We start from the raw sequence: 144,179 nt of genomic DNA on the forward strand, positions 1-144,179 counted from the left end.
TATTATTCTTTTCATGCTTAATAAACTATTAATTAAGATCAATCAGAATCCTAGGATTCTTGCATCCAATTTTAGACTAAACCAATGCACGAACTACTTTTTCAATCAGTATTCCTATGCATAGGAACGAGTCTCTTGGGATCTCCGCCACTGGTAGGTAGGTGTCAGGACAGGGATTTGAACCTGGGGCCTATGTTGACAGGTGGGCCTATGGCTTACCTGATAGCCCGCCAGCCTTCAGCAATGGCAGGTCAGGTTCACTTTGCAGCTGTGTCATTCAGAACCAGTAGGGTCACCCTGCAAAGAAAAAAATTATAACCCCCCACAACCCTCTGCAGCTCACTACTTTTGGTGCTGTTCCACTTTTTTTTTCTTCCTGCAAGCCCTCTTGGCTTGGGATCCCAGGATTGGCTTTGGGTCAAGAGGCTGCAGCCCATCCTAGGGATATCAAAGCTCAGGCAGTGTTGCCATGATCTGAGTTCAAAACCCGTGGTTGGCAAAAAAAGAACAAACAAACAAATAAATAAATAATTTATTTATTTAACTAAATTTAAAAAATAAAGCTTCCTGATTTGGAATTTCTGCTAGTTTTATTTTCTATCCTGGGATTTGAACTCAGGGTCTTGGTAAATCCATACCAATGTGAGGCAAGGTGCAGAGTCACCACTACTTTAGTTCAAACCCTGTGCCAAGCCAAAATTTAAAATTAAGTCACTGATCTTGGCAGGGGGAGGTAGTTGTGGAAATGGGAGGGAAGGGATAGTAGGGGGAAAACAAAGGAAGAGGCAACAATGCTCAATAGGAAATGTACTCATTACTTTGCTCATATAACTGTAACCCCCTGTACATCATTTTTACAATAAACATCATACAAAAAATAAACAATTTAGTGCTCAGAGAAGGACTTTGGGGGTAAGGGAAAGATGTCTGAATAGCTGTACAAAATTCTACACTGCTTTTTTTTGAAATGTTCAGTATGGAACTGAATAAACGTAAGTGCTTTCATCAAAAAAAATTGTCACTGTCTTGGAAATGGGGCCAGTATTTCTGCCATTGCTGGGATTTGATCTCACATTCCAGGTAACTCTTTTGCACCATGGGTAAAGGCAAAGCTTACAGTCCTTGAGGAAAACAAATTCAGGCTATAGTTCCCAAGGCCTGCAGTAAGGCCCTGCAATGGAGCAATATTTATGATATATACTTACATATGTATGTTTATTACATTTTATTATTATTGTCATTGTTTTTTATTTTTATTTTATTCATTTATTCGTTGTTTAATGTATTTAGTATTATTACATACATACATAATATTTATTACATTTTGTACATCTATTATAAAATTATACACAATAATTTAGGACATTGAGTCATTTTTCATTAATACTTTATTAAGTGTTGAAATATGATACATAATGAAATGGAGGCATTTGTCACAGTCATCACATGTTTACAATGTGTCCCCAGTATGAGCTTTGTCTTATTCATTTTTGGACAACTTCCTATAGGGATTTCTTTAGATGATTTATACTCAGAGGCTTTTTCTTGAGGATAGGCAAGTTGAGAGATAAAATAGTAAGAGTGAAGCTGGGAATGTGGCTTATAGGTAGAGAGCTTGCTCAGCATGCATGAATACCAGGGTTTAAATCCTCAGTGCCACATACTCAGAAAAAGCCAGAAGCTGTGGAATGGCTCAAGTGGTAGAGTGTTATCCTTGAGAAAAAGAAGCTCAGAGACAGTACCCCGGGACCTATGTTCAAGCCTCAGCACTGGCAAAAACAATAGGCCAGATGCCGGTGGCTCACACCTACAACCTTAGCTAATCAGGAGGCTGAGACCTCAAGACCACAGTCCAAAGACAACCTAGCCAAGGAAAGCCTGTTAGACACTTACCTCCAATGAACCACCAAAAGACCCCACATGGAGCTGTGACTCAAGTGGTAGAGTGTTCACCTTGAGCTGAAGGGCTTAGGGATAGTGCCCAGGCTTGAGTTCGAGACACATATCTGGGAAAAAAAGTGAGGGTTAATCAAAGTACTTTTCCTATTTGTTAATTATGAGAACATTTTCTGGAAAATGAATGCTGGTGTACATCAGAATTGGAGTCAGAGCTCAATGTTCAAGTATAGCAGATTCATATGCTCAGGCTCTCTGTCTTTAGCATTATAACTTTGCTTTCTACAGGGTTCTGAAAGATCCAACGTTGAAAAGGTTAATATGCTCCCCAAGCCCTTTATGATGAGCAGTTGACTTGTATTTTCAATGTCATTACAGTTCTGAACTTAGCAGAGCAACAGAAGCTCATGCTTGTCAACCTCGCTTAGCAGTCTGAGGTCTGAGGATCACAGGGTGAAGACAGCCAGGGCAGGAATGTCTATGAGGCTCTGACTTCCACTTCACCACAGACAAAGCAGAAAGGGACTCATATGGCAGAGCGCTAGCCTTAAGCCAAAGGAGCCCAGGGACAGAGCCTAGATCCACAATTCAAGCCCAAAGACCTGCAAGACATTTAAAGCAAAGGACAGAAAAAGAAGGAAAAAGCCAGTAACTCCCTTTGGGTTTGATCAATCTATTTCTATCTTGGAAGCTCCTGAGGAGCTAGCAGGACAAGGACCAAAGAAGGAAATGGACTAGGAGAGCACGCCGAGTTCAAGGTTCAAGTGTAGCAGATCCATCTGCCCAGCCACTCACGTGAAGATTGTAATCATCTTGTGTCCTCCAGTGGGCTTCCGAAAGATCACATGTTCAAGAATTCCTGGGTTTCCCTTGGTGATGAGAAGTTACTTGCATTCTAAATGTTCTTAGAGTTCTCAAGCTATAAAAGCAGGAAAGAAACATCATTGACCCATCCTGCTAGCAGGAAGAACTCCAATGTAACTCTTTATTTGAAGGACAGGAAACAGTTTCAAAAAAACAGGCTAGGTGCAGAGACCTAGGTCTGCAGGATTAGAAGGCAGAATGTATACACTCAACAGGGAAGTGAGCTGCAAAACCACTTCATTCATTCCAGGCACAGCCAGCAATGGGGGGGGGGGGGGGAAACCTGAAATATTTGTTAGAGTCACACCAGGGTCAGGCTTTTCTCAGCCTCTTCAAACAATGACTAATTATCCTTCCTCCCTCAGGTGAAGGGAGCCTCAGGCTATCTTTAGGTTACCAATAGAGAGCCAGTTTAGTAGGGGAGAGGGGAGGAACAGAGTAGAAAAATACTGCTTTTGGTCTTAGGGAGTAGGTTCTTGACTCTCTATCTGTCAGATTTAAAGGCCCTTCTACCTCTGCCAGTCCATTCTCCTTCCTTCATTCTCCACATCATTAATGTACATCCCCAGTCCAAAGAGAGGCAGGGCCCTTTCTCTTCTGCCTCCAAGCATGTGAGCTAAAACTTGGCTCTGCCCTCTTGACTCTCGGGCCCTCCACTGCCTGAGAAGTGGGAGAGAGACAGTCTTCCTGCTCTGTGGTTATGGGAAGGCAATGCTGGTTTCCAGGCATACTGCAGAAGGCCTCATGGTGGGGAAGTGTTCCCTTCTTTCCTACTGACATCCAAGACCAGATTCACCTATCATCTGTCTATCTATCTGTCTCTCTGTCTCTCTGTCTCTCTGTCTCTCTCTCTCTCTGTCTGTCTCTCTCTCTCTCTCTCTCTCTGTCTATCTATCTATCTATCTATGTCTGTCTGTCTGTCTGTCTGTCTGTCTGTCTGTCTGTCTGTCTGTCTGTGTGTCTGTCTGTCTATGTGTCTGTCTGTCTGTCTACCTACCTACCTACCTACCTGGTATCTCTTTGGCAGTTCTTGGGCCGAACTCAAGGCCTGGGCACTGTCTCTAGCACTCTGCTACTTGAGTCACAGCACCAATTCTGGCTTTTTCTGTGTATGTGCTCCTGAGGAATCAAACCCAGGGCTTCTTGCATGGTGGGCAAACACTCTCTCACTAATCCACATTCCCAGCCCCCTCATCTTTTTCTTAATGGTAGTTTTTACATAAGTATGCTACCATTTTTCGTCCCCAAGTTAATTTTTCTCAATGACTGTAATAACTATGAACCCTGATCTCTTCCCCTGCCTGATTTGTGACTGTTCCTGTGTTGGCCTCATAATAAAATGTAAATAAAGGCTGCTGAGAGCTTAAGTGTGCATCATATAAGGATGCAGGCGGGGAGCCCCGGAAGAGAAAAGTGATGTGGGCCTGAAATGAAGAGAATGCTGCAGTATGCGCAATGAGCATATCTGAAAAATAAATCAGTAAGTAAAAGCAGAAGCATTGCATAGGGTCTGTTTGCACTCAGGGAAGTAATATACACACATAAGTTGGTAGGAGGACACTGATACATAACTTGGCCTTCTCTTTTTGAATTTTTTTGTGGGCATCCCAGGGCTTAAACACAGGGCCCAATGCATTCCTGAGCTGTTTTGCTCAAGGCTGAGGCTCTACCACCGCCACAGCTCCACTTCCAGCCATCAGGTTGATGATTGAACATAAGCGCATCCCAGGCTTTACTGCCTGCTCTGGACAGTATCTCCTGCTTGGCTTTATCTCTCAAAGCTGGAGCTCTACCCTCTGGGCCACTGCTCCACTTCTGGTTTTCTGGTGGTTTATTGGAGATAAGAGGCTCACAGACTTTCCTGCTCAGGCTGGCTTTGAATGGTGATCTCCTTAGGAGGATTAAGCGGCTTTCCTTAGGGATTCACTGAGAAGCCGCTCCACACAAACCTTTAGTCTAAATCTCAAGAGGTTCTAGAGAAAAACAGAAACAGGAAGATGCTTCTAGTGTGTTCTAGATACTTAAGGGTGTAGACAAAAATAACATTCATAATTTTATAGACAAAAGGAGCAATGCAGACAGTATGAAAATCGCTCAAGTTTTCAGTCCTCTCGTCCTGAGACAGTAAGTTCACTGCAGCTCAATGCTAAGTGACTGAACTAGCATGGCCTGTGGACACTTGCTCCAAAATCCTGGGACACTCATTTCTCATTTTTGGCTTCAAACCTGTAGCCAGAGGGGAAGATAAGGAGAGAAAATCCTTCTCAGAGAAGGCAGCTATAAAGAACATTGGGTAGTTTACTTATAAATTCAAACCATTGGAATGACCCTGTTAAGAAGTCAGATGTCCAGAGTAAAAAATGAAGAAGAAAAGAAAGGCAGGTGCCAGTGGCTGCTGACTGTAATTCCAGCTCCTCAGGAGGCTAAGATGTAGAGAACCTTAGTTTGAATCCAGCCAGTGTAGGAAATTTGACACTATTATATCTATGAGATCAGAGAAAAACCCAGAAATGGGGCTGTGAATTTTAATGCACTACCTCTGAGCAAAAGGAGTTCAGGGACAATGGCTAGGGTTAATGTCCAACCCCAGGACCTGCCCCCCACCAAAAAAGAAAAAGATGGTGTAGCTCTATGTATTTGTATATGGATGGATGTATCCCTATAGGTGAATCTCCAGAGTAGCTATGATGAATGGCACTGAACTAGGAAATTTGTTTTCAGTACAATGATTTCATAGCACAGACAGGGCTTTCAAGACATTGCATATTCCAGGGCTCCCCTCACTGTTCCCAGTGTAGCCTGAGGGTTTCTCTGCATCCCAGGCCTGTTGGAAGAAGTCTCTCATTGTCTGGACAGGCAGACAAAAAGCCTCACTCCTGTACAGCTGTGTAACAAACAACTCCATCTGGGCCAATTAGTGAGGATGAGTGTGGGTAGGCTCTGAAAGTCAGGGAAAAAAAGGCCTCTTTGTACCACAAGTTATCTCGCTCACCAGTGCTCTGTTTTGACAGGAAGCCTTCATTTATGCCACCACCCTTGGCAGGCCAAATTTCCTGCACTTATCTTGCCTTTGTGAGACTAAATTCCGGTGTTCAGATACATTGTTCAATATAATTCAGGAGTCCTTCTGGCGGACAACTAGGGCACTGAACCTATTGAAATGTTTAATTGCAGGCAATGATGGGCCTATGATGCCTCTCCTAAGTTTCTGGAACCTTGGGAAATCAAGCACATGTCGGATATCACAACGCTTCTTATCATCTAGGGCTGGTGAAACTCATCAGGTTTTGAAATATTTGACCTGTCCTAGTTGGGCTCTGGGTGGCTAGGTTTTGGGGTTGAACACAGGGACTGAGTGCTGAACATGAGCTCAGTGCAGAAACCCACTGCTCTACCATTTGGTGTCACAGCTTCACTTCTGGTGTGTGTGTGTGTGTGTGTGTGTGTGTGTGTGTGTGTGTGTGTGTGTGTGTGTGTTTCCATGTGCATTCGTGCATACACCAGTCCTGGAGATTGAACTTAGGACCTAAGCAGTGTACCTAGTTTCTCTTGTACAAGGATATCTCTCTCCCACTTGAGCCACAGAGACACTTCAGGCTTTTTTCTAGTGATGTGGTCCTGAGAAATCATGCCTAGGGTTTCATATATGCAAAGCACTCTACCCCTAAGGCCCATTCCCAGCCCTCTGCTTCAGGTTTGTTAGTTTGTTTCTGTGTTTTTCTTGTTGTTGTTGTTGTCTGTTGTAGCAGTTAAAGTCTGGACCTGGGTGCTGTCCCTGAGCTCTTTAGCTCAAGTGTTGTGCTCTACCACTTGAGCCACAGCACCACTTCAGGTTTCCTTGTGGTTCGTTGGAGTTAAGTGTCTCAAGGACTTTCCTGCCCAGCCTAGCTTTGAACCATGATCCTCAGATCTCATCCTCCTGAGTAGCTAGGATGACAGGCATGAGCAACAAACACCAAACTTCACTTCAGGTTTCTTAGTGGTCAATGGAGATAATAGTCTCCTGGGACCTTTTGTGTCTGAGATAGTTTGGAACCCAGATCCTCAGATCTCAGCTTCCTGAGATGGCAGGATGACAGACCTCAGCTATAGACCCCTAGGCAGTGGCACTCTGCTGCAAGGGGTTCCTTGGCTCCATGTGGTGGAGGGCTATCCTGAGCCCAGAGGTAAGGGTCAGTGCCTAGGCCCCAAGTTCAAGGTTCATGACTGAGTAAAAATAGAACAAAACAATTGTCTGCATGAGACAACTCACTAGCCTTCAGTAATACATAATTTTGTCCATGCCATGGGGACACATCTGAGCCACAATATTCTTTTTTTAATCAAACTCCTGTTTTTCTTTATTGTGAAAATACCGTACAGAGGGGTCACAATTACATTGGCAAAGTATTGAACACAATTTTTAGTAAGCATTGTTGCCTCCTCCTTTGTTTCCCCTTCCTATCCTTTCCCCCTCACTCCCCACCCCCCAAGTTGTAAAGTTCGTTTTTAGACATAATGAATTGTACATCTCATTGTGGCAATGGGTCCACCTGTATCCCTATTTAAACAATTTGCTTTTTCCCTTCCCCTCCATTAATTATACCAACATCAAATACAGTGAAAACAGGGGTTATACTGTGGGGGAGAGACCTACAAAGCAACAAATAAATCATCTTATTAATATGTTAGAAACAACCACATGAAAGAAAAAAACATTTGAATCCTTATGGTGTGGTTCATTTCGCCTAAGAGCAACATATCTGACATTTTCTGCTTGTCTCAGGCATATACTAGTTATTGCAAATAAGGAAAACCATGGGACCTATGTTTCTTTGGGCCTGTCTTACTTCACTTAATATAATTTTTTCCAAGTCTTTCCATTTCCTAACAAATGTGGCAATGTCATTTTTTTCTTATGGAGGCATAGAATGTGATTATATATATATATATATATATATATATATATCACATTTTTTGTCTGCAAAATCATCTCAGTTGTGGAGATCTTACAAGGACCAGATGAATGAATGTGCCCTATGAAGGACACAGCACGTGACAATCTTTGCATGACTCAACACACAGCACCCAATGCAGGACTCAGCACACTGCAACCTGTAAAGGACTCAGCACATAGCACCCTGTGCAAGACTCAGCACAGAGCACCCTATGAAGGGCTCAGCACATAGCTCTATTCCACAAATTGTCATTAGAATTAGGGTGGTTTCATCAGTATTACCCCTCTTTGAGGAACATTTCACAAACCACACAAGATCACATCTAATGGCTTAGAGGGGTGTTTTTTTGTGTGGGGGGTTAACCATGGGGCTTGAACTCAAAGTATGTGGATACTGTTCTAATAACATTTGCTTAGGGCTAGAGCTCTGCCACTAGGGGCCACATTTTAAAGAGTCTAACAGACTTCCTACCAGGGCTGAGTTTTAAAGCTCCCAAACAGTTAGGATGATGGGGTTAAGCCAGCCATCAGCGTCTGGTTCCGTGCAGCTGGGTTGCAGCCGTTTACATATATCTAAGTCAGGTTAGGTGGCAGCTGTCAGCACCAGACTCCTAGCTTGCTCTGTGCTGATGTATTTGAAGTCCTGTCCTTATATCATTGCAGGTAGAACATTCTACCTTTTTTTGGCGGCAGTCCTGGGGCTTGAGTAAGGGCTTAGAAAATGTCCCTAAGTGTTGGTGCTCCAGGCTAGCATTTAATTGATTGAAAAACAGCAGAACTTCTGGATTTTCTGTTTATGTGGCACTGAGAAATCCAACCCAGGGCTTCTTGCTTACTAGGCGAGCACTCAACCACCGAGCCCCAGGAGTGAACGAGGTATAAATGGGTAGAGCTTCCTGTATATATGTATTATATACACAAAAAGATAGATGTCTGTATATTATTGAATTATAGATAATATTACTACCAATTATTAGGTTTTAAATTATGTCTCCATTTAATGATGTGTCCCAGTTGAACAATTGATAAAGCATTAATAATTACTCAATATCCTGTTATTATTTATCATATATGTACATACATCCATACATATAATCACATATTTTATAAATGAGACAAATTAAATTATGCATCGTGTGTTACTACCCATTATTAGGTATTTAATTATGTCTCCATGTAACTTTTATTCTCTTAATGCTCAATAAAATATTAATTAAACTTAATCCAAGTCCTATATTTATTGCGTTGAATTTTATCCCAGAATGATTCACTACTAATTCAATCTGTTTTTCTTCCACCTATGTCATTTCTTACATTTATGACATCCTATTGCATAGCATATAGATTTGCATACAATTTATACAAGCTACCTGTCACCGAGCACTTTCAAAGAAGAGGAAAACGTGTCACACTCGGCTTCTCACTCCATGATTACATTTTTGGCAGAGCTGGTATCTAAACTCAGGGCCTAGAAGGTTCAGTTCATGAATGGGTGACTGCCAGCACAGCAGCCTCTAGCCAATTCAGCTGCCAGGCAGTTCCAGGGCCCTGAGATCGAGCCCTGTATGTTGACTCTATATTGCATTTAGTATAGTTATTCATTTTATTTTTTGTTTTATTTTATTTATTTACCATTTATTTTTATTGACTGTTATTACACATGAAACATTTACTACATTTATTACATAAGATATAGATTTGCCTATGTATGAAACTTCACACCTGACACCCAGGACTTTCACAGAAAAGGAAAACATGTGTCACCATAGGCTTCTTACTCCACCATTCAATTTTTCTGAGGGCTGGCATCTGCACTCATAGCCTACATGGCCCAATTCATGAATGGGTGAGTGTCAGCACACCAGCCTGGGGCATATAGAGCTTACAAGAAGTTCCCAGCACCTGAGATCAAGCCCCAGGGATTGACAAAATAAGAACAGATTGACATGCAGATGGTACTACACAAATAAATATAGATCTTTAAAGAGTGCCAGAGATGTCTATACATTCTTCAGTTATATAAACTACATTCCTAGCAATTCTTGGGTATTTATTATGCCTCCATGTAATTAATATTTTCATTTCCATCCTTAATGAAATATTGATTAAATCAACTACTGTCCTGAATCTATTGTGTCCATGTAATTAATAGTATTCTTTTAATGTGTCAAAAAATATCCATTAAAATCCATTGGCCTCTTAAAATCACTCTGTTTAATTTTATAGTATTATCATTAAGGAACAACTAATTCAACCTTGACATTCATAACCTTCTATCGGTATTCCTATGTATAGGAACCAGACTCTTAGCATCTCCCTGCATTGGTAGGGGTCAGGACCAGGCTTTGAACACAGGGCCTATGTGGCCGTGTTGGCCTATGGCTTCCTTGGTAGCCTGCCAGACTTCAGCAATGCCAGGTTAGAAACACTTTTCAGCCATGTCATTCAGACCCAGTATGGTGACCTTGCAAAGAAAACAAATGTAAAACCGGCAGCCATCTGCAAGTTGCTGATTTGTTTTTTTGTTTTTTGTTCTTGTTTTGGTTTTTGTTTTGTAAAAATACTGTACAAAGGGTTACAATTACATGGGCAAGATAATGAGTACATTTCTTATCAAACATTGTTGCCTCCTCCTATGTTTTCCTTCCCATCTCTTCCCATACCTTCCCTTACCCCTTAACAGATCCTCCCCCCCCCAGCAATGTTGCAAAGTTCGTTTTTTGACATAATGACTTGTACATCTCATTGTTGCAATGGGTCCACCTGCATCCCTATTTAAACAAGACCCTCAGGTTATATTTTATTTTTCCATTTGGAGTGTGAATGCATGCCCTGAGATCATAAGCAGCATCTTGAAGTGTATGGACAGCTGTATTGAGCTACAAGACTCACCTAAGAAAACAAGCAGAGGAAGTGGGATGCAAAATTGACTGAGAGTCAATTTCCACATTAAAGGCATGAATACAAGGGTGAGTCCATTTGAAGAGAGGTCTCCAACAATTTCATGGGACCCCATGGACAAGCCTGGCAGGAAGACACGTGTGTGTGTGTGTGTGTGTGTGTGTGTGTGTGTGTGTGTGTGTGTGTGTGTGTGCCTGAAGGCTGGGCAGGGACTCAGGCTTCTCTACAGCTCCACTTCTGGCTTTTTTGGTAGTTGATTGGAGATGAGATTCTGATGGACTCTCCTACCAAGGCAGGCTTCGACTGTGATATTCAAATCCCAGCCTCATGAGTAGCTGGTATTAAAGAAGTGAGGCACTGGAACCTGTCAGGAATCCTCTTAAATACCAGAGCTATTCTTAGGGAGACAGGAAACACCTCAGTCCAAAAGATGGTGTTTTTTTCATGCTTTAAAGAAAAAATGCACTCAATACTAAAGTATGAAGTAATATTGAAGGAAAGAAGACAGCAAACTTTCATAAATCTGGCGTTGTGAAAGCCCATCAGACATGAGTCTTTCATATAGGAATCTATGTGGCAACATTGAGACTCACCCATGTGGTCATGTGAACTGGTTGAAGACCTATTCTCACACTGACATACCTTCAAAAGTCTGGGGTTCTGCTCTGTGGAAGATGTTTCCCAGTCACACTTGTAAGTCTCTTAGTTTTTCACACTTCTCATCCCTCATTCTTAGTATTCACCAAGTATCTTTTCCATTGCTGCTCCAGAAGGTGTTTTCAATGTCACTGTAAGGATTAATCTAATAAGAGAAACATGTTTGAAGAACTTTAATACTTATATTAATAATATCATTACTAATAAAGAGTATTATTCAAGAACTACTTTAAGATAAATAAAACATGATTTGGAGCAGTTATGTAGTTTGGATATTAAATATGATAACACACATATATTCTTAGACCATTACAAATCTGTAGTTACTGCAATCTTACAATACATATATTCTTAAGAAAGAAAAAGTGTTGATAAGATAAGCAACCCAGTAGTTGTTGAATGAGATAAATATAGTGAGGACTTCTGTTGAGCTAGTACACACTGGTTCTTGCTCTGAAAGCATCACCTATCTGTTCTGAGAGCCAGTCAGGCTTAAGTAGGACACATGCTTCCAGATGATAGACCTGCCTGGCATTCACTGCCTAAGTCCATTCAGGCCCACAGCCCATAGAAAATATAGAACAACCTTCAGAACAGTCATCCCGACTTTAAAGCTCAAGCCTAGCTCATCAGCAGACTGATGTCTGAGGATTGTGGTTCAAAGTCACCCTGGGCAGCAAAGTCTGGAAGACCCTTATCTCCAGTTAACCACAAAAAAGCCACAGTGGGAGGGATAAACTGAGAGCAAGGGAAGGGGTGTAATTATCCCCCAAAAATGTATTCATTACCTGACAACTGTTTAATTTAACTGACTTAACTGTTACCCCTCTGAACATCATATTCCTAATAATATTTTTTAAGAAAACGAAAATGAGGCTGGGAAGGTGGCTCAATGGTTGAGTGCTTGCCTTGCATTCATGAGGCCCTGAATTCAATTCCTCAGTACCATATAAGCAGAAAGAAAGCTGGAAGGGACGCTGTGGCTCAAGTGGTAGAGCACTAGCCTTGATCTGAAGAGATGAGGGACAGTGCCCAAGCCCAGAATTCATGCCCGTAACTGACAAAAAAAATAAAGAAAAGGAAATAAAAAAGGAAGAGTATTGCTGCCAGGCTCAGTGGCCAAGCCTGTACTCCTAGCTATTCATAAGGCTGAGGATCAGTGATTGAAGCCAACTTGGGTAGGAAAGCCTATACGAATTTTATCTCAAATTATGTACAAAAAAATCTAGAAGTAGAATTGTGGCTCCAGTGGTAAAGCAGTAGACTTGAGGGGAAAAACAAACTACAGGTATAGTGTCCATTTCCTGATTGCAAGCCCCAGAAAGGCACAGAATAAAAGAAGGAAAGACACTATGAACTTGGTTTATCTGTACCTGAGATGACTTTGTTAGAGACGATTATGGACTGAAACTCTGAACAGGGCATACTAGGTCTGGCATTTTTTCTACACAAACTGTGTGCACAACCATCTTAAGTCCTTCGCTATTTTATAGTTGCAGGTTGCATTATCTTCTCACCATGGAAGAGGTCCAGTATTTACTTTCCCTAGGGTAGCTGCTTCCTTGTCTTCTGCTCTTTACTCATGGACAGCAGTATTTTAACTGAGAATGCAAGGAGGAGGATTGGCAATGCCTTGAAAAAGGGAATATTCTAGAAGTGGGTGAGATGGTGGTGATAATGCCCAGGACCAGGTGAGCATTTTGGTGATGATTGGGCATGGTGTGTCATTCTTTATCAATATGCTGAGGGGCCATGGACATGAAAAGGAGGCCTCAATGCCTCCTGGGGTCATTCAGACTACATAGATATAAGCCAGCTAATCTTCCTCTCACTTTCCCAGCATGGAGTTATGGGCCCTGGCTGGAAGGGGACTCATGCCCAAGTATGGACAGCTATCCATACAACATCCAGTTGTGTCCTCTACATTGTTACTACATTGAGAGCAGTGCAGCACAAATCACATGGAGCATGTCTAAATCATTAAAGGGATGGGAAAGTGGTTCTATGTTATATGGACCAAGACAGACAGAGAACACCATATAAATTCCCTTTCAGAGACCCCCCTTCTGTTCAATGGCCAAGAGAACATACAGGAAAACCTGCAGAAGGAGGAGCTATGTTCCTAACCTGGACCCTTCACTGCATGATTTCCCAAAGCTTATGGATACAATGAAACTAAATCTCTCCAAGATGAGGCACGAAGTCTCTCAGAGACCATTGCCCACATCTGTGAGGAGAGCATAGGAGGTAAAATGGACTGTCAGGGGAGGGGAATAGCCACAGAGTGTCTCCATGACATCTCTGGCATCCAGTATTCAGATAATTAGGGAAAGGTTATGAAAGCCTATTTGGTGTGGATAGTGAATCATTGCAGCAGGTGGCACAGAGGATGGGAAAGCGAGTTTAGGAGTACATGGGTCACATCAAGTCTCAAGATGTGCAGATCTACCATCAAGAGAGCTGGACATTATGTTGGATATGTTACATGATAGCCTTTGCTAATGCCATCTTAGACACATGTTATACTACAGTGACTCTGCTGTCTACTACTACAAATGCATGGAAGAGAGATAGAAACTTCATACAGTTGCTGACATCACCAAGATCATCCTAAGGAAGAACTTCATAGACATTATCATCTGATTGTGTGTGGGGTCTGGGGTGGGCGGGGGTGTATGTGTGGACACTAGGGATTCAACTTTGGGCCTGGACAGTGCCCCTGAGCCTCTTTTGCTCAAGGCTTGTACTATAGCTCTTAAGCCACAGATCCACTTTCAGCTTTTTTGATATTTTATTGGAGTCTCATAAGTATTTACTTACAAGATAAACTTTAATTATGAGGTGATATGATTTTAAGGATGATATACTACTATGCAAATGCAATAAATAAAAATGGGAGGTAAAAAGACACTCTAAGGAGTATATAGGAAGTTTTATGAAATCCATGAAAGTATATCTTAAAAAAGTGTTATTAGTGACTTAAACAGCAGTGCTAAATTTTTTGTCCTGGATAAATGAATGCAGTCAGTTATTTCTGTTTAAATGTATAATGTTATTTTTATCTTTTTACTGTTTGTAATCTATACTATTAATATTAATAGGTGTAGGAGACTCGAGCTGAGCTGTTGAACCTGGAAAAGGTTTGAGAGGTTGGAACACCACCTCAATAGTACTCAGAAAGCTGAGAGCTGACCATGCAAAGGTTAAAACACAGCTCTGTGAAGTAAGCCAGGCCCAAAGTTATTTGAAATAACTAGTATATGTCTGAGACAAACAGAAACTGTCAGACAAGTTGATGTTAGGTGAAATGAACCCCAAGATAAGGATTCAAAGTTTTTTTCTTTCTTGAGATTGTTTCCAACATACTTATAAAATGATTTCTTTGTTGCTTTATATGTACCTCCCCCATGGTATTAGCCCTGCTTTCACTGTATTTGATGTTGGTATAATTTGTGGAAAGGAAGGGAAGAAAAACAATTTGTTTAAATAGGGATACTGGTGGACCCATTGCAACAATGAGATGTACAACACATTATGTCGAAAAGCGAACTTTACAACTTTGGGGTGGGGTAGGAAGAGCGGGAGGGAGGGGTGTGGGGAAGGATGGGGGAGGGATGGGAGATGGAAAGGGATAGGAAGGGAAAACAAAGGAGGAGGCAACAATGCTTAATAAGAAATGTACTCATTATCTTGCCCATGCAATTGTAACTCCTCTGTATGGTATTTTCACAATAAAAAATCAATCAATCAATAAATATATAAATAGGGTTACAGGTGACCCCATTACAACAATGAAATGTATAAGATGTTATGTTGAAAAACAAACTTTACAACTTCGGTGGGGGGTGGAGGGAGAGAAGGGGGGTTGAGAAGGGAAGGGATGGTAAGGGGAAACAAAGGAGGAGGTAAGAATGCTTGATAAGAAATGTACTCACTATCTTGCCAATGTAATTGTACTCCTCTGTATGGTATTTTCACAATTTTACAAAAAAGCACAGCTCTGGAGAGGGTTAAGCTATTGCCCCCTTCCATAGTGCTTTAAAGGCCTTGAAGCCTGGGAGGTAAAAGAATTGACAACTTAACCTAGGAAACTAGATAAAATAGACCAAATGTCTGGATTTTCTCTGGGTTGCATTCTCCTTTCTCAAAACAAAAAGGGAACCAGTGTTTCTCACTCACTGTGGTGGCTCTGATTGCAATATAGAAGCTTCATTTTTGCATGTATCCATGGTAACATTCCCAGCGTGAATTCAAATAAATATGATTGCTTGTGTGACCTGGGGCCCAGGTGCCAGTAAGCCTTGGTACCCAAGGTCCTCATTGATTTTTTTTTTCTTTTTCTCTATACCTGTCTGGTATTTTCTAATTTTCTTCAGCTTGGTATCCTATTGCACTGCCTTGGGTTGCAATTAGCAACAAATATGAATATTCTTGAGTTGTAAAACATAAAAGACTTACAAACTTTCTTATCCCAGATGGCTTCAAACCACAATCCTCAGATCTAAGCCTTCTGAGTAGTATTACAGGCATAAGCCACTGGCAACCAGCATGCATCTGAAGAATTGATATCAGTGAGATCTTTCTTGGGGAATGTCTGCACATCTCAGTCCTCCTCAGCTCTGTTCCTTCCTGTTGCCCAAACAGAATCAAACACTTTCACTCCTTTATGTTCAAAATCCTTGAAGTTAGTGAACTGACTTGCCTGCCATGTACCTCCTTTCTATAAATACAATAGTGGGTTTTACTTCTTACCATCGATTAACTAAATTAACTGGGATCCACACAGAGGTGACATGTCCTTTTCTGGATTTCACACCGTACACCTATGTTTTACTTTATCTAATAAAGTTAACATAACTTACCTTGTTTGAGGTTTCTTAGTTCCCATATTTCTTCCTTCTCATCCCTCTTTCCCTTGCACAGAAGGAAGAACAATTTGGAATTGTGAAGAGTGAGTTTTTAGTCATTTTCTGAAAAGCTTTGCCAATGGATCCTGATTTCCAAGTCCTGAGTAACTGGCCTGTAAAGCCTTGTTCTTTAATCTCTCCTCAGCTGACACAAATGACCATATATATCTTAAAAAGGCTTTGGGAAATGAGTTCAGGTTATCAGTTAGGAATCCTAATTACCTGGTCACTGCGCATAAGTTGTTTTTGTTTTTGGTTTTGTTTTGTTTTGTTTGAATAGTGTACAATTAGTACCAGAATTAGACTTCCAAGTATTTTTTTTTAAATTCAAAGCTAGCAGGCTTTCTTATTTGAACCACAGATCAACTTCTGCCCCACTCTCTTTATCTTTTGGTGGTAAATAGGACAGAAGTGTCCCACAGGAATTCAAGGGCACTACACAGTATCCTCAAATCTGAGGACTGTGGTTCACAGCCAGCCTGGGCAGGAAAGTCAATGAGCCTCCTATTCCCAACTAATCAGCAAAAAGAAGTGGAACTGTGGCTGAAGTGGTAGAGCAGCAACCTTGAGCCTAAAAAAAGCTAAGATAAAGCTAAGAAAAAAAAGTTTTAAAAAAAGGTAAGTGAAAAACAGATCTAGCACTAAGACAACCACAAAATAAATTTTTAAAAAAGTACAAGAGAGCACAAAGAGTCTTAGAAATGATAAAAATTAACAAGAAACTGGTGGCTCACACTTGAAATTCTAGCTACTCAAAACACTGAAATCGAGCATTACTATTCCAAGCCAGCCAGGACAGGAAAGCCCATTGTGTGTGTGTGTGTGTGTGTGTGTGTGTGTGTGTGTGTGTGTGTGTGTGTGTGTGTGTGTGTGTAAAAAGCCCATTGTGTGTGTGTGTGTGTGTGTGTGTGTGTGTGTGTGTGTATGAGTGTGTGTGTGTTCCTTTCTGGGATATGATCTACAAGTTTTTGCTTGACCATTTCCAATCTTTTGGAGGTTAATTTGAGATAAGAATTTCATGAACTTTCCTTGTCCTCTGACAATGAACCGCAATCAGTATAATTCAGGACCTTGTGGGAGTGTCTATACTTCCCTCCTACTAACCACCAAAACCAAAAAATGAACCAAATTGCAACTGTTACTAAACTTTTAGAGCATTCTATCCTTCAGCAAGATTGGTGAGGCCCTAAAAACAAGAGAGAGAACCAACAAATAAATAAATGTATGTGAAGAAGAAAAGAGCCAATTAGTTTTTTTATAATATAGACTCATATCTTTAATCCAAGCTGAAATGTAAAGATTACAGTTCGAATCCAGCCTGGGCAGGAAAGTCCAACTAACTTCTTTTTGAGTGTGCTAGACATGGGCTTGAACTTGAGGGTTTTTACTCAAGTTTAAAAATACTACTTCCTGTCTCATCTGGTTAATTGGAGATGAGTCTGATGGACTTTCTAGCCCAGGCTGGCTTTAAACTGTAATCCTTAGATTTTAGGATACTGTGTAGTGCCTTGGTTCCCATGGGACTCTTATCTACTATTAACCACTAAAAGAAAAATAGAGGCGGAAGTTGAGCTGAGGCTCAAGTAGTAGAGCCTGCTAGCTTTGAAATGAAAAACAAAATACCCAAAATAAAACAAAACAACCCTCATAGTCACTAGGCCTTGAATTCAAGCCTCCCCTCCCCCCCAAAAGAACCCTCAGGAGTTGAGTTTTTGTTCCTGCTAGCTTTGAGCAAAAAACAAAAGGCCAAAAATCTCATGGACAGTGAAGTAGTGTGGCCTAAATGTAGAGCCTGGTAGTTTTGATCTAAAAAAAACAAGCCAGGTGCCTCTGGCTCATGCCTGTAATCCTTGCTACTCAGGAAGCTTAGATCTGAGAATCACATTTGGAAGCCAGCCTCGGCTAAAAAGTCCCCTGGTGACTGTTTTTTTTCCAACTAAGTAGAAGTGGCACTGTGTCTGAAAATAGTAGTGTACCTGCTGTGTCCCTGACAGACAGTTACTAGGCATTGAGTTCAAGCCCCCAACTGACAATATCAATAAATTAATTAATTAAATACTGAGCATAAATGAGTAGGCCCTAATAATAAAGGACATAAACTTTGAAAAAGGGGGAAGGGACAATCAAATAAATGAAAAGGTGGAAAAGGAGCTATTAAGGCTTTCTAAATCAAAACTGTAAGTCTACCTGCTCATATTACTGAAAACTGAGGACTGTGGTTCAAAGCCAGCCCAGGCAGGAAAGTACAGGAGACATATTTTACTGTGTTCAGTATGGGGGCTTGAACTTGCTATGTTTTGCTCATGGCTACAGGTCTACTTCTTCCAACCTCTTGGTGGTTATTAGAGATAATTGTCTCATTGACTTTCTTGCCCAAGACTGGCATTGAACCATGATTCTCAGATTTCAGTCCTTTCTGTAATGCTCTTGACTTTCTATTGATATTCTAATCTCCTATTAACCACAAAAAATGCAAAAGTTGAGCTGTGGCTCAAGTAGTGATACCAGCTACTATTAAGGTAAAAATAAATAAACCTCAAGGAAAGTCATCTTGACTTAATTTCAAGACCTAAGAACCACCACTCAATTAAAAAAAATAGAACTTCAGTCACTGTGACCTGAGTTTAAGCCCTAGAAAAAGAGCTGCAAAAAAGAAAAACAGCCTGTAGTTTACCTGTGGTCAAAGTTGTAGGGCATGGTAGTTTCAAGGGAAACAAAAAACATCATAAGAGCTAGCGCCTAATAACAAATGTCAAAAGGAAAGAAAGAAAGAATAAATAACTGAAAAGGTGAAAGAAGAGGTAATTAAAGATTTGTAAATGTTGACTCACACTTATAATTCTGAATGCTAAGGAAACGGAAATCTGTAGGTCATGGTTCAAAGCCATACTGGACAGGAAAGTCCATGAAACTTGCTTCAGTGTGTTCAGTTGAGGGACTTAAAATTGAAGTGTTTTGCTCAAGGCTACAGCTCTACTATCTTCCACCTATTAGGTTGACTGGAGATAAGAGTCTCATTGACTTTTCTGCCCAGGCTGACTTTGAACTCTGATCATCAGATTTCAAGCCTTTCTGTACTGCCCTGGACTACCCATGGAATTCTTGCCTCATATTAATCACTTAAAGAAGGCAGAAGTTTAGCTGTGGCTCAAGTAGTAGAGCCACCTACCCTTCAGTTAACTAAGTAAATCAATAAAACCTCAGAAAGAGAGGAGAGGAATGAGAGTGAAAGACAGAACGTCTTACAATAAGCAAAAGGAAAGAAATGTATATATCACCTGGAAGAAATAATTGTATTGTCGAAGCTTATAGAATTGTATTGTCAAAGCTTATAGAATTCACAAACTTTAACAACCATAATAATGACAATTTGCATTGTGAAGGTTAAAATATGTTTGTGACTTCAACTAAATATCACTATTCCACAATATTCTGAAATAGAAATTTAGGTAATCACCTAATCTCAATAATAGTAAAAATCTCAAAAAGAGTCACCAGGCCTTAATTTCAAGCCCTAACACCAACGTGCCTAATTCCGGCCAACACACACACACACACACACACACACACACACACACACACACACACACACACACACACACAACAGAGAGCAGGAGCTGAGTTCTCATGCTTGGAGCAAAAGCCAAATGAAACAAAAAGTAGACTGTAGTAGACCTATGGCTTAAGTAATAAAGCAAGCTGCTTTTAAGAGAAAAGAAAAGAAAACCTGAGTATGAAGGCAAGGCCCTAAGCCCCTGACTCTTCCCAGAATGGAAATCAGTCATGGAATCCAACAGTTTGTGCTTGTTCTTGGGATCACAGCTGAACGTGCCCCTTCAGTTCTAGGCCCTCCTATCAAAAATAGAAGGTAGGCTTGTTCTTGGCTTCTGGCACAAGTACCTTGTGTAAAGGAAGCCCCTCCTCATGCTTCCTGGATCCCAGGGTTCAGCCTCTCTTGTGAGTCAGGGTGGGACGTGGATGGCAGTGTGACAAGAGGTTCCAAATAGAGTGGCAGCTGTGCTAATTGACTTGAGGCTGACAGCTGGATGCCAGGGCTAAGTGATAACAGGTAGCTATCTCTGATTACCCAGCAGTAGGAAGAATGAGCTGGAGCACCTACTGGCTCTGCCTATCAAGTCCACCCCATCTCCTCTGCCCCTGTAACAACCAGAGGTTTAAATGGGGATCTGAGTTGGCTGTGTCAGATTCCTTCTCCCCAGCCCTACCTGTTTGCTTCTGTGTACACCACTGCTGAGGACACGCATCCAACTGCTCTGCAGCCCTACACCGTGAGGGAGATCATGTACATACAGGCAAGCCACTGTGGCAACCAGATTGGCGCAAAGGGGAGCATGACACTGGCCTAGGATCCCAGTCTCAAATTTAGGGGGATGAGGAGGAAGAGGATGGGGTTGGAGGGTGCAGGTGGTGGTGGTCATGTCTAGGCTGAGGTAGGTGGGGCTCCATAGTAGTCCCTAACCTCCTGGAAATCAAGTCCCCCAGATAGTTTCCCCAATTTCCCTAATTTGTGTGGCCCAGGTGGGTGTGGTTTTTTAAGTAAGGCTTGCATGTCTTTGTCTTACCTGAGACTCAAGTCATTGTACTTAGTTTCCTGGGAATAGACTAATGCATTTTTGGTCTGATTTGAATGAAAGGAGTGCAGTGTCTTTGAGCTGACAGATACAGAGGATTCCCTTTTTGTCAACTGATGAGTATCAGATAATTGAGAACAGTTCGTCCACCTTAATGCAAATTTCTCTGAGTTTTCATGCCTTAACTCAGTTCCCTTAAGTTGGGTGTTTTCTAAATCAGTGGTTGTCTAAATCAGTGTATGCTCTGAGGACCCTTGGGGTTCTGGAGACCCTTCTAGCTGAGTCTTCAAGTTACTGCTTTGGCAACTTAATGTCCATATAAGACCAGGTTCTGGTCATAGAATCCAAACAGAATATGGTATCCCATAAGATAGAATACTCATAGGAGAACCCAGATGTCTTCTATTCAGCAAGATAGCAAAGAGATTAGCAAAACTAAAATACTATCAATTTTTGTGCTTTTTTAATTTAAAAAATCTAATTTTTTTACAAAAATAGTTGTGTCAACAGGACTTGGGTTTCTTATAGTTATTTTAAAATCCATTGTTTGGACAGTTAACATTCTAGGCCATAATACACTCCTATTTCCATCTCAGTTTTGGGAAATGCTAAGCAATGAGCACAACATTGACTGCACTGGAAACTACTATGTAGACAGCAGCTTACAGCTGCAGAGAATCGAGGTGTATTACAATGAGGCAGCTAGTGAGTGTCTCCCAACTGGCTTCCAATACCGTGGCAGAATAGGTCCCTAGGAATACTAATGACAAGGAAGGAGTTCCTGCCTTTCTTAGGGTGGTATTGTAGTTCGAATTTGGGGCCTCCATCTTGTAAGTCAAGTGCTGTATCCACCTGAGCCACTCCACCATATATTTTGTTTTAATTTTTGAGTATACACTTGTGAATTCCTCAGAAAAGCCTTTTACTGAATTCCCCCTACCTGTACTTGCTGACTAGCCACACCTGGATTTTTTTTTCTTGTCATGGGGTTTCAACTCTGGGCATAGGCATTGTCCTTCATCTCTTCAATCTTTCTTTTCCTTTTATTATCAGGGGTTCCTTTTTTTAGAACTCTCTGGGCTTCTGGGATAACTCCTTCTAGCTTAGTTTAATTCATTAATTCTGCTTGTTGTAACATATTTGGAAATTTTAAGTTTTTATGTTTACTATGCGTGAGCTGCAAAACCGCTTGTGAAGTTGTAGGAGTTTTTGGAGGCAGCGTCACATCAGATGATAGATTGATTGGGGCATCGCCCACATTTAATCTTTGGTCCTAGTCTTTATTATTTAGAGAAGTCATCTCCATTGGACTGGAAAGAAACAACATGCTCTGTTCACGGATCAATAGAAAAATAGCCAAAACGAGAATAAAAGCAACGAATGTACAGCCAAGAAGAATATAGTAAGAATAAAGGTAGAGGCTATAAAGGTGCAGCCAAGTGTATGGGATGCCTTGAACCAACACCCTCTTCCTGCAGGCATGCTTCCTTAAAGCTCTTTGTCTAACACGATCTCATGCAGAGGTGGCATAGGAGGTGGCATGGCACCAACTATTTCAGGTAGTTTCTTGGAGATAAGAGTCTCCCAGAATTTCCTGCCCCAGCTGGCTTCAATCTGCGATCCTAAGATCTCAGACTTTTCAGTAGCTAGAATTTCACCCTTCAGCAACCAGAGCCCAGTTGCATTGCCCTCTTTAAAATACAGATTAAATTTCTAAAAAGAAAATTTTTGAAATTGAAAATTTTAAAATTTTAAAGAGGGATGTTCAGTCACTAATATATATGTGAATAGTCCAAATCACAAAGCATAAATAAAGTGTCTCACCCTGAAATCTATAACACTTCTGGACTTCAGCATTTTGAATATGGATACTTAGCCAACAATAAATTCTTTTTAAGGTTTTTAAAGTAGAAAACATTGTTGTGATGTAGAAAAACCCAATAATAATGTGTAAACACTGCTTTTAAATGATTCATATTGTCTTTCCTAATACAAACAACCTTACTGAAGTCTACAGAGTAGATTTTCAGTTTTTGTAAATGTCAATGTGAAATTCATTTAATTTTATATAAAGAGTTTCCATTCTACATTATTGTATACAAACAGAATCGTAGATAATTGGTTTTCCTGTGTAATAAACCAATGAAAAAGTGCAAACAAAAGGACAGAGCTATTTAATGTATTTGAGTTTTATGGATCTACATTTGGGGATGTCCTCACCTTGGTATTTTGTGTTGATATTGCTTAAGTAAGATATAAGACTTTAATCTTGTGGTTCCTTGGTTGAGAGTTGTGTGGGATTGTGTCACTCCTATGAACAGTATTTTATGTTGTGTCTTTATTAGATCCTGCATATCAGGCAGGATGGCCAGTTTTCTTCATGTGATTGTTTAGGAAGGGGGCAATCTCAAACTCATGTTTATATCATTTTAACTGATATCCCTTTTGAAAAATCAGGTTAAATGGCAAATTGCAAGTAATCGCCCAAGGTTGCTCTGAGTATTTGAATACAGGGAAATGTGCTATTTGATAACAATTATTGAAACATTATAACACAAGAAATATGTATTTTATGTATTTTACCCAGGAAAGCATTATACTTGAATTCCTCTACATTTACTTGCTGAAGAGCCACACCTGGCTCTTTTGTTTTGTTTGTTTTTTTGTCGGCAGTGGCGCTTAAACTCTGTGCCTATGCACTGTGCCCCAACTCTTCTGTTCAAAACAAGCAGCCATACCACTTAAGCCACAGTGCCATTTCTGGTTTTCTATTAGTTTATTGGAGATAAGAGTCTCACAGACTTTCCTGCCGAGGCTGGCTTTGAACAGCGATCCTCTGATCTCCAAATCCACAGTTGCTAAGATTATAGGCATGAGCCAATGGTGCTCTGCACCTAGCTACTTTTAATTGGGGAAGGAAAGGGAGAACAACAAAGGAGTGGGTAACAATGTTCAACAATAAATGTTCTCATTTCCTTACTCATGTAACTGTAACTCCTCTATACAGCACCTTTACAATAAAAATAAAATTAACAAAAAAAGAGAAAGGTTCTTGCTGATAGGCAATGATGACTCACACCAGTAATCCTAGCTACTCAGGAGGCTGAGAAATGAGAATCATGGTTCAAATTCAGCCTGGGCAGGAAAGCCCCTGAGACCCTTATCTACAATAAACAACTCAGAAAACTGAAAGTGGGACTGTGGCTCAAGTGATAGAGTGCTAGCCTTGAGCTGAAGAGCTGAGGGACTCAGCCCAGGCTCAGAGTTCAAGCCCCACCATGAACAATAACAACAAGAAAAGGTGTTGTCATCTTTCTTTTGCCCCATTAGACTCAAAGCCTGATGCTCATCTTTGCCTTCTGAGTAGCTGAGATTTCAGCCACCATGCCCAAAGCAAAGGAATGAAATGCATGGAAATAGACAACTGCAAACGTCCTTAAAGTTGCTGAAGCCTCTTGCATGGTGATTCATTCTCAATATATCTTTTCTGTTTCCATGTCTGAAATGCTGTAATTTCTGTAATGAATGCTGAGAGCCACTTAGAATCATAAGCTCTGCCCCTAAGTTCCTTGTCAAGTATAGGCCTAAGTCAACTCTTGTTCCCACAGGCAACAAATATGTTCCTTGGGCCATCATGGTGGATGTAGAGCCTGGCACCTTAGACTCAGTAAGATTGGAACCATAGAGTTTCAGACCAGACACTTCATATTTAGTAGGTCAGCATGGTCCATGGAAGATGGCTAATAGGCACCCCTCCTTCCTAACATCCAGGCACACTCCAGTTCCCAGAGCTGAGCTGAGCCTTTATCCATCTAGATATCATCCTCACCTAACCTACCTATTTCAGTCCATGGGAGTCATGTCCCTGGCCACTCAATCAGCACAGATAAATGCCAGTCTGCAAACAGCCTCTGAAGGGAATGAACAGCGAGCAGGGAATGCCTCCAACAAGGTTTCAGCGCTGCTGGCCATTTCAAATACCTGGCAATAACAGGGAACCACTTCAGGACACCAGAAATCAAAGCACAGCTATGTATGAGCAAGGTGCAGACAAGTGCCTGCAGCTTAGCTTCCCTCTTACCATTCTGTTCTCCTGTTCCTCCTGTGAAAGTAAGTACTTTTCCATTATTGAGGCAGGCTCTGTTCATTTTTTTTTTGGTCGGTCGTGGGGCTTGAACTCTGGGCCTGAGCACTGTACCTCAGCTCTTCAGCTCAAGCAAGCACTCTACCGCTTGAACCACAGCATCTCTTCTGGCTTTTTCTGTTTATGTGGTGTTGAGGAATCGATCCCACGGCATTGTGCATGTGAGGCAAGCACTCTACCACTGAGACCCCTTCCCATCCCCAGGCTCTGCTCATTTTTAGAAGTACGCACGTGGTTTGGGTTAAAATGTATCTTCCTCCACATTGTCTTTACTTTCTTTAGAACCTGGGTGATTTGTAGGGTCCCAGACACATTGAAAACATTTCCTGAGGGCTAGGAAGGTAGCTCAGCAGTACAGTGCTTGCCTTGCATGCATGAGGCCCTGGGTTCGATTCCTCAGCACCATATAAGCAGGAAAAAAAAAGCCAGAAGTGGTGCTGTGGCTTAAGTGGTAGAGCACTAGCCTTGAGCTGAAGAGCTGAGGGACAGCGCCCAGGCCCAGAGTTCAGGCCCATGACTGGACCCAAAAAAAGAAAACATTTCCTTTATTTCACCAAAGTGTATCTAAAATAATAGCCAAAGTTGCTCAGAGGAGCCTATAGTCTTCACAATGCATATAACACAGTCATTATTCCTGGAGTATGTGTCTCATCATGTCTTTGTGTCTGATAGGCCAGAACAGGGCAGGCAATAACTGGGCCAAGGGCCACCACACAGAGGGAGCCGCGCTGGTGGAGTCAGTGTTGGAAGTGGTGAGCAGAAAGGTGTGGCTGTCTCCAGGGTTTCTAGCTGCACTACTCCCTGGGAGGTGGCACCAGGTCAGGCATGGGCACCCTGATTCTCAATAAGATCCGAGAGGAGTTCCCAGACAGCATCATGAACACCTTCAGTGTCATGCCCTTGCCCAAGATGTTGGACACTGGCACCTTAGACTCAGTGAGATCGGAACCATTTGGCCAGAGTTTCAGACCAGACAACTTCATATTTGATATGTCATCATAGTCCATAGGAGATGGCTAACAGGCACCCCTCCTCCCTAACATCCAGACACTAGTTCCCAGTGCTGGGCTGAGCCTTTATCCACCTAACCCTATCATCCTCACCTAACCCTACAACACCATCTTATCTGTCCACCAGTTGGAATATGCAGATGAAACATTCTACATTGACAACGAGGCCCTGTATGACATCTGCTTTTGCACCCTGAAGCTGCCCATGCCCACCTATGGAGACCTGAACCACCTGGTGTTGGCTACCATGAGCAAGGTCACCATTTGCCTGTGCTTCCCTGCCCAGCTGAATGCAGACCTGCGCAAGCTGGCTGTGAACATGGTGTCCTTCCCCTGCCTGAACTTCTTCATGCCTGGCCTTGCACCCTGTCCAGCCATGCCAGCCAGCAGTACAATGCTCTTTCAGGGCCCAAGCTCACCCAGCAGATGTTTGACACCAAGAACACGATGGTAACCTGTGATCCCCACCATGGCTGCTACCTGATAGCGGCTGCCATCTTCCGAGGCCGCATGTCCATGAAGGAGGTGGATGAGCAGATGCTCAACTTGCAGAACAAATAAGCAGCTACTTTGCAGAATGGATCCCCAACAACGTGAAGACACTTGTGTGTGACATCCCCCCACATGGCCTCACGATGTTGGCCACATTCATTGGTAACAACACAGCCATCCAGGAACCCTTCAAGCACACCTCAGAGCAGTTCAGTGCCATGTTGCAGCACAAGGCATTCTTGCACTGGTATACAGGCAAGGGTATGGATGAGACGGAGTTCACTGAGGCTGAGAGCAACATCAACAACCCGGTGTCCAAGTACCAGCAATGCAAAGATGCCACTGCTGATGAACAGGGGGAATTTGAAGAAGTCTTGTGGAAGAAGAGGTTTAAGACTTCCCATTGCTAGCAGTGCAACAGGAATGCCAGAGCCTGCCTACGGCTTCTCAAATAAATGGTGCTTTCCTGAGCTACTGTTGTCCTGCAGTGGGACCTTGCTATGTATCATCATGCTCAGCCTTCTCTGTCAGGAACTCACTGACGGTGAATGTAAAAGTGCAGATTTCTTTTAAATATGATTGTTTTAAAACCCTATTTGTATAAATAAAGAAGTATACATTTTATACCCTGAGCCCTTATTCTTCTTTAGAATCCTTTTTATTCTTTCAGTGTATTTGAAATATAAATTTGGCCAGAAGGATTTAATCTTAACAATATAGGACTGGTACTCAAGAGGAGTATTAAATTCATGGTTTTTCTGCTATTTTGAAGAGGAGGATGACAAGTGCCAATGTTGTTGTTTTTCCCCCTGGCCCAGTTTTATAGTTTTCAATCTCTCAAAAGCATGCAAGTAGCAAAAAAGCAGTTTGAAGAGAAAGAAAACTAGATCCAGATGCTACTTCTCCTTCAGACAACCACAGGTTCTTGTCTCATGTCCCATCAGAGGGATTTCAGTCACATTCCCCAGAAACAGTATCAGGAACACTGATCCCTGTGTTTAGAGTTCAATTGGCAATGAAGCAGCACTCACAGGATGAGTGCAAGTTCCTGGTTTCCAGGGTAGTTTCTCAAGGTGTCTGGAGCTTTAAGTACAGAAGTGACTCTAGCTGTTTGAGGGAGTGAGAGGCTGAGAAGCTGACTAGTCCCATAGTGTATCCAGAACTGCTTGACACAGTACTTCCAAGTCAAGGAGAGGAGGGGAGACATGGCCTGTCCCAATGACCCATTCTCACGTTCATTTTTCCAGCAGTCAAAGCTGTCTGAGGCCCACAGGGTGTTGTAAGGATATAAGGGATGGATGGATCTAGCCTGTTGGGTATGTTTACTTTACGTGAGTGAAACAGAAATCTCAATTGCTTAGAACCTACAATAGCCAGGAAAAAGGTAAACACTTCTGTTTTCACTGGAGGCCAAATCAGTCACTGGTTCTTTTTGCCAGAATCTTTCACTCTTCTTTCAGTGAGGCTCCAGGCAGGTTGTCTGTGCCAAGCATTCCTCCATGGCCACCAATAACCTGTAAGAGCACCTTTTTCTTCAGAAACAGGGCTATGGGAATATGGCAAATTATAGAAAGCTCTAAGGAAAAGGTACTTCTGGGTGAGGTGCAAGTCCCTTGTTGCTAGTAAAGTTGGGAGATGGTAAGTTCCGTAAGTTTTCCTCTACCAGGCCTGAGGTTGGGGTAGGGTAGGGAGGGGTGGGATAGAGATCTTTAAGCCAAGCTGGTCTCACTCATTAGAAAGTAAAACTGTCCCAGAGAGTGATCTATGACTAGAAGGAGGTTTTGTGTCCTTGCCCCAGGGAGATCAAAGTGCAAATAGCTTCCATTGTGGGAGTCCTAGGGAGTAAGTGTTGACTCCCCTAGGACTCTAGTCCTAGAACTGACCAGGTTGGATGACCCCAAATCTTCTAAGGTTGCTGGGTCAGAACTGAAGGCAGGCCTGGCCAAGGAACTCTCATTCCTCAGTGGGTTAAGGATTGAGGCCAAGCTGTGATGGAGGCACCACCCATCCTATCTACCAGTGTTTGACTAAGAACATTATTGTTTTCTCTTAAGTACTCATTTATGAGTCTTTTCATGAGTCTTTTCTGGTGGCTTTGGCTTGTTTCTTTACACTTTTGAAGAAGTAGTTCTTGGTTCATAATTAATGACTCATGCCTCACTCCTTAGAAAACTCCTGTTGATAATTTTACCAGTAGACCACCATGTATTTTTCAGGCATGACTTTTGTTTTCTCCTAGCCAGAGCTCTGCATTCATTGCCACACAAGCTAATGTGGAGGTGATTCCTATAGATAGGTGATTTTTTGTCCAATTGCTAAGTGTAGCATCTCCCTTATTCTCATGTACCTTAGTAATTGTATCAAATAATTAATAGAGTTCTTGACAAGTATGATAAACAAAGTTCAGAGGTGAAGATGCAGCTCAGTGGTAGAGTACATCCCTGGCAAACACATGACTCTCAGTTCAGTCCCCAGCACCAAAAGGAGGAAAGGCAACAAATGTTAGGCTCAGGAGAGGATACATTAGGACTCATAGAAAAGCAGCACCCAGATTGGCAATGAGGAGTTGTGAAATGAGGGAACATTGGTAGAATATTTGTAGGGGGGAAGAAGAAAGCCCCTTGATGTGTGTACCCTTTTAGAAAGCAGAGGTAGAAACAGGGAATTAACCTCTGGTAGTCAGCCTAGGCCGTGGAAGGAAGAAGCCATGACATTTATGTTACTCTAATGGGACCAGAGTGTAAAGTGGCACCACCATACCAGGCCATGGCCTGACAAGAAGAGACATTCTTGCATTGGAGAGATGTCTTTTGACCACTTTGGCCATGTTAATGATATTTCCTTATGCTGTTTCCTTTTTCCTTCCAACTTGTCATACCTATAGCAGATCCTGTCCAGGAGACCCATTCTCTCTAATCTTATTCTCTAAAAGTCTCCTAGTTTATAGCTGCACATATCCTAGACCAAAAAAGTAGGGGGTAGATACTCTGTCAGACATAGATTGAAACTGAAAGGTATCTTTAAAGTAGACTTTGACAAGGTTCTGGTATTGACAGTCTTGTGTTGATATGTGCTGTGATTGCAACCAGCTTCTGGTCTAATTCTGAGATGACAGTGGGAGAGAAATGGTGATAGGACATCATGGACCACTATGGTTTCAAACCCTTCACAGGTACATCTCCATTCATGGATGTGCTATCAGCCAACATACAGATGTCTGTTAAAGGGGTGATGGCTGGGAAAAGGAAATTTTTTGGCCACAGATGAGACCAGCCTTTGGACAAGTGGTTGCATTTCAGTGAGAGGCAAAGAGTGCCTACCTATACAGAGATATTTTTCAGGAAGCAAGATGATTCACTCACATCTTCTTATCCACAAAATAATCTGAGAATAACTCTGGAATCCCAGAGGTGAGAGTCATGTGCTTTGCGTTTCTACATGACTGCTTTGCTTCATGGCTCTTTATGCTCTTCTGAAACCTCCTTCTGAGCTGGCCCACATGTGCCCAGGAGGCAGGAATCAAAGGGGACTTGGAAGCTTGGCTGCTAATCACTCTGGCCACACTGACTTGGGGCTGTAGGCATGTGCTGGGCATCTGCTCTATTCTAATGGTATGGGCTCCAGTGGGAGCTTTGGTTCTTACCAGGAGAAGGTAACAGTGCCTCTGTTTTTGAGCCATCTCCCAGGTCAGGATGTCTTTATCTGCAAAGGCTTGAGCTTTGCCATATCTCTCATCATGACAGGTTTCTTTCTTTCTTTCTTTCTTTCTTTCTTTCTTTCTTTCTTTCTTTCTTTCTTTCTTTCTTTCTTTCTTTCTTTCTTTCTTTCTTTCTTTCTTTCTTTCTTTTTTCCTTCCTTCTTTCTTTTTCTTTATTTTGTTGGTCATGGGACTTGAACTCTAGGCCTAGGGGCTGTCTCTCTGTTCTTCAGCTCAAGTATAGCTCTCTATCACTTGAGCCACAGTGCCACTTCCAGTTTTCTGGTGGTTTCTTGGAGATAAGTGTCTCAAGGCCTATCCTTCCCAAGCTGGATTTTTACTGGCATACTCAGATCTCTGCCTCCTGAGTAGCTGGGTTTATAGTCAAGGGCCACTGGCGCCCAGTTTGACAGGTTAATTGTTTGCTAAACATAACAATGGCTGCATTCTGTTCTGGGAAAAGTTTCCCTATCATCCTACAACACTGATGGTCTTAGTGTTGTGGCAGAGCACACAGCAAGGGGGCTTTCTATGTATGCATATTGACTAATACCTGAAAAGGCAGCTTGCAAAGGCCAAGGAGATTGTTGTTGAAGAGATTGTTTTTCAAAAGCCCCTAGTGCTAGGAAGGCTCTGGAAATGCATACATCTCAACATGCACTGGGCATTTCCAAATTTTAAGTTCTAGTGTTGTTTCTTTTCCTTTGTACACAGCTTGAGTAGGTTGTTCCAGACAAGGAAAGCTACCTACAGAAGGTCTGTGTGCTAGCTACACTCATACAGAACAAGCAGTTCAGGGCTTGATTTTTGGTACATTTTTAGACTGCAATCTCTTCACTGGTGAGGTTTTTTAATGTTTCCAAGATCATTTTAAATGATTTTTTGCCCTCTCACCATATCATTTAGGTTTCTATCCTAAGCTAAATTAGCAACAACAATAACAAAAACAACAGACTGGACTCACTTGTAAAGTAGTTAAAAGTGCCACCTGCTGTTCAAACTGCAGAAATACCCATTTCTTGTAACCTTCAGAGAAACAAAGGCTTTCTTTTTATTATTATGATTATTATTGTGAAAATACCATACAGAGGGGTCTTTAAAATGCTTATAGTAGTCTGTACCCAAAGTGGTCCTTATCATTGGAACTTATGGTGACTTCCTGGTGATAAAAGAAGTCCTGAGTGCCCTGAAAACAGCCACTGCCAATGACAGCAGGTCTATCTCAGTGCACCCGGCAGCATCTTCTATTGTGGCCTGGACTTAATTTACTTCATAGACCATCTCACCGATGATAGAAAGAGAAAAGGCACCAAGATGGCAGATGCAATCAGGTTTGCAGAGCCAATGTGTTTGCATCGGGGTTGGGGTTAGTTTTCCAAGTACTAGAACTGAAGATCACAGCCCTGCATAGGCTTCAATGTCAGTCATTTAAGTCAGTTGACTCAATTAACTCATCTGCTCTTTCTATGAGTCTGACATTAATGACTGCTTATCAGAGGCCAACAACTGAAACCCAGCAAGTGCTCGGCATGTTGGCTAAGAGTGCTGTATAGATAATGTACAGCTGCATGGTACTTGTGCTGTACACTTCTCCTATGCTTCCCCGAATTCTAAATATTTCTAGTAGAGAGGAAAAAAGCTGAATCAGCTAATGAACACATCTTACATCTGTTGGGTTGTTTTAATAGTATTATGGTTTGATTGGACTCAAAGCCTCATACATGCTAGGCATGCATTCTACCACACCTCCTGCCCCCATCTTGCTTTAAGTATTTTAAGTAATTTTTGGGCTTTGCTCTTCCCTCACATACACCTCCCACAGAGCTGGGATTTCAGGAATGAACCACCTAGCCAGAATAATTTGTTGAGATAAGGTCTGCTTGCTAAAACTTTGCCTAGACTAGCCTTGGATCTCAGTCCCCCCCATCTCTGTTATTCCCCAAAATAACATACCTATGGTTTGAAATATTATAATCCCATTATTATTCTGAGTTCTCAGATGTGGTGCTAGAAGGCATTGCCTTCTTACTTGACTTGAAATTATAAACCTTCATCAGTGGACATAATTCTGCTCTAGACTATCAGAACCTCATATCAAAGTGTAGACACTGCTCATTGTTAAATCATAGTTCAGGATATGTTGCATGTCTTTAAGCCTCACTTTTTACACACACACACACACACACACACACATATGCACACACATACACAGAAACACACACACATACCATTGTCTTCAGTGGTGACTTTGTACATCTTCTGTGAGACCACCTGAGTCCTCTCTTATGTATCTTAGAGCTTTTCTTACCAATCTTGCTGCTCTCCAGTCTTCTCCCTCCTCAGGTGTCCAGTCTCTGCCCTTGACAGTGGCTGAGGCTTGTAGTACTGGGATTAGAGAAAGAGAAAAGATAGATACAGATATTTAAGTAGAAACCTCATCTCATGCACTTTTAGGTGATTTTAGATGATTGTTTTCATCAGATCCTCACTCCTATTACTTCTCCCAGCCTCCCTATGCCATGTCCTTCTCCTAGATCCCACAGAAGGCTCAGCTGATATTATAGGAAACTGAAACATTGTGCTTCTGTGAAACCTGCATTGCTGCTGCTTTGAGTAAACGTATTTTTATCAGCGATAATTTTGCTTAATGGAATATGGGAGAATCAGAAAAAACTACTTATTTAAAGCAGTTTCACTTAACCTTTCTCTTACTCAGTTTATTTAAATTAACTTTATATGCCTATGAGGGACATTACACAAAACAATATTTCTATGTATTGTATTTTTGCTTGTTTCTGTGGTATCATGACTCAAATTCCTTAAACTTTTTGAGGCAAAGATCTTCATTGTGGCAAATATTCAGAATGGAAGGAAAGGGAAGTGATAATGGAGATCAATTAACATCTTACATCATCCACTGTCCAGGGCTGCTATTTCCACTATTGGAATTGATGATACCCAGTTTGCAGATTCATTGTCATGAAATGGCCCTTACATCATTGATAAAACTGAGTATCTTGGGTTCCCTTTATAGCATTGGACTTTTGATGTCTGCATACTATGTGTCTGAAGGACCCAAGAGCAAGCTTATCTCCACAGAAGTGAGGTCTCCTCTCATGATAGAGTGAGATAATGTGCAGACTTTCCAAAGGAAGAGGCTATTACTCAGCACTCCTATATTACAGGATTTGGAGGAGAACAAAACAAACCCGTAAACTGGCCCTAGAACTTGACCTCTTCCTACTCATTCCTTTCTTCTTCAGATAATAAAGCTGAGTAAGCTGAGGAAGGAAGCACACTACCTCCTAATTCAAATTTTGTTGCCTGGTTTCCCCAGACAATTCCTACACCCTTCCATGAGGGTTTGACCTAATATCTGATCTTGTCAAGTGTCTTCTCAGAAGGAATTCTATTGAATAATAATGTCTTCAAAAACTAACTTTGTGGAAAATCTTTCCTTCCCTTCCATATCTAAGACAGCCTTTAACTCAGTTCACAGATAATCCAGTGGGAACAAATACAAATTGAGTATGCTGCATTGTACACCTATTAATGTTTATGGGCTTTAATATTAAGTTTTAAAAGATAAGTATAAAAACCAGGGGCCTGCTGGTTCATGCCTGTAATCCTAGCTACTCAGGGGGATGAAATCTGAGGATTGCAGTTTGAAGCCAGCTGAGACAAGAAAGTCCATGAGACTCTTATCTCCAATAAACTACTAAGAAAAAGCTGGAAGTGGTGTTGGGATTTAGTTGGTAGAACACTAGCCTTGAGCACAGAGAGGCTCAGAGACAGTGCACAGGCCCTATGTTCAAGCCCAATGGCTAGCAAACACAACCGCATGTATACTTAACAAAACTGTACACATTTCCTCTTTAGGTCCATCATGATCTCCTACCACTAGCCACACTGCCGCTGGATTTTTGTAGTTCATGATCATACAGCTTTGTGGACTGGAGAGGTCTCTCCTGACAGGTCATTTCTACAAAGATTTGGTGGGTGGCTGTGTTTTAACAAACTGAGTTTCTGTTCAACTCATGTTTACAAATGAGTTTACACATCATCATTGCACCCTTCCTCTGAGCAGGGCTGCTGATGAATTTAGCATGGACCTCTGAAATAGAGACATAATTTTATTTGACATTATTATCATTCCAGGCAAAAATTGAAATTCCAGTTATAAAACAATGTATCAATCCTATTGAAATCCTGGTATTGATTTTCCTCAAAGACTTTGAAACCAGAATTTTTTTTAATCTTGAAAATGTAGTACAGAGGGGTTACAATTACACGAGCAAGGTAATGAGTACATTTCTTTTTTTGGGGGGTGGGGAGTCCGGTCATGGGCCTGAACTCTGGGCCTGGTCGCTGTCCCTCAGCTCTTCACCTCAAGGCTAGCGCTCAACCACTTGAGCCACAGCACCACTTCCAGCTTTTTATTTCTGCTTCTGTGGTGCTGAGGAATCAAACCCAGAGCCTCATGCATGCAAGGCAATCTCTGTACCACTGAGCCACCTTCCCAGCCCAAATGAGTACATTTCTTATCAAGCATTGTTCCCTCCTCCTTTGTTTCCCCTTACCATCCCTTCCCATCTCCCTCCCCATACCATGCCAGAGTTGTAAAATTCATTTTTTGACATAACGTCTTGTACATCTCATTGTTGCAATGGGTCCACCTGTATCCCTGTTTAAACAATTTGTTTTTTCCCTTCCCCTCCACAAATTATAGCAACATCAAATACAGTGAAAACAGGGATTATACTGAGGAGGAGGGACATAAAAAACCACAAAACAATCATCTTATAAATATGTTTAAAACAATAGCAAGAAAGAAAAAATATGAGTCCTTATCTTGGGATTCATTTCACCTAACATCAACTCCTCTGAACATTTCTGCTTGTCTCAGACATATACTAGTCATTGCAAATAAGGGAAACCATGGGACCTGTGTTTCTTTGGACTTGAGATGAGAATTTTTTTATGTATGTACAAATATATCATGGGAGAAGCATGGAATCATGGACAGTTTTTTTATTCTTATGTTTTCATGTACCACAGCTTTATTGTTAAACTCCATTGTGAGCTTTCGAATAATGCCTTGGGCCATCTCATTTAGAAACCTTAGATATTAGTGTGGCTTATTCTTTTAAAGGATCAATTCTTGCATAATGCAAAACATTACTTACCTTGGGGACAATTGGCAAGGCTGAGATGAGGTTGGCCTCACCTAATGGACTACACCTCACACCAGTTGCTGGAATCTGCTGCATCTGCAAGCCCTGTTCTCCTGTGTTCCTTACAAACCTCCCAACCTCCCTCCTTACAATATAATCTAGCTGGAAGCAGTGACTCACATCTGTAATTCTAGCTACTCAAAAGTCTGAGATACATCCAGAGGATTTGTGTTAAGACCAGATCAATTAGAAAAGTCTGTTAAAATTGAGCCTCCAATGATTAGTACAAACAGGACTGAAAGTGTGATTCAAGTATTCAAGTGCCAGCCAACTAAGCAGAAGACCCTGAATTCAACTGCAGGACTTGCACGGGGGGGGGGGGGGAAGGGAGGGGGAGGGGAGATGCAGCACTATATTCCATCTTGATAGTATTCAGAGGATGAGGAACTAGTAGGAAGTGCCTCAATAGCTGTTGTCAGTCAAGCTCTGGCTTAGAACTCTGTATATGAAAAGTTTTAGTTATTCTTCAAAGGTCAGGCTCAAACTACCTATAAAGAATCACTTTATATGTATGTAGGTATAAGTTTATGCTTTGATCTACTCTGTGAAATCAGAACAAGAGACTACCTCTGAAAACAGAATCAGCTGTATGGTGGGGAGGAAGAAGCAGATTCCCTATATAGTATAGCATCAACCTCCCTGGAACTACAAAGCCTATAAAACAAACTCCAGCACAGCATTGGTTGTGTTTTATGGCAAGGTCTTGTCCCCTGCAAAGGCCTCCCTCTCCCATGTCTGCTTTGCTCTCCAATTTCCTGTGGCAGTAGCATCCAACAACACATAATGGGATACAGGCATTGAGATGCTTGCTGATCTTTATTTCCAACCTTATGTCTTAAATTAGCTTATCTCCATGTCCATAAGTTAATTTAGTCCAGTTTATAAGACCTTAGAAAATACGTGTTTCCAATTCAATGTGTAAAGTCTCCTTGCAGGGGCAGGTTATATCCCTTAGTCAATAACCCTTCAGTCAGTACCAGACAATCTTAGTGCCAAGTTCACTCTGAATTTTCCCTTTTCTTGGATACAAGAACTCCCTAAAGTCAGTATGATCCTTGGGTCTTCAAAGAGAGAAAGTTGGAAATGCTATATGCAATAGTCAGAGTGGCCAAGAGCCACTGTAAATATGAAAGCCCTTCTGGCTATGTCACCTACAACTGGTGGTAGCAGCGACACCTGTGTAATATCCAGGCTGTAGGTAAGCCTTTACAATCTGCAGCAGGTAGATCCACAATCTACCTTTTCTGGGAGGAGGCTTTTTAAGAAATCTTAATTTTTATGATTTGCATAGTTTCTGCTTGGCAACTTCCAATCTAGAATAGATTTTTGTCATCTGCTCACATATGCAATGTTTTTACTTGTTCCCTGTGTACTTTTTTAACTTTAGAAACTTAGTGAATACTTTCATCCAGTTTAAGAAACCTAATTTTGTAGCAGTAAAAGGCCCAGCCATTGGACTAGGAGCATCCACATGGCCTCTTTGTGATGTGGTTTGGACCAAGGAAAAGGCTTGGTTCCAAACACCTTGTACCCCCGTAGGACAGAATCCAGATGGCTGCTCTACTGATATCTTTCCCAAGGATATGGGAGGCACATCTGTGAGCACCTTGGTTAAAAACTTATTTTAGACAATGTCCTAAGAACCTGTGCTTTGGGTGTTGTTTCACTCAGGGTATCTTGTATGTTCTCTGGGGACATTTCATCAAACCCACTTGGTTCATGTAGTGCTGTAATACTTCCCAGGAGAAGGCCTTTCCTCCCATGAGGAGCCTCCAGATTTACCTAAATCACACTGATACCCAGTTTTCAATCAAGAATTTTCTTTTACTTCACTTTAAAAGCTGCCCTTTTAAAGTGGCAGTGGGAGGCCATGCACTAGTGGCTCACACACTAGCCTTTTGGGAAGCTGATACCAGAATTGCAGTTTGAAGCCATTGTAGGCAGAGAAACCCAAGAGATTCTTATTGCAATTAGCCTGGAAAAAGCCACTAGGGATCAGTGGCTGGAATGGTAGAGTGCCAGCTTTGAACAAAAAAGAGCTAGGTTAAGAGCCAAAGGCCCTGAGTTCAAGTCCTATTATACACAATATCCCCCGCACCCGTACCCACACACCTTCCCCAACAAACACACAAAAGCAATTAGGGAGCAAACTTGCACAAATAAAAGAAGCAGGGAGAGGGGTTCAGTATAATTTTGTGGTTCATTTTTTCACTATTTAAATTGGTCCATTCATGATGAGAGATTGTGTTTGTGTTTTCTCAATTACATATACCTTGTTCCTTAGTTCTAGAGACAGACTGAGAGTGTTGGCAGAGAAGAGAATCCACAAAGATTGAATTCTGTTGAAGAGAGGGACTGGATGTCAGATTGGATAGGGGACAAGTGCAACTCCTCCAGCTCCACCACTGAGTGTCCCATAGTTTGACCTGGCCAATTGGCATGATGCTGTCTTTGTACCCATCAGTGTGGGGAGTGCAGGAAGACAATTGTGTCATGGAAAATGACTGTAGCTGAGGGAGTTGCAGAAGGAACTGACAGCCCACAGCTGAAGTAACAGGATCTCCCTTTGGGGTTCACAGCTAAGTTTACCTCCTCATGTAGAAATATCCAGTATCCAAGGGTATCACTTCCTTGGGGAGCCTACAATGAGGGGAGATAGTACAATTTCAGGCAATCTTTGGAGCAATTAGAGTACAATGAAGAAGAAAATGTGTGTCTCCTCTCTGAAATTCCAGAGGGTAAGAGTAACTGAGGAGAGGAAGCTGTCAGTCACTGCTGAGTTGGTAGGGTTGAGAAGGAAGGCACATTGGAGCTGGGAGTCACATGTGTAATCCTAACTATTTAAGATGCTAAGATTTGGATGATCATTATTCAGGGCCATCCCAAGCCAAAAACTGGGTGACATCTCCTCTTAAGCTATCAATTAATATCAACTTCACTACAACAGGAAGCTTAAAATAGGTGAGTCCAGGCCCAGGCATGTACCTGGATAGGAAGCAAGACCATAACTAAAAAATGACCAGCACAAAATAGGAATATAGCTCACCTACCTAGCAAGTACAATACTCTGAGTTCTAACACGAGTACCATGAACAAGGTTAAGCATGGTGACCTCGGTGCCCCAGTGTGATTCACTGAGATGGCTGCAGCATCTGTTGCTCTGTAGGCTCCTGCCAAAGAGGAACAGTCCATCGACATCCCTCAATCTATGCTTACCAAGACAGCAAATGCTGAGCAGAACCCCTCACAATGGCCAAGGATGGAGGTTTAGTTGGAACTTTGGCCCCTCAAAGGAGAGGAGAGCAACGATCTGCAGGACCAGATGGACTCCTGAGTGAGAGAAGGGCAGAAGGAGGCAATGTTGAGGTTGGTACGGGGTTTGTGTTTAATGACTATTATGGCTTCAGTGGAAATGTTCTGACTTTGATTAACATGTTTTATGACATGTGAATCAAGGGAGAGCTAGGGCAGTGAGGGAAACACACTTGTGTAAATTTTCCATAGGTTGAAACTTACTCTAAAGTCTAAGTTGTTTTTGAAAACTGAAATGTGGAGAAGTTGATAAAAGAGCACAGCTGCCCAGTACTGGCACTGTTCTCTGTAGATTTACCTGCCCTATCCATCCCTCTACTGGTGGGTACTTGTCCCCAGGGTGCCTCATACCCCATCCCAGTGTGCTGCTCAATCCAGAACAGCTGCTGTTGGGCAGGGAGGATCAGGAAGCCCTGATGCACTCATGTGCCAACAGTGCCTCCTTCCCTTGGAGGCACAACACAATCCAGAGCTCTGCAGCACCCTATCATTGCTATGAATTGGAGTCTCCAACACTTGGGCTTTGCCTGCATTATTCCCCCACACCTCCAGACCAGCCTTTTGGGGACTTCTGAGACCTGGAGGATAAGAAAGGGAGGCCTGGAGGCAGCTTCTCTTCCCATTGGAGCACTGAGTTTGCCACAAGGACCTAACAGGCTGAGAATCTTGGGAATGAACAATGCAGGGTGGCTAAACTTTGATACTCTCTGCTAACATGTCAGGCATTTACTGACATTTATATTCTAGCCCTCTGTGTCCACCAAACCATGGCCATTTGGGGTGTGTGTGTATGTCTGATAAGTCAGAAAGTGATTGCTAGCAAACAAGAATGACCAGTGCTAATGGGTTCATATGGTTGACTGTACTGGCCCTTTATGAGAGATCTCTGGTAGATCTGAATGTGATGTTGCAGTTGACAATTCTTTCCATCAACCCATCCCTCTATTTATCATTCAATTCACATCCTACTCCCTACTTTTCCAGCTCTCTGACCAGCAGTCCAGGTTAACACTCAGTACTGTTCAGCCCCAATACTTTGACATCAAGTAGATGACCAGTGCAGTCCCATTTGGGGTTATTTTCCTCTTCTTGTCACTATAGGATGATACTGTAAGGAAGTGGCCAGTCCCCTCCTTGGCTTGCATACCCACACTGTCTGACCACAACAAATCAATTTCTATAAGCTCATAAGTTCTTAGTAAGTATGAAGGTGTATTCTCAGAAATTGCATGCCACGTTTTAGGCTCCTGTCTTTCTTCACCTGTAGCCTAGCATACCTTCCTTGGGCAGATTACTGAGTTTTTCTGAAACTTTGCCAGCAATTTGAGAAGAGTAAGGGTTGGACTCAGGTCTCAGCCTCCTACTTTCCTGATATCCAGGAGTCCCACACGTACAAGAGAGTATTCTGCCCTCACCTGGGATGTCCATGTTTAGCACATGATGGTGTCGCATCAGGTCCCATAGTGGTCCACCTGGCATTGAAATGCTTTTTTGTCCATTTTACTATGCTGTGTCCACCTATCCCTACCTGATTAAGGGTAGATCTTTAAGCTCATTGTGAGTTATTACTGAAGAAGCTGACTTGCTAGCAATTAAATGCTAATTCTACCACTAAAGAATCCTTATTTCCAGGAAAATGTTAAGATCATTGTAAACAATAATCTGGGGGAATGTGTGGAGGTGCAATGGTATGGGAGGATGAGGGTCAACTAGAGGAAAGACTAAGTAAATATGGATAGGTAAACACCATCTAACCAAATGGCATTTTGGAAGTGGAATCTTTGTAATGAATGTTGACAGTGGTAGAATTCTTGATGGTTCATTGTGTTTGGAAAGATAAAAATTAGTTTGAAGTCTCTGCAACATAAGCACGTGCAACTTAATATTATCAGTGTACACAACAAGTGAATGAGTACGTGAAGTTGTACACATACACACACATACACAAAGTTGGAATTGAAGAGATGTTATTAGTACAGACCTGGGACTAAAGGACCTGTGCTACAAGCAGCACAAGGTGACCTATACTATGACAGCTCTTGCTCATATTGTATGCTCACCGTAAGCCATACTTCCAGACCTTCTTTTGCGATTATTTTGAAGGTGGGATCTCAAGACTTTTCTGCTTAGGCTGGTCTCAGAGCCACCATCCTCCAGATTTAAGCCTACCTATTAGCTAAGATCACAGGTATGAGCCACCAATCCTGGCCCACTGCTTGTGTGTTTAAGTGGAAAATGGTTAACAAGGGGCTGGGAAGGTGGTTCAGTGGTAGAGTGCTTGCCTTGCATGCATGAGGCCCTGGGTTCGATTCCCCAGCACCACATAAGCAAAAAGAAAAAAAGCCAGAAGTGGCTCTGTGGCTCAAATGGTAGAGCACTAGCCTTGAGCTGAAGAGCTGAGGGACAGCGCCCAGGCCCAGAGTTCAGGCCCTACAACCGGACCAAAAAAAAAAAGAAAGAAAGAAAAGAAAAGAAAAGAAAAGAAAATGGTTAACAGCCTTGAATCAGTCATGTCATTCACACTCTTGGCAAAATTCAGGAACTCCTTTTATTGTCTTGCACATCCAGTCATTTGGAAAAGTGAAAAGCACAAGTCAGGAAAGACTCCCTAGTAACAAACAGATGTGTATGGAGCTAGCTGGGAAGATGGACCACCATGACAGTGTGCTGGCTAGAGACAGATGGCTCCAGTTAGACCAGATGGAGAGAACCAGATAAGGGCATGAATAGAATGTAATGGAAGAGAACGATGTTAGAGCTATTGGCTGACTTTCAAAGGGCAGAAAACAAAAAAGAAGTAATGAGACTAGGCATGGTGGTACATGCCTATGATCTGCATACAAAGGTAGCTTAGCCCAAAGTCCTACTTAGATTAGACCCTATCTCAAAAAAGAGAAGTTACTGAGAGAACAGAGTGGAACCACTATCACTGAGTTATCTGGACCTGAACATATTGGCATATACTATTGAGAATATACTTCTATTGGCTAGCAGGACTAGGCTGTGGCTTCCCTACTATATGTTGAGAAAGAAAATGATGCTCTAAGATGGGAAAATGCAGTGGTCCTAGGGCCCTTCTCCTTTATCCACTCTCACTTGTCTGCCTTGAAGAACTGACTTAATATAAAGAACAAGGTTTAGTGAGATTTCTGATAAATGTTTACTTATAGTAGATCCTTTTCCCCCAAGGACAGGCTGCTTAGTCAACCTGTGGATTAGCAGAACATTCCACACTCTTCAGATGCTTATGATCTGTCCAAGACTGTGCTCAAATGCCAGCCTCACTTAGGGTGATGTTCAGAACCTTGCAAGGCTTTCTGCTGAGGAACAGGTCCCCTGCCACTGTGTTCATCCTTCTTGCCTCTCTTGAAGGGTGGTGAGTCAGCCATACCTGTGCCCTCCAGCATTAGTTCGTGTGCTATGTGCACTGCGTGGAAGTAAAAAAGCAGTGGAAACTGTAGTGTCCTGTGGGCAATTTTCATGAAGATTTCATCTCTTGAGAAGGGAGACTCTACCCACTGCTTGTTTACCTGAAGCCCAGAAGCTCTGGGTCTGATTTTCAGCACTGCCAGGGAAACACAGAAGGAAGTCATCATTTCGACCCATTCTCCCCTCCTCACCCTGCATGAGCATCTGGGAGCCTGTTGTTGGAATGGTAAATCCAGACACTTTCCTCTGAAACCAAAATGAAAACCTGGGACAAAATTAAAGTCAGTGTAAAGTGATGTATCGATTTATACACTATTACATGTTGTAAAAACAAAAGAATGTTCACTTCCTTCATGCAGTCATTCGAAGTCATGTGTCAGACTCACTCAGCATGGCAATAATTTTGGGAACATCAAAGTCCTGGCTGCTTTGTCTCTTATAGTTATATCCACATGGTGAAATTTGATATCCAGCAGTAATAGCTCAGCCATTAGAACATGGGCTCTGTCTCAGGAACAAGTCACTTTTTGTAACTCAGAGAGGAAAAGAAACCCCAGACAGCCATTCTATGCCTGGCTCACTTCCATAAGATTAACAATTACTTGGCCTTATTTATGGCTCATTTTCTTGCATATGAAGAGTTCACACATGGGAGCTGACTTTAGAGGACAGAGTGCAGATAAAGGAAGTTAAAACAATAACCTCAAACACAAAGTAGACCTTTTCTAGTTCACATTTTTGGAGTCCATATGATTCTGAATGAGGTTATGTCTTTCTCATAATAACTCAACCCATCTGCCCATTGGATCATGACTCTACACAATTCATAATTAGTGTCTACTAGCACATGTGCCACAGGATCTGGGGTTTGTGAGTAACCATCCTCATTGTTGACATTGGGGGATGAGGCTTCCTCTGTCTGCTTGCATCATGTTTCACATCTCAACACTCTCCTTCCTTTCAGGCCAATGAAATGATACTCAGTGGTTGGAAGCTGACCTCACAGGAGACTTGTGGCAAAGGCCTGGTCTCCCAGGTTTCTGGCCAGGGAAGTCATGGTTCTAGTCATGGAGCTTGCCTCCTGTAATACAGTTGCTCATGTAGTTGTTTCTTTTACATGTTAGTTTTTTAAAAAATAAAATATTGGGTTGGGAAGGTGGCCTAGTGGTAGAGTGCTTGCCTAGCATGCATGAAGCCCTGAGTTTGATTCTTCAGTAACCACATATCCAGAAAAAGCTGGAAGTGTTGCAGAGGCTCAAGTGTTAGTATGCTAGCTTTAAGCAAAAAATGCTTAGGGACAGTGCACAGGCACTGAGTTCAGGCCCCAGGAATTGCAAAAGTGAACAAATTGTCGATCAGCTTTTACCACTTCAGGCCATAAAAAAGGGTAACAAGGCTCAGGACTGTTGCTACAAGAGTTCATGTCTTCCCACAAACAGAGGGATAAGGCTCCTGTCTCTCACTTTCCAGTACCCAGAAAACCCTAAAATGGTGAATGGATCAATAAAATGTGGTATACATGTATGAGGTTACATATATATATATATATATATGTATGTATGTATGAGGTTACATACATACATATATATGTATGTATGTATGAGGTTACATACATGTATACCACATTTTATATACATATATGTATATATAGATATAAATATATATACATATATGTGTGTATATGTACATATATACATATATACATATATATAAATGTATGTATGAACACACACACACACACACACACACACACACACACACACACACACACACACACACAAACAGAGAGAAATCCCACTCATCCGTCAGAGAGCATGATAGACTACCATTTGTAATAATGTGGAAAGACTGGGAAAGAATTATATTATGGGAAGTAATCCAGACCCAGAGAACACAAGCTGCATGGTTTCCCTTATTTGTGGCTGCTAGAATGTTCCAATAAACCCAAAAGCAAATACATTCAGTTGTATGCTAATAGTTACAGATGAATTAACTGAAGTATAGTAGACTCTATGAAGAGCAGAAATAGTGTGGTATTTTTTCCTCTAAAGAAATGTTTAATGGTCTGCCAAGAAAACAAAAACTCTCAAAGTTTGTCTGGCAATCCATTCACTTGTTAATAACTTAGTAATTAAGGATGCTCTCACCAGAGTGGGCAAGAGTAAACGTAGTAGTCAAACACATTTTAGTGACTAAAATTCCAAAGCTTACTGACATCACAAATAAATGTATCATGTTTAAAATTTTAATCTATTTCTATTTCCTGACTTGCCACACCAAGAATTATTGTCTTACAAGGGAATATGAAAATAAAAACATCCATTTGTGGAAATGAACATGAGATTAGTTGTTCTTTCTTAGAAGTTTGTCTCAATGAAAACAAAGAATTAAACTTAAATGCTGAGGAAAATAAATGTTATTACTTCATTATACCATAAAAGAATGTAAACTGTGAGCAAGGTAAATATGACAGGCAAAAATAAGGCAAATAATAGAGTTTCAGTGAAGTAAATTTCTTTTTTCTCATTGCTATCTAAAACTCTCCATCTCTGTGTTCTTCTAGTACACAGCTGAGAATCTTGCAGACCTCTTAAGGACCAGAGCAGAATGGACAATCTCCACACAGGCCAGATGAACACAGTGAGTTGACAAGTACCCAAGGAGTGGGTGTTTCAATATTGGAAACTGTTGGAATAATTATTGTTTCCTCATAATCCAGACAAATGTTCACGCCAAGGTCCAAAAATGTCGAAATCAGGCTTATAAAGGCCACAGGTGAAAAAGAAATAATCTAACATGAAAGTTAAATGTTTCAAACAGGAATGTGGTAATGCATGACTGTTATCCTAGAACTCCGGAATGTGAGGCAGGAGGATCTTCACTTTTAGTCCAGCTAGGCAATAAAGTCAGGTCCTGCCTTAGGAAGCTCAGGTTTCCTACTATCACTTGCCAAAGAATAACTACTTGCACTAGAAGCACCATCTGAAATTTCCATGGCACCCTCTCCATCTTCACATTCATTGCCTTTACTGGTTTCTTCTCTGTCACTGTCCATTTTCTAGTCAATCAACTGCAGTTCATCTCCCTTGGCCCTATCTTCTTTCTGTACACAAATTGTTCCTGCCAATAGTGCCAATCCCATTGTTTCTCTGTATTTTAAACAGTGTCCTATCTTCATCTGATTGATCATTTTCACTGGATCTCCATGGTATACTTGTGAGCTCAATTACTAGATGTGGTTGTTTCTTTGGTCTTGGAGATAATTCAATATTTCAATAATTCAATATTTCAGATGTCCTGAAATCCCTCTCCAAACTTGAGCCATGCTTCAGAGAGGGAAGCATCAGCTGTGCCCACTCTCCTAAGACTTGTTCTTCTGACCTGTGGTGGACTCTTTTGGAAAGGATGGGTACTCTATGTCCCACTTCCCTTTCCACTTGGATCTGCTGGTGCCATCACCAGAGACATAGTATCAGCCTATGATAATAGACTTGTTTTGAGAGAATAAGACAAAAACCAATAAAGGAATCACAAGGAAAGTATATGGTGTTCAGTGTGAAAATAGAAAATTCATAGTGAAGCAAAACTTATGCAGGTCAAACCTCCATTTTCAGAGGCCATGAAGGTCAAGCCATCATACTAGTTCTTCATGTCTGTGTGTAACATATATCCTCATGCTCTTCTGTGGTCATGTAGATCATACTGACCACCAGGAGTCACTGGAAGTACAGGACACATTGGTGCAGGGGTGGAGGGGTTCTCCTGGAGGCCTTTTTTGGCACTGACAGGCCAGCGATGAGGGCAAGAAGGAGGCAGCAGTAGTTGCAGGGATTACTGCCAATTATTAGATATTAAATTATGTCTCCATTTAATGATGCGTCCCAGTTGAACAATTAATAAAGCATTAATTAATAATTACTCAATATCCCATTATTGTTTATCATATATGTACATATACACATATATATTTACATATTTTATAGAATGAGACAGATGTCTTATATAATTAAATTATGCATCATGTGTCACTACCTATAATTCGATATTTAATTATGTCTCCATGTAATTTTTATTCTGGTAATGCTTAATAAAATATTAATAAAACTTAATACACTTCCTATAATTGTTGCATCTAATTTAATCTAGAATGATTCACTAATTCAACCCTTTATCATTTATTGTAGTGACAATTATTCCACCTATGACATTTATTACATTTATGACATCCTATTACATAGCATATAGATTTGCATCCAAATTATACATCCTACCTGACACTGAGCACTTTCAAAGAAAAAGAAAACATGTCATGCTTAGCTTCTCACTCCAAGATTATACTTTTGGCAGTGCTGGGATCTAAATTCAGGGTCTAGAAGTTCATGAATGGGTGATAGTAAGCACAGCAGCCAATTCAGCTCCTAGCCAGTTTCCAGGCCCTGAAATAGAGCCCCATCTGTTGACTCAATATTGTGCTTAGTGTAGCTATTCATTAAATTTTTTGTTTCATTCATCTATTTGCCATTTATTTTATTGACTGTTATTACACATGGAATATTTATTACATTTATTACAGAGGATATAGATTTGCCTATGTATGAAACTTCACATCTGACATCCAGGACTTTCACAGAAAAGGAAAACATGTGTCACCATGGGCTTCTTACTCCACGATTCAATTTTTGTGAGTGCTGGCATCTGAACTCACAGCCTACAAGGCCCAATTCATGAATGGGTGAGTGTCAGCATGCCAGCCTGGTGCATATTGAGCCCACAAGTAGTTTCCCTCACCTGAGATCGAGCCCCAGGGTTTGAAAAATAAGAACAGATTAACATGTAGATGGTAGTGCACAAATAAATATAGATCTTTATAGAGTGCCAGAGATGTCTATACAATATTCAGTTATATATGCTACATTCCTACCAATTCTTGGGTACTTATTATGCCTCCATGTAATTAATATTGTTTTCATCCTTATTGAATTATTAATTAAATCAACCACTGTTCCAAAATAATTGCATCCATGTAATTAATAGTATTCTTTTAGTGTGCCAAAAATATTCATTAAACTCCATTGGCCTCCTAAAATCACTCTAACCTTGACATTCATAACCTTCCATCAGTATTCCTATGAATAGGAAAGAGACTTTTAGGATCTCCCACCATTGGTAAGGGTCAGGACCGGGCTTCCCACCCAGGGCCTATGTTGCCATGTTGGCCTATGGCTTCCCTGATAGCCCGCCAGCCTTCAGCAATGCTAGGTTACCAACACTTTTCAACTGTGTCATTCAGACCCAGGAAGGTCACCTTGCAAAGAAAACAAATGTAAAACTTGCAGCCATATGCAAGTTGCCGAGTTTTTTTTTTTCTAGTGTTTTTTTTTTTTTTTTCTGTCAGCCTTTGGGGCCTAGGAACCCAGGTTTGGCTGTGGGTCCAGTGGCTGCACCCTAGCCTAGAGTGATTGAAGCTGAGGCAGAGTTGCTGCGACCTGAGTTCAAGCCCTGTGCTTGACAAAATAAAAATGCATACATATATACATACATACATACATACATACATACATACATACATACATACATACATATATACATATATGCATACATACATACATTAAAAATATCTAAAATATTTTTTGAGGCTCCTTGGCTTGGAATTCATGCCATTTTTTTCTGCCAAGCCTGGGATTTGAACTCAGGGTCTGGGTAAATCTGCAGCATTGTGGGGGAAGGGGGAGGTCATCATGCTGGAAGACAAGAAAATCAGGCCTGTCTCCAGAGCCTGAATTCAAGTCCTAGCACTCGTATACATTTTAAATACATGATTTATATTTACATACACATGTTTACTGCATATTGCAGTTAGTGTAGTTATTCATTTTATTTTGTTTTATTTATTATATATTTTAGTGAGTATGATTACACATATAATATTTTTTACATCCTATTACATAGGACATAAATTTGCCTGTGTATTAGACATCATTCCTGAGACCCCGGATTTTCACCAATTAGGAAATCAAGTGGGACAATTGGCTTCTTCCATCAGGATTAAGTTTTTGGCAGTTCTGTGGTTTGAACTCTGGGCCTAGAAGGCCCACTTTATGAATGGGTCAATATTAGCACACCAGTCTGATGCAAGTGAAGTTATCGGGCAACATTGAGGACCTGAGATCAAGCCCTAGGAGTGGCCACTATATAAACACATAGATGTGTAGATTTCAGTGTATGTGTGTATTTACGTATGTATATGCATCCATAAATGTATGCAGAGACAGATAGACATTTATGTAGATTCTAGTGTATAACTCTATATAAAGTGATGTCTATATTTTACTTTTATATATTCTACTACTACCAATTATTTGGTCTAAAATTATGCCTCCATTAATTAATCACAGTACAAGACTTAATAAATATTAAATTAATCAATGACCTGTATTTATTGCATACAAACTTATAGAATGACTAGCTAATCAGTAATTCAATTAGTACATTTCAAACATCCTATTAGTGTTCCTATACATGGAACAATTTTCCTAGGATCTTCAGCAGTGTGTAGGTGCAAGTCCCAGAATCCAACTCAGGGCCTAGGTGTGTGAGTTGAGCTTCACTAACAGCCCACCAGCCTTCAGCCATGCAAGGTCACGTTCAATTTTCAAGCCAAGTCATTGAGACCCAGGATGGTCACAGTGCAAAGGAAACAAGGTAAAACAGTTATGTAAAACCTCCTGGTTTTTTCCTCCTAAATTTGTGTTGGTTTGATTTTTTTTTTTTTACCAGTGCTGGGAGTTGAACTTGGGTCCTAGGATCCCTGGATCATCTGTGGGTGTAAAAGCTGCACCCCAGCCTAGAGTAATCATGGTTTAAGGCACAATAAAATGCTTCCTTGAGCAAAAAGAGCTCAGGGAAAATGTCTAGGTTCACAGTTCAAGCCTCAAGACCTGCAACACAAAAAAGAGCCAGTAACTCCATGTGTCTGTGTATGAATGCATGTATTTCTATTGGTGAACATCCAGATTCTCTATGAAGAAAAGCACCCAGCTAGGAAATTTGCTTTGAATAGAATGATTTCATAGCACAGAGAGGGCTTTCAAAACAGTGCATGTGCCGGGGCTCCCCTCACTGTTCCCAGTGTAGCCTGAATGTTTCTGTGCACCCCAGGCTGCTGGAGGAAGTCTGCCTCATTGTTGGAACAGGCAGACAAAAAGCCTCACTCCTGTACAGCTTTGTAACAATTCATCTGGGGGCAATTGGTGAGGATGAATGTGGGTGGGCTCTGAAGTCCAGGAGAAAAAGGTCTCTTTGTACCCTAAGGTCTTTCTCTCCCCAGTGCTGTGTTTTGACGGAAGCTTTCATTTGTGCCACCTCCCATGGCAGGCCTGGGTGATGTCTCTGAGCTCTTCAGCTCAAGCTCTACCACTTGAGCTACAGCACTCCTTCAGGCTTTCTGGTGGTTCACTGGAGATAACCATCTCAAGGAATTTCCTGCCCAGGCTGGTTTGGAATGTGATCCTCAGCTCTCTGCCTCCTGAGTAGCTAGGATGACAGGCACGAGTCAGCAGTGCTGGCTTCCACTTCAAGTTGCTAAGTGGTGAGTAGGAGATAATAGTCTCATGGGACCTTTTGTGTCCAGGATAGTTTTGAACCCAGATCCTCAGATCTCAGCTTCCTGAGTAGGCAGGATGACAGACCTCAGCTACAGATACCTAGGGTCCTTGGCTCTACATGATAGGGCACTACCCATGAGCCCAATAGGGAAGGGTCAGTGCCTAGACCCTGAGTTCAACATTCACAACCGAGAAAAATAATCCAGGAGAAAACTCATTAGAGTTCAATACATACATAATTTTGGCCCTGACATGGGGACATATTTGAGCCTCAACTTTCTCATGTGCACAATCATCTTACTTGTGGAGCTCTTACAAGGACCAGATGAAAGAATGCACCCCATGAAGGACTCAGCACAAAACACATCATGAAGGTCTCATCACATAGCTGTATCCCATAAGCTGTCATTAGAATTAGGGTGTTTTCATCAGTATCACCATTCTTTCAGAAACATGTCACAAACTGCACAAAGTTCACATCTAATGGTTTAAAGTGGTGGGGATTTTTGTGGGGGGGGGGAGTTAGCCATGGGGATTGCACTCAAAGTTGGGGCTACTGTCCTAAGATCTTTAGCTCAAGGCTAGAGCTCTAACACTTTGAGCCACAGCTCAGAGTTTCTCAGACTTCCTGCCAGGGCTGGGTTTTAAACCCACCAGTGTCAGATCTCAGACCCCGGGTATCTTAGATGACAGGAGTGAATGAGCCAGTAGCATCTGGTTCCATGGAGCTGGGTTGCAGTGGTTTATCTCTGGCTAAGTCAGGTTAGATGGCAGCTCTCAACACCAGACTGCCAGCTTGCTCTGTGGTGAGGTATTTGCAGTCCTATCCTTATATCATTGTGCTCAGAACATTCTTTTCTTTGGTGCCAGTCTTGGGTCTTGAGTAAGTGTCTAGACACAGTCCCTAAGCTTTTATGCTCAAAGCTAGTGCTCAACTGCTTGAGTGACAGCACGACTTCTGAATTTTTCTGTGCATGTGGTAGTGAGGAATAGAAACCAGGACTTTGTATGTACTAGGGAGCACTCTACCACTGAGCCCCAGGAGTGACAAGTGTATAAACAAATAAATGTGTAGATTGGTAGATAGATAGATAGATAGATAGATAGATAGATAGATAGATAGATAGATGTATATGTATAAAACAAGAGTGATGCCTGTATATTATGAAATTGCATATATGATATTACTACTAACTATTGGCAACTAAATTATTCCTTCCTTTTTTAAGTATCATGATTGAATACATAATAAAGTAGTAATTGAAAATTAGTTAATGTAGTATAATTGTGTATAATCTTATAATATGAAAATCATACACTAACTTCTAATTTAATTGTTGCTTTTATAACATTCCATTTGTACGGATGTATCATCAGAATGTATTTCTTTGAACCTCCCACCATTCATTAGTGGCAGTCCTGGGATTTGACCTCCAGGCCTAGGTTGCCAGTTTTGGCTATGGCTTCCCTAATAGCCCGCCAAACATCAGCAATGCAAGGTCATGTGCACTTTCTGGGCCTTGTCATTTAGACCCAGGATGGTCACAACACAAAGGAAAAAAATTAGTAAAACCTCCCCCTTGAACTTCTCAGTTTTATCCTTCTCCTTATTTTTTTTTTTTTTTTGCCAGCCTCAGATTTGAACTCGGGTCCTAGGATCCCAGGGTCAGCTGTGGCAGAGGTGCCAAGACCTAAGTGCTTGGCCAAAAAAATAAAATAAATAAATAAATAAATAAATAAATAAATAAATAAATAAATAATAAGGCCCTGGCTTGGAATTTACACCATTTTTCTGGCAGGCCTGGGATTTTCACTCAGGGCCTGGGTAACTCTGTGGCATTGTCCTTGAAGATAAGAAATTCAAATCAGGTCCCAGGGCCTGAATTCAAGCCTCAGCACTGGAAAAAATAATATTCATATGTGAGATCTATTTACATACATGGGTTTACTGCGTATGACGTTTACTACCCTTATTTATTTAGTATTGTTACACATATAACACTTCATTTATTACATCATATCACCTAGATTATATTTGCATATGTATTATATATTATACTGAGACCCAGGACTTTGACACAAAAGGAAAAAAAATGTGTCAAAGTTGACTTCTTACTCCACGAATAAATATTTGGCCATGCTGGGATTTCAACTCATGGCCTACAATGCCCAATCCATAAATGGGGTCACAGTCTTAGCACACCAGCCTCCAGAAAACCGAGCTGCCAGGAAGTTCTGAAGACCTTTGATCAAGCCACAGTAGTGCCCAATATATACATTAATAGATATGTATATGTATATATGTGTGTGTGTGTATATGTATGTATATAGATATAGATATATACTGAGAGAGAGGGAATGTGATGATATTAAATTATATATATAATTATCGATTATTAGTTATTACATTATGCCACCATTTAATGAAGTATCATGGTTGAACACTTATATACACATTACTTAAAAATTAGTCAAAATCCTTCAATTAGGGGAATCATACCATGGTGCTAGAATGGAAGATATAAATCCAATAATATTTGTGTGGCATTCTAAAATAGAATCATGAATTAACTGCAAATTTAATTATTACTTTTATAATATTTCATTAGCATTCACACGAATAGGAATGAGTTTGTCAGGATCTCCCTCCATTTGTGGGTGGCAATCCTAGCAATCGAACTCCAGGGTTGTTTACATCGTATGCAAACCATTGGAATGACACGGTGAAGATTTCATATTGTCATGGTTAAAAAAGAACAAGAAAAGAAAGCTAGGTGTCAGCGGCTTCTGCCTGTAATCCTAGCTCCTCAGGAGGCTGAGATGTAGAAAATGCCAACTTGAATTCAGCCAGGGCAGGAAAGTAGGTGACACTTACTTCTAAGAGATCACAGGGAAAAAAAAAACATGAGTGGGATCGTGACTCAAGTTGCAGAGTACTGCCCTTGAGCAAAAGGAACTCAGGGACAGGGCCTAGGTTCATAGTTCAACCCCAGACCTGCCCCCTGTCCAAAAAAGGCAGCAGTAACTCCATGTCTCTGTGTATGGATGGATGATGGGCATTCAGCAGGTTGTCCATGCTCAGCCCACCCAACTTGGGCAAGCTGGGACAAGCCCTCAGAGTTCCTAGGCTGTAGGAATGGTCGAAGGTTCTGGATCTATATTCTCTATCCTTCTGTAGTATGTGAGCCTAGAACTGTGGGGCCTGGTGGCTCTCATTCATTCATCATTGCACATTGCCGAGTCACAGACTGGTCCCAAATCTCGGCAAAGATATGAAATAGTCAGCGATTTCTATGCCAAATGGGGTAAGCCAATAAATCCCACCCTCATAACTCCTGTTACAATTCAGCCTTGGGCTGCGAATGTGGCTTAGCGGTAGAGTGCTTACCTAGCACGCACAAAGCTCTGGTTTCGATTTCTCAGTACCACAGAAACAGAGAAAGACAAAAGTGGCACTGAGGCTAGCCTTGAGCAAAAGAAGCTCAGGAGCATGCCCAGACCCTGAGTTCAAGCTTGATGACAGGCAAAAAAAAAAAAAAAAAAGTGAGCCTGGTGAGACATATTCTTCTGGGACCCAAGTGGTAGAGTGCTAGCCTTGAATGAAAAAAACTGAGGGACAGAGCCCAGGACCTGAGTTCAAGCCCTAGTACCAAGATGCACCCACACACACAGGAAGGTGGTAATGATGAGCTGAGTCAGAACTGGGGGAAGTCCTGAGGCATAGTCATAGTAAACTCTCAAGCCAGATCATGTGGTTTCTCCCTAAGTCTTTCTTGGGCTGAGGGGTCTGGGCCAAGGCAGTAAGTTCCAGGGAACCCGCCCCTCCATCCATGCATGGGGCCACAGGACCAAGGAAAAGAACACTTCAAATGCTCCTTTGTAGTTGGCCCATGATTGCAGACCTTCATTTGCCCCCAAACACTGGTGAGGAAAGAAGGGCTCTGAGTCCTGGGACTCCAGGTTGCTGCTAGAAGTAGCAGCTAGCTGGCTGTGGATTTGTAAGCACACAAGTCTTTCATGAGCCCAACTCAATATCCCCTCCCCCGAGGTGTGCCTGACAGATTTGCACTCTTGTGATCCCTGCATGAGCGGGGCATTACCTGCCCTGCCATCTTGCAGCTTTTGCCCCTCCTGGCCCAGATCTCAGCCTCCTGAATAGCTAGGAAAATGAGAGCTTGAGCTATCACTATCCTTCTTGGCAAAAGACAGAGTACCTCTCTACCAGCCTAGCACCCATCTACAGTTATCACTCCTACTCCACCCCTACTCCTCCAGGCTGCAGAGGAGTCATATCCTTCCCTGAGGTCGAAGAAATATGATCAGGTTTGAGCTTTATGCTCTCCACATAGTCAGGGGCTTCTGGGAGCTGAAGTGTACTGTAGTTCAAGTGGTAGAGCACCAATCTTATGTAAACAAGCCAAAGGATACCACCTAGGCTCTGAGTTCAAGCCCTGGTAAATTCACACACACACACACACACACACAAACACACACACACACACACACACACACACACACACACACACACACACACACACACACACAAAGCACACACAAAAACATCCTTAGTAGGTCCCAATGTCTTATACCAGCAATCCTAGCTACGTAAGAAGCTGAGCTCTTAGGATGGCAGCTTGAAGCCAGCCCAGGCAGGAAAGTCTGTGAGACTCTTCTCTCCACTAAACTACTAAAAAAGATGAAAGGTGAGCTGTGGTTCAAGTGGTAGAGTGTTAGCTTTGAGCAATGGAAGCTCAAGGACAGTGCCTAGGCCCTGAGTTCCAGCTCTAAGATTTTTTTAAGACACCCTTTGCCCCCACTCCACCCCCAATCAGGCCATAAATCCAGATTTTGGGCACCCTGGATCTCACTTCCACTCCTGCCACTTTCACAGCACTGCCACAAGTGGTCGGTGTGGGGCCAGCACTGGATTAAGAAGTGAACTTAGCATTACAAAGAATTCTAAGAGGGGGGACACAACCTGAAGAAAGCAACCAGGAACTGGGCCCTGCCCCAAACAGGCGTTACTCAAAGTCTAACTGAGCAACCACAGGAGGAAAGGAAAGAAGAAAAACTTAGGAAAACGGAATGGCAGGGACAACAATGCATCTCTCTATACTTTCTCTTAATATAAATGGGCTGAATTCGCCAATTAAAAGAAAACGAAATGAGGACTGGATCAGAAAACAAGACCCATCCATCTGTTGCCTTCAGGAGACCCACCTCTCAGCCAAACATACAAACAAACTCAGAGTGAAGGGGTGGAAAAGGATCTACCAATCAAACGCCCCCAGTAAGAAAGCAGGTGTAGCTATCCTGATATCTGACAAAATAAACTTTTCATTAAAATCAGTACAGAAAGACAAGGATGGACACTACATATTAATAAAGGGAACAATCCAAGAGGAGGATATAACCATCATCAACTTATATGCCCCAAATATTGGTGCACCCAGATATGTAAAACAAATGCTCTCAAACTTACAGAATAAAATAGATCCCAATACGATAATACTAGGAGACTTTAACACACCACTCTCACCAAAGGACAGGTCTACCAAACAGAGGATTGGCAAAGAAGCCACCGAATGAAGAGAGGCCACACTCCAAGCGGAATTAACTTACACCTACCGAGTATTTCACCCTAAAACAACACAGTACACATTCTTCTCAGCAGCTCACAGAACTTTCTCCAAAATAGACCATATCATAGTTCATGCAAGGAACTTTAAGCAAATACAAAGGGATCGACATAATCCCCTGAATCCTATCTGACCACAGTGGAATCAAGCTAGCTCTCAATAACAAAGCATACCGCAGAAATTTCTCTAATACATGGAAATTGAACAGCACACTCCTTTACAATGCCTGGATAACAGAAGAGATCAGAGAAGAAATAAAGCATTTCCTACAACTCAATGAAAATGAAAACACCTCACAAAGAAACTTGTGGGACACAGCAAAAGCAGTCCTGAGGGGCAAATTTATTGCCCTCAGTGCCCACATCAAGAGAATGGAGACCAACCAAGTAAATAATCTCATGTTGCAATTAAAACAGCTAGAAAAACAAGAAAAAATGGGACCTAAAGCTACTAGACGAAGCCAGATAACCAAATTAAAAGCAGAGATTAACCAATTAGAAAATCAGAAAACCATAACCAAAATAAACCAAACAAAAAGCTGGTTCTTTGAAAAAATAAACAAAATTGATGGCCCATTGGCTAGATTAATTTAAAAAAGAAGAGAGGAAACCCATATTAATAGGATTAGGGATGGCACGGGAAACATCACAACACGTACCCAAGATATCCAAACAATTCTAACAGACTACTTTCAAAAGCTATACTCTCTAAAGGAAGAAAATCGGGCAGAAATGGATGCATTTTTAGAGAAATACAAGTTGCCCAAACTGAGCAAAGAAGAAGTTAACCAATTAAATAAGCCAATATCCTATAATGAGATACAGGAAGCTATCAAAAGTCTTCCAACAAAAACAAGCCCAGGACCAGATGGATTCACAACAGAATTCTATAAGACCTTTAAACAAGAACTAATACCCATACTCCTCAAGCTCTTCAGAGAAATAGAGAAGGAGGGAGTTATCCCAAACTCATTCTACGAAGCCAATATCACACTCATCCCCAAACCAGGCAAAGACCCAACCAAAAAGGAGAATTACAGGCCAATCTCCTTGATGAACACAGATGCAAAGATCCTTAACAAGATTCTAGCTAACAGAATCCAGAAACACATAAAAAAAAATAATTCACTATGACCAGGTAGGCTTCATCCCAGAGACACAGGGATGGTTTATCATATGTAAGTCAATAAATGTAATTCAACATATCAACAGAGCCAAGGTCAAGAATCACATGATTATCACCACAGATGCAGAAAAGGCCTTTGACAAAATTCAACATACATTCATGCTAAAATCTCTGGAGAAAATAGGAATAGAAGGAACACTTCTAAAAACAATAAAAACCATTTATGACAGACCAATAGCCAATATTATACTTAATGGGGAAAAGCTACAACCAATTCTCCTAAAATCAGGAACAAGGCAAGGATGCCCACTGTCTCCACTCCTCTTCAATATAGTCCTAGAACCCTTAGCCAGGGCAATAAGGCAAGAAAAAGACATTAAAGGGATCCACATAGGGAAAGAAGAAGTTAAACTATCCCTTTTTGCAGACGACATGATACTATACCTCCACGATCCCAAAAACTCCATCCCCAAACTCTTAGAAATCATAAATCACTTTGGCAAAATAGCAGGATACAAAATAAACCCACAAAAATCAGTTGCCTTCCTATACACTGATAATGTACAGGAAGAGAGGGAAATAAAGGGAGCAACCCCATTCATGATAACCTCCCAAAAAATAAAATATTTAGGAATTAACCTGACCAAAGATGTAAAAGAACTCTTTAATGAGAACTATAAAAAGTTAAAGAAAGAAATTGCAGAAGACACTAGGAAATGGTAAGACCTCCCATGCTCCTGGATAGGCCGACTTAATATAGTAAAGATGGTAATACTTCCAAAACTAATATACAAATTCAACGCAATTCTTTTAAAATCCCAATGACGTACATCACTGAAATACAGAAAACAGTCCAAAAATTCATATGGAACAACAAAAGACCTAGAATAGCCAAAACAATTCTAGGGCATAAAGACAATATGGGAGGGCTATCCATGCCGAACTTCAAACTCTACTACAGAGCTATAATAACAAAGATAGCATGGTACTGGCACAAAAACAGACCCGAAGACCAATGGAACAGAATAGAAGATCCAGAAATAAATCCACAGGCCTACAGCCAGCTGATATTTGACAAAGGAGCCAAAGACATACAATGGAAGAAACACAGCCTCTTCAACCGCTGGTGCTGGGAAAACTGGGCAGCCACATGCAGAAAACTAAAAGTGGACCCCAGCCTATCACCATGCACCAACATCAACTCAAAATGGATTAAAGACCTTAACATTAAACCTGAATCTCTGAAACTACTGCAGGACAGAGTAGGAGGGACACTTGAACTAATAGGCACAGGAAGGAACTTCCTGAACAGAGTCCCAGGGTCACAACAAGTTGGAGAGAGACTCGACAAATGGGACTACCTTAAAATAAAAAGCTTCTGCACAGATAAAGCTATCGCAACAAAGCTAGAAAGACAACCAACTAATTGGGAAAAAATATTTACCAGCAACATATCAGACAAGGGGTTAACATCCTGTATATAAAGGGAACTCAAGAAACGAATCCCTCCCAAACCTAACAAACCAATTACTAAATGGGCAAGGGAACTAAAGAGGGACTTCTCAAATGAAGAAATAAAAATGGCAAAGAAACACATGAGGAAATGTTCATCATCCCTGGTGGTGAAGGAAATGCAAATAAAGACAACCCTGAGATACCACCTTACCCCAGTCAGAATGTCCCACATCCACAAATCAGCCAACGACAAATGCTGGAGGGGATGTGGAGAACGAGGAACGCTATTACACTGCTGGTGGGAATGTACACTCATACAACCACTTTGGAAAGCAGTCTGGAGGGTCCTTAGAAAGCTAAAGATTGACCTCCCTTACGACCCAGTCATACCACTTCTAGGCATCTACCCTGAACAACAGGAACCAATATACAAGGACACGTGCACCTCCATGTTTATTGCAGCACTGTTCGCAATAGCTAGGATATGGAAACAACCTAGATGCCCCACCACAGATGAATGGATCCAAAAATTGTGGTATCTATACACAATGGAATATTATGCAGCCATTGGAAATGACAAAATAATGGCATTTGCCGGGAAATGGATGGAGCTAGAAGGAATCATGTTGAGCAAGGTAAGCCAAGAATGAAGAGACAAACAGTACATGGTCTTCCTGATAAGTGGATGCTAAATCCAAAATGTTAGGTGATATGACAAAACTAACAGGACTTAAGAAACAAATAACTCCCACTCAATTGGTTGAACCCCAACCAAATATCCCCATGCTGCTGATCACATATATGGTATATAACATGTGAGCACCGTTATATATTACAGACTGTGATAGACAATTTGCTCCAGGAAAGTTAGAATGAACTTGTGACTTTAAATGAGCATCATTATTCCACAATACTGTGAATTTCCGGAAATTATGTAATCACTTAATCACAATCAAAAAAAAAAAAAAAAAGAACCTCGGGGAAGGGAGGGAGGCAAGGGATGGTAGGGGGAAAATAATAGAGGGGGTAACAATGTTCAAGAAGAAGTGTACTCATTACCTCACTCATGTAACTGTAACCCTCTGTATAGTATCTTTACAATAAAAAAATTTAAAAAAAAAAGGAGTGAACGTACAACAAGGGGGGCATAGCCAGGTCAAGGCTAATGACCCAGAACATTGAGGTATTGGCCATACTAGTCTCTCATGCCCCAGTTCCCTGGACCTAGAATCTAAATGTGTGCATCTGTATTCTGGGCATCTAGAATTCTCTAGAAGGACCTGAGCAGCCAAGCTGTGGGGAGGGGGGGGGAAATAGACTTTCCTGTGACAAGGTATGTTGACATTTCCTAGACACTGACGGATACTTCCAAGCCACCTTGGCCTCACCTCACATGTAGCCCCGGATCCTCCTTGCTTGGATGGCCTTCAGTCAGCTATCAAGCTCGAGTTGGCCAGAGCCACCGGAAAACTTCCATCCCCCACTCTACTGCCAGCGTGCAGGGAGGGACGTGCAGCCAGAGACCCAGCTGAGGAAATGGCAAGACATCGCATGACTGAGGCCTCCCAGAGGCAGGAGAGACCCTATGCTAGCTGGCCATGCTGATCCAGAATCCAGAATCCCCTGGAGGTGCCCAAAGATTTGGACAGGCCGGACTTGGGCCCCAAAGAAAAACTGGAATGCAGGCCTCTGGCAATTTAGGACTCATTGTAGACCCTGATAGGGGGCTAAAGGGCAAGGTCAGTGTGGAGGAGGGGCACCATTCAAGGTCAGAAAGAGGCAGACAGGCACCCAGGAAGGAGACAGAGAGAGACGAAGGAAAAATACACACACAAACACACACACAGCCCAAGGCCTCAGCAGTCCCTGAGCACCCTGAACATCCCACACCCAAGAAGATGGCACTACCATCCTCAGACCAAGTGTAGACAAAACTCAGGACATCTCACACATCTGGAATGGCTCATAACACATCTTGGTATTTCCTAAATGTACATACCACTATGCAGAAAACTCAGCTACATTATTTTTGGTTGTCAGTCATGGGGTTTGAACTCTGGGCCTGCACGCAGTCCCTTAGCTCTTGAGCTGCAGGTGGGCGCTCTACCACTGAAGCCACAGTACCACTTCTGGCTTTCTAGTGGTTCACTGGAGATAAAGCCAAACACATTTTCCTGCCCAAGCTGGCTTTGAACCATGATCCTCAGATCTCAGCCTCCTGAGTAGCTGGGATGACAGTTGTGAGCCACGGGCAACGACCGGCTTCAGCCACCTTCTAATACCAAGAGAAAACCCAACTCATCAAGACATAAACCACATGTAACCCTACACTTCAGACTTTGTCACCAGCATCCAAAACCATGAATGGAGAGCATATAATTGACACTGCCATCCCACGCCTGCTCCCATTCACCCACTCCCTGCCTGCCACAGGCCACAACCTCTGGAGTTCTTGGTAAGGCACCACCCACCCTGTTACAGCTTCATACTGGAGCAAACCCAGGGAGGCCAGCATCTGGTCTCCCAACCATAGCAACCCCACTGCTTCAACATCTCTTGCAAGCAAGGAAGGGATGCCTTTCTTTCTTTCCTGTTTTTTTTTTCTTTTATTTTTCTTCTTTCTTGGTTGAGGGGCTTGAACTCAGGGCTTGGATACTGTCCCTGAGGTCGATTTTTCTTCAAGGCCAGTACTCTACCACTTGAGCCACAGTGCCACTTCCAGTTGGATTGGAGATGAGCCTCTCATGGTACTTTTTTGCCTGGGTTGGGAAATGAGATCCTCTGGATCTCAGCCTCCCGAGTGGCCAGGATGACAGGTGTGGGAGAAGAGGGGTGAGCGACTGGCTTAAGGTGTCTAGCCCTTCAGAATTTCCACCTACTCCTCCTAGAAGCTACCACCTAGACACCCCTCTACCTCCCTCAGGGACAGCAAAGGAAGGCTCAGAATCTGGGTGGGGCCATGAGGATTAAAGGGCCCCCTCACATCACTAGCCCTCTCTAAGCTCCCATCTACCTCCTCCTGATTGCCTGGTCTTCCAGGGCAGATCAGACCCACAAGGAGTTCTGGGGCCTGCCCTATATCCTCCTGCCCCACCCAACCGATACCTGAGGATTTCTAGGGCCACCTGCTCCATGTCCCGGTGGAAGACCTTGGGAGGGTTGCTGATAACCGGGCCCAGGGGTGCCCAGGGCAAAAGGAGTATCCATCTCCCCTCTGTCAAAGGAGACACAAAGCACAGATGGATCTACTGAGAGCTTCAGGGCATAGCCATCCACCTGTCACCAAGGTCCCTGAGAGAACTGTTTTATGGTGACAGCCCTGGGGCCTGACATTGGGGCCCAGCGATGTCCCCGACTTTCTTTGTCTCAAGGGGAGTGCTCTTTCACCTGAGCCGTGGTGCCACTTCCAGCTTTTTCTGTGTATGCAGGACCTTGGAATCTAACCTGTGCTTTCCTGCGTGCTAGGTGAGCCCTCTACTTCTAAGATACAATCCCGGCCCTGGATAGTTATTCTTCTATGACCCCTCAGACCTATCTCGGGACAGTCTCACACATCTATACCAAGTCACACATCTATACCGAGTCTCTCACCAGCAGCCCTGGCTGGAAATGAGCATGCTCTGCTGTGTTGTCCATCATTTTCAGCACTTTTGCTCTCTGTGCTTCCGGGCAGATCCTCCTTGTTAAGTGAGACCCCCTTTTCAAGTGCTGCCTCCAAGAAGACCATTCTGATCACCTTGGCAGAGCTGCCAGCCTTGTCAGGCTCTGCCTTCCAGCCAGTGTGGGTAGATAGTGCATGAAGGGAAAGGCGTGGATTCCATCACTGGATTTCTGAAGGCCCTGATACACCACCCAGGGACAGGTGTTGTATCACACTCCATGAGTGGGGGCTCGTGGCCAGGGCAATCTGTGGGCCATAAGATGGGGCCATTTCTCCATGTGGGCTTGAGCTGAGGATCTGGGAGCTGTCTCTCTGAGTTTTATTGTTCAAGGCTGGTGCTCTACTACTTGAGCCACAGCTGCACTTCTAGCTTTTTGGTGGTTCCATGGAAAGTAGAGTCCCACGGGCTTTCCAGCTTATGGCTGGCTTCAAGCTGTGATCCTCAGATCTCAGCCTCCTGAGTAGCCAGGATGACAGGCATGAGCCTGAGCCTCAGGTGATGGGCACCAAAGGCTTTTTGTTTTGCTCCTGTTTATCTCCTGTCAAGTAGCAAGCCCAATTTAAAATAATCAGTTACAGGGGATCAAAACTCTCTCCTAGGTCAGTTAATCCAAGGAGATAAAGTGTCTTTGAAAAAGGCTAGTCTGAGTTGGCTTAGGGGTGTTTGTGTGTTCGTATGTGTTTGTATGTGTGTGTGTGTATGTGTGTGTGTGTGTGTAAAAGTGTCCAGAATACCTACCCTCATCTCTGCGGTGCCTCATCCTCCTAGTAGGGAGTGCATCCAGGATCCTGACCCCAAGGAAGGGGGGGGGCAGGGTACCTAAGGTCACATCCAGGGGGATGATCGGAATTCTGTCCTGCAGCCTAAGCCTGGACAGATAAAGGAGAAAAGGAGAGGTTTAGGGGAACAACAAGGGGAGCCCCTTACCTTTGGCTACAAGTACCAGCAGAAGACTGTATGCATCTTTCTTCGTAGTCAGATAAAAGGTGTACACTGTTCATTTATTTTATGATTGTGTTAGTCCTAGGACTTGGATTCAAGGCCTGCGTGTTATCCCTGAGCTTCTTTTGTTCACGGCTGAGGCTCTACCACTTGAGACACAGCACATCTGGATTATGTGTGGGTTTGGAGAGGGAGGTGGTTTATGGGAGATAAGAATCTCATGGACTTTCTTGCCCGGGCTGCTCTGAGTCACAACCATCAGACCTCAGCCTCCCAAAGAGCCAGGATGATGGGTCGGAGCCATGAGCTCCTGACTGCCACCATCCATTTATAATCCCTTAGGCCCAGGGCCGGGCCACCCACACTACACCTCCTTTGTGGGAGTAGGAAGCAGACATGAGTGGGTTTGATACTTCAACAGCCTACCTATCTTTGAGCATTGTTCTGGGTCAGTCTGATGGAGGCTTTATCCTTATCCACAGCAATGACTTGGCTCTGTCACAAGAACAAATGTCCCCTGGAAGGTGTCAGGTCTGGGGTATTTCCTCTGAACCCCTCCCCCCTAACCAAAATGACACTCTCCAGCAAAGGGTAGTACACACAGAGTGTTTTTATTGTCTTATAGCCAGGGTCTTGTCAGATAAGTGGTGGTATAGGTCAGAGGCCCGGGATTGTGCTGGGCAGGGGGACAAGTTGACACCTTCTCATGCACTTTCCTTCAATGGTGTAGCAGAGGGATGTGGGGAATGACTCATGAGATAGACAATGAATAACTGTCATGGTCTAGCCGGGGCATGGAGGGGCTTACCTCATGAAGCTGGTTCAACAGGCTGAGCAAAACAACTCCTGAATCACAGCCCACCCCCAGAATGAGAGGGTCACTGTGGGTTCCAGCCACATGGGGATGCTGGGCTACCTCCTCCAGCACACATTCAACCAGTTCCTGAGAGAGAGAAAGAGAGAGGGAGAGAGAGAAAGAGAAGGAGAGGGAGAGAGAGGGGGAGGGGAAGATAGAGGGAGAGGGAGAGAGAGAGAGAGAGAGAGAGAGAGAGAGAGAGAGAGAGAGAGAGAGAGAGAGAGAGAGAGAGAGTACCAGAATTACATTTAAGCCAGGTGCCAGTGGCTCAGGCCTATAATCCTACCTACGCAGGAGGCTGAGATGTGAAGATCATGGCTCATAGCTGGCCCTGGCAGGAAGATCTGTGAGACACTTATCCTCAAAGAACCAACAGAAAACCGGAAGTGATGCGGTGGCTCATGTGGTAGAGCGCTAGCCTTGATCTGAGGAGCTCAGGGACAGCATCCAGATCCAGAATTCAAACCCCACAAATGACAAGAAGTGGACTTTGCACGACAAGAAGTGGACTGAATAACACCCACTGTCCTAGGAAGCATGGCAGGTAAATCAGGCCAAGCTTCCTGTCAGCTGGAGGTCATGAGTAGTTCACCTGGCTTCACTATGACTCATTTTCCCCAGCTGCAAGACTGAATACAGTGAAGGATCCCCTTCCTCATGGGAATAGGGTAATGATGAAATACAGACATGTTTTGTTTCATATTCCCACACCTATGGCACTATTAAAAACAGACCCCATCTGAGTCCTTTCTGGTAACTTCCTGTCATATAATCACAGAATTGTTGAGAACTGTATCTGACACCTGCTCCCTCTGTGCCTGGCACTGCTCCGAATATCCCTCCTTATTTCCTCACAACTGTCCCGTGAGGAGACTGAGGGCTGATGGTCGACATCCAACCCAGAGCTTCACCTCTGGTGAAGAATCGGCTGCCGTGAACTAAGAGTTGGGACAATCCATCTAAAGTGATGACACACGCACACAAACACACCTCCACCATCCTTTTCAGGCAAAGATGTTTTACTTTTTTTCTTTTTGTTGGTTGTGGGGCTTGAACTCTGGGCCTGGGTGCTATCCCTGAGCTCTTCGGCTCAAGTCCAGCACTCTACTACTTGAGCCACAGCACCACTTCCGGTTTTCTGGTGCTTTATTGGAGACAAGAGTTGAGGGTCTTTCCTGCCCAAGCTGGATTTTACTCATGATCCTAAGATTCAGCTCCTGAGTACTTAGGATGACAGCCATGAGCCACTGGCACCCAGCCAAAGATGCTTTTCCATGCCTGTCATCCTATCCCCTCAGGAGACTGAGATCTGATGACTGCAATTGAATGCCACTCTTGGCAGCAAAGTCATTGAGAACTCTTATCTCCAATTAAACACCCAAAAACATTGCAAGTGGAGCTCTGGCTCAAATGGTAGAGTGCTAGCTTTGAGGATAAAACAAGGGATGGGACCCAGGCCCTAGTTTTAAGCTTTTTCTAGCATAGACCCACTCAAAAAAGGGAAGAAGGTGAGCACATGGGAGCTCAAAGCTCACACATAATACTACAGACTCACAGAATAGACACCATCCTGCTCTGTGTCTCTAGATTCTATGTCCTAGGTCATGGCAGTGTTAAATGGGACTGACCATGCACCAATTCAGGACATTCAAGTACAATCTCATACTGAGAATCCCGTGACCTCATCAAGGACTCAAGAACTCTCACTGTCCTGCCTTGACACTGGGCAGTCAGGTGAGATCTAGTTATCCAACCAAAGGATATAGGAATGAATGAATTTCTCAGCCAAGGAATGCAGACTGGAGGGCTCTAGGTCCCTCTCTCTTGGGAAGGAGAAAAGGGCTGATCCATCTCAGCAATATTCCTGGGTTTGAGTATCCTCAAAGAAACAACCCTGCTCAGAGCCCAGTGCCTCTGGTTTTCTCACCAGCCTCGACCTTCAGTCGACCTTCTCTAAATCCCACATATGCCCTCTAGACTAAAGGCTGAGCCAGCAAGGAGACCCACCTCTACCTCTGAGAATGGCAGTCACGGGGCCCTAGAGTCCCCTAGAAGAAGTCTGGGGGCAACACGGATCTGACTCCTGCCCTCACAGGCTGTCCTGTGCCAGTGGCCTGGATACCTCTGTCTCTGATCGAGGAATGAGCTCTGGGGGTGTCATCTTAAGATTGACCCAGCAAAAATTCCAGTCCCCAAGGATGTACTGCACAGGCATACTGCAGTGGATGACAGCAAGGTCGTCAACGGTGAACTCAGAGTGCCAGGACTTTTAATAGCCATGTGGCTGGGTCGAAAGCTCTATCACTGATGGTCTAGGTTATCAGGTGAGGTCATGGCTTCAATGGCCTGACACACCTGATCTGAGATTGTCGTCCCTCTTCATCTTCCTGCTTATCCCTTGCCACCCCCCTTTGAACACTCCCTCTCCCTATCCTCCCTAGCCTTTGGACACTTTCTTCTTATCTGATCAGAAAATAAACTCAGTGAGCCAGGGGAGATTGAAACTCCATGGCCCACCCTGGGCACTAGGGTCTACCCCAGGCTGTTTCCCTCTGCAGTCAGCAACCACTCAGATCCCGGATGCCATGAAGTTGCTGAGGGAACAGTGGCTTGCTCCTACATACTGGCTTTAGGCTCTGAAAATGTCCCCACAGAGATTGTGAATGGTTGGCTCCCTTGATCCAAGAACTCCAAACCAAGGCCTGCATGATCCCTTCTTCCTTCCTTTCCTCCTTTTCTCCCTCCATCCTTAACTCCTTTCTCTTTACTCTATTCGTGTCACTCCTGGGCATTAAAATCAGAGACTGGGTATTGTCCATGAGCCATTTTACTCAAGGCCAACAGTCTATGGCTTGAGCCACTCATCCACTTCTGGCATTTTCTTTTTGGTAGTTAGTTGGAGATAAGAGTCTTATAGGATTTCCTGTATGGGCTTTAAGCCTCAATCCTCCCATCTCAGCCTCCTAAGTAGCTAGGATGACAGGAGTGAAGCAATGGTATCCAGCTCAAACCAAGATTTCTTCATGTGCTGTGGAACCAGCACTGGAACCTTTCATCCTGTATGATCCTCCTCCCCCCAGGCTTGGCACACACTATAACGGTTTGTTGGATAAATAAATGAGCATCTGTCTATGACAATACTACAGAAAAGTCCCGTCTAATTCAGGTAAGCATCCTGGGTGGGGGCAAAGCCTGATGTAGCTCTCCAACAGTTCTTCCTCCTCCCTCTTCCCACCCTCCTGGTGCCACCGCACTTAACTGTTTTGGTTCCAAGGACATGAGCCATGATGTCCTCCCTGGATTCCAGGGCCTCTGGGATGCTTATCTTCTTAAAGATCTCTGTCCAGCCACTGACCAGCTCTGTGGCACTCCATTCCCCACTCAGGTGTGAACAAGGTTGCTGAGAAGTAAACACCAGGCTCAAGGGACCTCCTCTCCACTCCCTGGGGCAGACAGGATGGTCCACTATATCCGGCCCCCAAGTTTCATGTTGCAGAGAAAGGATCCTTGAGGCATCCTAGGTCTCTGAATCTCCCAGATTCCAGTGCAGGTGCTGGGAATTCTCTGCTCTCAGCTGGCTGGCTGTGGATGGTGAGGTCACAATCTCTGCTCCCCAAGACATCCTCAACTGTGGTGGTCACCCTAGAGATAGCCGGGGGATAATCAGCAGCTGCTGGAGAAAGGTAGTCAAGGCACGACGTTCGTAGCAGGAAACCATCTGGCTCGGAAACTCTGCCTGTGCTGCTTTGAAAGTCATTGTTTGGTGGCTGAAATGGTCCATCTAATTTGACCCAGAATCCCCGGCGTTAGTAAAAATTGCCAGCTTCAAGAAAAAAACCTGGAAAAGCTGGCATTTCACTTGTCCCAATCAAACTTAATGAGTTCCAAAATCAGTAGTCCCCTTTTCCTTCAAGACAGCCTACAGCAGGTTACAGAAAATGGCATTCAGAGAGCCTTAGCTAACTGCCATGTCCTGATCCCAAGCAGGCTCCAGCAGGGGGAACACACTTGCCTACCATTGCCCAGCTGGAAACAGCTCAGGAGGGACACAGATTGGAGTCTGCAGGACTCCAGGGAGGACTGCCCACCAGTGCACTGCCCTGGGAGGAAATCCATGCCAACATTGGCAGCCCAACGCCCCCTGCTCTGATGCCCACGGACACCATCAATGCCATGGGTAAGATTCCCCTCTCATCCTCGGTCGGGGTGAACCATCTGCCATGTCACACCGTTCATCACTTTCTAGACCCTCGTAGCTTCACAGCCCCTGTCCTACTCCCCCTATCTCCTTCCCTATTTATGTTTGGCAGACACATTCCCAACTTTGAATTAGCTCCAACTATACACATGAGAGCAGACTCTCTGGCTGGAAGAGTGTGGCTGTGGTCACAGTAGCCTCATGAGCCTTCTGGCTAAAGACAGAAGGGCAGGTATCCACGCTGGTCTGCGGTTCACACAGGCCTCCTAGAAGAGACCCACGTAGGCCCAGCAGTTACTTTGGGCTGCAGGAAAGGGGGAGAAAGTGGTGGGAAGGAATATCTATTGAAACCTTCTCTAAAGGAGCCATGACACTGTGAAAGAGAAAACTAAAATTGTGGCTGGGCTCATAGTGGGCATAAATGAAAAAAGAACAACAAATACACACATGCCCAAAAATAAAATGCTTTCGCTTGGGCTAGAAAGGTGACTGTGTGGTAGAGCGCTTTCCTTGCATGTACGAGGCCCTGAGTTCGATTCCTCAGCACCACGTAAGCAAAAAGAAAAAGTCGGAAGTGGTGCTGTGGCTCAAGTGGTAGAGTGCTAGCTTGAGCTCAAGACCTGAGGGACAGGGCACAGGCCCAGAGTTCAGATCCCACAACCAGAACCCCCCCCAAAAAAAATGCTTTTGCTCTTTTTAGACATGCTGATTGTACAATGAGAAAGATGATCTCTCTCTCTCTGTCTCTCTCTGTCTCTGTCTCTGTCTCTGTCTCTCTCTCTGTCTCTGTCTCTGTCTCTGTCTCTGTCTCTCTCTCTCTCTCTCTCTCTCTCTCTTTCTCTCTCTGTCTCTCATACACACAGACTCAGAGCCGTGCCTCTCCTGAATTTGTTGGTTTCTCATCTAGGCAATATACCAGCTCAAGCACTGGGGTTCCCTTGTCAGAACCAGGGGCAACCACCCAAGGGGAATAATGCTCTAATAATGTAGAACTACCCTGCCTCCCCCTTTCTCCAGGGCCAGACCCTTCCCCTTGGGAACAACCAGCCTTCACTCCCCATTCACCAAAACCCTAGGCTAGGACTCTGGGTGAAGGAGTCCTGAGACACGTGGCTCCTCAGAGCCTGGACAGAAAACAAAGCAGGGGGTCATGGTGCCTCCAGAGAGGTATCTGACCTGGGGTGGGGGCGTTGTTGGGGACTTTAATGGGGTCCTAAAGGCTATAGACATGGATGGACTCCCTACTTCCAGCCTACATACTTCTGGGAGACTTGGCAGATTCTTGGGGAGGACAAGGAGACCAGATGGACTGGGAGCACTAGAAGAAGCTGGCAGAACTGGGAAATGTGATCACCCAGTCAGAACTGTTGACAGCTGGGGTTGGGGGTACAGGCCAGTTGTATGTGTGTCAGAGGGGGTGTGTTTTTCTCCCAAATATCCACCTTCTATTTGACCCCAGTGCCCTCACCTCTCTAGTGGGCTCTTCTGGGAATGTCCTCAGGTGAAAGGGTAACTGAGCACAGAAGACAAGGGCTCACACAGCAAGGGGGGCCTATCTTCTGTATCCAACACCCCCCTCCCCAGCAAAAAGGAAAAGACCTAAGAAGGCAGATGTGGGGTGCTGCTCCCCACCTCTGACTAAAGCCCCCAGGTTCCCACCAGGGAGAGAAAGGATGCAGATGAAAGGCTGTGTGGCTCCCACTGCTCCAGGCCTGGGGCTCTGTGGTGCCCTCTCCTCACCCATCCCTGCAGCTCCCCTTTTCCGGGACACTGGCCACTAGGGATGAGAGTGGGATACCTGGGTGGACACCCACCTCCAAACCCCACCCTTGGGGTGCATTTTTGGCAGAGGCATGACATACTATGGCGCATGGGGGAGGCGCAGGCAGGACTGGACTGGGAGGGGAGAGGCAAGGGTCCAGGTCCGAGAGAGTGGGGAGGAAGGGTAGATTGGGGGACGGGGTTTACAGGGGGGGTCGTGGAATACGGGAGTGCAGGTTGGCCACTCATGTGAGCTGCTGCGAGAAGCTGTAGGCTGGGACTCCGGGTGCGGGCCGGGAGTCTGAGGGCCGATGGCTGGAATCAAGTCAGGGGCACAAGCAGGCCAGGGGTGCACCAGCTCGGCGGGTCCGAGCCAGCAGCGCCATGTTTGAAAAGCAGCGCGGGCTAGTGGTGGGGCTGCGCACAGACTCTGTTCCTCCTCAACTACCACCACAGCCTCAGTGGCCTCCTAACCTGTGGCCGCCGCTGCCTCAGCAGCCACTGCCTCTGCCGTGCTCCCCGCACCGGGACCTCAGATTCAGGGCCACCATGGCTGGGCGTCTCCGAGGGGCTGCGTGTGGCGATGTGCCTGCCTTGTAGGCTCCGCATGCTCTGCACTCCCAGCCAGGACCCACGCTATGATTGGAGCAGCCGCCAGCCACTGAAGCCGTTTCCATTAGTGCTTGTGCTCAAGCTCGCACTTCTCCCAGCACTCTCTTGGACCCACACTCCTCTCCTGGGCCACCCCGCCCCTTTTGAGCACAGACCCCTGCCCCCTTGGGCTTCTGGCCATTGCTGCCAATAAAGTGCACTCCTGGGCCCCACCCCCTCCTCCTCTGGGCCCAGTCCCCCACCCCTGGCCACAATTGCAGCCCTGACTGGGCCCTGAAGCTTCTAGACCATGGCAATTGCAGCCTTACCTCAGCTAAGCACTAGCCCCCATCCCCAGTACCTGCTCAATGGATCCAATCTCCCCTCAGCCCCACCCCTCCATCCCCCTCCACTCCACACACCAAACAGGTGCATGGTGACACTCGTTTGTGTATTTGTGTTTGTGTTTGTGTGTGTGTGTGTGTGTGTGTTGGGGATAACCACCACTCAAGGACTCAGAACATAGCACCCTTTGGAATGACTCAACACACAGCACTCTTCCAAAATCAACACAAAGCACCCTGTGTAAATGACTCAGCACATAGCTCCCTTTGAAGGAATCAGCATGTAGTATCCTGTGTAGACTACTCAGCACACAGCACCCTTTGAAGGAGGGAGTCCATAGCCCCCAAGGTAAAGGACTCAGTGCATGGCATACTTTGAAAAACTCAGCACATAGCACTCTTTCCCAGGGACTCATCACACCCTGTGTTGAAGCACGCTGTGTAAAACACCCAGTGCACAGCATCCTTCAAAAAACTCAGCACACAGAACAATTTTGAAGGACTCAGCACATACCACACTGTGGAAGCTCTCAGCACACAGCACCATTTGAAGGACAGTACAGAGCACCCTGTGTAAAGGACTCAGCACACAGCACTCCAAAAACACCTCATCCCTCTCTTCTCAAGGGCTCAGAACATAGCAGGAGCCTTTGGGATGTATTAGCACACCACACCTTTTGAAGGACTCAGCATGCAGTGCGTTGTGTAATGGATTCATCACACAGCACCCTTTGAAAAACCCTAGAAGGCCCACTCTTCTCAGGGACTCAGCACATAACACCCTTTGGGATGACTCACCAAACAGCACCTTGAGGACTCAGCACAAAACACCCATGTGGGAAGGACCCAGCAAATAGCGCCCTGTGAAGGACTCAGCACATAGCTGTATGTCACAAGTTCAGCTGTCATCAGAATTAGGGTGCTTTCTTCAGTATCACCATTCTTCAGAAACACTGCACAAATCCTACTAGTTCACATTTAGACAGCCTATGTTTTATGGGGTAAGGTCAGCTGGGGGTCTTGAACTCAAAGCTTGAGTGCTCTGTCTCTGAGCTCTTTGGTTCAATGCTAGAGCTCTACCACTTGAAGGCATAGCTCCAATTTTGTTTATTTGGAGTTATAGGTCTTATGGTGATAAGTAAGGCCAAGTTGGGGTATCCGTGAGAAAAGGCTCTTAGCTCAGCCTGGAGCTGACCTCTTCCTTCCTTGTGAACATGGAAAGCTGGGCTTCCTGGAGCTCTCTTGGCCTAGGGTTGAACAGACCTGCTCTGGCATCAGCAATCAGGGTGAGCAAAAGTCAGCTTGGCCCTGGTCACTGCCCCAAATTGAACTCTAGGGGATAATGGCACCAGGCCGCATGTTCCGCGTGTGGCCACCAGGGGGCAAGAGTAGCCCACCATAGGGATAGTACTTGTGAGTTATGTTTACTCTTGCTTCCCTGGGGCCCCCATTATGATTCAAAGCCACCCTGGAGAGGAAAGTCCTTGAGACTCTTACCTACAATAAACCATCAAAAAGCAAGTGGGGCTGTGGCTCAAGTGGCACAGCACTAGCCTTGAGCAAGAAAACTCAGGGATAGAGGGATAGAGCCTAGGCCCTGAGTTCTCTCTCTTCTCTCTCTCTCTCTCTCTCTCTCTCTCTCTCTCTCTCTCTCTCTCTCTCTGCCTCTCTCTCTCTCTCTCTCTCTGTCTCTGTCTCTCTCTCTGTCTGTCTGTCTGTCTGTCTGTCTCTCTCTCTCTCTCTCTCTCTCTCTCTCTCTCTCTCTCTCTCACACACACACACACACACACACACACACACCACATGCATGCAAAATCAGAGATTTCAACACTACAGTCTTTGGGTATTCTCTACTTTTCCCCCACTAAGCCTGGTGGCTGCTGGCCTAGGTGTTTGGTGCATACAACATCACCTGGCATCTTCAATTTTGGGGGAACAGAATGGCTAGAAGGTCAACCTTCCCCCCTCCCAGCTCCTTGATTGGGTCATGGTCTATCCAGGCCCTTTGGGGCTCCTTTACAGACTCGCCAAAATGCCTTCAAAAGGCATCACATACTGGGCACTGGTGGCTCATGCTTGTTATCCTAGCTACTCAGGAAGCTGAGATCTGAGAATGTGGCGGATGATGACTCTCTATGTGACATACTGACTCTCAAAAGCCTTGGCAGCCACCAGAAATAGGAGGTCAAGTGGCTTTCTCTCAGGCCTCCATCTGTAGGGCAACGGGAAGGTTAAACTGGAGGTAGGGTAAGGCAGAGGCTGCAGGGAGTTGGCCCAAACTCAAGGGACATCTAATGGCCCATTGGTCGCCAGGAAAGAGGCCTGGCTAATCATTGTTCAGGATTATGGCTTCCCCAGTAGCCGGCAAGCCTTCAGCAATGCAAGGTGAAGTATCCTTTGGAGCCGGATCATTCAGACCCAGATGACCATGGTGGAAAGGAAGAAAATGTAAAAATGCTATCCCGCCACTTTTTTTCTGTGCATTCCTCACCCCCACCCCCCCAACCCCCGCACAAGGCCTGAAGTTCTAGGATCTCAGGATAGGCTGTGTTTCCAGCGGCAGCACCCCAGACTATGGTGATGAAAGCTGAGGCACGGTTGCCATGACCTGAGTTCAAGACCGTGTTTGGCAAAAAAAGCAATATATATATATATATATATATATATATAGCTCCCTGGCTTGGAATTCACGCCGTTTCTCCTACCTTTGAATTTGAACTTAAGGCCTGGGTAACTCTGAAGCACTGAGGATGAAGGGGAAGCTCACCATGCTTGAAGACAAGAAAGTAAGGCCTGGTCCCTAGGCTTGAATTCAAGTACCCACCCAGGAAACATTCTATTTATATACATTATAAAGGTAGGATTTGTACTTATGTATAAATGGTCAGTCCATATCCTGTTTGTTGTGGTTATTTACTGCATTTTTGTTTTATTCATTTATTTTCCATTTTTTTATTTTGCAAATACTGTACAGAGGGGTTACAATTACATGGGCAAGATAATGAGTACATTTCTTATCAAGCATTGTAGCCTCCTCCTTTGTTTCCCCTTCCCATCCCTTCCCATCCTCCTCCCAGCCCCCCCCACAATCCTCCCCGCTTCCCCCCTCCCCCCCACCTCTGCTGCACCAAAGTTTTAAAGTTCATTTTCGACATAATGACTTGTACATCTCAGTTTTGCAATGGGTCCTCTTGTATCCCTATTTAAACGATTTGTTTTTCCCCTTCCCCTCCACAAATTATACCTACATCAAATACAGTGAAAGCAGGATTTATACTGTGGGGAAGGGACATACAAAGCAACAAAGAAATAATCTTATAAATGTGTTAGAAACAATCTCAAGAAAGAAAAAAAAACACATTTGAGTACATATCTTAGGGTTCATTTCCCTATCACCACCTTATCTGTCCTTTTCTGCTTGACTCAGACATACACTAGATATTACAAATAAGGGAAACAATGGGTTCATTTCCCTATCACCACCTTATCTGAACTTTTCTGCTTGATTCAGACATACACTAGATATTAAAAATAAGGGCAACAATGGGACCTATATTTCTTTGGACCTGGCTTACTTCACTTAATATAATTTTTTCCAAGTCTTTCCATTTCCTAATAAATGGGGCAATGTCATTCTTTCTGATGGAGGCATAGAATTCTATTGTGTATATATACCACATTTTCTTGATCCATTCATCTACTGAAGGGCATCTGGGTTGGTTCCATATCTTAGCTATAGTAAATAGTGCTGCAATAAACATAGTCGTGCTGGTAGCTTTAGTGTGGTCTTGTTTGTAAACATTTGGGTAAATGCCCAAAAGTGGGATTGCTGGGTCATAGGGGAGTTCTATGTGGAGTCTTTTGAGGAACCTCCATACTACTTTCCAAAGTGGTTGAACAAGTTTACACTCCCATCAACAATGTAGTAAGGTTCCCTTCTGTCCACATCCTCTCCAGCATCTTTTGTTATTAGAGTTCTTGATTATAGCCATTCTAACTGGGGTGAGGTGGTATCTCAATGTTGTTTTGATTTGCATTTCTTTTATGGCTATGGAGGTTGAGCATTTTTTCATGTGTCTATTGGCCATGCTTCTTTCCTCTTCAGAGAAATTTATCTTCAAGTCTTTAGCCCACTTATTTATTGGGCAGTTATTTCTTTGAGGCTTTGTTGTTGGGGGATTTAATTTTTTGAATTCCAAGTATATTTTAGATATGAGATTTTTTATTGACTGTGATGATACATATTACATTTATGATATTGATGACAACCCATCACATAATATCTAGATTTGTCGATGTGTTCTCCATCATGTCTGACACCCAGGACTCTCAGAGAAAAGGAAAACAGGTATCACACTCAGCTTCATACTCCATGATCCAATTGTTTGCAGTGCTGGGATCTGAACTCAGGTACTGGCAGACCCAATTCAGACCCTGAATGGGTGTGTCAACACGGCAACCTCTAGCCAATGAAGCTGCCAGGGAATTTCCAGACCCTGAGATTGAGCTACAGGGGTGATCAAAATAGCCATACATGGGTAGACAGGTGGTAGAACACCAATAAATATATATTTGTACAGAGTGCCAGAGACATCTACCTAGGATTCAATGACATCAACTACATTCCTACTACCTCTTAGGTATTTATTATGCCACCATTGAAGGAACAGTATTCTTTTCATGCTTAATAAACCATTCATTAAGATGAATCATTGTCCAAGGATCATTATAATTTTGGACTAGACCAATACATGCAGAAACTTCTCATTCAATCATGAGTTTGCTAACATTTCATTGTTATTCCCATGCATAGGCACAAATATCTTGGAATCTCCCCCCATTGGTAGGTGTCAGGACCAAGATTCAAGCTCAGGGCCTATGTTGCCACATGGGCCTATTTCTTCCCTGATAGCCCATTAGCCTTCACCAATGCAAGGTGAAGTAGCCTTTGCAGCCGTGTAATTCAGACCCAGGATGGTCACCGTGCAAAGAAGAAAATATAAAATATAAATATAAAAAAATCTATCCTGTGACATTTTTTCTGTCATTTTTCTGTCATTTGTTCCTGCAAACTTCAGAGCCTAGGATCTCAGGTCCATGGGAGCCCGCCAGCCTAAGGTGATCGAAGCTGAGGCAGAGTTGTCATGAACTGAGTTCAAATCCCATGCTTGGCAATAATAATAATAATAATAATAATAAAAACAACACACCCTGGCTCAGAATTCTCACCATTTTTCTGCCACCTCTGAGATTCTAACTCAAGTCTGGGTAACATTGTTGCACTGTGGGGCAAGGTGAAGCTCACCATCCTTGAAGACTACAAGGTCAGGCCTAGTCCTAGGGCCTGAACTAAAGCCCCAGCACTGTCAAAAATCCTATGCTCACCTGCTTTACACATAAGATTTCTCTTTACATAGAGATGTGGAATGCATCATGCATTCAGTGTAGTTATTATTTTTATTGTGTGTCTTAGTCATGGATGCCCATTTTGTATTTTATTACATATGATGACAGCTATAACTGTGCTGACATGGATGGCAACTGATTCCCATGAATATAGAGTTGCGTATATAGCATACTGCATCCTAGCTGAGACCCAGTACTTTCACAGGACAGAAAAACAGATGCAACGATTGGCTTCTCACATCAGGATTCATCTTTTGGCAGTGCTAGGATCTGACCTCGGGGACTGGCAGGCCCAATAGGGTCCAGGTAAGTGTGGAGCACATGGGCAGCAAAGATGGCGCTGGGAGGGGGTTGAGTGGACAGAACCTAATTTACTGTAGAGCACATGGCCAGCCAAGATGGCTCTGGGAGAGAGTAGAGTGGGCAGACCCCAATTGACCTGCCGATCAGTGCCTAACCAGCCCATGAAGGCTCAGGTGAATGATAGGGTGTGACCTTGACAGTGATTGGTTCCTCTTCCTCCCTTACCATACCACCCACCCTTTTTGTCTTTAAAAGGGGCTGCTCACTGTTAATAAATGAGTTTTTCTACCTGCTGGATTTGGCTCCCTGCTGTGTCTGATTATCTCCTGGGCTGAGGGAGGCTAGGGAACGGGCGAGCGCTGCACTTACCTTTCCTCGGACCCCGTCTGTCTTGTGTGGGACGGACGAAGACCCAACATCTGGCGCCCAACGTGGGGCACGAAAGGAAAAGATACCAGCCGAGGCTAAGCGGTCTCTTGGGGTAAGTGAAACCCTAAATATGGGTAATGCTATATCACAGAAGGAGAAGGAAGAGGCAACATTAGGCCTAGAAGGGGTACAGAAGGACTTGGGAAGTGAGAAGGAAAAGGAAAGGGTCAAATCCAATCCAGAACGCACTGAGACGTGCACAGTAGAAGTCAAAACGAGGGTAAAAATTACCCCCTCTGACCCAGCTGATACTGACGGTCCTAGGCCCCCTCCCTATTCTCCTGATTGGAGGGGAGGTATGGTGCCCTACAGACCTGTGAGAGGGACTTGCAAGACCCAGACCCCTACCAGCCTTCTATGGAGGGGCCGAGGGCCGGGGAAGTAACCTCCTCGGAGACCTCCTCTGGAAAGGAAGGGCCACCAAAGAGCCCTGGAAAGGAAGGGCCACCCAAGAGCCCAGACTCTCGGCCACAGGATTCGCTTCCCCAAGCGTATCCAGTCAATCTGGCACCAGGAGCTAACAGGCCCTTGGAATGGTATCCATGGGAAGCTAAGGATCTTAAAGAGCTCCGCAAGGTGGTGGCGGAGGATAGCCCAAACTCTCCCTGGGCCCAGACCCTATTCCAAGACATTGCCTATCACCCTTGTGTCCCTAAGGACTGGATGGATGTGGCCAAAGCCGTTCTTACTAGTTCTCAGTTTATTAAATGGTGTGCTTTCTTTAAGGAGGAATGCAGAGTGAGAGCAGAGAGTAACCGGCAGGCTCAACCTGCAATACCTATTACTTATACCATGTTAGCAGGGACGGGAGAAGCCTACTCCACCGGCGTGGAACAGGCTGCAATACCTGGCCCGTACCGTGACCAGGTGAGGCAGGCAGGACTTGCTGCGTGGTACAAACTAGATGATGGGCCTACTGAGTCCCCCATAGCAGGAGTGAGACAAAAACCGGGTGAGTCTCTACCTGATTTCATAGACCGAGTCCAACAGAGTGTTCACCGCAAGCTGCCAGCAGGGAACCTCCGAGATCAGTTTGTAAAGCTGCTGGTCTGGGAAGGGATGAATGCAGACCACCTCATGGCCTGCTCGGGATTGAGAGAGAGTTCCCTGAGCAGATGGGTGGTGGCCTCGCAGGATGTGGGAATGCAACAGCACCAGTCCCAATCACTAGCTTTAGCTTTACAGGCTCAGGCATTTGCAATGACTGAGGCTATTACTCAGGGGCTGGCAGCCCAGGGCCAAGGAACCCCAAGACTATCGGGAAGAGGGACTTGTTTTAAATGCAGGCAGGAGGGGCACTTTAAGAGGGACTGTTTACAACAATCCCCCGCCAACCGGCCTGAGAGCAAACCACCCCCTACACCCTGCCCCAGGGGCATGGAGGGATACAAGTTTGATTTAGAGGGGAAGTCTTTAAACTTGGGGAGGGGCATCCTCTAGCCCCTTTAACTCAAGGAGGAACCCCCTCTGCTGTGAGGCCCAGGCAGCCTCATGGCGGGGTGACCCAGGCCCATTGTACTATCCCCTGGAGGACGGACTCCGCCCTAAAATGAGTATTCTCATAGGCGGAAAGAGGTTTCACTGCTTAATTGACACTGGGGCAGACTGAACCATACTCAGGGAGGAGGTAGTGCCCTTGGACTGGAAGCTTGCACCTGGGGCTCCGATATTGGGGGTAGGGGGCAACTCTGAGACCAAAGAAACGGTTGCCCTTTTGACATGGACTAGCCCAGATGGAGAACAGGGAAAGATACACCCTTTAGTGGCAAAGAACCTCACTGTCAATTTACTAGGGCAAGACATACTAAGACAAATGGATGTCGTGGTCACTACAGACCATCGAGCATCATATGATGATATCCTGGATGGAGAAAAAGCACAAAGGCTTAAACAGGAAGAACATAGGGGACCCTCTCAGGTGCACCCCCAATCCTAAAGGCCACTGCCCCCCAAGTACCTCCCATTAGGTGGAAGCCAGGAAGCCCAATCTGGGTGGCCCAGTGGCCATTGACCAAACCTAAACTTGAAGCCCTCCACCTTCTGGTGGAGGAACAGATAAGCCTCAGGCATATCGCCCTTCTATAAGTCCTTGGAACACACCCGTATTTGTTATTCAAAAAGCCTCCGGGGCTTGGAGGATGCTCCTAGATCTACGAAAGGTAAATGAAAGGATGGAGCTAGTAGGAAAGCCCCTAAAAGGCATGCCCTGGACTCCTGCTATACCTTCAGAATATACCTTGGTTGTGATTGATATTAAAGATTGTTTTTTCTCTATCCCTCTGCATCCAGATGACTGCAAGAAGTTTGCTTTCTCTATACCTTCTCTTAATTTTTCCCAGCCTGATCGGAGGTTTGAATGGACAGTGCTGCCACAGGGTATGGCCAATAGCCCGGCCTTCTGCCAACAATACTCGGCCACACTTTTAGAGCCTGTGCTGGGTTCAGATAACTCCTTTGTCTATGCCTACATGGATGATATAATTCTGGGACACCGAGACCCAAGCTGCCTGGAAGGCCTTCTGGCCCAGGTTCTGGACATATTAAAAAAGGGGGGTTTTACCATAGCCCTTAATAAAATTCAAAAGGTAGCTCCTTTTAAGGTGCTCGGGACCCACTTTACCTTGACTCAGGCCAGCCCCCTTAAGCCTTTGCTGGATATTCCGGCCACTCTAACCTTAACCCAACTTCAGAGTCTTTTAGGGGAAATAAATTGGCTGTTGCCATGGGTTTCTGTCCCTAAAGATAGTCTTGTGCCCTTATTTGCCCTGCTAAAAGACAGGACGCCACAAGAAGTTATTACAATGACAGACAGCCATAGGGCAATATTTTTGCAGTTCCAAAAAGCCCTGGATAAAGTTTCTCTAAAGAGGTATTCTATTAGTGAGCCCATTTCCCTTTGGTTGTTTGCAGGGGTCACATTAATATCTGCAGTTTTAACTCAAAGTGGGGAGCCATTAGAGTGGGTTCACACTCCCCTGGGGGCACGCCTCGGGTATATTCTCAAGCAGACCAACTTGCAGATGCTATTGTGAAGGGAAGGACGCAAGCCCAAAGGCATTATGGCCTCGACCCTCACTCCATTGTTTTTCCTTTTCGGATGGCAGGCGTTGAGTGGCTCACTCGAGCCAATGCTCATCTTGCTCTCTCCTTGGACGGGTTTCTAGGCCAAATTGACTGCCATTATGGGCCATCCAAATGGACTGTCATGTTATGGCGGCTTCCCCTCAAAATACCATCTCTATTTTCTCCTACGCCTATTCCTGGCACCCTTCATGGTTTTACTGACAGAGGTAAAGCAGGCTCTGCATATGCAGCCTTTGAGGAACAACAAAAGACCCCGAGCCAACAAAGATTTCAACCTTGTCAAGGGTCAGCACTATATAAAGAAATGCTGGCCATAATTATGGCTCTTCAGGACATTCAAAAACCCTTTAATTTGTATTCTGATAGCCTATATATGATTAACTTGCTCCCTCATATTCCCCAGGCACATATTAAGCTGGATGAAAACCCTATTTCCCCCCTTATGGTTACCCTTAAGGGCCTATTAGAAGGGCGGGGAGCCCCTATTCATATTCAACATTTGAGAGGGCATTCAAAACTTCCTGGGTTTTTTCCCCTACGCAATAAGTGGGCAGACCAGTTGGCTACTGGCCCACAAGCATTAACATTACAAGAGGCTACCTGTTTGCATGATTTAACCCATATTAATTGGAGAGGTCTTCAGCATAGATTTCCTCAGATTACTGTAAAGGACCTTAAAAGGATAGTACATACCTGTAAAACATGCCAGCCTTTCTTAAAAGTACCCCGTTACAACCCCCGGGGTAAATCCCAGAGGCCTTAAACCTAACGTCCTCTGGCAAACGGATGTCACTCATTTCCTGGCCTTTGATAAGTTTAAATATATCTTTGTCTCTATAGATACCTACTCAGGAGAATGCTGGGCCACAGCACATACAGGAGAAAGAACTAAACATTCACAAGCACATTTTCTTCAATGCTTTGCCACCTTGGGTCTACCAGCACAAGTTAAAACCGATAATAGACCCTCTTTTGTTAGCAAAGCAATGTCAGAGTTTTTTGACAAATGGCATATTAATCATACTACAGGAATTACCTATAATCCCCAAGGCCAAGCAATTATAAAAAGAAATCATCAATGTCTTAAAGAGCAATTATTAAAACAAAAAAGGGGGAGTTAGCCCCCATATACAGTTACAGATAGCTTTGTTTTTAAATTTGTCAAAAGGGGCAACTGAATCTAGATTTCAAAAGCACTGGGGACAACTAAACCCTAAGCCCCAAGTGAAAGTCAGGTGGAAGGACCCCCTGACACAACAATGGAGAGGACCTGACCCCCTAGTTACTATGAGCAGGGGATTTGGATGCGTTTTTCCCATAGGGGAGTACACTCCCATTTGGATCCCTGCCAGGAACCTAAGTTTTTACCCATTTCCTCTATACAGGAGGATGCCCAAGAATAAGCTAACCAACAAGGAAAAAAAAATGGCCATGGCCGAGGCTTATGTTTTAAAGACAAAAGCCAAAAAGACAATTATTAACCATCCCCAAGGGCAACCAGCAGATGGCGATACTCCAGCTGTCCTGACACTCCAGCTGTTGGCTGTCCTGACTCTCCTGCTCCTGTGAACGGCCGTATGGAATCTGCCTCAACCTCGACAAGTGACCTGGGCAGTGGTCAATGCTGGCAATGCAGAAATCATCAGGAGCACCACAAGAGAAGCTGTCCTTTTGACCTGGTGGCCTGACCTTCATTTTGATCACTACCCTATGGACTGCTTAATATTTTTGTAGGAGTTAATTATTTTAATGTTACCTGCTTTAATTGTTCTTTTACTAATTGCTTGTATAGCAGCATTGAATCCATACTTAATTGTTAAACAACCACCTTTTGTTATGCTTCCAGCTAAGATTTTGTCCAACCCCACAGGCAAATAGCTGGATTAGAACAATCCCCACCTCTGGACTCTGAAGTGGCAAAGACTGCTATCCCATCCTTCACTAAGGTTAAAGGAGTAGTAGTGACATTTCCTGGCCTGGGAATGCTTTTGCTGATGGTTTTTCTATGCCTTCCTTGCATTATACGTGTGCCGCGGACCGGGTTCTGTCGGGACGACGGAGGATACCTAGGGGAGGAACCTGGAATAGAATGGGGAGATGGCAAACAGACAACTCACACACATTAGGAGTGGATGCTGAGTGCTGAGTGCTGAGTGCAATTTAATGCAGAGGATAACAAACTTTTATAACAGAAGTCTTCATAAGAAAAAGGGGCAAAAGGTTACACAATCTTGCTGCAAGGCTTCGTTCTTGGATGGTCACCAGCTGGTCGCCTGAAAGGGCAAAAGTTTACACAATCTTGCTGCAGGGCTTCATTCTTAGGTGGTCACCAGCTGGTCGCCTGAAAGTCACTTGTTTCTGGCTTATCTCTAAGAAATATAATGGGTTTCGACGTTTGTCACCATCTCACCATTACCTTATTTCTATAGAGGCCTTAATTATAAGGTTACGGAGGCCTAGATCTAGCAAGTCTCTTAGTAAATGAGAGTACCAGGAAGTTCTTTCTCCTAAGTAGTTATCTCAGCAACTGCCATACATTCCTTCTGTTCTAGCCGCGCCTACAGCTTCTTGTAAATTTCTTACAATTCCTTCTGCTGGAGTGACTTTGTGAAACCCCCAATACTTTTATATTTGCTTATAACTTGTCTACTAGCCTCCATAAGAGGGGTTTCAGGGTAGCACTTAACTCTGGTGAGTTAGTCATATTTTTAAGACACTCATCAGATATTGGAGTCGTCAACACTCTTAAGAAAGAGCTTTGAATAAGGGAACGTTGACAATGAGTAAGTACAATGAACAGCAGAAACAGTAAAAGATTGATAGGCACTCTTATGAGGAGAAGAAAGACAGAAACACATCTTTTCCCAGGGGGTTTTCCAGCCTTTTCCCAGGAGTAGGCCTCTTAGAAGCCCTATTCTCCGAGGTAGACTTCGGTGAAGTCCCAAAACTTGGAGATAGGTTTCTGTAAAGCCCCATTCTCTGAGGTAGACTTCGGTGAAGTCCCAAAACTCAGAGATAGGTCTCGAGGCCCCTATCATGGTCTGATAGATGGTTTCCCATGCTAAGCAGACTCTACTGGGGTCGGCGTGGCATACGTGCACTGCAAAACTCTTATGAGCTTAGCCAGCCAGTTAACAAGCTCCAAATGAATGAATTCCCCCCCCAGAGGAATCGCAGCCAGAGACGGGTAAGAGGGGGTGTCAGTCTGACCAACCTAAGACAGGGCCTTCAGCTTCGCTCTGAAGAAGTTCCCAATGATGGGCAAGGCAGACAAGGCGATCCACCCAACCTAAGACAGGCGGGTTCACTTCTTTAAGCAAAGACAGGGGGAGATGATGTTGGGAGCAATTGGGAGCTGACAGTAAAGCTCAAAGGTCATCTGGACTCCTGTGCTAGCTTAAAGACATGTACAAGGAACTGGCTTACTTAAACGACACCAGGTGCCCAGGTATTAATTGAACTGCTTTGGACATTTCTAACTGTGGTGGGACTGATGTTTATTACTGTGCTAGGTGGGTCAGCCATTAAAAAAAAAAAAGGGGGGGGGAATCTGTGGAACACATGGGCAGCAAAGATGGCGCTGGGAGGGGGTTGAGTGGGCAGAACCTAATTTACTGTAGAGCACATGGCCAGCCAAGATGGCTCTGGGAGAGAGTAGAGTGGGCAGACCCCAATTGACCTGCCGATCAGTGCCTAACCAGCCCATGAAGGCTCAGGTGAATGATAGGGTGTGACCTTGACAGTGATTGGTTCCTCTTCCTCCCTTACCATACCACCCACCCTTTTTGTCTTTAAAAGGGGCTGCTCTCTGTTAATAAACGAGTTTTTCTACCTGCTGGATTTGGCTCCCTGCTGTGTCTGATTGTCTCCTGGGCTGAGGGAGGCTAGGGAACCGGTGAGCGCCACACTTACCTTTCCTCGGACTCCGTCCGTCTTTTGTGGGATGGACCAAGACCCAACAGGTAAGCACACCAGCATGTGAGCCACTAAGAAGCTAGGCCATTCCCAGGACCTGAGATTGAGCCCCGGAGTGATGGCGACCAGTGATGGAATCCAAACTACCTTGTGACTAACGATTCTTGGATCTGCCCCTATGCCTCCATTTCATGACTGTGATGATTATGGTCATGTTTCATCAACTCTTCATTAAAAATAATCGATACCCCATGAGTCTTGCCTATGATTTTCTACTCATATCAAGCAAGAACTACTCATTCAAGGATGAGATTGATTGCATTCCACGACTCTTCCAAGGTCTGGAAACAAGTGTCCTAGGATCTCTAGCCATTCCCTCATCGTCACAGGGCTGACTGGGATTCGTCCTCAGGGCCTTCACTGTCTGGTAAGCCTGTGGCTCCCCCAAAAATCAGCAGGCCTTCAGCCATGCCAGGTCAACTTCACTCTGCAGGCAGCCATGTTTGGACCCAGAATGGTCACCATGCAAAGGAAAATAAACATAAAAGAGCCAGGTAGAATTTCCTCTGCTTTTTTTCCCCTCGAAGGTTTTTTTTTCCCCAGCAAACCCCAGAGTCCAAGGGTTCTAGGACTTGATGTGGGTCCAGAGGCTGCAGCCTAGGATGATCAGAGCTAAGGCAGAGTTGCCACGACTTGAGTTCAAGCCCCAGATCTGGTAAAAGAAAAAAGAAAAAAGAAAAAACTATGAAGGAAGAAACCTAGCTCAGAATTTGTGCCATTTTACAGTGAGAGCTGGGATTTTAACTCAGGTTTGGGTAACTCTGTTGCACTGTGGGGGAAGGTGAAGCTCACCGTCCTTGAAGACTAAAAGGTTAGTCCTGGTACTGGGCCTGACTTGAAGCCCCAGCACTGGACAAGCCCACCTCCTTTAAACCTAGGATCTCTACATACGGGTGTGGTATGCACCTTGTTTTCAGTGTAGTTAATCTTTTTATTTTGTGTCTAATTCATCTATGTATTGTGTATTTTACTGAGTATAGGATGACATATATAACTGTACTCACATGGATGACAACCTTTTCCCATGGGTATAGAGCTGCCTATGCTTTCTAGATCCTAGCTATGACCCAGGACTTGCACAGGATAGGAAAACATCTACAAGGTTTGGCATCTCACATCAGGATGAACCTTTTGGCAGTGCTGGAACTTGAACTCAGGGCCTAGCAGAACCAACTGCCAAATGGGTCCACATGAGCACACCAGCTTGTGAGCCACTAAGGAGCTAGACCATACCCAGGACCTGAGATCTAGCCCTGTGGTGGGGGTGGAGAACCATATTCACCCATTCTTAAGCTAAAATTAATATGCTAATAAAGGCCTGTTTGTAGAGAGTTGGAGATGTGGTGAGCTGTGTTGGAATCCTATCTTCCATGTGACTACCGATTCTTGGATCTTTCCCACTGCCTCGATTTCCTAAATGTAATTATTATTGTCACACTTCATGCAGTCTTAATTAAGATCATTTCCTATGCAAATCATGCTTGAACTTCTCAACTCTTCCCTAGGCCTGAATTCAAGCACCAGTACTGAAAAACATAACATTTATAGACATTTAAAATATTGGAGTTATATCTCTATATTCATTTTAAATCATGTTTGTTGGAGTGATTCATTATATTTTATTATTATTGATTCATTGATTGATTTAGCATTTATTTTATGGACTGTGAGTACACCTATAACATTTATTACATTTGTTCCAATCTATTCCATAGCATATAGCTTTGCAGAGATAATATGTACATCATACCTGACACTCAACACTTGCACAGAAAAGGAAAACAGTTGTCACACATGGAATCTTACTCCAGGAAGAAGATTTGGAAATGATGGGACCTTGACTGAGGGACTAGTAGGCCCAATTCATGAAGGGGTGAGTGTCAGCACGGCAGCATCTAGCCCATGCAGGTGCCAAGTGGATCCCAAGACCTGGGAACAAGTTTCAGATTTGGCCAAATTAGCAAAAATGTTCTATGCAGATGATGGTATACAAATAAATATAAATTTAGACATTTACATACTGCCAGAAATGTCTATTTAGTGTTCAATGACACATACTACGCTCCTACAGATTCTCAGGTCTTTAGTGAGGACTCCATTTAATCAATAGTATTCTTTTAGTGCATAATAAACTATGAATTAAAATCAGTCTGTGTCCTGTGATTATTGGGTGTAATTTTCTGCTAGACTGATTGATGAACTACTCATCCAACCGTGACACTGTTCACATTCTTCTGGTGCTCCTATGGATAGGCAATAGTTTCTTAGGCTCCCCAGCCCTTTGTAAGTGGCATGAACGGGATTCAAACTAAGGACCTAGGTGTTCAGGTTGGCGTATGGCTTCACTGACAACCTGAAAGCATTCAGCAGTGCCAAGTGACCTACAGGTTGCAGCCGTGTCATTTGGACCCGGATTGGTCACCATGCAAGGAAGGAAAACCAAGAAACCGCCGACCATCCACAGATGGCGTTTTTTTCGGTGCTGTTTTCAATTTGTTTTCTTGTCAGTCCCCGAGGCGTACCATCCCCTGATCGGCTGTGGGTCCAGAGGCTGCACCATCCCAGCCTAGGGTGATGGAATCTCAGGCAGTGTTGCCACAACCTCAGTTCAAGTACAGTGATTGGCAATCAATCAATCAAAAAATATTAAAATATTAAAAATAGCCGGGCGCTGGTGGTTCACACCTGTAATCCTAGCTACTCAAGAGGCTGAGGATTGTGGTTCAATGCAACCCAGGCTGTAAAGCCCATGAGATTTTTATCTCCAATAAAGTATTGGAAAACCAGAAGTGGTGCTGTGGCTCAAGCGGTACTGCACTCGCCTTCAGCTGAAGAGCGCAAGGACAGAGCCCAAGGCCAGAGCTCAAGCCCCACGAAAAAAAAATTGTAAAAATACTAATGAAGCTCACCAGCTTGACATTCGTGCCTTTTTTTTTTTTTCCTGTCAGGCCTGGGATTTGAACTCAGAGTCTGGGTAACTCTAATGCAATATGGAGGATGGGGAAACTCACCGTCTTTGAAGACAAGCAATTCAGGCCTGTTCCCTAGGCCTGAATTCAATCCCCAGCCCTGTTAAAGTAATATTCATCCACATTTGAAATAATGAGTAATATCTACATACTTATGTTTACCGCATATTATTTTACTGTTTATTTATTTTATTTTTTGCACTATTCATTCATTCATTATTTATATTAACTATTATTACACTTATAACTTGTATTAAATGGATTACATCTTAGGAGAACTATACAGATTAGCATATGTATTATATATCTTACTTCAGACCCAGGACATTCACAGAAATTCTATAGTAGATGATCCCATGCTTAGAAAAACAGAAAGAATACACCCACCAAAGTCGAATTCATCCCTAAGCAACCCAGTGGCTCACATCTGTAATCCCAGCTACTCAAGAGGTGAGAACTGGAAGATGAAGTTTCAAAGCCAATCTAGGCAGAAAAGCCTGAGAGACGACATCTCCAATTAACTGGCAAAAAGCCAGGCTACAGGTATGGCTGAAGTGGTAGAAAATCAGCTATGAACAATCAAGCCAAGAAAGAGCAAGCTGCATTCAAGTGCAGAGAGAGGGGAGTAGGGGAAGAAAGCAGAGAGAAATCCTCCAAACACAGAGAACAAAACAACAGTACACACATCCCACCTAATTTATGGCACCAACAAACTGAAAATAAAAAAATCAAGCAGTTGTATAACTTTACATGAGCACACATGCTTTTAGGTACACTTCAAAGCTATGTTTTAATAATATACATGTAGATATATTAAATATATATATATATATATATATTTAAATAAACTAAGAAACTAGCCAATGAATAAATACTTCTGAATTAGTGCCTTAAGGATGACATTATAAATTATTTATATTAAAAGTGTATTCCAAGTTTCATTCCTCAGAATCAATCTTTGATAAATTTGTTCAAGTTTCATTCCTCAGAATCAATCTTTGATAAATTTGTTCCTGCGCTGGGTGTTGGTTGCTCATTCCTACAATCCTAGCTACTCAGGAGGTTGAGATCTGAGGATGGCGGTTCAAAGCCAGCCTGGAAAGGAAAGTCCATGAGACTCTTACCTCTAATAAACCGGAAACGGCACTGTGGCTTATCTCCAACAAACTGGAAATGGCACTATGGCTCAAGCTGTAGAGCACTTGCCATGAGTTGAAGAGCTGAAGGTGGGCAGCCAAGCCCAGCGTTCAAGCCCCACCATCAAAAAAAAGAAAGAAAGAAAGAAAGAAAGAAAGAAAGAAAGAAAGAAAGAAAGAAAGAAAGAAAGAAAGAAAGAAAGAAAGAAAGAAAGAAAGAAAGAAAGAAAGAAGGAAAGAAAGAAAGAAAGAAGGAAATTTGTTCATACAGATCATAAAATTCTAACCTTCTGAGCTTTAGGAAACTTGTCTTCGTTTTCTTCCAGGGTCTTATGCTCTTTAAGCAAGTACTCCACTACTGAGCTACATTCCAGTCCCAATGTTTCAGTTTCTCATTTTAAAATTCACTTTATTCCCATAATGCTTACAAGTACCTACTGTCCTCACAGAAGTGAGTTTTTATTCAGAAACCCAACCTTTTGTGGTATGAGGACTCCTCTAGTGTATTTTGTGGTAGGCACTGAGGAAAACACACACGATACAATTGCAGAGAGTTTATAGTTACAGAAATAACTCTAAATAGAATTAACATGAACTGTCCCTCTAGGGAGGAAGGATGTACTGATTTTAATTCTCACTTTTCATGGCAGATGGTCAAAATGGAAACACCAATGTGCTATGCTGAAATGTAAACGTTTAAACCCCTTTTTGAAAAACTCTCTTGTTATAAAATCAAAATATATCAAATAAAGGCCAAGTGAACTTTAAAAAATATGAGAAATGCTAATGAAGCTCCCTGGCTTGGAATGTATGCTATTTTTTGTCTGCAAGGCCTGCGATTTGAACTCAGGGTCTGGGTAACTCTGTTGCACTCTGGGGGAAGGGGAAGGTCTCTGTACTTGAAGATCAGAAAGTCAGGCCTCTTCCCTAGGCCTGAATTCAGGCCCCAACCCTGGAAAACGTAGTCCTTACATGTATTTTAAAGATAGGATTGAACTTCGAGACAGGTGTTCAGTCTATATTATGTTTGGTGTGGTCATTCATTTTACTTTTTGGTTTATTCATTTATTTACCATTTATTTTATTGACTATGATGACACCTAACTTTGTATTACATTGTTTACACCCTATCACATAGCATTTAGATTTGTTGACTTGTTCTCCATCATGCCTGACATCCCGCACTCTCACAGAAAAGAAAAACAGGTGTCACACTTGGCTTCTTACTCCAGTATGACATTTTTGGCAGGCTCTGAGATCGAACAAAATAGCTATACATGGATAGACAGGTGGTACTACACCAATAAATACATATTAGTACAGAGTGCCAGAGCTGTGTATATAGTATTCAATGACATCTGCTACGTTCCTACCAAGTCTTAGGTAGTTATTATGCCTCCATTGAAGGAATATTATTCTTTTCATGCCTAAGTAACCATTAATTGAGTTCAATCAGCGTCCTAGGATTATTTCATCTAATTTGAGTCCAGACCGCTGCATGAACTATTCAATCATGAGTTGCATACCATTCCATTGGAATTTCTATGCACAGGGAGGAGTCTCTTAGGATCTCCTGCCATTGGTAGGTGACAGGACCAGGATTTGAACTCAGGGACTATGTTGTGAGGTTGGCCTATAGCTTTCCTGACAGTCCGCCAGCCTTCAGCAATGACAGGTCACCTGTGCGTGGTATCCATGTCATTCAGACCTAGGATGGTCACCATGCAAGGAACCAAAGCCAAGAAACCGCCTACCATGTTCAGCTTGATGCTTGTTTTAATGTCATTTTCATTTTGTTTTCCTGTCAGACATCAGGTCTTAGGATTCCAGGATCGGCTTTGGTTCTGGAGGCTGCACCCCAGGCTAGTGTGATGGAAGAAGAGACAGAGCTGTCATGATCTGAGTGGTATACAATTAATACATATTGGTAGAGTGCCAGAGCCATCTATCTGACTGAATGATGCCTACTACATTCCTACCAACTCTTAGGTATTTATTATACTGCCTTTGAAGTAATATTATTCTTTTCATGCTTAATAAACTATCAATTAAAATCAATCAGCATACTAGGATTATTACATCCACTTTTAGATTTGACTGATGCACGAACTACTCTTTCAATCAGTATTTCTATGCATAGGAATGAGTCTATTGTGATGTCCTGCCATTGGTAGGTGTCAGGACTTAGATTTTTAACCCAGTGCCTATGTTGGCAGGTTTCGCCTATGGCTTCCCTGATGGCCCACCAGCCTTCAGGAATGGCAGTTCAGTTCCACTTTGCAGCCGTGTCATTCAGACTCAGTATGATCAACCTGCAAAGAAAAAAATAACGTAAAACCACCAGTCCTCTGCAGCTGGACACTTTTTGTGCTGTCCCACTTTTTTTTTTCTTCCTGCAAGCTCTCAGGGTCTAAGATCCCAAGATTGACTATGGGTGAGAGGCTGCAGCCTAGTCTAAGGCAATCGAAGCTGAGGTAGACTTGCCATGGCCTGATTTCAAGCTCCATGGTTGGCAAAATAAAAAAGAATAAATAAAAAAATTAATTAATTGTTGAACTAAATTGAAAAAAATCCCCCTGGTTTGGAATTTCTGCCAGTTTTCTTTCCTAGCCTGGGATTTGAACTCAGGATCTTGGTATATCTGTAGCAATGTGAGGGAAGGTGCAGAGTTTCTACTACTTGAGTTCAAATCCTGTGCCAAGACAAAAACAAAAAATTAAGTCACTGACCTCAGCTGGGGGGAGGGGGATAGCTGTGGAGCTGGGAGGGAAGGGAAGGCAAGGGGAAAACAAAGGAGGAGGCAACAATGCTCAATAGTAAATGTACTCATTACTTTGCTCATGTAACTGTAACCCCTCTATACCACATTTTTACAACAAAAAATAGACAAAAAAGGAAACAATTTAGAGCTCAGAGAAACACTTTGCAGGTAAGGGAAGGATGTCTGAATAGCTGTACAAATTATACACTGCAGTTTTTAAAATGTTCAGTATGAAATTGAATAAAAATAACTCCTTCCATTAAAAATAATTAACTGACTGTCTTGGAACTGGGGTAGTATTTCTGCCACTGCTGGGATTTGATCTCACCATCCGGGTAACTCTTTTGCATCGTAGGTGAAGGGGAAGCTCACTGTCCTTGAGGAAAAGAAATTCAGGGTAGAGTTCCCAGGGCCTGAATTAAGTCCCTATAATGGAAAATAATATTTATGTACATGTGTAATATATGTGACGTATTACATGTGTATGTTTATTACAAACTATGATTTTTATTATTGTATTAGTATCATTATACACATAATATTTATTACATTTTGCACATCTATTATAAAATTATACACATCAATTTAGGACATTGACTCATTTTTCATTAATACTTTATTAAGTGTTGAAACGTGATACATAATTAAATGGAGGCATTTGTCACAGCCTTCACATGTTTGGAGTCACTCCCAAATATGAGCTGTGTCTTGTTTATCTTTAACAACTTCCTACACGGATTTTTTAGATGATTTATACTCAGAAGTCTTTCCTTGAGGATAGGCAAGTTGAGGGATAATATTGTAAGGGTGGGACTGGGAATGTGGCTTACTGGTAGAGAGCTCGCTCAGCATGCGTGAATGCCAGGGTTGAATCCTCAGTGCCACATACTCAGAAAAAGCCAGAAGCTGTGGAGTGCTCAAGTGGTAGAGCACTAGCCTTGAGAAAAAGAAGCACGGAGACAGTACCCAGGCCCTAAGTTCAAGCCCCAGCACTGGCAAAAACAATAGGCCCGATTCCAATGGCTCACACCTGGGACCGTTCTTCTCAGGAGGCTGAGATCCGAAGACCACAGTTCAAAGACAGCCTAGGCAAGGAAAGCCTGTTAGATTCTTATTACCAATGAGCCACCAAAAGACCCCATGTGGCACTGTGGCTCAAGTGGTAGCTTGTTCGCCTTGAGAGGAAGAGCTCAGGGACAGTGCCCAAGCTTGAGTTCGAGACACACAATGGGAAAAAGTGAAGGTTAATCAAAGTACTTTTCCTATTTGCTAATTAGGAGAACATTCTCTGAAAAAATGAAAGCTGATATACACCAGAATTGGAGTTAGAGCTCAAGGTTCAAGTTTAGCAGATCCATATGCCCAGCCTCTCAGACTCTAGAATTATAACCTTGTGTCCTACAGGGTTCGGAAAGGTCCATTGTTGAAAGGCTTAATATGTTCCCCAAGCCCTTTGTGATAAGCAGTTGACTTGTATTGTCAATGTCATTACACTTCTGGCCTAGCAGAGCACCAGTAGCTAAGGCCCATCCCCTAGCTCAGGAGGCTGAGGTCTGAGGATTACATGGTGAAGCCAGCCAGGGCAGGAATGTCTATGACAATCTGAATTCCACTTCTGAAAGGCAGATGTTCAAGAGCTTCCTGGGTTTCCTTTGGTGATGAGAAGTTACTTGTACTTGAGTTGAACTCAAGGCCTGGGCACTGTCTCTAGCACTCTACTACTTGAGCCACAGCACCAATTCTGGCTTTTTCTGTGCATGTGCTACAGAGGGATCAAACTCAGGGCTTCTTGCATGCTAGGCAAGCCCTCTCTCACTAATCCACAATCCCAGTCCTCTCATCTTTTTCTTAATGGTAGTTTCTACCTAAGTATGCTACCATTTTACATCCCCCAAGTTTAATTTTCTGAATACCAGTTATTTCAAAAACCCTGATCTTCCCTTCTCCTACCTGATTTGTGACTGCTCCTGCCTTGGCCTCATAATAAAATGTAAAAAAGGCTGCTGAGATCTTAAGTGTGCACCATATAAGGAACCAGGCCTGGAACTCTGGAAGAGAAAAGCCACGGGCCTGAAAAAAAAAGAATGATGCAGTATGTGCAACAAGCCTATCTGAAAAATAAATCTGTACATAAAAGGAGAAGCATTGCATACAATCTGTTTGCACTCAGGGAGGTAATATACACACATAAGTAGGTAGGACAATCATACATAAACTTGGCCTTCTCTTTTTGAGTTTTTATGGTGGCCATCCCGTGCTTAAACTCAGGGCCCTATGTGTTCCTCAGCCGTTTTGCTCAAGGCTGAGACTCTACCACTGCCACAGCTCCACTTCCAACCATATGGTTGTTAATTGGACATAAGCGCCTGCCAGGCTTTCCCGCCTGGTCTGGCTTGTATCTCCTGTTCGGCTTTCTTTCTCAAAGCTGGAGCTCTACCCTCTGGGCCTCTGATTCACTTCTGGTATTCTGGTGGTTTATTGAAATAAGAGTCTCGCAGACTTTCCTGCTTGGGCTGGCTTTGAACAGAGATCTCCTGAGGAGACTTCAAGTGGCTTTCCACAGGGATTCGCCGAGGATCTGCTCCACACAAACCCTTAGTCTAAATCTTGAGAGGTACTAGAACAAAAGGGAAACATGATGATGCTTCTAGTGTGTTCTAGATACTTAAGTTGGAGACACAAAACACTCATAATTATAGATAATTTTATAAGCCTAAGGAGCAATGCAGACAGTATGATGAACGCTCCAGCTTTTGGTCCTCTCATCCTGAGACAGTAAATTCACTGCAGCTCAATGCTAAGTGACTGAACTGGCATGTCCTGTGGACATTTGCTGCCAAAATCATGTGACACTCATTTCTCACTTTTGGCTTCAAACCTGTGACCAGAGGAAAAGATGAGGAGAGAAATTCCTTCTCAGAGAAAGCACCTATAAAGAACATTGGGTAGTTTACTTATAAATTCAAAGCACTGGAATGATGCTGTTAAGTAGTCAGATTGTCCAGATTAAAAAATGAAGAAGAAAAGAAAGGCAGGTGCCACTGGCTGCTGACTGAAATCCCAGCTCCTCAGAGGATGAGATGTAGAGAATCTGAGTTTGAATCCAGCCAGCATAGGAAAGTCCATGACACTGTTATTTCTAAGAGATCACAGAAAACCCAGAAGTGGGGCTGTGGCTCCAGGTTAATGCACTACTCTTGAGCAAAAGTAACTCAGGGACGCCTATGCTCATAGTTCAACCCCAGGACCTGCTTCCATGTCTTTGTGTATGTGTGGATGTATTCCTATAGGTGAAGCTCCAGAGTAGCTATGATGAAAGGCACCAAGCTAGAAAATTGGTTTTCAATACAATGATTTCGTAACACGGAGACTGCTTTCAGGACAGTGCATGTTCCTGGGTTCCCCTCACAGTTTCCAGTGCAGCCTGAGGGTTTCTCTGCCTCCCAGGACTGTTGGAAGAAGTCTCTCTCATGGTCTGGACAGGCAGACAAAAGGCCGCAGTCCTGTACAGCTGTGTAACAAACAACTCCATATGGGACAATTAGTAAGGAGGAGTGTGGATGGGCTCTGAAGGTCAGGACAAAAAGGCCTCTTTGTACCCCAAGCTATCTCTCTCCCCAGTGCTCCATTTTAACAGGAAGCCTTCATTTGTGCCACCTCCTTTGGCAGGCCAAGTTATCAGCACTAATCTTGCCTTTGTAAGACTGTATTCTGGTGATCAGATACAGTGCTCAATATAATTCAGGAGTCCTTCTGGCAGACAACTAGGGCACTTAACCTCAAGAAATGTTTCATTGAGGGAGATGATAGGCCTATGATGCCTCTGCTAGGTTTCCGGAAGCTTTAGAAATCCAATCACATGTCTGATCTCACCATGCTTCCTGTCATCTAGGACTGCTGAAGCACATTAGGTTTTGAAACCTTTGACCTCTCCTAGTTGATCCCTGGGTGGCAAAGTTTTGGGGTTGAACACAGTGCCTGGGTGCTGACCATGAGGTCAGTGAAGGAGCCCAATGCTTTAACATTTTGTGTCACAGCTTTTACTTCTGGTATGTGTGTGGGTGTGTGTGTGTGCAAGCTTGCACAAATACACCAGTCCTGGAGCTTGAACTCAGGACCTGAACACTGTACCTTATTTCCCTTGTACAAGAATAGTCCTCTCCCACTTGAGCCACAGAGCCACTTGAGGATTTTTTCTAGTGATGTGTTCCTGAGAAATCAAGTCCAGAGTTTCATAGATGCAAAGCACCCAACCCCTAAGGCACATACCCATCCCTCTACTTCAGGTTTGTTATTTTGTTTCTTTTTTGTTGTTGTTGCTTGTAGGAGTTGAAGTCTGGGTCTGGGTGATGTCCCTCAAGTCTTGTGCTCTACCACTTGAAGCAAAGCACCATTTCAGGTTGTCTCATGGTTCATTGGAGCTAAATGTCTCGGGGACTTTCTTGCCTAGGCTCGCTTTGAACCATGATTCTCAGATCTCATCCTCCTGAGGAGCTAGGATGACAAGCATGAGTGACAAGCATCCAGCTTCCACTTCAGGTTTCTTAGTGGTGAATTGAAGATAATAGTCTCATGGGACCTTTTGTGTCTGGCATAGTTTGGAAACCAGATCCTCAGATCTCAGCTTCCTTAGAAGGCAGGCTGACAGACTTCAGCTATAGACCCCTAGACTGTGGCACTCTACTGCAAGGGGGTCCTTGGCTCCACATGGTGGAATGCTAGCCATGTGCCCAAGAGGTAAGTGTCAGTGCCTATGCCACGAGTTCAAGGTTCATGACTGAGAAAAAACAAAACAAAACAATTGTCTGCAGTAGACAACTCACCCACTCTTCAGTAATACATAATTTTGTCCCTGCTATGGGGACATATCTGCATCTCAATATTCTTGTCTGCATAATCATCTCAGTTTTGTAGCTCTTACAAGGACCATATGAAAGAATGCACTCTGTGAAGGACACAGCAGATGGCACTCTTTGAAGGACTCAGCACACAACATCCTGTGAAGAAATAGCACCCAGCACCCAATGCAGGACTCAGCACACTGCACCCTGTGCCAGACTCAGCACAGAGCACCCTATGAAGGACTCAGCACATAGCTCTATTCCACAAGCTGTCATTAGAATTAGGTTGCTTTCATCAGTATCACCATTGTTTGAAGAACATTTCACAAATCACACAAGTTCACATCTAATGGTTTAGTGGGGTGTTTTTTTGGGGGGCAGTCTACCCATAGGGCTTGAACTCAATGCATGGGGATACTGTTCTAATAACATTTGCTCAAGGCTAAGGCTCTACTACTTAGAGCCACATCTCCAAGGGTCTCACATACTTCCTACCAGGGCTTGGTTTTAAAGCTCTCAAGCAGCCAGGATGATGGGGGTAAGCCAGCAGCATCTGCTTCTGTGGAGCTGGGTTGCAGCTGTTTACATATGCCTAAGTCAGGTTAGGTGGCAACTCTCAGTGCCAGACTCCTAGCTTGTTCTGTGATGTGGTATTTGAAGTCCTGTCCTTCTATAATTGCAGTTAGAACATTCTACCTTTTTTTGGTGGCAATGCTGGGGCTTGAGTAAGGGCTTAGACACTGTCCCTAACCATTTGTGCTCAAGGCTAGCACTCAATTGATTGAAAGACAGCAGAACTTCCAAGTTTTCTGCTTAGTGGCACTGAGGAGTCGAACCCAGGGCTCATGCTTACTAGGGGAGCACTCAATCACTGAGCCCCAGGAGTAAAGGAGGTATAAATAGATAGATTGTTGTATATAAATATTATATAGACAAAAGAGAGATGTCTATATTATTACATTATAGATAATATTGTTATCAATTATTAGGTATTAAATTATATCTCCATTTAATGATGTGTCCCAGCTAACAATTAATAAAGCATTAATTAATACTCAATATCCTGTTATTGTTTATCATATATGTACATACATCCATACATATAATTAAATATTTTAGAGAATGAGACAGGTGTCTATATATTCTTAAATTATGCATCATGTGATACTACCAATAATTAGGTATTTATGTCTCTATGCAATTTTTATTCTGTTAATATTAATAAAATATTAATTAAACTTAATCCACATCCTATAATTACCACATCTAGTTTTATCCTAGAATGATTCATTATTAATTCAATCTGTTTATCATTTATTGTAGTGACAATTCTTCCACCTATGACTTTTTTTAACTTTGTGACATTCTACTTACATAGCATATTGATTTGCATCCAAATTATACATCCTACCTGACACTGAACACTTTCAAAGAAAAGAAAATCATGTGTCATGCTCGGTTTCCCACTCCATGATTACATTTTTGGCAGTGCTGGGATCTAAACTCAGGGCCTAGAAGGCTCAATTCATTTATGTGTGGCTGTCAGCACAGCAGCCTCTAGCCAATTCCGCTGCCAGGTTGTTCCCAGGCCCTGAGATCGAGCCACATATATTGACTCCATATTGTGCTTAGTGTAGCTATTCATTTTTTTTGTTTTATTCATTTATTTACCATTTATTTTATTGACTGTTCTTACACATGGACTATTTATTACATTTATTATATAGGATACATTTGCCTATGTATGAACTTCACACCTGACATCCAGGACTTTCACAGCAAAGGAAAACCTGTGTCACCAAGGGTTTCTTACTCTATGAATCAATTTTTATGAGTGCTGGCATCTGAACTCACAATCTACAAACCCCAATTCATGAATGGGTGAGTGTCAGTATGCCAGCCTGGGGCATATTGAGCTGACAAGCAGTTTCCAGCACCTGAGATCGAGCCCCAAGGGTTGAGAAAATAAGAACAGATCGACATGCAGATGGTAGTACACAAATAAATATAGATCTTTATAGAGTGCCAGAGATGTCTATACATTATTCATTTAAATAGGCTACATTCCTACCAATATTTGGGTATTTTTAATGCCTCCATGTCATTTATATTATTGTTTTCATCCTTAATGAATTGTTAATTAAATCAACCACTGTCCCAAAACCATTGTGTCCATGTAATTAATAGTATTCTTTTAATGTGTCAAAAATATTCATGAAAATCCATCGGCTTCCTAAAATCACTCTAATTTTATAGCAGCATCATTCAGGAACAACTAATTCAACCTTGACATTCATAACCTTCCATCAGTATTCCTATGAATAGGAAGGAGACTATTAGGATCTCCTGCCATTTGTAGGGGTCAGGACCAGGCTTTGAACCCAGAGCCTATGTTGCAGTGTTGGCCTATGGCTTCCCTGGTAGCCCTCCAGCCTTCAGCAATGCCAGGTTTCCAACACTTTTCAGCCATGTCATTCAGACACAGGAAGATCACCTTGCAACGAAAACAAATGTAAAACCGGCAGCCATCTGAAAGTTGCAGGTTTTTATTCTTTGTTTCTGTGTTGTTTTATGTATTTATTTTTCCTGTCAGCATTTGTGCCCTGGGAACACAGGTTTGGCTCTGGTTCCAGTGGCTGCACCCTAGCCTGGAGTGATCGATGCTGAGGCAGAGTTGCCATGCCCTGAGTTCAAGCTCTATGCTTGACAAAAAATAAATAAATAAATAAATAAACACATTAAAATATTTTAAAAGTTATGAGGCTGCTTGGCTTGGAATTCATGCCATTTTTTTCTGCCAGTCCTGGGATTTGAACTCAGGGCCTAGGTACATCTACAGCACTGTGGGAGAAGGGGAAGCTCACCGTGCTGGTAGACAAGAAATTCAGGCCAGTTCCTTGGGACTGAATTCAAGCCCTAGCTCTTGCAAAAATAATATTTGTATTCATTTTAAATACAGGATTCATATTTACATACACATGTTTACTGCATATTGCAGTTAGTGTGGTTATTCATTTTATTTTGTGTTTTATTTATTTCCTATGTATTTTAGTGAGTATGATTACACACATAATCATTTTTACATCTTATTATATACAACATAGATTTGCCAATGTACTATACATCATTCCTGAGACCCAGGACTTTCACTGATAAGGAAGACAAATGGGACATTTGGCTTCTTCCACCAGGATTACTTAAGTTTTGGCAGTTCTGTGATTTGAACTCAGGGCCTAGAAAACCGACTTCATGAATGGGGCATGGGTCAATGTTAGCACACCAGTCTGATGCAAATGGAGTTTTCGGTCAAATTTGGCCCTAGGAGTGGCCAAGATATAAACGCAGAGATGTGTAAAATGCAGTGTGTGTTTAATTACATATGTATATGCATCTATAAACATATGCAGAGGGAGACAGATAGACATTTATGTAGATTCTAGTGTATAACTCTATATAAAGAGTGATGTCTATATCTTACTTTTATATATTCTGTTGATACTAATTATTTGGTCTAAAATTATTCCTCCATTAATTAATCACAGTAGAAGATTTAATAAAATATTAATTAAACTAACCAATGACCTATATTTAATGCATACAATTTTATATTAGAAAGACTAGTTAACTAGTAATTCAATTAGCACATTTCAAACATTCTATTAGTGTTCCTAGAGATAGGAACCAGTTTCCTAGTATCTTCAGCCATGTGTATGTGGGAGTCCCAGGATCTAACTCAGGGCGCAGGTGTCAGGGTTAACCTCAGGCTTCACTGACAGCCCACCAGCTTCAGCCATGCAAAGTGATGTACAATTTTCAAGCCAAGTCAGTGAGACCCAGGATGTCGACTGTGCAAAAGAAACAAAGGTAAAACTGTTGTGTAAAACTTTCTGGTTTTTCCTCTTCCATTTTGATTTGTTTGTTTGTTGGCCAGTGCTGGGAGTTGAAATTGGGTGCTAGGATCCTTGGATCATCTGTGGGTGTAAAACCTGCAACACAACCTAGGGTAATCAAGGCTGAGGAAGAGTTGTGACAAACTGAGTTCAAGCCCCGTGCCTGCCCCCCCCAAAAGTTAAGGTCCTGGCTTGGAATTTGGGACATTTTATCTGCCATACCTGGGATTTGAAATCAGGGCCTGGGTAACTCTATTTTGCTGTGGGTAAAGTGGAAGCTCGCTCTCCTTGAATAAAAGAAAGTCAAGAGCATTTCCTTGGGCATGAATTCTAGACCCAGGACTAGCAATATTATATTTATATACATTTATAATATACATCATATATATGTATTTGCATAGGTATTATATATTGTACCTAGGAAACAATATTTTCACAGACAGCAGAACAGGTCAACATTGGTTTCTTACCCCACCTATTGTCTTTGGCACTGCTGGGATTTGAACTCAGGGCCTTGAATGCCCAACTCATCAAGGGATCAATGTAAGCACTGCAGCCTCAAACAAATTCACTGCCAGGGAGTTCCCAGGACCTAAGTTTAACCTCCAGGAGTGGCCAATATATAAATAGATAGATGCATAAATTGCTGCAAATACATATATATGCATGGAGAGTGTGAGAGAGAGATGTATACGTATATCACAGTGTATTTTTAAATATATAAATATATTTATAGAATGTGAGATGTCTATATATCATTAAATTAAATGTAATATATTACTAATAATTATTAGGTATTAAATTATGCCTTCATTTAATGATGTATCATGGTTTAAGGCACAATAATGTGCTTCCTTGTGCAAAAGGAGCTCAGGGACAATGTCTAAGCTCACAGTTCAAGCCTCAGGACCTGCACCAAAAAAAATAAATAAATAAAAAAGAGCCAGTAACTCTATGTGTCTGTGTATGTGTGAATGTATTTCTATTGGTAAACATCCAGAGTTGCTATGAAGAAAGGCACCCAGCTAGGAAATTTGCTTTGAATAGAATGACTTCATAGCCCAGAGGGTGCTTTCAAGACAGTGCATGGTCCAGGGCTCCCCTCCCTGTTCCCAGTGTAGCCTGCGGGTTTCTTCACACCCCATGCTGCTGGAGGAAGTCTGCCTCTTTGTTAGAACAGGCAGTCAAAAGGCCTCACTCCGGTACAGCTCTCTAACAAACAACTCTATCCGGGCCAACTAGTTATGATGAGTGTGGGCAGGCTCTGAAGACCAGTAGAAAAAGGCCTCTTTGTACCCCAAGATATCTCTCTCCCCAGTGCTCTGTTTTGACAGGAAGCATTCATTTGTGCCACCTCCAGGGACAGGCCAAGTTCCCTGCACTTATCTTGTCTTTGTTAGAATATGTTCCAGTGTTGAAACAAATGGCTACAATTAATTCAAGATTTATTCTGGCAGACAACAACTAGGGAGCTGAACCTAATGCAATGATTCATTATTGGCAATGGTGCCTCCCCAGGTTTTCCGAAGCTTGCTACATCTAAGCACATTTGCAAAATCACAATGTTCCCTGTTATGTAGGGCTGGTGGAGCTCATCAGGTTTGGAAACCTTTGACCTCTCCTAGTTGGGCCTTGGGTGACTAGGTTTCCAGGTTGAACACAGGGCCTGAGTACTGACCATGAGCTCAGAACAGAAGTTCAGTGTGTAGTAGGAAGACTCCTACTCAGTCAGGCAAACCCACCTATTCCTCTGGAGTGACAGAGCCCACCGCAGCAAAGTTAGTAACAAAGAAGCAACTTTATTGAGAAGGTTCCTACACTGACCGGCCAGGGCCACAGCACAGGCTAAGGAGCTGATACTGCCACCCTGAGCAGCCCTGACTCAGCACACAGCACTCCATGAAGGACCTAGCACCCCAGGAAGGAATCTTCATAGAGCTGTATCCCACAAGCTGTCATTAGAATTAGGATGTTTCCATCAGTATCACCATTCCTTCACAAAATTGTCATGAACCACACAAGTTCACATCTAACAGTTTAGAAGGGTGGTTAGTCGGGGTGGGGGAGGAGGGTCATCAGACTCAGGGGTGGCACTCATAGGGTTGTGGGTACTGTCCTAAGATCTTTTCCTCAAGGCTAGAGCTCTACCACTTTGAGCCAAAGCTCAGAGTCTCACAGACTTCCTGCCAGGGCTGAGTTTTCAACCCACCAGTGTCAGATCTCATCCCCTGAACAGCTAGGGTGAGCAAGCAGCATCTGGTTCGATGGAGTTGGTTTGCGCTGTTAACCCCTGGCTGTTGGTTTGCAGCTGTTAACCTCAGGATAGATGGCAGCCGTCATCTTCAGATTCCCAGCTTGCTCTGTCATGACGTATTTAAAGTCCTGTTCTTGTATAGTTGCAGTTAGAACATTCTAACTTTTCTTTGGTGCTTGAGTGACAGCAGCACTTCCGGCTTTTTCTGTGCATGTGATAGTGTGGAAACTAATCCAGGGCTTTATACATACTAGGCAAGCACTCTACCACTGAGCCCCAGGAGTGACAAGTGTAGAAATATATATGTACAGATATATATGTATAAAATAAGAAAGATATCTGTATATTATTAAATTACACATACTATATTACTATCAATTATCCATAATTAAATTATTCCTTCATTTCTCATTGTTGAAAATACAATATTTATTGAAAATTAGTCAATGTACTATGATTATTGTTTTTAAGTTTAAAATATAATCATATACTAACTACTAATGTAATTGTTACTTTTAAACATTCCATTCATATGGATGTATGTCAGAATGCATTTCTTAGGATCTCCCGCCATTCGTAGGTGGCGGTCCCAGAATTTGAACCCTGGGCCTAGGTTGCTGGTTTTGGCTATGGCTTGCCTGATAACCCACCAAACTTCAGCAGTGTAAGGTCACATACTCTTTCCGGGCCCTTTCATTTAGACCCAGGATGGTCACAATGCAAAGAAAAAAAACAAAGTAAAGCCACCTTCTGGAACTTCCCAGTTTTATCCTTATTCTTCCCCCCCCTTTCTCTTTTTTTTCTTTTTTGTTGGTTGTGGGGCCAGAAATCTGGGTCTGGACACTGTTCCTCAACTATTCAGCTCAAGACTAGTGTTCTACCACTTGAGTCATAGCACCACTTCCAGCTTTTTGTTTATGTGGTGCTGAGGAATCGAGACCAGGGCCTTATGTATGCAAGGAAAGCACTCTACTACTGGGCCATCTTCCCTGCCCTTCTCCTTTTTTTTTTTTTATCAGTCCGGAGATTTGAACTTGGGTCCTAGGATCTCAGAATGGGCTGTGGGTCCATTGGCTACACCCCAGCCTAGGGTGATAGAATCTGAGGCAGAAAGGCCACAAGCTGAGTTCAAGCCCCGGGCCTGGAAAAAATAAATTAAGGCCGTGACTGGGAATTTGCTCCATTTTTCTGACAGGCCTGGTATTTGAACTCAGGGTCTGGGTAACTGTGTGACACTGTGGAGGAAGGGAAGTTCACTGTTGTTGAAGACAAGAATTTCAGACCAGTTTCCAGGATGAATTTAAGCACCAACACTGGGAAAATTAATATTCATATATGTGATCTTTTTACTACATGGGCTTACTCCATTTGACATTTATTACACTTATTTATTCATTATTTATTTATTTAGTATTATTACATATATAACATTTATTTCATTTATTACATCTTATCACATGCATATATTTGCATATGGATTATACTTCATACTGAGACTCAGGATTTTTACAGAGAAGGAAAAAAAATGTGTCAAAGTAGGCAGGATGACAGATATCAGCCACAGATGCCTAGACTGTAACACTTTTGTATGGGTGTCCTTGGGTCCCGTTAGTAGGGTGCTAGCCATGAGCCCAACAGTGAAGAGTCAGTAGCTAGGCCCTGAGTTTAAGGTTCATGACCGAGAAAAATAAACCAAAACAATTGTCTGCAGGAGAAAACTCACTAGAGTTCAGTACATACATCATTTTGGCCCTGACATGGGGACATATCTGAGCCTCAAGGTTCTCATCTGCACAATAATCTCTGGAGCTCTTACAAGGACCAGATGCAAGAATGCACTCAGTACACCATTCCTCATATAAGACTCATGACATAGCTGTATCCCACACACTGTCATTAGAATTAGGATGCTTTAATCAGTGTCACCAAACTACACAAATTTCTAATGATTTAGAGGGGTGGGTTTTTTGTAGGGCGGGCGGTGAGTCAGCCACGGGGATTCCACTGAAAGTTTGGGGGTACTGTCCTAAGATCTTTTGCTCAAGGCTAGAGCTCTACCACTTTGAGCCAAATCTCAGAGTTTTGCAGACTTCCTGTCAGGGCTGGATTATAAAACCACCAGTGTCTGATTTCAGCCCCCCAGTATCTTGGATGACAGGACTGATTGAGCCAGAAGCATCTGGTTCCGTGTAGCTGGGTTGCAGCAGTTTACCTCTGGCTAAGTCAGGTTAGATTGCAGCTCTCAGCACCAGACTCCTAGCTTGCTCTACAATGATGTATTTGCAGTCCTATTCTTATATCTTTGCAGTCAGAACATTCAATTGTTTTGTTTTGGTGCCAGTCCTGCATCTTGAGTAAGTTTCTAGACACAGTCCCTAAACTTTTATGCTCAAAGCTAGTACTCAACTGCTTGAGCAACAGCATGACTTCTGGATTTTTCTGTGCAACTGGTAGTGAGGAATGGAACCCAGGACTTTGTACATACTCAGTGAGCACTCTAACACTGAGCCCCAGGAGTGACAAGTGTATAAACAGATAAATGTGTAGATTGGTAGATAGAGATAGATAGATAGATAGATAGACAGATAGATAGATAGGTAGATAGATAGATAGATAGATAGATAGATAGATAGATAGATAGATAGATAGATAGATAGATAGATAGATAGATAGATATAAAACAAGAGATGTCTGTATATTATGAAACTGCATATATGATATTACTACCAATTATTGGCAATTAAATTATTCCCTCCTTTTTTAAGTATCATGATTGAATACATAATAAAGTATTAATTGAAAATTAGTCAATGTAGAGTAATTGTTGTGTATAATTTTAGAATATAATCATATCCTAACTACTAATTTAAATGTTACTTTTATAACATTCTATTTGTACGGATGTATATCAGAATGCGTTTCTTAGAACCTCCCACATTCATTAGTGGCAGTTCCAAGATTGGACCTCCAGGTCTAAGTTGCTTGTTTCAGCTATGGCTTCCCTAATAGCCCACGGAACATTAGCAATGCAATGTCATGTACACATTCTGGGGCTTGTCATTTAGACCCAGGATGGTCACAATACAAAGGAAAAAAAAAAAGTAAAATCGCCTTCTTTAACTTCTCAGTTTTATCCTTCTCCTTTTTATTTATTTATTTTTTTGCCAGCTCTGAAATTTGAAGTAGGGTGGTAGGATCCAATGATCAGCTGTGGCAGAGATGCAAAGACCTGAGTTCAAGCCCTGTGCTAGGCCAAAAAAAATTTTTTTAGCAGGCCTGGGATTTGAACTCAGGGTCTGGGTAACTCTGTGACACTATGTGTGAAGAGGAAAGCTCACCATCATTATAGACAAGAAATTCATGGGGCTGGGAAGTTGGCTCAGTGGTAGAGTGCTTGCCTTGCATGCATGAGGCCCCTGGTTCAATAACTCAGCACCACATAAGCAGAAAAAGCTGTAAGTGGCACTGTAGCTCAAGTGGTAGAGCGTTCACTCACCTTGAACTGAAGAGCTGAGGGACAGTGCTCATGCCCAGATTTCAGGCACCATGACTGGCAATGAAAAGTAAAGAAAAGAAAAAAAGAAAAAAGAAATTCAGACCAGTTCCCACGGTCTGAATAGATGCCCCAGCACTGGAAAAAATAATATTCATATATATGAGATCTATTTACATACATAGGTTCTACTGCATATGACATTTATTACTCTTATTTATTTAGTATTGTTACACATATAACATTTCCTTTATTATATCATATCTCATAGGATATATTTGCATATGGATTATACATCGTATTGAGACCCAGGACTTTCACAGAGAATGAACAAAAAGTGTAAAATTGGCTTCTTACTCCACAAATAAGTTTTTGGCCATGCTGGAATTTCAACTGAGCCTACATTGCCCAATCCATAAATGGGGTACAGTCTTAGCACACCAGCCTCCAGCAAACTGAGCATCCAGGAAATTCTAAGGAACTGTGACCAAGCCACAGTAGTGCTCAATTGATAAATGTGTAGATTGATATTATATATATATATATATATATATATATATATATATATATTTATACCTGCAGCTATATGTATATATATATATTTACACACACTTACAAAGAGGGAATGTGAAGATGTTATTAAATTATATATATGTTATAACCAATTATTAGTTACTAAATTATGACTCCATTTAATGAAGTATCATAGTTAAATACTTACAACAGCATTAATTAAAAATTAGTCAATATCCTTAATCATACCTTGGTGCTAGAATGAAGATATAAATCCAATAATTTTTGTGTGGCATTCTAAAATACAATCATGAATTAACGACAAATTTAATTATTACTTTTATAACATTCCATTAGCATTCACATGAACAAGAATGAGTTCATCAGGATCTCCCTCCATTTGTGGGTGATAGTCATAGCACTCGAATTCCAGGCCTGGGTAGATTACTTTGAATGCAAAACATTGGAATGACACTGTGAAGATTTCAGATTGTCACGATTAAAATAAAGAACAACAAGAAGAAAAGAAAGCCAAGTGTCAGTGGCTCCTGCCTATAATCCTAACTCCTCCTGAAGCTGAGATGTAGAGAATGCCAATTTGAATGCATCCAGGGTAAAAAAGTCCAAAACACTCTTCTTTCTAAGAGATCACAGGGGGGAAAAAAAACCATGAGTGGGGCTGTGGCTCAAGGGCAGAGTGCTATCCTTGAGTAAAAGGAGCTCAGGGACAGGGCCTAGGCTCATAGGACAACCCTGGACCTTCCTCAACACCCCCCCCCCAAATAAAGGAGGCAATAACTCCATGTCTCTGTGTATGGATGGATGATGGGCATTCAGCAGGTTGCTCATGTCCATCCCCCCAACCTGGGCAAGTCCTCAGAGAGTCCTAAGTCTGAGCCAGCACCTTGAACAAAGCATCCTTCTCTGCCATTTAATAACTGAAGCCCCCCCGGCTTTGCCTGGGCAGTGCAACAAGTGCCTTATGTTCTGGTTGAGATGTCCCATCGGGACACCTAGCAGCCAGCCACTGCCTCCAGGGAGACCACAGTTCCTAGGCTGTAGGAGTTGTCAAAGTTTCTGGCTCCATATTCTCTATCCCTCTGTAGAATATGTGAGCCTACTTCTCTGGGGCCTGGTGGCTATCCCTCATTCACCATTCCTCATTGCCGAGTCACATCCTGGTCCCAAATCTTGGCAAAGATATGAAATAGCCAGCGAATTCTGCACCAAAAGGGGTAAGCCAATAAAGCCCACCCTCATAGTTCCTTTCAGAAGTGAGCCTTGGGCTGCGAATGTGGCTTAGTGGTAAAGTGCTTACTTAGCACGCACGAAGCCCTGGGTTTGATTCCTCAGTATCACAGAAACAGAAAAAGCCAAAAGTGGCACTGTGGCTTAAGTGATAAGAGTGCTAGCCTTGACAAAAAGAAACTCAGGAACATGCCCAGACTCTGAGTTCAAGCCCCAAGTCTGGCAAAAAAGTGAGCCTGGTGAGACATATTCTTCTGGTACTCATAGGAGAGCCAAGGTTAGAGGTAAGAGGTAGGGTAGAAGACAGTTGCTGGTGGCTCACACCTGTAATCTTAGCTACTCAGGAGGCTGATATCTGAGGATCACAATTGCAAGCAGGAAAGTCTATATGAGACACTTATCTCCAATTAATCACCCAAAAGTCAGAAGTAGAGCTGTGGTTCAAGTAATAGAGTGCTAGCCTTGAGCACAAAACCTCAGGGATAGTATCCAGGCTATGAATTCAAACCCTAGGACTGGCAAACACACACACACACACACACACACACACACACACACACACACACACACACACCAAGCTAGAGCATTTGCCAGTCAGCCTCACAAGTTCCATCTCTAGCAACACACACACACACACACACACACACACACACACACACACACACACACACACACACACACACACACACACACACACACACCAAGCTAGAGCATTTGCCAGTCAGCCTGCACAAGTTCCATCTCTAGCAACTCAATATTAAAAAAAGAGGGAGAAGGGAAGGAAAGACTGGCTCCTGGAGGTGATATAACTAGTGCCAAAATTCCACAGGAGTTCTAAGATGTGGAACAAGATAGAGAGCCTCAGGCAGAAGGTACAATATGCACAAAGTTTCCTGAGGTGTGGTGTAGAATAGGTGGTGTGGGTGGAATGAAGGTTCTGTGGCTTCACACAAGTCCTGCAGGACATTCAAGGCTGGGTCAAGGTTTGTACTTGAGCCACAGGGAGGGCAGAGGGTGGAGGTCCCAGAATGGGGCTAAGGGGGAAGATGAGCTTGGCTTTTCACCATGGACCCCACCAATTTCCTGTGGCTGGAAGACTATTTTTCACAGCTCCTTACCCTCAGGCCTCCTTTACATGGAGGAGTCAGGGCAAATGCAGGGAAGAACACTTGCTTAAGAAAAGCTTCTAGCCCAATGCTACCGGTGGCTCAACCCCTGTAAATCCTAGCTACTGAAAAGACTGAGATCAAAGTCATGGGTCAAAGCCAGCTCAGGGGAGGAAAGTTAGTGAGACTCTTCTTGCCGATGGACTACCAAAAGCCAGAAATGGAGCTGTGGCTCAAGTGGTAGAGTGCCAGACTTGAAGCAAAAATTAAAGAGACCCGAGCCCAGACCCTAAGTTCAAGCCCCAGTACTGGCATAGAAAAAATAAAGAAAAGCTTTCAGGAGCTCCTAGTCCACTGTGGTGAAAGTCCAAATCAGTTGGGTGCTGCTGGCTCATGTTTATCCTTCTAGCTCCTCAGGAGGCTGAGATCTGAGGATCATGGTTCAAAGCCAGCCTGGGCAGGAAAGTCCAGGAGACTCTGATCTCCAATGAATCACAGGAAAACTGGAAGTGGTACTGTGGCTCAAGTGGTAAGCTGAAAAGCTGAAGGGACAGTGCCCAGGCCAAGAGTTCTAGCCCCATGAGCAACACCTGTCCTGCTTGAACCTCACTCTGTGTCTCTAGGCAGAGTAATTTCCAGTGGTCCCCTAAGGGTCTCCCAATATCTACATGTCTTACAAGTCTTGAAAGCACCACTCTTTGGGAACCTTTGCCTACAGAGCAGGCCAAAGTATCAGAGAAGGATTTAGCCTTGGGGCACGGAGGACATGGGCCAGAATAGCATCAGAATGGCAACTGTCATGGGTGCAGTGTGGATCTGAGCAGTAAGTCAACATTTCACACCAGGTTTCTGGGCCAGGAGGGGCAAGATCTGCAAGATGGCACAGCAGGTAATGCCTACTCACGGGGGCAAATTTGTCAAGCACACCTTGGGTGGGTGTTGAGTTGGGCTCATGAAAGACTCGTAGGCTCAGGAATCCACAGGTGGCTGGCTGCTGCTTGTAGCAGTGGCTATCCCAAGAGTCCCAGGGCTCAGAGCCCTGCTTTCCTCAACAATGTTCAGCGGCAGATGAAGGTCTGCAATCATGCACCGAGTAAAAACGTGTTCTTCCCTTGGTCCTGTACCCTATGCATGGATGGAGGTGCTGGTTCCATGGAATTTACTGCCATGGCCCAGACCCCTCAGCCCGAGAAGGAGTTGGGGAGAAATAACTTATGTGTCCAAAATTTACTATGACTGTGCCTCTCGACTGCCCCCAGTTCTAGCTCAACTCATCATTACAACCTACCTGTGTGTGTGTGTGTGTGTGTGTGTGTGTGTGTGAGTGTGTGTGTGTGTGTGTGTGTGTGTGTGCAAGGGCACATCTTGGTACTAGGGCTTGAACTCAGGACCTGGGCTCTGTCCCTCACTTTTTCATTCAAGGCTAACAACTCTACCACCTGAGGCAGAGCTTTTCTTCCAGCTTTCAGGTGGTTATTGGGAAAGGAGAGTCTCACACACTTTAGAAAAGTGAGCTGGTGATAAGAAATGTACTCATTACCTTGCCCATGTAATTGTAACCCCTCTGTACAGTATTTTAACACACACAAAAAGATCCTACTGATACCAGAAGAAAAAAAAGAAAAGAAAAGTGAGCTGGGCTGCCTCTGAATGCCAATCCTTAGATCTCAGCCTGAGGAGCTAGGAATATGAGAGCATGAGCTATTAACATCTGGCCACATTTTCCTTCTTGGCTAAGACAGTGTACCTCTCTCCCAGCCTAGCTCCCATCTACAGCTAACCTTCTTCCTCCTCCCCCTTCTCCTCCAGGCTTCAGAGGAAACATACCCTCCGGTGAGAACATAGTAATAGGATATTTGGCAGGTTTGAGCTTTATGTTCTCCACACAGTCAAGGGCTGCTGGGAGCTGATGTGGAGATCAGAGATCTAGGCCAGGGCAAGTAGACAGCTGTTAGAACAGAAGACAGTATGAAGAGACATCCTTGCAGCTGGATGCCAGTGGCTCATGCCTATAATCCTAGCTACTTAAGGCTGACACATGAGGATCAAGCAAGATTCAAAGCTAGCTTGGGTGGGCAGACTCTTATCTCCAATGAATCACCAAAAAGCTGAGAAGTAGAGCTACTGTAGTACAACTGGTAGAGCATGAGCCTCCCGCAAACAAGCTAAAGGATACCACCTAGGCTCTGAGCTCAAGCCCTGGTAAACACACACACACACACACACACACACACACACACACACACACACACACACACACACTAACATCCTTAGCAGGTGCCAGTGTCTCATACCAGCAATCCTAGCTACTCAAGAGGCTGAGCTCTTAAGATGGCAGCTTGAAGCCAGCCCAGGCAGAAAAGTTCGTGAGACGCTTATCTCCACTAAACTACTAAAAAAGATGAAATGTGAGCTCTGGTTCAAGTGGTAGAGTGTTAGATTTGAGCAAAGGAAACTCAGTGCCTAGGCCCTGAGTTCCACCTCTTAGAGATTTTTTTTTAAAAGACACTTTCACCTCCCCCCCGCCCCCGCCGTCAGGCCCTAAATCCAGATATTGGTCATCCTAGATCTCACTTCCACTCTTGCCACTTCTACAGCCCCACCACAAGTGGCCTGTTTCTGGCCAGCTCTGGGTTAAGATGTGAACGTACACAATGGGGGCCTACCAAGGTCAAGGCTAATGCCCAGAACATTGAGGTATTGGCCATACCAGTCTCTCCTACCCCAATTCCCTGGCCCTGGAATCTAAAGTCTGTGCCTCAGTGTTCTGGGCATCCAGAATTCTCTAGAAGGATTTGAAAGGCCCAGCTAAGGCTGGAAGATTGACTTGCCTGCGATAATGTATGTTGACATTTCCTAGACACCAACAGACACTTCCAAGCCATCTTGGCCTCACCTCCAATGTAGCCCGGAATCCTTCTTGCTTGGGCGGCCTTCAGTCCCCTATGAAGCTGGAGTTGGCCAGAGCCACTGGCAACTCCCTTCCCCCACTCACTGCCAGCCTGCTGAGAGGGACATGCAGCCAGAGGTCTAGAAGAGGAAAAGGGCAGGACATCCCATGTCTAAGTTCCCCACCCACAAACAGGCAATACTTTATTGCAGCTGGCCTGGCTGACCCAGAATCCCCTGCAGGAGGCCAAAGATTTGGACATCTGGACTTGGGCCCCAAAGAAAAGTTTGAACTCAGGTCTCTGGCAATTTAGAACTCATTGTAGACCCAGATAGGAGGCTATAGGCAAGGGTGGTGTGGAGAAGGACCACCATCCGAGGTCAGAAAGAGGCAGACAGTCACCCAGGAAGCGGACAGAGAAAGATGAGGAAAACACACACACACACACACACACACACACACACACACACACACACACATATACACACACACACACACATACACACACACACACACACACACACACAAATATGGCACTGGTGTCTCACACCTGTCATCCTAGCTACTCAGGAGGTTGAGGTCAAAGCCAGCCAGCCAGCACTGAAATGTCTATGAAGCTCTTATCTCCAATGAACCAACAAATAGCCAGAAATGAGCTGTACCTCAAGTGTTAGAGCACCAACTTTGAGCACAGAAGCACAGGAACTTCACCTAGGCCCTGAGTTCAAGACCCAGGTCTTCTACATCCAAACACACAGACACAGACACACACAGACACACACACGAACACACAGACATACACACTGGTAGCCCAAACCCTCAGCAGTCCCTGAGCACCCTGAATATTCCACCCCAGAGATGATGGCACTACCATCATAGACCAACTGTAGACAAAACTCAGAGCCTCTCACATGTCTGGAATGGTTCACAACACATCATGGCATTTCTACTGTACAGTTATGCAGAAAATTCAGCTACCTTTTGTTTGGTTGTAGGTTATGGAGTTTGAGCTTTGGGCCTGCCAGCAGGGCCTCAGCTCTTCAGATGAAGTTGTGTGTTCTACCACTGGAGCCACAGCACCACATCCAATTTTCTGGTGGTTCATTGGAGATAAAGTCTCACAGCCTTTCCTGCCCAAGCTGGCTTTGAACCGTGATCCTTAGATATCAGCCTCCTGAGTAGCTAGGATGACAGTTGTGAGCCACTGGCTGTGCCCGGCTACAACCAACTTCTTTTTTTTTTTTCAGCTTTCTTTCTTTCTTTTTTTATTGTGAAAATACTGTACAGAGGGGTTACAATTACATGGGCAAGATAAGGAGTACATATCTTATCAAGCATTGTAGCTTCCTCCTTTGTTTCCCCTTCCTATCCCTTCCCTGCTTTCCCCTATCCCTTAACCAACCCTTCCCCCCGCCCCCACGAAAGTTGTAAAGTTCTTTTTTGATATGACAACTTGTACTTCTCATTGATGCAAGGGTCAGCCTGTATAATTACTTAAATGACTTGTTTTTTCCCCTTCCCCTCCACAAATTATACCACAATTAAATACAGTGAAAGCAGGGGTTGTACTGTGGGCAAGGGACATACAAAGCAACAAAGAAATAATCTTATAAATGCATTAGAAACAAATGCTTGAAAGAAAAAAAAACATTTAAATATAAACCTTAGGGTTCATTTTCCTAACATCACCTAATCTAACCTTTTCTGCTTGACTCATATATATACTACATATTGCAAATAAAGGAAACCATGGGACCTAAGTTTCTTTGGGCTTGGCTTACTTCACTTAATATAATTTTTTCCAAGTCTTTCCATTTCCTAACAAATGAGGCAATGTCATTCTTTCTGATGGAGGCATAGAATTCCATGGTATATATATACAACATTTTCTTGATCTATTCATCTACTGAGGGGGATCTGGGTTGGTTCCATATCTTAGCTATGGTAAATAATGCTGTAATAAACATAGTTGTGCTGGTAGCTTTAGTGTGGTCTTGTTTGTAAACATTTGGGTAAATGCCCAAAAGTGGGATTCGTGGGTCATAGGGGTGATCTATGTGGAGTCTTTTGAAGAACCTCCATACTACTTTCCAAAGTGGTTGAACAAGTTTACACTCCCACCAACAATGAAGTAAGGTTCCCTTCTGTCCACATCCCCTCCAGCATCTGTTGTTATTAGAGTTCTTCATTTTTGCCATTCTAACGGGTGAGGTAGTATCTTAAAGTTGTTTTGATTTGCAACCCTACTACTATCTCTTGCAAGCAAGGAAGGGGTATCTTTCTTTCATGTTTGGTTTTTGTTTTTTATTTTGGTTGAGGGGCTTGAACTCAGGGCTTGGTTACTGTCCCTGATGTCTAATTTTCCTCAAGGCCAGTGCTCTACCATTTGAGCCACAGTGCCACTTCCAGTTAGAGATTGGAGATGAGTATCTGGAGGGACTTTCCTGCCTGGCTGGGAAATGAGATCCTCTGGATCTCAGCCTCCTGAGTGGACAGGAAGACACGTGTGAGATGACAGGTGTGAGCCATCGGCTCCTGGTTTAAGGTGTCTGAAGGACTAGACACCTTAAGCCAAAAATGGCAAAAACTCCCATTCTCTTGGATTGGAAAAATTAACATTTTGAAAATGGCAATACTTCCCAAGGCTATCTACAAATTCAATGTGATACCTATCAAAATTCCAACCTCATTCTTCAAGGAAATAGAAGAGGCAATCCAAAAATTCATATGGAACAATAAAAGACTCCGAATAGCAAAAAAGCTCCTCAACAGAAAGAACCCTGCTGGAAGAATATCAATACCAAATTTCAACCTCTGCTATAAAGCAATAGTAATCAAAACAGCTTGGTACGGGCACAAGAACAGACCTCAGGAACAATGGAATAGAATTGAAAACCCAGAAATGAACCTAAAGAACTACAGCTATCTAATCTTTGATAAGGGAGCTAAAAAAATAGAATGGAAGAAAGACAGCTAAAAAAATAGAATGGAAGAAAATAGCCTCTTCAGTAAATGGTGCTGGCAAAATTGGTTAACTACTTGTAGAAAACTAAAGCTAGATCCTTATATATCACCCTGCACCAGAATCAACTCCAAATGGATCAAAGACCTCGGAGTCAAAGCAGACTCTCGGAAAACATTACAGGATGGAATAGGAGAAACCCTAGGTCTCCTTGGCGCAGGCCAAATTGTTCTTAATAGAGACCCAGAAACACAACAAATCAAAGAAAGGTTGGAGAAAAGGGATTGCATGAAGTTGCAGAGCTTTTGCATGGCAAAGGACATAGCTAGCAAGACCAATAGAAAGCCTACGGATTGGGAGAAGATCTTCACTTAGCCATACAATGGACAAGTGTCTCATATCTAAAATATACTTGGAACTCAAAAAATTAGATCCCCCAACAACAAATCCTCAAAGAAACAACTGCCCAATAAATAAATGGGATAAAGACTTAAAGAGAAACTTTCCTGAAGCAGAAAGAAGTATGGCCAATAGACACATGAAGAAATGCTCAACCTCCCTAGCCATAAAAGGAGTACATTTCTTATCAAGCATTGTAGCCTCCTATGCAGCCACCTTCTTATACCAAGGGAAAACCCAACTCATCAAGACACAAACTAAATGTAAACCTACACTTCAGACTTGGTCACCAGCATCCAAAACCATTCTTCCATGGGTGGAGAGCATATAATTGACACTACCATTCCACCCCAGATCCCATTCACCCACTCCCTGCCTGCCATAGCCATAACCTCTGGATTTCTTGGTAAGGCACCACCTACCCTGCTTTGGCTTCACACTGGGGTAAACCTGGGGACTTATTAGAAATGTCTGTACTGTGAGGTCAGCATCTGGTCTCAGAACCACAGAAACACTACTACTTCACCATCTCTTGCAAGCAAGGAAGGGGTGTCTTTCTTTCTTGTTCGGTTTCTGAAATTTTTTTTTTTGGTTGAGGGGCTTGAACTCAGGGCTTGGGTACTGTCCCTGATGTCTAATTTTCCTCAAGGCCAGTGCTCTAACACTTGAGCCACAGTGCCACTTTGGATTGGAGATTGGAGATGAGGCTCTGGAGGGACTTTCCTGCCTGGCTGAGAAATGAGATCCTCTGGATCTCAGCCTCCCAAGTGGGCAGGATGACAGGTGTGGGATGACAGGTATGAGATGACAAGTGTGAGCCACTGGCTCATGGCTTAAGGTGTCTAGTCCTTCAGAATTTCCACCTAGTCCTTCTCTAGACACTACCACCTAGACACCCCTCTACCTCCTTCAGGGAAAGCAAAGGGAGGCTAGAATCTGGGTGGGGTCATGGGGATTAAAGGGCCCACTCCACATCACTAACCCCCTCTAAGCTCCCATCTGCCTCCTCTGGATTGCCTGGTCTTCCAGGGTGGATCAGACCCACAAGGAGTTCTGGGGCCTGCCCTATGTCCCCGTGCCCCACCCAACCGATACCTGAGGACTTCTTGGGCCAGCTGCGCCATGTCCCGGTGGAAGACGTTGGGAGGGTTGCTGATAACCGGGCCCAGGGGTACCCAGGGCAGAAGGAGTGTCCAGCTCCCCTCTGTCAAAGGAGACACAAAGCACAGATGGATCTACTAAGAGATTCAGTGCATCTACCTGTCACGAAAGGTCCCTGGGAGAAGTGTTTTATGGTGACAGCCCTGGGGCCTGACCTCAGGGCCCGGCACTGTCCTTGACTTTCTGTGTCTACAGGGGAGTGCCCTTTCACCTGAACCATGGTGCCACTTCCAGCTTTTACTGTGTATGCAGGACCTAGGATTTGAACCCATGCTTTCCTGTGTGCTAGGCAGCTCTAACTCTAGGATGCAATCCCAGCCCTGGATAGCTGTTCTTCTGTGATCCCTCGGGCCTGTCTTGGGACAATCTCACACATCTATACCAAGTCTCTCACCAGCAGCCCTGGCTGGAAATGAACACGCTCTGCTATGTTGCCCATCATCTGTAGCACCTTTGTTCTCTGTGCTTCCTACAGATCCTCCTTGTTAAGCAAGACCCCTTTTCAAGTGCTGTCTCCAAGAAGCCCTTTCTGATCACTGCCACGCCGACCCCAGTAGAGTCTGCTTAGCATGGGAAACCATCTATCAGACCATGATAGGGGCCTCGAGACCTATCTCTGAGTTTTGGGACTTCACCGAAGTCTACCTCAGAGAATGGGGCTTTACAGAAACCTATCTCCAAGTTTTGGGACTTCACCGAAGTCTACCTCGGAGAATAGGGCTTCTAAGAGGCCTACTCCTGGGAAAAGGCTGGCAAAACCCCTGGAAAAGATGTGTTTCTGCCTATCTTTTCCTCATAAGAGTGCCTATTAATCTTTTACTGTTTCTGCTGTTCATTGTACTTACTCATTGTCAACGTTCCCTTATTCAAAGCTCTTTAAGAGTGTTGACGACTCCAATATCTGATGAGTGTCTTAAAAATATGACTAACTCACCAGAGTTAAGTGCTACCCTGAAACCCCTCTTATGGAGGCTAGTAGACAAGCCATAAGTAAATATAAAAGTATTGGGGGTTTCACAAAGTCACTCCAGCAGAAGGAATTGTAAGAAATTTACAAAAAGTTGTAGGCGCGGCTAGAACAAAAAGAATGTATGGCAATTGCTGAGATAACTACTTAGGAGAAAGAACTTCCTCATTTACTAAGAGACTTGCTAAATCTACATCTCCTTGGTGCTTACTATTAAAGAAGGAACAGGAAAGATCTTAATGGGACAGTTAAGGCCTCTATAGAAAAAAGTATAGATCTAGGCCTCCCTGACCTTACTATTAAAGAAGGAACAGGAAAGATCTTAATGGGACAGTTAAGGCCTCTATAGAAAAAAGTAGTGGTTAATTGGTGACAATCATCGAAACCAATTGTATTTCTTAAAAATAGAGGTAAAGCCGGAAACAAGTGCCTATCAGGCGACCAGCTGGTGACCGCCCAAGAATGAAGCCCTGCAGCAAGATTATGTAACCTTTTGCCCTTTCTTATGGAGACTTTTTGCTATAAAAGTTTGTTATCCTCTGCATTAAATCGCACTCAGCACTCAGCACTCAGCATCCACTCCTAATGTGTGTGAGTTGTCTGTTTGCCATCTCCCCGTCCTATTCCAGGTTCCTCCCCTAGGTATCCTCCGTCGTCCCGACAGAACCCGGTCCGCGGCAGATCACCTTGGAAAAGCTGGAGCCTCTCCACTGTGCAGGCTGCCAGCCTTGTCAGACTCTGCCCTCCAGCCAGTGTGTGTTGAGAATGCATGAAGGGGAAGGCCTGGATTCCACCACCGGATTTCTGAAGGCCCTGATACACCACTCAGGGGCAGGTGTTGTATCACACTCCGTGAGAGGGGCCTCGAGGACTGGGCAATCTGTGGGCAACATGACAGGGCCATTTCTTTTTGTGGGCTTGAACTGAGGATCTGGGAGCTGTTTCTCTGAGTTTTATTGCTCATGGCTGGTGCTCTACCACTTGAGCCACAGCTCCACTTCTGGCTTTTTGGTGGTTCCATGGAGAGAAGTGTCTCTCTCGCTTTCCAGCTTATGGCTGGCTTTGATCCTTGATCCTCAGATCTCTGCATCCCAAGTCACCAGGATGTCAGGCTTGACCCTGAGCCAGAGGTGATGGGCACCAAAGGCTTTTTAGTTTTTGTTTGCTTCCGTTTATCTCCTGTGAACTAGCAAGCCCAAGTTAAAATAATCAGTTACAGGGGATCAAATTCCTCCCCTAGGTCGGTTAATCCAGGCAGATAAAATGTCTTTGGAAAAGGCTAGTCTGAGTTGGCTTAGGGATGTTTGTGTGTGTATGTGTGTGGGTGTTAGAGATACCTACCCTCATCTACGTGATGCCTCCTCCTCCAAGCAGGGAGTGCATCCAGGATCCTGACCCCAAGGGAGGTGGATGAGGGAGGGTACCTAAGGTCACATCCAGGGGGATGATCCGAATTCTGTCCTGCACTGATAAAGCCTGGACAGATAAAGGAGAGAAGGAGAGGGTTATTGGAACAAGAAAGTGAGCCCCTACCTTTGGCTACATGTACAAGCAAGAAAACTGAATACATCTTTCTTGGTAGTCAGAAAAAAGATGTACACTATTCATTTATTTTATGTTTGTGTTAGTCTTAGGGCTTGGATTCAGGGCCTGGGTGTTATCCCTTAGCTTCTTTTGTTCAAGGTTGAGGCTCTACCACTTGAGCCTCAGCACCACATCTGGCTTTTTTGTCTGTGGTTTTGGGGAGCTAGGTGGTTTATGGGAGATAAGAATCTCCTGGACTTTCCTGCCCGGGCTGCTCTGAGTAACATCCATCAGATATCAGCCTCCCAAAGAGCCAGAATGATGGGTGGGAGCCATGAGCTCCTGACTGCCACCATCCATTTATAATCCCTTAGGCCCAGAGCCAGGCCACCTATACTACACCTCCTTGTTGGGAGTAGGAAGCAGACATGAGTGGGTTTGATACTTCAACAACCTACCTATCTTTGAGCATTGTTCTGGGTCAGTCTGATGGAGGCTTCATCCTTATCCACAGCAATGACATGGCTCTGTCACAAGAACAAATGTCCCCCCGGGAGGCGTCAGGTCTGTGGTCTTTCCTCTGAACCCCGCCACCCTAACCAAAACGACACTCCCCAGCAAAGCGTAGTACACACAGAGTGTTTTTATTGTCTTATACCCAGGGTCTTGTCAGATACGTGGGGGTATAGGTCAGAGGCCCGGAATTGTGCTGGCAGGGGGACAAGGCGACACCTTCACATCCACTTTCCTTCAACGGTGTAGCAGAGGGATGTGGGGAAGGACTGATGGGATAGACAATGAATAACCATCACGGTCTAGCCAGGGCACAGAGGGGCTTACCTCAAGGGGCTGGTTCAACAGGCTGGGCAAACAGCTCCTGACCCACAGCCCACATCCAGAGTGAGAGGGCCACCTTGGGTTCCAGCCACATGGGAATGCTGGGCCACCTCCTCCAGCATTCTACCAATTCCTGCGAGAGAGAAAGAGAGAGGGAGAGAGAAGAGACAGAGAGGGAGAGAGAGAGACAGAGGTCCAGAATTACACTTAAGCCAGGTGCCGGTGGCTCGGACCTATAATCCTACCTACACAAGAGGCTGAGATGTGAAGATGGTGGTTCATAGCTGGCTCCAGAGGAATGTCTGTGAGACTCTTATCCTCAAAGAACCAACAGAAAACCCGAAGTGATGCTGTGGCTCAGGGGGTAGAGTACTAGCCTTGTTCTGAGGAGCTCAGGGATAGCATCCAGGCCCAGAATTCAATCCCCACAAATGACAAGAAGTGGACTTCCCACACAAGATGGGACTGAATAACACACAGGGTCCTAGGAAGCATGGCAGAGAAATCAGGCCAAGATTCCTGTCAGCTGGGGTCATGAGTAGGTCACCTGGCTTCTCCATGACTCATTTTCCCCAGCTGGAAAAATGAATAGAGTGAAAAATCCCTTCCGCATGGGGACAGGGTAATGATGAAAGGCAGCCATGTTTTGTTTCATAATCCCACACCTGTTGCTTGATTAATAACAGACCCCATCTGAGCCCTTTCCCGGCAACTTCCTGTCATATGCTCACAGAATTGTTGAGAACTGTATCTGACACCTGCTCCCTCTGTGCCTGGCCCTGCTACAGAGACACCTCTGTATTAATCCCTTATTTACTCACAACTGTCCCATGAGGAGACTTAGGTCCAATGGTGGACATCCAACCCAGAGCTTCACCTGTGGTCAAGAATCGGCTGCCGTGAACTAAAGGTTTGGGACAATCCATCTAAAATGATGACTGAGCAGGGCACTAAATGTCTACCACCACCACTACCTCCCCCCCCCACATACACACAAACACACCTCCACCATCCTTTGCAGGCAAAGATGTTTTACTTTCTTTCTTTTTGTTGGTTGTGGGGCTTGAACTCTGGGCCTGGGTTCTATCCCTGACCTCTTCAGCGCAAGTCCAGCACTCTACTACTTGAGCCACAGCACCACTTCCGGTTTTCTGGTGCTTTATTGGAGAGAAGAGCCTGAGGGTCTTTCCTGCCCAAGCTGGCTTTTACCCATGATCCTAAGATTCAGCTCCTGAGTACTTAGGATGAGAGCCATGAGCCACTGGCACCCGGCCAAAGAGGCTTTTCTATGCCTGTCATCCTATCCCCTCAGGAGACTGAGATCTGAGGACTTCACTTGGATGCAACCCTTGGCAGCAAAGTCATTGAAAACTCTTATCTCCAATTAAACACCCAAAAACATTGCAAGTGGAGCTCTGGCTCAAATGGTAGAGTGCTAGCTTTGAGCATGAAACCAGGGATGGGACCCAGGCCCTAGTTTTAAGCTTTTTCTAGCATAGACCCACCCAAGAAAAGGAAGCAGGTGAGCACACGGGAGATCAAAGCTCACACACAATACTCAAGACTCACAGAATAGACCCCATCCTGCTCTGAGTCTCTAGATTCTATGTACTAGATCATGGCAGACTGAGATGGGACTGACCATGCACCAAGTCAGGACATTCAAGTACAATCCATACTGAGGATCCCATGACCTCATCAAGGACTCAAGATCTCTCAATGTCCTGCCTTGACACTGGGCAGTCAGGTGAGATCTAGTTATCCAAACAAAGGATATGGGAATGAATGAATTTCTCAGCCAAGGGATGCAGACTGGAGGGCTCTAGGTCCCTCTCTCTCAGGGAGGAGAAAGGGGTGATCCATCTCAGGAATGTTCCTGGGTTGTGAGTATCCTCAAAGAAACAACCCTGCTCCCACCCCAGTGCCTCCTGATTTCCCACTAGCCTCAACCTTCAGTCGGCCCCTCCCACATCTGCCATCTAGACTAAAGGGTGAGCCAGCAAAGAGACCCACCTCTACCTCTGAGAATGGCAGTCAGGGGGCCCTAGAATCCCCTAGAGGAAGTCTGGGGGCAACACGGGTCTGACTCTTGCCCTCATTCCCTGGGTGTCCTGTTCCAGTGGCACGCTTACCTCTGTCTCTGGTCGAGGAATGAACACTGGGGGTGTCATCTTCAGATTGAGTCAGCAAAAGTGCCAGTGCCCATGGGTGTACTGCACAGGCATCCTGCAGTGGACGACAGCCAGGTTTTCAATGGTGAAACCAGAGTGCCAGGACTTTTAATAGCCATGTGGCTGGGTCGAAGATTCTATCACTGATGGTCTAGGTTGTCAGTTGAGGTCATAGCTCCAATGGCCTGAGTCACTGGATCTGGGATTGTCCTCCCTCTTCATCTTCCTGCTAATCCCTTGCCACCCCCCTCTGGACACTCCCTCAGCCTATACCTCCCTAGCGCTTGGACAGTATCTTCTTATCTGACCAGAAAATAAACTCCATGAGCCAGGGGAAATTGAAACTCTGTGACCCACCCTGAGCCCTAGGGTCTACCCGAGGCTACTTCCCTCTGCAGTCAGCGACCACTCAGATTTGTATGTCATGAAATTGCTAATGTCATGAATGGGTCAGTGGCTTGGTCCTCCACACTAGCTTTAGGCTCTGGAACTGTCCCCACAGAGATTGTGAATGGTTGGCTCCCTTGATCTAGGGACTCCAAACCAAGGCTTGCATGCTCCCTTCTTCCTTCCTTTCCTCCTTTTCTCCCTCCATCCTTCCCTCCTCTCTTTCTCTTTCTTTTCTTTGTGTCACTCCTGGGCATGAACTCAGAGCCTGGGTGCTGTCCCTGAGCCTTTTTACTCAAGGCCAACAGTCTACAGCTTGAGCTGCTAATCCACTTCTGGCATTTTCTTTTTGGTAGTCAGTTGGAGATAAAGAGTCTCAAGCCTCCTAAGTAGCTAGGATGACAGGTGTGAGGCACCAGAATCCAGCTCAAACCAAGATTTCTTCATGTGCTGTGGAACCAGCACTGGAACCTTTCATCGTGTATGACTCCAACTCTCTCTCCCCCAGGAACTGGCACACACTGTAACGTTTTGTTAAATAGATGAGCATCTGTCTATGACAATACTACAGAAAAGTCCCATCCAACTCAGGTAAGCATCCTGGGTGGGGGTAAAGCCTGATGTAGCTCTCCCACAGTTCTCCCTCCTCCCTCTTCCCACCCTCCTGGTGCCACCGCACTTAACTCTTTTGGTTCCAAGGACGTGAGCCATGTACTCACTGTATTCTGGGGCCTCTAGGATGCCTATCTTCTCAAAGATCTCTGTCCAGCCACTGACCAGCTGTATGGCACTCTATTCCCCACTCAGCTGTGAACAAGGTTGTCCTGAGTTGAAAGCTTGGCTCAAGGGGCCTCCTCTGCACTCCCTAGTGCCAGACTGGATGGTCCACCATATCCAGCTCCCAATTTTCATGTTGTAGAAAAGGATCCCTGAGGCATCCTGGGTCTCTGAATCTCCCAGAGTCCAGTACAGGTCCTGGGAATTGTCTCTGCTCACAGCAATCAGGCTGCAGATGGCAAGGTCACAATCTCTGCTCCCCACAACATTCTCGAATGTAGTGATCACCCTAGAGAGAGCCGGAGGAGAATTGGCAGCTGCCGGAGAAAGGCAGTCAAGGCACGGCGTTCATATCAGGAGACCATTTGGCTCCGCAACTCTGCTTGTGCTGCTTGAATATCATTGTTTGGTGGCTGAAATGGTCCTTCTCATTTGACCCATTATCCCAAGCATTAGTAGAAATTGCCAGCTTCAAGGAAAAAACCCTGGAAAAGCTGGCATTTCAACTTGTCCCAATCAAACTTAAAGGGTTCCAAAGTCAGCGGTCCCCTTTTCCTTCCAGGCAGCCTACAGTAGGTTACAGAAAATGGCATTCAGAGAGCCCTAGCTAATTGCCATGTCCTGATACCAAGCAGGCTCCAGCAGGGGCAAACACTTGCCTACCATTGCCTAGCTGGAAACAGCCCAGGAGGGACACAGATTGGAGACTGCAGAACTCCAGGTAGGACTACCCACCAGTGCACTGCCCCTAGAGTGAATCCACGCCACCATTGGGGGCCAAGAGCACCCTCCCCAGATGCCCACTTACATGGTCAATACCCTGGGTAAGATTCTCCTCTCATCCTCAGTCGTGGTGAACCATCTGCTATGTCACACCGTTCATCACTTCCCAGACCCTCCTAGATTCACAGCCCCTGCCCTACTACCTCCCATCTAATTCCCTATTTATGTTTGGCAGACTCATTCCCAACCTTGAATTAGCTCCAACTATACACACCAGAGCAGACTGTCTGGCTGGAAGAGTGCGGCTGTGATCACAGTAGCCTCATGAGCCTTCTGGCTAAAGACGAAGGGCAGGTGTCCACTCTGGTCTGCGGTTCACACAGGCCTCCAAGAAGAGACCCACGCAGGTCCAGCAGCTACTGTGGGCTGCAGAAAAGGGGAAGAAAGAGGTGGAAAGGAACATCTACTGAGACCTTCTCTAAAGGAGCCATGAAACGGTGAAAGAGAAAACAAAAATTATGGCTGGGCTCATACCGGACATTAATTGAAAAAGAATAACAAATACACACATACACACAAATAAAATGCTTTTGCTCTTTTTAGACAAGGTGACTGTACAATGAGAAAGATGATCTCTCTCTCTCTCTGTCTCTCTTTATCTCTCTCTCTCTGTCTCTTTCTCTCTCTCTCTCTCTCGCACGCACACACACACACACACACACACACACACACACACACACACACACACAGATTCAGAGCAGTTTCTCTCCTGAGTTTGTTGGTTTCTCACCTGGGCAATGTACTAGCTGGAGCACAGGGGTTCCCTTGTCAGAACCAAGGGATCTCACCCAAGGGGAACAATGCTCTCATAATGCAGAAGGGCCAGACCTTCCCATTGGTAACAACAAGCCTTGACTCCCCATTCACCAAAACCCTAGACCAGGATGCTGGGTGAAGGACTTCCGAGACACGTGGCTTCTCAGAGCCTGGACAGAAAACAAAGCAGGTGCCTCCAGAAAGGTGTCTGACCTGGGGTGGGGGCGTTGTTGGGGACTTTGATGGGGTCCTAAAGGCTATATACATGGATGGACTCCCTACTTCCCTCCTACATACTTCTGGGCAACGTGGCAAATTCTTGGTGAGGACTAGGAGACTAGATGGACTGGTAGCACTAGCAGAAGCTGGCAGAACTGGGAAATGTGATCACCCAGTCAGAACTGTTGAATGCTGGGGTTGGGGTACAGGCCAGTTATATGTGTGTCAGAGGGGGTGTGTTTTTCTCCCAAATACCCACCTTCTATCTGACCCCAGTGCCCTCACCTCTGTAGTGGGCTCTTCTGGGAATGACCTCAGGTGAAAGGGTGACTGAGCGCAGAAGACAAGGGCTCACACAACAACGGAGTCTATCTTCTGCATCCAACAACCCCTGCCCAGCAAAAGGGAAAAGAACCGAGAAGGTAGGTGTGGAGGTGCAGCTCCCCACCTCTGACTAAAGCCACCAGGTTCCCACCAGGGAGAGGAAGGGTGCACATGCACAGCTGTGTGGTTCCCACTGCTCCAGGCCAGGGGTTCTGTGGTCTCCCCTCCTCCTCATCCCTGCAGCTCCCCTTTTCCTGGAACACTGGCCACTAGGGATGAGGGTGGGATCCCCAGGTGGACACCCACCTCCACCCCCCACCCCTGGGGTGCATTTGTGGCAGAGCCAGGACAGACTGTGGGGCACGGTGGAGGCACAGACAGGGCAGGATGGGGAGGCAAGAGGCAAGGGTCCGGGTCCGTGAGGGTGGGGGGAAGGGTAGAGTGGGGGATGGGGTTTACAGGGGGGGTTGTGGAGTGCAGGAGCTCAGGTCGGCCACTCACGTGTGCTGCTGGAAGAAGCTGTAGGCTGCGACTCCGCGTGGCGCCAGGAGTCTGAGAACCGAGGGCTGGAACCAAGTCAGGGCCACCAGCAGGCCAGGGGCGCAACATCTCCGCCAGGTGACTGCTATAGGCTCCGCGGGTCCCAGCCAGCAGCACCATGTTTGAAACCCAGCGCGGGCGCGTGGTGAAGCTGTGCGCAGCCTCTGCTCTTCCTCAGCCACCACCGCAGCCTCAGCGGCCTCCTAACCTGTGGCCGCCGCCGCCTCAGCAGCCACTGCCTCTGCCGTGCTCCCCGCACCGGGACCTCAGACTCAGGGCCACCATGGCTGGGCGCCTCCGAGGGGCTGCATGTGGCGATGTGCCTGCCTTGCAGGATCCACATGCTCTGCGCTCCCGGCCAGGCCCCACACTATGATCGGAGCAGCCGCCAGCCATTGAAGCCATTTCCACGGGTGCTAGTGCTCCTGCTCGCTCTTCTCCCAGCTCTCCCTGGGCCCCACACTCCTCTCCTGGGACACCCCGCCCCTTCTGCGCACACACCCCTGCCCCCTTGTGCCCCTGGCCATTGCTGCCACCAAAGTGTGCTCCTGGGCCCCGCCCCCTCCTCCCCTGGGTCCCACCCCCCACCCCTGGCCACAATTGCAGCCCTGACTGGGCCCTGAGGCTTCTAGACCATGGCAATTGCAGCCTTACCTCAGCTCAACATTACCCCCACCCCCAGTACCGGCCCAGGGGATCGAATCTCCCCTCAGCCCCACGGCTGGAGGAGACTCTCCTCCATCCCCCTCCACTCCACACACCAAGCAGTTGCATGGTGACACTCCTGTGTGTATGTGTGTTTGTGTTTGTGTCTGTGTGATTGTTGGGGATAACCACCTCTCAAGGACTCAGAACATAGCACCCTTTGGGATGACTCAGCACACAGCACACTTCCAAAATCAGCACAAAGCACCCTGTGTAAATGACTCAGCACACAGCTCCCCTTGAAGGACTCAGCATGTAGTATGCTGAGTACTCTACCCAGCACCCGTTGAAGGAGGGAGTCTATAGCCCACAGTGTAAAGGACTCAGTGAATGGCACCCTTTGGGATGACTCAGCAAACAGCATCTTTTTAAGGACTCAGCATATAACTCCCATGAGGGAAGGACCCAGTAAATAGCGCCCTGTGAAGGACTCAGCACATAGCTGTATGTCACAAGTTCAGCTGTCATTAGAATTAGGTGCTTTCTTCAGTATCACCATTCTTCAGAAACACTTCACAAATCCTACCAGTTCACATTTAGACAAGCTGTGTTTTATGAGGGAAGTCAGCTGGGGGTCTTTAACTAAAAGCTTGGGGGCCCTGTCCCTGAGCTCTTTGGTTCAATGCTAGAGCTCTAACACTTGGAGGCACAGATCCAATTTTGTTTTTTGGGGTTTTTCTTTGACAGGTCTTATGGTGATAAGTAAGGCCAAGTTAGGGTATCCGTGGGCAAAGGCTCTTAGCTCAGCCTGGAGCTGACCTCTCCCTTCCCTGTTGCCCTGGAAAGCTGGGCCTCCTGGAGCTCTCTGGGCCTAGGGTGGAACAGACCTACTCAGGCATCAGCAATCAGGGTGAGCAAAAGTCAGCTTGGCCCTAGTAACTTGCCCATTTTGAACTCTAGAGGATAATGGCATGAGACCGCATGTTCCGTGTGTGGCCACCAGGGGGCAGGAGTGGCCCACAATAGGGATTGTACTTGTCACTTGTGTTTACTCTTGCTTCCCTGGGGCCCCCAATCATGATTCAAAGCGACCATGGACAGCAAAGTCCTTGAGACTCATACCTACAATTAACCATCAAAAAGGAAGTGGGGCTGCACACACACACACACACACACACACACACACACACACACACACACACACACACACCACATGAATGCAAAATCAGAGATTTCTACACTGCAGTCTTTGGGTATTCTCTACTTTTTCCCCCAGTAAGCCTGGTGGCTGCTGGCCCAGGTGTTTGGTGCATACAACATCACCTGGCATCTTCAATTTTGGAGGAACAGAATGGCTAGAAGGTCAACCTTCCCCCATCCCGGCTCCTTGATTGGGTCATTGTCTATCCAGGCCCTTTGGGGCTCCTTTACAGACTCGCCAAGATGCCTTCAAAAGGCATCACATACTGGGCACTGGTGGCTCATGCCTGTCATTCTAGCTACGCAGGAATCTGAGATATGGAGGATCATGGTGCCAAGCCAGTCTGGGCAGGACAGTGTATGAGACTCTTATCGATGAACCATCAGAAAACAAAAATGGCATTGTGGCTCAAGTGGTAGAGTGCCAGCCTTGAGAAAAAGAGCTCAGGGACAGCCTTCATGACCAACAACAACACGGAGAGGCATTGCATGATGTCTTTGGGATTGGCATGGGCCAAATGTAATTGGAATTAATTATAATTGGAATTAATCAAGTCCTCCAAGACAAAGCAGTACCTCCTTTAATCCTGTGCTCCTCCATCGTCTCACCCCCTGGCCTTGTTCGTGCTTTGGGTCAGCATGGTTCTGGCTGGATGGGAGGGCTCCAAGGAAGATCCCAGAGCAATCACCCCACCTCCTTCTGCCCTGCTCACCCTGATGCTTCTGCTCTTTGCCATAGACCTTCTTCCTGGAATCCATCCATGAGGTCATCACCACCATCATAGTGGTGAGTGGTGGGTGTGGCCTAACTAGGGGCAGTCAGAGGTGGAAGTAGGTCTGGGACTAGGAGCTTCCACTTTGGGTGTGCGCTGAGGCCTGGGCTGACTTTTATTTCATCCTGACCCTTGCAGTGGTGGGGAGACAGTGTAGACTTCACATTGAGTCAGGTAAGATTGGAATCTGGAGGACCACTTGTGTGGGGAAGGATGTGGGACTCAGGGGGCCACTGTTGTTGGTATTTTCTTGGGACTCCCCTCTCCCTCTCTCATCCCTCAATGGTAGAAGAAAAACTTCAACTCAGGGTGTGGGAAGAGGGGGCAGGGGAATATTTTGGGTTGAACCAGACTTGTGCTTCATATTCATCCTAGCCCCTACTTCCTATTTATCTGAGGAATGGCCATATGGGTTTGGGAGGGGGAAAAATCATCCTAGCTGAGAATGTGGATCAGTGGTAGAGTGTTTGCCTAGCATGCCAGAAGTCACCAATGGGCCACCAATAGGCCATTAGATGTCCCTTGAGTTTGGGCCAACTCCCTTCAGCCTCTGCCCTACCCTACCCCCAGTTTAACCTTCCCGTTGCCCGGCAGATGGAGGCCTGAGAGAAAGCCACTTGGTCACCTACTTCTGGTGGCTAACGCTTTTGAGAGTCAGTATGTCACATAGAGAGTCGTCATCTACATCAGTCTACCGGAGAAAGTGAGAAAGCACTCCTCACTTGAGCCTGGAAGCTGTGGGCAGATCTGGATGTGGGGCATCTGGGGCAGGACCTGCTCCTTGGGGGAATCCACTATGGGGTCGGGAACACTGACCTCTCCTCTGGCAGTTTCCATGCTGTCTTCAAGTTGCTTCTGAAGCAGTGTTGGGGAGGGGGATGGGAGGCTCAGCCTGTGCTGGCATCTGGAAACTGCTGTCTGTGCTTTCCCTGACTAGGAGTGACAGCAGCTCCTCAACACTCTCCTCTTCTCGATCTTCTCCTGAGACAGCCAGTGCATGCACTGGGCTTTTTCCCAACATAGCTCATTCAGGAACAACATCTGCTTTTTACACACCATGAGGGACTCCTTGATAGTTTGGATGTGTGCCAAAAGCTGGCTGCATCAATGCTGGAGCTCACCTGCTGGACTCTGGAAGTCCACCTCATCAGGCAGGTCATGGATGAGGGTCTGTGGCTCCAGCTCAGTCTGGCACTGAGCTGCTGGGTTGGCCATGGGGTGCCTGAAGCTAGCCCACCATTCTTGGGTCAGGAGTTTCCCCCTGTGGATCTCATCCTCCAAGAGCACTCTCAGAGCCATGTCACTCTTGGTCTGGGGAACCTCTCCATCCTGTGTGATGGTCACATGGGGTGGGGGGGATTCACCTCGTTACCTTTTGCTTCTCCAGGGCTCATCCCTTCCCCTTCCCCAGGGAAAGCCAGGAAGCTCAGCTGGGCTTGCAGGCATTCCTCCTGTGATCTGGTGGCTTCCAGGCACTTGAGAGTGTCCTGCCACTTCGGGGACACCACCTGGTCCCTCCAGTTTGTTGAGCCCTTCACTTGCATCAGCTGCTCCAGCAGCTGGATCTGCCTCTCTAAGTGCTGCTGCAGGGCCTCCTTCTCAGACCACAATCGCTCATTGGAGACAATGTGCCATTCACAGGAGGTTCTGAACTCCTGCACTGGCCCAGGGACTGCTCCTGCTGCTCCTGAGCTGCTTGGCTCTCTCTCTCTCAGCCACCACTATCCATTTCTCTATCTTCTTCTCTGAGCAGTCCTACTGCTCCCGCAGATGTTTCTTCATCTGCTGCTTTGTGTCCAGGATGCTGGCAAGCTCCTCCTTCTCACTACTCATCCGGTGGAGAGTGTCCCACAGCAGGGCCAGCTTTTCCTCCGGTTGTCTATCCCACACACATGCACATCGTGGGGTCTCAGGGGTCTCCTGCTGATCCTAGGCTTTCTCCTCCAGTCTCTGCAGTTGCTCCTACTGCTCCACGTTCTGAAGACGGAGACTGGTTTTCCTGGACCTGGATATGAAGTTGTTCCTCCAGGTTATTCAACTCCATCTTCAGTACCTAATGCCCTCCAGCGCTTGTTGGAACTTGCATATTCTCTTCTTCATGTTGCTCCTCTGTACCTACAGCACTTCCACCTTCTGCTGCAACTCTGTGTTCACTTGCTCCAGGTCATCAAAGTTTCTGGTATTTTCCTCGAGCTGAAGGATCACATCATTCAGCTGTTTGAGGAACATTTTGGTCTTCTCCTTTGCAGCAGTGACCAGAGAAGCCACTATCTCCAGCTCTGCCACACCCCACTCTGTAGCTTGTAGGCAGCTGGTGAGAGCTTCATGCTCCCTTTCTCTGTCATCAGCGGCCTACTGCACTTGGGCCAGTGCACATTGTAAATCGCTTTCTGCCGAAACCAACCACTGTATGGGTGCCTTTTGGATTTCTACCTCCATTTTTGGTGCTGCATGTATCTGGTCTATCTTCTCCCTCTCTTACTCCCATTGACCCTGCGGGTCTGTCTCCCTACTTCAGTGGTTGGATATTGGCACAGAGTGCCTGGTTTCTTCTTTTCTGTGGTCCAGGGTGGGCATCATATGCAGGTAGCATCTCTGTGGATCCTTGGTGGGATTGGGACCCTTGACACTCTGGACCCTGGTGGCTGTGACTGAGTCCAAAGGCAGGGTAGGCCCATGGTCGGCATCACCTTTCGCTGGACTCTCCATACAATCTCGCTCCCCAGTGGTGTTTGTCTTGGGGATCCCTCCCTTTTTCATGTTCTTTGTTTTCTTGAATGTTTCAGGTCTGTCGGGAGGATACTGCTGGTGTTCTTGTGGCAGCTTTTTGCCCACAGTTCTCTCATTGATTCTTATTGTTTCAGACATCTGAGCGCCAGGACGGGAAAGTTGGGCTGGCTACATTCCCAGGCTCTAGAAAATCTTCTATTCTCCCACTCACTGACTAGGACATCGTTTCCTACTCTACCTCAAAGTCACCTGGAGTCTCTTGCTCACCACTCAGCGACCTCTACATTCCTCAACTGCTGATAGTGGTGTCACCCAACAGAGGGATTCCAGGTGCTACTGGGAAGCATGTAATATGGGCATGTCCACTATTCTTGGATCCCATTGGTGAAAAAGAACGATGAAAAAATGGGGGTGTGCCTGGAATCCTGGGATGCAGACCAAGTGGGCCTAGTCAACATGACAGCAGCTCCTTTACCAGGAAAGTCTGTCCAATCCAGTTGGGGACAAGAGGGAGACCTGCTTTAGCCAGATGGCTGCACAGATTGTTGTATATGTCTGTTTTTGCCAGTCCTGGACCTTGAACTCAGCATCTGGTCACAGTCCATGAGGTGTTCTTGCTCAAGATTAGCCCTCTACCACTGGAGCCACACAGCTCTACTTCTGGCTTTGTTGGCATTGAGGTTGGACAGGTGTCTCAAGGACTTTCCTGCCTAGGGTTACTTTGACCATGATCCTCCTATCACAGCCTTGTAAGTATCAAGGAGGACTGGTGAGAGCCACTGGTGCTTGGCTAATCATTGTTCGGGATTATGGCTTCCTCAGTAGCCTGCAAGCCTTCAGCAATGCAAGGTGAAGTATGTTTTGGAGCCAGATCACTCAGACCCAGATGGCCATACTGCAAAGTAAGAAAATGTAAAAATGCCATCCTGCCACTTTTTTCTGTGCAATTCCCCCGTTGCACAGGGCCTGAAGTTCTAGGATCCCAGGATAGCTTGTGTTTCCAGCGGCTGCACCCCAGCCTATGGTGATGAAAGCTGAGGCACGGTTACCATGACCTGAGTTCAAGACCATGCTTGGCAAAAAAAGCAAAAAAGCAGAAAAAAATTAGCTCCCTGGCTTGCAATTCACGCTGTTTCTCCTACCTTTGATTTTGAACTTAAGGCCTGGGTAACTCTGAAGCACTGTGGACGAAGGGGAAGCTCACCATGCTTGAAGACAAGAAAGTGAGGCCTGGTCCCTAGGCATGAATTAAAGTCCCAGCCCTGGAAAAATTCTATTTATATATATTGTAAAGGTAAGATTTCTACTTACATATAGATTTTCAGTCCATGTCCTGTTTGTATTGGTTATTTATTGTATTTTTGTTTTATTCATTTATTTTCCATTTTTTAATTGTGAAAATACTGTACATAGGGGATACAATTACATGGGCAAGATAATGAGTACATTTCATATCAAGCATTGTAGCCTCCTCCTTTGTTTCCACTTCCCATCCCTTCCCATGTTCCCTCTCACCCCCCCAACCAATCCTCCCTGCTCCTCCCCCGCACTCCCCCTGCACCAATGTTGTAAAGTTCATTTTTGACATAACGACTTGTACATCTCATTGCTGCAATGGGTCCACCTGTATCCCTATTTAAACTATTAATTTTTCCTGTTCCCCTCCACAAATTATACCGACATCAAATACAGTGAAAGCAGGTGTTATACTGTGGGAGAGGGACGTACAAAGCAACAAAGAAATAATATTATACATGTGTTAGAAACAATCACAAGAGAGAGAAAAATCATTTGAGTACATATCTTAGGGTTCATTTCCCTAACATCACCTTATCTGACCTATTCTGCTTGACCCAGACATATACTAGATATTGCAAATAAGGGAAACCATGGGACCTATGCTTCTTTGGGCCTGGCTTACTTCACTTAATATAATTTTTTCCAAGTCTTTCCATTTCCTAATAAATGGGGCAATGTCATTCTTTCTGATGGAGGCATAGAATTCCATTGTGTATATATACTACGTTTTCTTGATCCATTCATCTACTGAGGGGCATCTGGGTTGGTTCCATATCTTAGCTATAGTAAATAGTGCTGCAATAAACATAGTCGTGCTGGTAGCTTTAGTGTGGTCTTGTTTGTAAACATTTGGGTAAATGCTCAAAAGTGGAATTGCTGGGTCATAGGAGAGTTCTATGTGAAGTCTTTTGAGGAACCTCCATACTACTTTCCAAAGTGGTTGAACAAGTTTACACTCCCACCAACAATGCAGTAAGGTTCTCTTCTGTCCACATCCCCTCCAGCATCGGTTGTTATTAGAGTTCTTGATTATAGGCATTCTAACTGGTGTGAGGTGGTATCTCAATATTGTTTTGATTTGCATTTCTTTTATGGCTAGGGAGGTTGAGCATTTCTTCATGTGTCTATTGGCCATGCATCTTTCCTCTTCAGAGAAGTTTCTCTTTAAGTCTTTTGCCCACTCTTTTATTGGGCAATTGTTTCTTTGAGGATTTGTTGTTGGGCGATTTAATTTTCTGAGTTCCCAGTATATTTTAGATATGAGATTTTATATTGACTCTGATGACACACATTCCATTCATGATATTGATGACAACCCATCACATAGTATCTAGATTTGCACATGTGTTCTCCATCATGTCTGACACCCAGGACTCTCAGAGAAAAGGAAAACAGCTATCACACTCAGCTTCTTACTCCATGATCCAATTGTTGGCAGTGCTGGGATCTGAACTCAGGGCCTAGCAGACCCAATTCAGACCCTGAATGGGTGTGTCAAAACTGCAACCTCTAGCCAATGAAGCTGCCAGGGCATTTCCAGACCCTGAGATTGAGCTGCAGGAGTGGACAAAATAGCCATACATGGATAGACAGGTGGTAGAACAACAAAAAAAAATATTTGTACATAGTGGCAGAGATATCTACCTAATATTCAATGACATCAACTACATTCCTACTAACTCTTAGGACTTTATTATGCCACCATTGAAGGAATAGTATTCTTTTCATGCTTAATTAACCATTCATTAAGATGAATCATTGTCCTAGGATCACTGCCTCTAATTTTGGACTTGACCAATACACGCAGAAACTTCTCATTCAATCATGCGTTTGCTAACATTTCATTGTTATTCCCATGCATAGGAACAAGTATCTTGGGATCTCCCCGCACTGGTAGGTGTCAGGACCAGGATTCAAGCTCAGGGCCTATTTTGCCGCATGGGCCTATGGTTTCCCTGATGGGCCGTTAGCCTTCTCCAATGCAAGGTGAAGTACCATTTGCAGCCGTGTAATTCAGACCCAGGATGGTCACCGTGCAAAACAAGAAAATATAAAAAATCTATCCTGCCACATTTTTTCTCTCATTTTTCTGTCATCTTTTCCTGTCATTTTTCTGTCAGTTTTACCTGCAAAGTTTTAGAGCCTAGGATCCAAGGATCGGCTACAGGCCCATGGGAGCCCACCAGCCTGAGGTGATCGAAGCTGAGGCAGAGTTGTCATGAACTGAGTTCAAGTCCCATGCTTGGCAATAATAATAATAATAATAATAATAATAATAATAATAATAATAATAATAATAACAATAACACACCCTGGCTCAGAATTCTCACCATTTTTCTGCCACCTCTGAGATTCCAACTCAGGACTGGGTAACTTTGTTGCACTGTGGGGGAAAGTGAAGCTCACCATCCTTAAAGACTACAAGGTCAGGCCTAGTCTCAGGGCCTGAACTGAAGCCCGAGCACTGGCAAAAATCATATGCTCACCTACTTTATACATAGGATCTCTCTTTACATAGGGATGTGGAATGCATCATGCATTCAGTGTAGTTATTCTTTTTATTGTGTGCCTTAGTCATGGATGCATTTTGTATTTTATTGTATAAGATGACAGCTATAACTGTGCTGACATGGATGGCAACTGATTCCCATGAATATAGAGTTGCCTATATAGCATACTGCATCCTAGCTGAGACCCAGGACTTTCACAGGACAGAGAAACAGGTGCAACGATTGGCTTCTCACATCAGGATTCATCTTTTGGCAGTGCTGGGATCTGACCTCGGGGAATGGCAGGACCAATAGGCGAATGGGTCCAGGTAAGCACACCAGACTGTGATACACTAAGGAGCGAGGCCATTCCCAGGACCTGAAATTGAGCCCCGCGTGGGCGTGGGGCAGGGTGGAGAAGGGGAGCACAACAGTCATCCTTTCATAATCTAAAGGTAGTATGTAAATAAGTACATATTTGTATAGAGTAGGATGGCGACCAGTGATGGAATCCAGTCTACCTTGTGACTAATGATTCTTGGATCTTCCCCAATGCCTCCATTTCATGACTGTGATGATTATGGCCATGTTTCATCAGCTCTTCATTAAAAATAATCTATACCCCATAAGTCCTGCCTATCATTTCCTACTAGCATCAAACTGGAACTACTCATTCAAAGATGAGATCCATCGAATTCCATGACTCTTCCTAGGTCTGGAAATGAGTATCTCAGAATCTCCCACAATTCCCTCAATGCATGGGGGCTGACCAGGATTCGACCCCGGGGCCTACGTTGCTGGGTCGGCCTCTGACTCTTCTGATGGCCAACAGGCCATCAGCCACACCAGGTAACCTTCACTCTGCAGGCCACCGTGTTTGGACCCTGCATGGTCAGCATGCAAAGGAAAATAAATGTAAAAGTGCCAGGTGGAACTTTCCACCGCTTTTATTCCCCCTCGGGGCTTTTATTTTTCCAGCAAGCCCCTGGATCTTAGGGTCCGAGGTCTGTGGGTCCAGAGGCTGCAGCCTAGGATGATCAGAGCTGAGGCAGAGTTGCCATGACTTGAGTTCAAGGCCCGGCTCTGGCATAAAAATAAATAAATAAAAAATTATGAATGAAGCACCCTAGCTAAGAACTCACACTGTAATACTGCTAGAGCTGGGATTTAAACTCAGGTCTGGGTAACCCCATTGCACTGTGGGAGAAGGGGAAGCTCACCATCCTTGAAGACTAGAATGTCAGGCCTGGTCCAGGGCTTGATTTGAAGCCCAAGCACTGGACAAAATAACAAGCCCAACTCTTTTACATATAGGATCTCTATTTACATACAGGTTTGGTATGCATCTTGCATTCAATGTAGTTATCTTTTTTTTATTTTGAGTCTTATTCATGGATGTATTGTTTATTTTATTGAGTATGGTGACAGGTATATCTGTGCTGACATGGATGACATCCTATTCCCATGGCTATAGAGTTGCCTATATACCATTCTCCATCCTGGCTGAGGCCCAGGACTTTCACAGGACAGGAAAACAGGTGGATCGATGCGCTTCTCACATCAAGATGAATCTTTCGCAAGTGCTGGGATTTGAACTCAGGGCCTAGCTGGCCCAATTGGTGAATTGGGTCAATTTGAGCACACCAGCCTGTGAGCCACTATGGAGCTAGGATGTACCCAGGTTCTGAGACTGAGCCCTGGAAGGGAGGATCAATATAATCATGAATTCATCGTTTAAGTACAGGATCTATATTATCATACATGGATGGGTGGCATCTTGCATTCAGTGTACTCGTTCTCTTTATTTTGTGTCTTATGCTTGGATGCAATGTGTATTTTATTGATTATGATGACAGATATAACTGTGCTGACATGGATGGCAACCCACTCCTTTGGGTATAGGGTTGCCTATGTAGTAATCTCCGTCCTCCCTGAGACCCAGGTCTTTCTCAGGACAGGAAAACAGATGGATCGATAGGCTTCTCACATCAGGATAATCTTTTGGCAGTGCTGGGATACAAACTCAGGGCCTAGCAGGCCCAATTGGTGAATGGGCAAAAGTGAGCACACCAGCTTGTGAGCCACTAAGGAGGTAGGCCAGTTCTAGGACTTGAGATACAGCCCTGGGAGAAGGGGATTAGGAGGGGGGAAAATAGTCATGCATTTGTAAGTGCAAGTTAGTATGCAAATAAGTACATATTTTTATAGTGTAGAAGAGATGGAGACCTGTGATGGGATCTACCTTGTGACTACCAATGCTTGGATCTTCCCCGATGCCTCCATTTCATAACTGTGATGATTATGGTCATGCTTCATCAATTCTTCATTAAAAATAATCAATATCCCATGAATCTTGCCTATCATTTCCTACTCACATCAAGCAGGAACTACTCATTCAAAGATAAGATTGATTGCATTCCAGGACCCTTCCTAGGCCCAGAAACCAGTGTCCCAGGATCTCCAGCAGTTCTCTCATAGTAAAAGGGCTGACTGGGATTCATCCTCGGGACCTCCATTGTCTGGTTAGCCTGTGGCACCCAAAAAACCAGCAGGCTTTCAGCCATGTCAGGTCACCTTCATTCTGCAGGCAGCCATGTTTGGACCCAGAATTGTCACCATGCAAAGGAAGCCCCAGCACTGGACAAGCCCACCTCTTTTAAACATAGGATCTCTATTTACATAACGATGTGGCATGCACCTGGTTTTCAGTTAATCTTTTTATTTTGTGTCTTATTCATCTATGTATTGTGTATTTTATTGAGTATAGGAGGAAATATATAACTGTGCTCACATGGATGACAACCTATTCCAATGGGTATAGAGTTTCCTATGCTTTCTATATCCTAGCTGCGACCCAGGACCCAGCATAGGAAAACATCTGCAAGGTTTGGCATCTCACATCAGGATGAAACTTTTGGCAATGCTAGAAGTAGAACTCAGGGCCTAGCAGAACCAACTGCCAAATGGGTCAACATGAGCACACCAGCTTGTGAGCCACTAAGGAGGTAGGCCATACACAGGACGTGAGATCTAGCCCTGAGGTGGGGGTGGAGCACCATATTCATCCATTCATAAGCTGAAATTAATATGCTAATAAAGGCCTGTTTGTATAGAGTAGGAGATGTGGTGAGCTGTGTTGGAATCCTATCTTCCATGTGACTACCAATTCTTGGATCTTTCCCAATTCGTCAATTTCCTGAATGTAATTATTATTGTCACACTTCATGCAGTCTTAATTCAGATCTTACCTATCATTTCCTATGTGAATCATGCATGCACTTCTCAACTCTTCCCTAGGCCTGAATTCAAGCACCAGTACTGAAAAACAAAACATTTATAGACATTTTAAATATTGGAGTTATATCGCTATATTCATTTTAAATCATGTTTGTTGGAGTGATTCATTATATTTTATTATTATTAATTGATTGATTGAGTTAGCATTTATTTTATGGACTGTGAGTACACCTATAACATTTATTACATTTGTTCCAATCTATTCCATAGCATATAGCTTTGAATACATAACATGCACATCATACTTAAAACCCAGCACTTGCACAGAAAAGGAAAACAGGTGTCACACATGGAATCTTACACCAGGAAGAAACTTTGGCAATGATGGGACCTTGACTGAGGGACTAGGAGGCCCAATTCATGAAGGGGTGAGTGTCAGCATGGCAGCATCTAGCCCATGCAGGTGCCAAGTGGATCTGAAGACCTGGGATCGAGTTCCAGGTTTGGCCAAAATAGCAAAAATGTTCTATGCAGATGATGCTATACAAATAAATATAAATTTAGATACTTACATACTGCCAGAAATATCTATTTAGTGTTCAATTATACATACTACGCTCCTACGGATTCTCAGGTCTTTAGTGAGGACTCCATTTAATCAATAGTATTCTTTTAGTGCATAATGAACTATGAATTAAAATCAGTCGGTGTCCTGTGATTATTGGGTCTAATTTTCTGCTAGACTGATTGATGAACTACTCATCAAACCATGACATTGTTCACAGTCCTCTGGTGCTCTTATGGAAAGGCAATAGATTCTTAGGCTCCCCAGCCCTTTGGAAGTGGCATGACCGGGATTCAAACTCAGGACCTAGGTGTCCAGGTTGGCCTATGGCTTCGCTGCCAGCCTGCCACCTTCAGCAGTGCCAGGTAACCTACAGGTTGCAGCCATGTCATTTGAAACCAGGATGGTCACCATGCAAGGAAGGAAAACCAAGAAACCGCCGACCATCCACAGATCGCGGGTTTTTTTTGGTGCTGTTTTCATTTTGTTTTCCTGTCAGCCCCTGAGGCGTACCATCCCATGATCGGCCGTGAGTCCAGAGGCTGCACCATCCCAGCCTAGGGTGATGGAATCTCAGGCAGTGTTGCCACAACTTCAGTGCAAGCCCCGTGATTGGCAACCAATCAATCAATCAATAAAATTTTAAAATATTAGAAATATCTGGGCGCCGGTGGCTCACACCTGTAATTCTAGCTACTCAAGAGGCTTAGGATTGTGGTTCAATCCAACCCAGGCTGTACAGCCCATGAGAATCTTATCTCCAATAAAGCACTAGAAAACCAGAAGTGGTGCTGTGGCTCAAGCAGTAGTGCACTCGCTTTGAGCTGAAGAGTGCATGGACAGTGCCCAAGGCCAGAGCTCAAGCCCCACGAAAAAAAATTGTAAAAATACTAATGAAGCTCCCCAGCTTGGCATTCAAAACTTTTATTTTTCCTTTAAGGCCTGGCATTTGAACTGAGAGTCTGGGTAAATCTAATGCACTGTGGGGGATGGGGAAACTCACCATCTTTGAAGACAAACAATTCAGGCCTCTTCCCTAGGCCTGAATTCAATCCCCAGTCCTGTTAAAGTAATATTCATCCACATTTGAAATAATGATTAATATCAACATACTTATGTTTACCGCATATTATTTTACTGTGTATGTATTTTATTTCTTGCACTATTCATTCATTCATTATTTATATTGACTATTATTACACTTATAACATGTATTAAATTGATTACATCTTATGAGAACTATACAGATTAGCATATGTATTATATACCTTACTTCAGACCCAGGACATTCACAGAAATTCTATAGTAGATGATCCCATGCTTAGAAAAACAGAAAGAATACACCAACCAAAGTCGAATTCATCCCTAGGCACCCCAGTGGCTCACATCTTTAATCCCAGCTACTCAAGAGGTGAGAACTGGAAGACGAAATTTTAAAGCCAATCCAGGCAGAAAAGCCTGAGAAACGACATCTCCAATTAACTGGCAAAAAGCAAGGCTACAGGTATAGCTGAAGTGGTAGAAAATCAGCTATGAACAATCAAGCCAAGAAAGAGCAAGCTGAATTAAAGTGCAGAGAGAGGTGGATAGGGGAAGAAAGCAGAGAGAAATCTTCCAAAAACAGAGAACAAAACAACAGTACACACATCCCACCTAATTTATGGCACCAACAAACTGAAAATAAAAAATCAAGCTTGTGTAGTTGTATAACTTTACATGAGCACATATGCTTTTAGGTACACTTCAAAGCTATGTTTTAATAATATCTGTAGATATATTAAAAATGTATGCGCATATATATATATATATCTTTAAATAAACTAAAAAACTAGCCAATGAATAAATACTTCTGAATTAGTGCCTTAACCATGGCTTTATAAATTATATATATTAAAAGTGTATTCCAAGTTCCTTTCCTCAGAATCAATCTTTAATAAGTTTGTTCATGCACCAGGTGACAGTGGCTCACACCTATAATCCTAGCTACTTAGGAGGCTGAGATCTGAGGATGGGAGTTCAAAGCCTGCCTGGGCAGGAATGTCCGTGAGACCCTTATGTCCAATAAACCGGAAATGGCACTGTGGCTCAAGCATTAGAGCACTTGCCATGAGTTGAAGAGCTGAAGGTGGGCAGCGAACCCTAGAGTTCATGCCCCACCACCGACAAAAAAAAAAAAAAAAAAGAAGAAAGAAGTTTGTTCGTATGGATCATAAAATTCTAACCTTCTGAGCTTTAGGAAACTTGCCTTCCTTTTCTTCCACGGTCTTATGCTCTTTAGGCAAGTACTCCAATACTGAGCTACATCCCAGTCCCAATGTTTTTGTTTTTCAATTTATAATTCACTTTATTCCCAAAATGCTTACAAGTACCTACTGTCCTCACAGAATTAGTATTCATTCAGAAACCCAACCTTTTGTGGTATGAGAACTCTCCTACTGTATTTTGTGGTAGGCACTGAGGAAAACTCACACGATGCAATTGCAGAGAGTTTATAGTTATAGAAATAACTCTAAATAGAAATAACATCAACTGTCCCTCTAGGGAGGAATGATGTACTCATTTTCATTCTCACTCTTCATGGCAGATGTTCAAAATAGAAACACCAATGTGCTATGCTGAAATGTAAACGTTTAAACCCCTTTTTAAAAAACTCTCATGTTATAAAATCAAAATGTATCAAATACAGGTGAACCTTAAAGTGAACTTTAAAAAATATGAAAAATGCTAATGAAGCTACCTGGCTTGAAATGTGTGCTATTTTTTTGTCTGCAAGGCCTGGGATGTGACTCGGGGTCTGGGTAACTCTTGCACTCTGCGTGAAGGGGAAGTTCTCTATGCTTGAAGATCAGAAAGTCAGGCCTCTTCCCTAGGCCTGAATTCAGGCCCCAACCTCGGAAAACGTAGTCTTCACATGTATTTTAAAGATAGGATTGAACTTCCAGACAGGTGTTCAGTCTATATCATGTTTGGTGTGGTTATTCATTGTACTTTTTGTTTTATTCATTTATTTACCGTTTATTTTATTGACTGTGATGACACCTAACCATGTATTACATTGTTTACACCCTATCACATAGCATTTAGATTTGCAGACTTGTTCTCCATCATGCCTGACACCCCGCACTCTCACAGAAAAGGAAAACAGGTGTCACACTTGGCTTCTTACTCCAGGAGGAAATTTTTGGCAACCTCTGAGATTGAGCCCCAGGGCGGGCCAAAATAGCCATACATGGATAGGCAGGTGGTAGTACACCAATAAATACATAATAGTACAGAGTGCCAGAGCCATGTATCTAGAATTCAATGATATCTGCTACATTCCTACCAAGTCTTAGGTAGTTATTATGCCTCCATTGAAGGAGTATTATTCTTTTCATGCCTAATTAACCATTAATTAAGTTCAATCAGTGTCCTAGGATTATTGCATCTAATTTGAGTCCAGACTGCTGTACGAACTATTCAATCATGAGTTGCATACCATTCCATTGGAATTTCTTTCTTTTTTTGGGGGGGGTGTTGCAGGCATGGGGCCTGAATTCTGGGCCTTGGTGCTGTCCCTCAGCTCTTCAGCTCAAGGCTAGTGCTCTACCACTTGAGCCACAGCGCAACTTCTGGCTTTCTTCTTTTTGCTTATGTGGTGCTGAGGAATCGAACCCAGGGCCTCAGGCATGCAACCCAAGCACTCTACCACTGAGCCACTTTCCCAGCCCCTCCTTCGGAATTTCTAAGCGCAGGCAGGAGTATCTTGGGATCTCCTGCCATTGGTAGGTGCCAGGACCAGGATTTGAACTCAGGGCCTGTGTTGCAGTGTTGGCCTATGGCTTTCCTGACAGTCTGCCAGCCTTGAGCAATGACAGGTCACCTGGGCGTGGCATCCATGTCATTCAGACATAGGATGGTCACCTTGCAAGGAACCATAGCCAAGAAACCTCCTACCATGTACGGCTTGCGGATTTTTTTACTGTCATTTTCATTTTGTTTTCCTGTCAGACATCAGGTCTTAGGATTCCAGGATCGGCTTTGGTTCTGGAAGCTACACCCCAGGTTAGTGTGATGTAAGCTGAGACAGAGCTGTCACAAACAAAAAAATTAAATTAAAAAAATTAAAACAATTTAAAAAATTTTTAAAACAATTATTTATCTCCCTGTTTTGCAATTCGTGCCATTTTTTCTGCCAGGCCTGGGATATGAACTCAAGATCTGGGTAAATAGGCAGCACTGTGGGGCTAGGGGAATCACACCATACTTGAAGTCAAGAAAGTCAGGCCTGTTCCTAGGCCTGAATTCAAGCCTCAGTCCTGCAAAGCATACTCCTTATATCATTTTATTTACATTTTAAAGACAGGATTTATACTTCCATATAGTCAGACAATATCATGTTTGGTATGGTTATTCATTTCATTTCTTGTTTTATTCATTTATTTACCATTTATTTTATTGACTCTTTGAGCCCTATATGGTTTATTACATTGTTTACTTCCTATCACATAGCATCTAGATTTGTAGATGTGTTCACTATAATGCCTGACACCCAAGACTCTCTCAGAAAAGGAAAACATGTGTCACATTTGGCTTCTTACTCCAAGATTAAACTTTTGGCAGTGCTGGGATCCGACCTCCGGACCTAGCAGGCCCAATTCATGAATGGGTAAGGGTGAGCACGGCAGCCTCTAGCCAATGAAGCTGTGAGGTGGTTCCCAGGCACTGAGATGGAGCCCCAGGTTTGGCCAAAACAGTGATAAATGGATTGGCAGATGGTGGTATACAATTAGTACATATTGATAGAGTGCCAGAGCCATCTATCTGACTGAATGACGCCTACTACATTCCTACCAACTCTAAGGTATTTATTATACTGCCTTTGAAGTAATATTATTCTTTTCATGCTTAATAAACTATCAGTTAAAATCAGTCAGAATCCTAGGATTATTATATCCACTTTTAGGCTCGACTGATGCACGAACTACTCTTTCAATCAGTGTTCCTATGCATAGGAACGAGTGTCTTGTGATGTCCTGCCATTGGTAGGTGTCAGGACTTAGATTTTTAACCCAGGGCCTATTTTGACAGGTTGGCCAATGGCTTCCCTGATGGCCCACCAGCCTTCAGGAATAGCAGTTCAGCTCCACTTTGCAGCCATGTCATTCTGACTCAGGATGGTCACCCAGTAAAGAAAAGAATAACGTAGAACCCCCAGTCTTCTGCAGCTAGGGACTTTTTGTGCTGTCCCACTTTTTTTTTTCTTCCTGCAAACCCTCTGGGATCCCAGGATTGACTATGGGTGAGAGGCTGCAGTCCAGTCTAAGGCAATCAGAGTTGAGGTATATTTGCCACAACCTGAGTTCAAGCTCCATGGTTGGCAAAAAAATAATAATAAATAAATAAATAAATAAATTATTTAAATAAATTGAAAATAATCCCCCTGGTTTGGAATTTCTGCCAGTTTTCTTTCCTAGCCCGGGATTTGAACTCAGGATCTTGCTAAATCTGTAGCAATGTGAGGGAAGGTGAGAGTTTCTACTACTTGAGTTCAAATCCTGTGCCTAGCCAAAAACAAAAAATTAAGTCACTGACCTCATCTGGGGAGTGGGAGGGTAGCTGTGGAGGTGGGAGAGAAGGGATGGCAAGGGGAAAACAAAGGAGGAGGTAACAGTGCTCAATAGTAAATGTACTCATTACTTTGCTTATGTAATTGTAATCCCTCTATACAATATTTTTCAACAAAAAATGTACAAAAAAGGAAACAACTTAGAGCTCAGATAAGCCCTTTGCAGGTAAGGGAAGCATGTCTGAATAGATATACAAGATTATACACTGCTGCTTTTAAAATATTCAGTTTGGAACTGAATAAACATAATTGCATCTATTAAAAGTAATTCTCACTGTCTTGGAACTGGGGTTAGTATTTCTGCCACTGCTGGGATTTGATCTCACCATCCGGGTAACTCTTTTGCATCGTAGGTGAAGGGGAAGCTCACTGTCCTTGAGGAAAAGAAATTCAGGGTACAATTCCCAGGTTCTAAATTAAGTCCTTATAGTGGAAAATAATATTTATGTACATGTGTAATATATGTTACATTTTACATGTGTATGTTTATTACAAACTGTGATTTTTATGATTGATTTTGTATTTCTGTATTTCCAATTTTTTTCATTTACTTATTGTTTATTGTATTAGTATTATTATACACATAATATTTATTACATTTTGCACATCTATTATATAATTACACACTATAATTTAGGACATTGACTCATTTTTCATTAATACTTTATTAAGTGTTGAAACCTAATACAAAATTAAATGGAGACATTTGTCACAGCCTTCACATGTTTAGAGTCTCTCTCAAATATGAGCTGTGACTTGTTTATCTTTAATACCTTCCTATAGGGATTTCTTTAGATGATTTATACTCAGAAGCCTTTCCTTGAGGATAGGCAAGTTGAGAGATAAAATTGTAAGGGTGGGACTGGGAATGTGGCTCAGTGGTAGAGAGCTTGCTCAGCATGCATGAATGCCAGGGTTTGAATCCTCAGTGCCACAAACTCAGAAAAAGCCAGAAGCTGTGGAGTGCTCAAGTGGTAGAGCACAAGCCTTGAGAAAAAGAAGCATGGAGACAGTACCCAGCCCCTAAGTTCAAGCCCCAGCACTGGCAAAACCAATAGGCCAGATGTCAGTGGCTCATACCTGGAACCCTATCTTCTCAGGAGGCTGAGATCTGAAGACCACAGTTCAAAGACAGCCTAGGCAAGGAAAGCCTGTTAGAATCTGATCACCAACGAACCACCAAAAGGCCCCACGTGGCACTGTGGCTCAAGTGGTAGTGTGTTCGCCTTGAGAGGAAGAGCTCAGGGACAGTGCCCAAGCTTGAGTTCGAGACACACAAT

General features: G+C 44.0%; 1 long non-coding RNA gene and 2 pseudogenes across 1 annotated transcript; all 3 read left to right on the forward strand.

The window, feature by feature from the left end:
- The first annotated feature begins 25,707 nt into the window (after positions 1-25,707).
- LOC138823854 (tubulin beta-2 chain-like) lies at positions 25,708-26,809 on the forward strand (annotated as a pseudogene).
- A 3,203-nt stretch (positions 26,810-30,012) lies between these two features.
- LOC138823855 (chromodomain Y-like protein) lies at positions 30,013-100,284 on the forward strand (annotated as a pseudogene).
- A 26,781-nt stretch (positions 100,285-127,065) lies between these two features.
- On the forward strand, positions 127,066-133,031 carry LOC138823847 (uncharacterized). Its single transcript, XR_011370925.1, has 4 exons — positions 127,066-127,145; positions 129,836-130,031; positions 130,863-130,995; positions 132,864-133,031. It is a non-coding gene; the product is annotated as an uncharacterized lncRNA (long non-coding RNA).
- The last annotated feature ends 11,148 nt before the right edge of the window (positions 133,032-144,179 follow it).

Source organism: Dipodomys merriami, unplaced genomic scaffold, assembly GCF_024711535.1.
Source record: "Dipodomys merriami isolate MVZ:Mamm:240054 unplaced genomic scaffold, mDipMer1.0.p SCAF_124, whole genome shotgun sequence".
Taxonomy (NCBI): domain Eukaryota; kingdom Metazoa; phylum Chordata; class Mammalia; order Rodentia; family Heteromyidae; genus Dipodomys; species Dipodomys merriami.